The sequence below is a fragment of the Schistosoma haematobium genome, chromosome 5 (genome assembly GCF_000699445.3).
Source record: "Schistosoma haematobium chromosome 5, whole genome shotgun sequence".
NCBI lineage: Eukaryota > Metazoa > Platyhelminthes > Trematoda > Strigeidida > Schistosomatidae > Schistosoma > Schistosoma haematobium.
The window spans coordinates 17,687,084-17,789,133 of record NC_067200.1 but is presented as its reverse complement, the minus strand read 5'-3'; the positions used below and the strand labels follow the sequence as shown (position 1 = coordinate 17,789,133).

Genomic DNA, 102,050 nt, shown 5'->3' with positions numbered 1-102,050 from the left:
TCAAATGCTTCTAGGTTTTCCATGGTGGTCTATCTTTAATTGACTCGTGAATTCAACTATTAAAGTTACTGTAATATCCGTAAAACCCCTCTCTGTTTGACTTTATTTGCTTGAATTGTCATCTTTGTTCCAGCATAATTTGAGTTATTCACTGATTTAGATCTGAACTAATAGACACAAATCTAGAGTTACTGAAATGTAATATAATTTAGCCGAATCACTCTGTAATGGTAAGACTGTGGTGAAAAACTACTTAATGAAGCGTCATCGTATTCAGAGAGTGACAATTATAACGTTGATGATTGTGTATGTAAATACGAATTTAACTAAAGGCACTCATAGTAAGACTGATCAAGAATTAAAGATAATTCAGCGGAATACATGTATATGGTTATTAGCTCATATATAATAAGTAACTACTGAACCTTAAGAAGTACTGGGTAGTTAATTTATGCTTCTGTATAGCCAATCAACAGTCCGTGTCATTGTTATCATGGCATTGAATAGAAATGCATGAAATACGGTGTTAAGTAAATTATTAATAAAATGAAGGTTTTTTCTCACTAGTGACTGGCTTCAAGATGGATTTCCTACAGTTCTAGTGAGAAGCCGTGACCATTGAAGTCCAATCCGTATCGGATATGAGACATTTATCCACTTTAGACAATCAATGAGTGATTGCGCAAGATCATGGATCAATCAAATTTAGACATTGACACCATTGGATGCCAGCTCAGTGTTCTAGAGGTTGAGCGTTAACGTGCGAGACCGAGGGTCCTTTATTCGAGTCCCTTTGGTGCGGGATCGTGAGTGCACATTGCTGAGGAGTTCTATTTTAGGACGAAACGTCTATCCAATGCTTCCAGGTTTTCAGTGGTGGTCAAGCTTAAGTTGACTCATGAATTCAACTATTAAAAACGTATTATTGTTTGAGCAATTTATTCAAATCCACTCGTATAAGTTTCTGACTATTTCAAATTTAGCAAACTGTTTTTAAAAAAACTCTAGTTACCGAATAGTAGTGGAGGCGAAATCGTTGGCATGAAAACATTCAAGTTTTTCTAGTAGTATTTCTGTAGGTTTGTTACTAAGCCCTCATTGATAAAATGTGTTTAGTGTATGTGAAAATCAAATAATCATAGGGATTGTCTTAACCTTCTTCATACATAAAGTATTGAACTATCTATTTAACATGTTTATCAAAGACCCTATCCATCTCTCTTTATACTCATTGGGTTGGATAACTTGCACAGTGTTCTACAGTTTTCAGTGGTCCATCAGTTAATATCAATCTTGTTGAAAGAGCTACTTGAAAACTATTCACAACAGATCTCTATAACTGAGCAAAGATAAATGGTGGCTAGCAGTGAAATCAAGGCCGCGCGTTTCGTCTCAGTTGGAACTGGTCAGCTGAATGTATCTGCATCCTAGGGTTGATATTTTCTTCGAGACTCGACTCCAGTACTGTCCGCTTCAAGTGTCATCACACGATCCACTTAGTGCATCCTGGATTCCATTTGTAGCCACCATCCATTTCTGCTTAAAATACTTGTGACTCAATGACAATATGTAGGCAACCTGCACAGGATGCATATATATCAATAAGAGACTGATCAATTGCAGTGCCAAACATCAATGGGAAGATTCAGGTAAACAATACCAAGTGAATTTAAACTTCACCCCATTACACAAGCAAGTGGCTATCAGGACTCAGTAGTAGTAGTAGTAGTAGTAGCTAAGTGAACGTCAACTCTGAGATTCAAGTAACATATAGCCGACGAATTCTAAATAGGACGAAACATGCATCCTGAATTCCAGTGTTAGCGACCATCCATCTTTGATGACAATATCGGGGCAATCCGCATACGATACACATATATCAATAAGAGACTGATCAATTACAATCCTAAACTTTAAACTATTCAGAAAAGTAAACTCTCTTCTACTTTTCATTGGTTTATATTCTCATCAATTAAACTATTTATAATACATAGAGAAGTGCAGGCAATTATGTATCCGCTATCATTTAATCGACAGTTAACATATTTATTCTTCTATATATTCATTACAAAAAAGTGATTATCAAAAAGGTAATTCATATATGAAAGAGGATAAAGTCAACAGAAACACAATCACTATGATAATATTCTATAATTCTTTTCTTTTTTTTTTTTCTCACAGATATTTCCTATTCAATGATTGACAGAATAAATCATAGAGAGTTTCAATGAATTCCCATAGTAATAGTAATAATAATAGAATTAGATATGTTGAATAAGCATGACACCGTGAGATGTTTAACAATCAACCATTATAGTCATTGTTAAAACTAACTCAAACACGCACACACACACACACACATTCACATACACATACGCATACACATGAACACCTTCATTGAGCTATATGGAATTATAAAGTTATTAAATGATCACTGTATAATAGTAAATTACCAATTTCTATTTCATTCACAACAGTTAAGATGCTTTTTATACTGTCAATCATGATTATTTTCTGAAACATTCTACAAAGTATTTCACTAATTCCACATTATTTATTCTGAATAAAAATGTAGCAATGATATTTGATAGAATGTTTTATTAGTTGAATTCATAAGTCGATTTAAAGTAGAAGATCAGTGAAAATGTGGAAGCATTGAATGGACGTTTTGTCTCGGTACAGTACTCCTCGGAAGTGCAAAAAAATGACTCAAATCAGAGATCTTCAGTCTCGCGCACGGATACTTAATGTGTAACTTCAATTGGCCATGATCTTGTGCAATAATCATGTGCTTACGGGTGACTGGCTTCAAGATAGATTTCTTACAGTTCTAATGAGAAGCTGAAACCAGTGGAGTCCAATCTGTGTCGGATATGAGACAGTTACCTATCTCAGATAATGAATGAAAGATCGAAGTTAGATATTAAAACCATCGGATGCCCGCTTAGTGGTCTAGAGGCTGAGTGTTCTCACACTTGACTGAAGGTCCTGTCTTCGATTCCAGGAGTGAATATCAACTCTGAGATACAGGTACATTCAGCTGACAAGTCCCAAATAGGACGAGACTTGCATTTTGGATTTCACTGCTAGCCACCATCCATCTCTACATATAGTGCTTACGACCTAGTGACAATATCGAGGCAATCCGCACGAGATGTAGTTCTGCTAATAAGAGACTGATCAATTGCAGTCTTATACATCAATGTGAAGATTCAAGTAAACAATACAAAATGCATTTTAGACTATCCTGACGTTTGAAAAAGACATCACACTAGAAAACTATATTTAGATTTTTAGGGGCCCATGCTAATAAATGGTAAACTGTACAGTTTTATTATTTGTTTGACAGCAATTCTCTAGTTGAAATATGTAAACCATGAACGATTACCTCAATATACACTGTATCCGCATTTGGAGTCATTTCTTTTTGGCAATGACAAGCAGGAAGCATTTGTTTCTCTGTAGTCTCACCGTGAAGGATGAGTTCTTCTTTAATCAAATACCTATAAAGTTCTTGGGATCCAAACACTATAAAATGTCTATTAACACACTTTTCATCTCCATCCTGCTATAATTAAGAAAAATCATTTCTGAGTAAACTCCAAGATCTTCAAAAGTTACTGCAATCTTTATCGTCAAGTAACTAATTTAATATCAGAAGGGGTTTTGTGGATATTATAGTATTTTTATAGTTGAGATCATGAGTCAATTGAAGCCAGACCACCATGGAAAACCTAGAAGCATTGGATGGCCGTTCCGTCCTTGTATGGGACTTCTCAGCAGTGCACATCCACGGCCCCGCCTCGGGAGATTTGAACCCGCGATCTGTCAGTCTCGCACGCGAGCGCCTAACCATCAGACTACTGAGCTGGCCGGCTCCCAGCGGTGTTAATGTCTAACTGCAACCAATCCACGATATCGAACGACACATCCACCATTGTCTTCAGTGAGTTACTATCTCTCATAACTATCTCAGTAACTAATTCACTAAAAACTGATTGATTAGCTAAAGTGGTCGATCAGCTAGATCTCCAGTATACAGTAGTCACTCATCAAAGCAACTGTTAAATAGTTGGAAATGTTGGATACGACACAGTTACTGACTATTGAAAATGTTATGGAAAACAGTTAACATTTTTTTGTTTTGGAGGGATATAGTCTTCCATGTATTCATCGAGTGTTTAATGATTGAAGGCTTTACAGAATAGTATTTCTATCCGTTGTTAACTACCATTTTATGTAAATTCTCATAGGATCTAATATTAATCAGAATGTGTATTAATTAACAGAATAGTGATTGGTTTGAATATCACCCACTTAAATGTTCAGTGTTGGGACATTTAAAATTAGATTCTTTTTATTTGACATCAATTGAAAAGCTCAGGTAAAAATGATTTTATATAGTTTTCAGAATATCATCTGTGTTATAACTGGTGGCTTTGTGTCCCTGTGAATATATGACGTAATCATACCGCCAATTAGAGAACAGTGAATTATCGACCGAACCAATGATGCATAAAACCCGTACGAGCAATCTAGTGTCCTCATCGGTCCTGCTTCCTACCTAGCTCAGAGTTCAGAACATCGATCTAAGCCTCTGCGATATGAATCATCATATTTCAAACATACTAGGTTTTATATACCAACCAAATAAACCACATCATACCATAAAATAGAAAATAATATTTGTACAAGATCTAGTCAAAAGTGGCTGTGAATGTGGGAGACTGTAATTAATAGACTGGGGATAATTCAAGAATGGTAAATTGTATAATAATATGCATAGTTTAGTTAATTAACAGTTATACAATAAGAATATATGTATAATATTAGTCCGTAAATGGACCTCAACATTTACCATTCAGTATTCTCGTCAGGATATAACAGTCTGTTTACAATAACAACAATAACCAGGGCCCTCAAATGCCCTGGTACGGCCGAGGGTGAGGAAAATCAGCTCTCCCTCGAAAAATGCTCTCACATGATCATGAGTATACAACCACTAACAGAAAAGTTTTACTCGCTGCTCTCTCGCGACATTACTGTTGTTTACGAAATTGAGAAGACGGAAGGCGAATGTCCGTCGCTTCAACCAGGTTGATAGATATGGAGGATCCACCTAGGAGAGTTGGGAAACCCTAATTCTAAACCAATGGTGCACATATGCTTCAGGATCCCGAGCGAATAAATGGTGTATGAACCAATGGTTGGTTACCTGCTACCATGGGAGTGCATCTCCTTACGTTGCTTCGCTGTCTTATGGATCAGACCTTCCTGTCGAAGGCTTGGGGTGTGGCCTTTTGAGAAAACCACCTGCTTCATTTTGGGCACTCAGTCAACATCCCAGCACTCACACAAATCGAATGTTTTATGTGGCACATATTTATTTGATGCCTCCTTGTACGAATGTTTATGTGTTTAAATAAATAAAAAATAACGTTCAATTACATTTGTACACCAGGTGATTACAACTTGTAGTTTGTTTAACTTTGGTTACAATAAAAGACGATTCTTGGTAAATAATATTTATTTGGTAAAAACAGAAGAAGATTAATACAACTTCAATTAAATACTGATCATGAATTAAAGAAAAACGATCGCTTCAACGAAAAACCAAAGTACATTATGTAGTATTGTAATGAACGAGAACACAAGTGGGGACAACCTAATGTAAACGAACACAAAACTACAGAACATTCTAGTGAAATCTCAGAATCATACAGTGAACACTTCATTTGCAAAATGTCATTTGTCTCATACTCGACTATTCGTTTTGCAAATATCAGTCAATCGTCTCAGACTTCATTGTTCTTGCATTTCCATACCAATTACTTTCTGTCCCGATTCTTCCCTCCTCGATCTTCTTGACCTTCTGTTGCCAGACATCCTATTTCTGACTACCATTATTTACTACTTATGTTGATATAAGTAGCACACACCACAGTATAACGAAAACATATTGAAAAGCAAACTAATAAAGTCCACATTGAATTAATTTGTACTAAACATCAATGAATATAAACTACCTCAAAACAGTTTATGAATTTTAAGATGAACTTCTTTCTTATACATTGTAATTGGGGATTTAGTATCCTTAATAAAAAAAAAGATAAGTGTTGTATGCTATCTCAGAGTCACATGTTAAGTTGGATACAAGTTTGATGGGCTATTAAACAAGATAAGTATTGTCGAACTAGTGGTATATTTATGCAAAAGCACCTCAAATACCTTTTGTCAGGGAATTGGATCGATTAAATGTTCTCTCATTAAATTGTTCTGGTTGTCATCTTAACAATGAGCATTAACATTCATGAATATCAATTAATGATGTACACTATGACGTAATGAATTTGTATAGTATGAGTCTATGGTCATTAACCAAAATGTTACTTTGTTTAGTTTTCTTTCTTAGTATCACTTTACACATTTTTAACTCGACCTGTACCTTCTATTGTTAGTGCTCACCCCTCTCCTATAAGTCAAAAATGGTGTTTTAAACCCCTATAGGAATAAGTACTTTCGGATTGGTGAAATCAATACTATCTTGGATTTATCACCAATTTAAGTTTCTTGTTATTTAAATCAACAAATTTCATGTGTCCATTTCAGACAGTCAAGCCAATTTAATTTCCCGAATGATATGTGTTGGCAACCGATGCCAAAAGGATGAATAACATGTCAAGTAGTTTATTATGTACAGGGGCTTAACATCCCATCACTTTATAATCTAAGATGATCATTCAGAGGCTTATGATTTCTGCATGAAACATGTGTGAAGAATGAAAGGCCAATCATGGAAATCGACATCACTATGATGGTCAATTTCTCAAAATATACGATAACAAATAGTGTAAAAAGACCATTATCTGCGAATGTGTCTTTTGTTGGCGTTCGGTAAAGGGGGGGGGAATACTTATCTCGGAAACAAGATTGCCTTTAGATCATAATCACAGCCAATCCATATCATTTATGAGAAGTTGAAAAAAAAGACCATTTACCCTCTATGGATTTTCATATGTCCGGCTACGTTCCCATTCCCACTGTTTAATCATGAAATATATGTCTACTTATACTTTAAAAATAAGCCTATCTCATGAAAACCTGTAACGAGTATTCACCACAAAATCTGTTTATATACATGTTGGCAAAATAATTTCAAAAACGATTAACCATTTGTGAATATAAGTAAAGATGGATAGTCAATAGCAGTAAAATGTATGTCGCGCAATTCGTCCTATTTGGAACCTGTCAGCTGAACGTATCTGCATCTCAGAGTTCATGTTTACTCTGAAAAGCAGGTGCATCCAACTGACAAGTCCCAAATAGGACGAATCGCTCGACCACCATTCCACTGCTAGTCACTATCCACTGTTGCTTATAAACCTTGTGCCCTGAAGCAATCTCGAGGCAATCTCGACAGGACGCACATATGCCAACAAGAGACTGATCAATTGCAGTCCTAAACAAAAATTGAAAGATACAGGCAAACAACACCAAGTGAATTTTTGTGAATATATTCTTTGCTAATCTACTTAAATACTTAGTCTTCCTGACTGATGTAACATTATTTACTGACTTCAGAAAATTTCTTCTATACATATAATAAATCGTCACATAGTGCTAAGTATCTGTTATGTCTATCTTATTTCTTTGTGTTCAGGTGTTTTATAAAAACATTTAATTCCACATAGATACATAGCTAAATCAATTAACCATGGCAAAGTAATTTGACAAAACTATATATACTACTAATTATTTCATTAACGTATATGTGTAATTTGTTACTATTTAATAGTTGAATTCATGAGTCAACTGAAGCTAGACCACCATGGAAAACCTAGAAGCACTGGACGGCTGTTTCATCCTAATATGGGGTCCCCCTGAAGTGTGCATTCACGACCCCACACGTGGGATTAGAACCCAGGACCTCCGAACCACGCGCGAACAATTAACCTCTAGACTACTGAGCAGGCATCCAACGGTTTTAATGTCTAACTTCAACCAATTCACGATATTTCGCGACCATCTTCTATTGTCTTCGGTGGGTAACTATCTCACACCGGACACGGATTAGCTCCACTGGTCAATTAGTGCGTGGGGTTGTGGATACACCATATTAGGATCAAACGACCATTCAGTGCTTCCAGGTTTTCAAAGGTTATCTAACATTTATCGATTAATGACCCCGATCAAAAACTCAACAATCTCCACAACGCCATTCTGCTCAACACTCGTATTTATAATGATCTACCAAGTAAATGAATCCATTGAAAAACAGAAAAAAGGATTATGTAATAAAGCATTTGGAAATTTCAGTCATCAGAAAGGGTTGCGTAATGATCAAGAAGTTAGAGAAAGATAATCAAATAGAAACAGGTACGTCAAAAACAATTGTCCACTTGATGAGTACGAAAAGAATGGAGACTAAACTAAAAACAGGGAGATGATAAAATGAGAAATTATTAAAAAAAGTATTAACAACTAGCCTATCGAGTAAGGAAAACAAAACCTATTAAGACCAATGGTAAGTTGAGGGCTTGAAGACGTTGCTTTTGTCAGCAGAGTTTAAATATGAAACAATGAATTGTTTGACGTCTACACGGTTGACAAGATCTTGATTTACAAGCACTTTGTTTAACTGTGTGGATGATTTTGAAGGATATTTCTGATGTGGCAGTGTTACTAAAATTAAGCTGTTAATTGTCTTACATTCTTCTTTTGAATGTTATTCAAGGAGACGCGTCTATAAAGTAATAGAACTATCCGGCTAGCATAATCCCTTCTACAAAATCAAGTAAACTCACATTAACACAATAATGTCGCCTAAAACGAGAGTTTTGTTTTACATCCATTCAATAGATTTATTAGAGCAATTGTTAGCTAACAACTCATGCCACTCGGTGATATATTAGATGTAACTAAGGTGTTAACATTCTTGATATCTAGCGCAGTGTCAACTAGAACTTAGATTTTGGTCTTATAGTTTCGGTTCTTAATATAAATTACAACTAAATTTAATTTTAATGGGGTTACATCTAATATTTTATCATTCAGGCAACATACAACGAACTCTACGAACATACATTTAATCAGAATACTAAAGCCATTATTTGATTAGTTAACAAATCAGTTGTGCTAAGATGGTTTAATTTGTTTATTATGGTTAGCGTTTCTTTTGGCAAAGTCGTTTACGACATGGCTATTTGACTAGTCCTTCCGATCTGCTACATTGTTTAGACATTCCATGTACCTATATTAATGATTGCTCTCGTTGTTAGAAGGTGAATCAGCCCCATGACTTCCGAAGAATCTCGGCTTTCATCATGAGGTGTAATAATTTTTCCTTCGACAACCAGGACAGAGTTGAAGTAATTTAATTTGTTTAATCTGGTTAGCATCTTTTTAGCAAGGATTTTTTCTAAGGAATGAGGTTGCTGACCTCATGCCAACCCTTCTCCTTTTTTCGGGATTTAGACCGGTAGTAACTCTAAAAGAGCTACAAGCACATAAAACTGAAGCTAAAGGAACACTGGATAACCAAGGGTTCAGCAGTACAATGGTTCATTACAACCTTCATTCGGGATACTAGCAAAGTCAACGAATTCAAGATGACACTCAACAACAGGTTCAATGTGTTGCAAGATCTACTGAAAGAAGGAGAAACTACTAAGAAGGTCAACTGGAGAAGGGATCAAAGAAGCACTTAGTTCAGCGTATCAAGAGGTGCTGGGCCACAAGAAGCATCATCATAAGGAATGGGTCTCTGTCGATACCCCGAGCAGGATTCAAGAAAGAAAGAATAAGAAGACAGCAATTAAAAACAGTCGAACAAGAACAGAGAAAGTGAAGGCACAGGCTGAATACATAGAAACAAGCAAGCAATTGAATATGAGCATTAGGGATGACAAGCAGAAATACGTGAAAGATCTAGCAAGGTCAGAGGAATCATCCACAAAAGAAGAAAATATGAGACAAGGATACTTCATTAGAATATCAAACAAAGGAGATTCGAGCAAATGTGAGAACTATAGAGGCATCACACTACGGTCGCTACCAGGAAAGGTTTTCAACAGAGTGTTGTTGAACCTGATGAAAGATTCAGTAGACACCCAACTTCGAGATCAACAGACTGGATTCCGTAAGGATAGATCGTGAACAGATCAAATCGCGACACTACGGATCATCGTTGAACAATCAATTGAATGAAACACGTCACATTACATCAACTTCATTGATTGAGAGAAAGTATTTGACAGTGTGGATAGGAGAACATTATGGAACCTTTTTCTTGGACACAATGTAGTGGGTAGCTGATAAAATTGTCAACATCATCCGGTATTCATACTACGGACTACCCTGCAAAGTGGCGCATGAAGACCTCCACATCTAAAGGGAAACACGGAATACAATCGACGGGTTGTACTCAGCTATAAGATTTGGACTTCGCAGATGACCTGATCCTTTTATCCCATGCACATCAACAAATACAGATGAAGACGATTAGTGTAACAGTAACCTCTACATCAGTAGGCATCAGCATACACAAGCGAAAAAGTAAGGTCATCAAATGCTACACGGAGATTATCACACACAATCACATATGATGGGGACTCTCTAAAAGATGTGGAGTCTTTCACGTATCTGGTCAGCATAATCGATAAACAAGGAGGATCTGATGCAGGCGTAAAGGAGCGCATTCCTATAATTGATAAACACATAGAACTCAAAACAATTGTCAACCAATATCATAGTAGGAAATTTCAATACAGACGTCAAGACAATTAGTTATATTGTGGGGAGGTGGAACTTGGAGAACTATCACAACCATCATCAACAACAACCTGCTGTGGGAGAGAACAAATCAGTTTCCAGCTGAGGAGAAGATTAAAAAAAGACGTTGTAAGTGAATGTGACACACATTCAGGAAATAATAAAATTGCACCACCAAGCAAGCACTAATTTGGCATCCTGAAGTGAAATGAAGAAGAGGAAGACCAAAGAATACACCACTTAGGGAATTGGAAGCAGATATGAAAAAGATGAATATCAACTAGAGATAATTGTAAAGGAATGTTCAAGACACAGTTTGATAGAGAATGTTAATGTGTGGCCTATGCTCTTCAACATGTGTTAACAAGTCTAAGTAAATAATTATGTCATTTTCTATATCATGGGATTGTTGACTCCGTATTCAACCGTCTTCCTTTATTCAACCTTGAAACTGTTAGTAACCTTAGAAAAGTTACAAGTCAAGTTACTAAGTTGATTTATATGAAATAATAGAAGAAATTTATCTAAACAACTTAAATACATGACAATGAAGTAAATTTTTTATTTTTCATCAAATCAAGATTTGATTCAATTGAATAGTTGATTGTCTACGATTTTCCCCCCTCTCTCTCTTCCTCTTTATCTCACTCACTCACTCACTCACTCACTCACTCACTCACTCACTCACTCACTCACTCACTCACTCACTCACTCACTCACTCACTCACTCACTCACTCACTCACTCACTCACTCACTCACTCACTAACTCACTCACTCACTCACTCAGTCACCCACCTAATATTGAATTATTAAAACAAAGTTATGTATTCAAAAGGAAAAATCCTACTTTTTGTTTATATTAAATTATACATAGTTACATTAACTGACAAGTTTCATTGAGTTTTTCTTTGAATTTTTGTTGTTGATTTGAATCTATTGTTATCTAAAGAGGAATAGACAGTTAGTCAGTTAGTCAGTCAGTCAATATAGAGATTCATTCTTAACTTAAATAATATTTGTGTTTTAGCCGCATCGTCTTGTTTGTCTAGAGAGAAAAACAGTAACAACAACAACAACGATTTGTCTTATTATTATCTTATTTAACACAGTTTTTGTTTATAATCAGAGAAGGGGTTTTATGAATATTATAGTAAGTTTAATAGTTGAATTCATGAGTCAATTGAAGTTAGGCTACCATTGTTATCAGTGAGTTACTATCTAACAACAGACCTGATTGAACTCCACTGGTCACAGTGGACGGTGGCGTAACTTCGCGGACTGGTTGAAGGTAGACATTAACATCGTTGAATGCCGGTCGGCTCAGTGACCGTCCAGTGCTTTCAGATTTTCCAAGGTGGTCTAGCTTCAATTGACTCATGAATTCAACTATTAAAATCACCCTTTTTGTTGACAACTAACACAGAGCTTTAAACCATTATTTACGTTTCACTATTGGTTCCGATTTCATAGAACGTTTCAGTACTCATACGTCACTTTTCTTCAGACCATATTTTTTTTTAGACTGTTATTGAAATTAATATACTAACGATATCTATGTATCAGGTAAGCATTAATTACACAGAATAAATTGAATATAATGCTAATTATCTTATTGATATGGTGGGATGAAGAGTACGGAAACTTGACTTTTGAAACTATCATATGAGGTATATTCACTTGGTATTGTTTACTTGTATCTTCCAATACAGGTACATCCAGTTAACGAGTTCCAAATAGAACTAAATGCGCCTCCTAGATTCCACTGCTAGCCACTATCCATCTTTGCTTATCATATGAGGGATTATTATTCATATCTATATTGTAGAGATGCGTAGACTTTCATTTTTATATTCTCTTATTTCTGAACTTTCGTTTGAATGATCAATTGTTATCAATCTACCTTATTATTCAAGATAAATCACTAATTAGTTACTCCCCTTTTACTCTGGATTAGTTTTTACATATACATTCTAATTCTCTAATTATGTTGCTGTGTGGTCAAATATTTCAAGTTTGTCATTATAGGAGTTTTGGGTTACAACTGAATTGAGTGTTCTGGAGAATTGACCTGAATCTTATATCCACCGTTTGTTTATCCACTGAATTGTAAAGAGCTCAAGAACCGATAAGAGTTAACTTCTTACCAGTTGTTCATGTGTCAGTTGGTAAATAAAGTCACCGGTTCAAATATAGTTAAGGTATTGGTATGGAGATTTGTGGAGATTGTGGTATTTTCACTAGTCAATGTAAACTAAACCGCCATTGAAAAACTGGAAGCACTAAACAGTACTGGTAGTATTGGACTATTCCACAGTGCGCACTCAAGATTTTGCACGTGGGACTCGAACATGGGACCTTTGGTCTCGCCTTTGTGCGATTAACCTCTAGATCACTACGAAAATACTACAAACTACACAAATCCATATGCTGAAGAAAATTTGTGCTCACTAGTGAATAGCTTCACGATGTAACTCCTGGAGTTATAATGAAAAGCCGTGATCAGTGGAGTCCTATCCGTGTCGGGTGGAGAGTGATATCCACCTCAGACAATGGATGGATGGTTGAGCAAGATCCTAGTTCAGACAACTGATAATCCAACTTGAGAAAGATTAAACAATTGCTTTCCTGTCGTTATTATGGCTCAGTCACACTGGACCCAACACAACCCAAAGCAAACCATCTGTCTGTTCCTCTGAGGTAACATTAATTGCATCATCCTAATCGACTTCATTTATGTCACATAGTTCTTTATTAGAATGTACCATTACTAACTTGATTGACTGATTTGTTTAGACACATAAACATTGGAAAAGGAAGGCACCACATAAATCATTTGATTTATGTGAGGGCTGAAATACTGCCAGGGTGCCCAAACCGAAACAGGTGGTTTTCTTAAGGGGCTATACCCCAAGCCTTTGACCTAAAGATCTAATCCACAAGGTAGTGGAGCAACGTAAAGAGATGAAGTCCATATGGTAGCCGGTGACTAACAATTGATTCATACACCATTTGGTTCCCTAGGATCTTAGAGCCCATGTACACCATTGGTTTGAAATGAGGCTTCTCCAACTCTCCATAGGTGGGTCCTCCATATTCACTAACTTGATCTATAACACAATGTAGATAGTGAATTCCTTATTTTTTTTTTTTAAAAAAAGCTTTATTTTAAGTATTTACTCATAACTGGAATGAATTCAATAATAAAGAGATGCTTACACAATACTAAATAATGTTGATTAATTCCAGTCTTTAAATAATAAAACAAAACATCATTTAGCTAAATACAAATGTCTCATATTAATTTTCTTCTTGAATTAAATCAATTAAAGAAAAATACTAAAGTATATTTATATAAATTTAATTAAACTTTATCAACAAGATGTTCTAAATTAATGAAATTATCATCGGATTGTTCATGTCCTTCATGATAATCTTGTAATTGATGATGTTGACAATGATTAATGAATGATTGAGTTGATGTTGTTGGACGCTTCTGTTGTTGTTGTTGTTGTGATGTTGGTGGTGGTGGTGGTGGTGATTGTGGTGATTGTGGTGATGGTTGTGATGGAGATTGTTGATATTGTTGTAATTTTCTTAATTGAGATGAACTTCTTCGACAACAATGATTTGTTATTGATGTACGTGGTAAACTATATATATTATTTGTTGTATAATTCATTGTGGAATATTTTGTTGAATTTGTTTGATTTAATAATATCCATGGAATAACTGATGCTTCTTGACGAAGCCATTGTATATGAATAGGTAGAAAATTAAATTTCTCTTGTAATTGACAATTGGACATATTAAGTAAATCTGCCGGTGTCATTAGTAAACACCTATGATTATTATTATTATTATTATTATTAATATTTGTAGTTATACTATTATAATGTAATATATGATTTATATACATAGGTAAACCGATGGTTATTAAAAATTCTTGTAAACTGCCTGTTTTTATACCATCACAATTAAGAAAACGTTGTGATCGAATCTCTTCATTGAATGATATCTAGAGAAAAAAAAGAAAGATACAAAACAATAAGATTATTGAGATAAATATAATGCTACAATGTGGAATACACAAAGGCTATTGACTTACATATTCTATGAATAGTGTCTAACAGAGGAATCCAGAAAGCGCATTTCCTCCCTTTTTACACATATGCATATATGGCTACAAGAGACTGATCAATTGTAGTGCTAAACATCAATGGGAAGATTCAAGCAAATAATACCATGTGAATTTACATATTCTATGATTTTGATTGTATCTCAACTTTTATAACTCTTGGCGTCATGTGTATTAGTTATAGATTTGTTTCAGTGTATGCTTTTTTACATTCAAATTAATAAAGTAAAACATATTCAGTTTATGTTATTACTTATTTAAACTTTTTAAGTAAAGACGGATGGTAGCTAGCAGTGGAATCCAGGATGCATGTTTTGCCTTATTTAGGACTCTTCAGCTGGATGTACTTGCATCCCAGAGTTGGGACTCAAGCTCAATATCGTTCGGTTTAAACGCCACCGCGTTATCAAGTCCTGGAGTGAACATCAACTCTGGAATGCAGGTGCATCCAGTTGACGAATCCCAAATAAGACGAAACGCACTTCCTGTATCCCACTGCTCGCCACCATCCATCTCCGCCCATATTATTAATGATAAACCTACTTAGTTTGTAAATCAGGTTCACTGTCGAAGTGATGACAATGTAGATAGCTTCTTCATGCCTATTCTATACACTATAAAATTACTTTCATGATAAATCTTGAAACTGTCTAGATTTTTTGGCATATCATTGACTAAATCTGTAAATGAAAAGCCTTTAAAGCTTGTAATTACTAAAATAATATGTGAAAGCTACTAAATAGTTTATATATGTTTTATATTATTCCAGGAACCTTTGTAGTGACCTACTTTTATTAAGAGAACGCGATTGGTGTAATGGAGACAATTGTTATTATAACCGATTGCACCACGTATTGTTTTACCGTACTTGTTGGTTTAACTGTACCAAAACACATACATTCTTCTTTTGATTGTGACCTTGCACGAATTCGGTTACGCTCAGTAACCACACTTCTACCCCTTTGGCACGATCTCGGTATTCTTTCGATACCACGAGATCGGCAACAGATACATCTCGACTACAGCCATCAAATGCTTTCTGATATTTGGCCTACGGGGGATCTTATCGGTTAACTGGCACGTAGTCTTCCTGTAGTACTGATCATTGTCAACCACGACTCGACGCCACATTACACCTTAAACATTACACACAATAGGTTATTTTCCAAATGAAACCAGTAGGTCAAAATATCTATTAGCTTGATACATGATCTCACTTAAAGTTAATTTTATTAATGTAAATTCGAAATAATTAGACTAAGATAGAAATGTAAAGTTTGTCAATGGATTTTACTTATTGTGGTACCTTCCAGTGATTAATCACTATGTATATCCTCTTATTTCTTTAATACAATTTAATAAACTTATTACCACTGATCTATTCATTTCTATCTTTATTTTAATAATTTAATAATTAAATTATTAAACATTAATTCTATACCGTAAGCTCTTTGAATGTAATCAGTGAAGTATCGAATCACTATCTGATTACGTCATCTATTGATTTCTAATGCAGTTGTGGTGTGTACTACTTATATCGATATGAGTAGTATATAAATGATAGTCAGAAATAGAATGTCCGGCAGCAGAAGGTCGAGACGGAAAGAACAGGAACAGAAAACAATTGGTATGAAAATTCAGGAACAATGAAGTCTGAGACGATTGATTGACATTTTGTAAACTTAAGTATTCACTGTACTGTTCTCAGATTTTACCAACAAGTTCTGTAATTTTGTGTTCAAATACATTCAATTGTCCCCATTTGTTTTCTCGTTCACTTCATAGTATTTAAAGGCATTAATCGGATGATTTATATCTTGTCAAGGAGAGTCAATATTGTAAGTGGTCAAATTCACTTGGTGTTGTTTAATTGTATCTTCCCATTGTTGTTTAAGACTACAATTGATCAATCTCTTATTGACATATGTACGGACTGCCTCGATATTATCTTAGGTCACAAGTTTTATAAACAAAAATGGATAGTGGCTAGTAGTGGTGATCTCTCGAATATATATCTAACGTTTGAAGAAGTGAATGCTTTAGGAGCATGACATCAATATTCTAACAGTGTACACCTATTGATTCAGTGACTTGAACCTGTTATATCCTAGAGAAGATTAAGTTACAGATAACTCCCGAGCACTTTTAATGGACTAATACTCTACAAATATTCTTATTGTATAATTATTCAATAGTTAGATTGCATATATCTATATCCCTCTTGTTATAAGCTTCATTTTGACCTATGATTTATTATTATACGATTTACTGTCCCTAAATTATGCTCAGTTTATTGACTACTGCCTCCCACGTTCACAGCCACTTTTTGTCTTTATTGTGTACAAACATTATTTCCTATTTTATGGTGCGTTGAGGTCTGTTTGGTTGACATATAAACCCAGTATGTCTGAAATAAATGATTTGATTCGATTCGATTCGCATATTGGGAGCTGGTATTTGGTGTTCTGGACTCAAGTGGACGGGCTAGGTGGACATTGGACCAATAAGGACTCTAGACTGTTCATGCCAGTTGAACGTCATTTGTTTGGCACAGTGCAAAGATTGTATAAGTCGTATTTTGATTGGTGGATAAATCATGTGATAAAAAAGGCGGATATAAAGTCAGAACAGAACCTTTCACTTCAACATAACTCTAGTGGTTTATACAAATATTATCTATTTGTAATCTAATACTTCATTGTTATTATGTATCAATCACAACATGAATGCATAAATCTAATTTCAATGTATTGAAAGTATAACTTAACAAACTTTCAGCAACTTAAAAGCTTAGAACATACAGTTTAGATAAGTTCCTCTCTCATGATGTAATTGCTAGTGTTCATTAATGCATACACATGCTGTGACATTATGATGATTTGATGATTTCACTGGTTATAAGAATATTGATAGCAGAACCTTAACTTAATTAAGCCCAATTTCTAACTTAACAGTTTGGATACAAATATTTAAGAAAAAAATCAATAACTTTTAATGAAATAACCTAAAAATGAATTAAATGTTAACATACCACAGGTCTTCGTATCTCCCTTAAGTTAGTATCCCTTTCAGCTTCTAATGCCATTGCAACAGTAAGTAGATCTAAATTTGTTTCAAATGAATAACGTTGAATTAAACGTAAAGGAATATTTGCTCGACCAGTCTATGTAAAGTAAAAGATAAAAGGTAACTGAATAATTCAATATTAACTATACTAAAATAGATCAATAGACTAAACTTTGATTTAGTTAAACAAGGATTAATATCAAATTTTAAAAGTCTATTGTTTTGACAACTTTAAAATTGACAGGGTTTTATTGTACAGGTAACAAAACACCAATTCTGCAGTTTACATTATCTTGTTTAATTTTCATTGAGAACTTATGAAATAGTGTTGCATTATATATGATAAATGAGTTCTGAAATCAGGGCATATTTCTATTTTCAGAGAGGAGTTTTGTAGATATCATGGTAATTTTAATAGTTGAATTCATGAGTTAATCGAAGCTAGACTACCATGGAAAACGTTGAAGCACTGGATGGCCGTTTCGACGTAATATAGAACTTCTTAGAGGTGCGCACCCACGATCCTGCCTCACGAGATTTGGACCCAGGACTTATCGGTCTAGCATGCGAGCGCCTAACCTGTAGACTACTGAGTTGGTCGGTATCCTACGGTGATAATGTCTAACTTCAACCAATCCACGAAGTTACTCCACCGTCCATCATTGTCATTAGTGAGCAACTATAATGTCCACAAAACCCCTCTCCGATTATAATCATCATATGCTCGTTAGTGACTGGCTTCAAGAGGTATTTCCTGGAGTTCTCGTGAGTGCAATGACCAGTTGAGTTCAACCGGGTCTGTTGTGAGATAGTAACTCACTGAAGACAGTGATGGATGTGTCGCTCAGTTTCGTGGATCAGTTTAAGTTAGACATTAACACCATTGGATGCTGACCAACTCAGTGGTCTAGAGGTTAAACATTCGTGCACGAGACTGATAGATCCTAGTTTCGTCTCTCGCGAGACGGTCTCGTGTGTGCGCACTGCTGAGGAGTCCCACAATAGAACAAAAAGGCCGTCCAGTGCTTCCACGTTTTCCATGGTGGTCTAACTTCAATTGACTCATGTATTCAGCTATTAAAATATCTCCATTTCATTCTAATTAAGTCTGTTTGAAAATTCACATTCATATATATATATATCACCTTTTTTAAAATATGTATAGAATACAACGATTGGTACTATTCATGCTAGGCAAATCATATTTTAGTTGAAATAAGTCTTCCAATACTATCACTAACTAATCACTATCTAATTTCAATTATTCACATAGATGACTGTTATTCCGATAAGAAATCAAAGAAGATTCATAGATATGAACAAATAGCACATTCGTCTGTTTTAGAAAATTTCAAATGATCAGGATCAAGGTTTTTGGACATTGTAGTAACTTAATAGTTAAATAAATGAGTCGATCTAAGCCACACCACCATTGAAAATCTGAAAGCGTTGAACGGCCGTTTTGTCCCAGTATGGGACTCGTCAGCAGTTCTCATCCACGATCCCTCACCAAAGGGACTCGTACCCAGGACCTTCGAATCCACTAAAATAAAAATAAACTTGTATAATTAATTAGATAAGTGATGAACTTCAGTCGTTTGAAATACATCTACAACATAAACATACAAACAGAAAATATCAAAACATTGCTACTTAGCACCTAATTTTAAAATTATATATATATAAAGATTGATAACTGTGAAAATCGGTTTGATATCATGATAAGATAATCAGGAATTATGAACAATCCGTTTGAAAATACAAGTTAATCGTACGCCATGGGCTGGCCCATACGGTAGTGATCTTACTTTCGCTTGTATCTACTTTAACTAATATATTTCTGTAATAACGTCCTCTGTGTCGTACAGTCTTCAAAGCATCTATGGTACCTTGATACGTCGATGGGGTAGTCCACGTAAGATGCTGACCACGAGGTGTGACTTCGACGTTAACTAGTTTGTCACACCATTCACATCGAACTCGAATAGGCCTCCAATCATTTCGACATAAATCATCTACGATGGTGATCTACAAGAGTGTCCATTTAATAACCAGAACCAAATAAAGGTTATAACCCTGTATGATGAATTAGAATCATAATGTACAGTTGACGAATGAGGTTAGAAATTAGATTTAAGGTTTTCATCACAAACTGACATCAGCTATAATACCAAAACTCTATTTATCCAAATGGATGAATGAATTTCGTGCCAAAATCCGAGACCTATTATCTTATATGTGATTGGTTGGTTCATAAATTAAGGTCACGCCATATTTATTTGTTCAGTTGATAATTATTCACTGAATCAGTACGGTTAACTGAGAGTAGTTTATGAAACTCCAACGGTGTTAAATTTTAAAACTTATAGACTATTATTAAATTGATTACTTGAATAACTTCATCTAGTATGATAGAAACCATGAAGAAATGAGTGATATAAGGTTCTATTAGAATGTTGAACCTAGAATACAACTATATTGTATCCTACGAAGACGACAATTAAAAAGAAAACATCTAGTCCCTGAATCAATACGATTATATGATTTCCAAAAGCAACTTATGGTAATTAATTAGATCGAAGGGGAATTCTAATGAAAATGTAATAAATAGGAATGTCACAAATTGAAATCATGAGTCAGTTGAAGCTAGACCACCATGAAAAAACCTGGAAGCACTGGACGGCCGTTTCGTCCTAGTACGGGACTCCTCAGCAGTGCGTGCTCACGATCCTGCACCCCGCGGGATTCGAACCCAGGACCTACCCGCGGGGTGCGGGATCGTGAGCACGCACTGCTGAGGAGTCCCGTACTAGGACGAAACGGCCGTCCAGTGCTTCCAGGTTTTTTCATGGTGGTCTAGCTTCAACTGACTCATGATTTCAATCTGTGAAATTTCTAAAATTTCCACAAACCCCTTCTGAAAATAGGAATGTAACAAAGTTTGACCTTTTAAATAAAAGTATGAACATTTAATATTGACGAACAATGTAAACGAACTAACCTCATCAGAATAAGGTGGTTGAGTAAGATCAATATGTTCTGCATTTAATTTCTTTCTTAATATATGCCTAGCTAAATAGATATGTTGAATGTATACATTCTTTGCATCATCATTTATTGTTTGTATTGTATTAGAGATATGTTGCTGATTATTTTGAGGATACTGTACAAAATAATTGGCAGTTGTCGATAGAGTAGAAGTTTGTGATGATTGTATAGGTGTATTCAATAGATTAGTTTCTTTCTTCTGTTGTTGATGTCTTGATGATAAAAGAAATCGTTCATCAATTTTTACAGTTTTTGGTGTAGTTGATGATGATCGTTTTACATTATCGATGTCAGGTTGACTATCTCTTGATAGTCGACTATTTCGTAGAATACTTACTGGATGTTTTTGCTAAATGAATTGGAAGCAAAAAATTTATGAAAGCCTAATGTTGAACACATTTCATAGGTTATTAATAAAGCATAATGTTTCCATTAACAGGGCTTCCTACTCTTCCACTTTCTCTTCCTTCTAGTGGTTGACTGGGTTGTGAAGACCCTCACATCTGAAGGGAATCACGGAATACAATGAACAGTTTGGATGTAACTAGAAGATTTGGACTTCGCAGATTACCTGACCCTTCTGTCTTATGCACATCAACAAATGTAGATGAAGCCGACTAGTGTAGCAGCAGCTTCTATATCAGTAGACCTCAACATACACAAGGGAAAATGAAGATCCTCAAATACAACACGGAGAACACCACACATTATCACACTTGACGGAGGAACTGTGGAGGATATGGAGTCTTTCACGTACCTGGTCAGCATCATCGATTAACAAGAACACACTATGTCGGGAATTGGAAGCAGATATGAAAAGGATGAATAGCAACTGGAAAGAACTGGAAAAGACTTTCTAGGACAGAGTTTGATAGAGAATGTTAGTGGGTGGCCTATGCTGTTCTATGAGGGTAACAGGCGTAACTAGGTAGGTAAGTTTGTGCGTCACTATCTGGCCAACTATTCGGTGTCTCATATTCTGCATAGTTCTTCTTCGTCAACCACTTCCGAAATACTGATTGCTTTCCATTGGATCTTGTGAGATGCTCACTGCAAATCAGATAACTAAATATTAGTACAAGCCATAATACTCATCTGAGATATTTTTGAGAAGCCAAGGACAAATAAGTAGTTTGAGAGCTCAATCAACTCTCAAGTACTCATTAGTTTTGCAATGCATCTTCAGCTATCACTCCGTGATGCACAAAATCTTTAGACTGTCTGATTCTTCCTATCATACCAAATCTTTAGAACTTTAGTTGAAGCAACAAAAAAAAATAATTTTTACAACCAATAACATATGAGAAAGAACAAACAGTTTAAAAAACAACTCCACCTCTTATTGTTAACCGTATATCTTTGGAGTAGTTTAGTACATTCAGAAAGTACTCTGGGTTAGAATGTGGTTGCTATGTAAAACATATTGAGTTTTTCAAAAGTTTCACACTTTTATCAATAATAGGTAGTTAGAATAAAACGTTGAATTATTTTGAAAAGAAGTAAACTTACTGACTGACATTGTATTTCACCAAATACTCTGGAAACTATAAATGAAAAAGTAATATTGTATTGTAATATATTTCCAAAAGGTAGAAATTAAAATAAGATACTAAAAATGTTGTTAATTGTCAGGTTATAGTTAAACTACAACTGACACTGTAAATAACTGTTATAAGAATGATCAAAATAACTTAATTGTTGAGTACAGGTGATAAATATTTAATATCAGAAGGGGTTGTTTGTGGATATGATAGTAATTTTAATAGTTGAGATCATAAGTCAACTGATGCTAGACCACTGTGGAAAATCTGGATGGGTGTTTTGTTCCATTGTAGGACTCTTCAGCAGTGCGCACACACGAGACCGTCTCGCGACAAGCGAAACCAGGATCTATCAGTCTCGTGCGCGAATGTTTAACCTCTAGACCACTGAGTTGGTCAGCATCCAACGGTGTTAATGTCTAACTTAAACTGATCCACGAAACTGAGCGACACATCCATCACTGTCTTCAGTGAGTTACTATCTCACAACAGACCCGGTTGAACTCAACTGGTCATTGCACTCACGAGAACTCCAGGAAATACCTCTTGAAGCCAGTCACTAACGAGCATATGATGATTATAATCGGAGAGGGGTTTTGTGGACATTATAATAACTTTAACAGCTGAGAACATGAGTCAAGTGAAGCTAGACCACCATGGAAAACCTGGAGTCTCACAATAGGACAAAACGGCCATCCAGTGCTTCTCGCCTTACCATATAGATTTCAGTCTCTGAAGAACAAAGCTATCCATTGAAAAATTCTCACAGATAGGTTGTGTGCGATCGGCCTCAAGCATTTGTCTCTTGGGCTCTGCAATCACGCTTCCAGGTCATTACGATTACCGTTAATCCGGTTTCCTTTTCAGTCTCCTCAAGAAGACATATACTTCCACAGTATGGTCAGCAGGAAAGAGATAACCACCTTCCTACTTCTAACAGCACTGGAAATCCTCTTGTTCATTGACAGAGATAATTTACTGAAGGTTCTGTTTTATATTGAAAGGGTTTCTGTATTTTGAATGACTTCCAGATCAAGGTAAATAGAATAGGTAGGTGAACAACCACAGCAATTTAGATATATCTAGGTCTGAACATAATAATTGTTTTTGCCATTTGTCATCAATAAGGTATGCTTTCATGCTGAGATCGTACACCTTAACGATTAACCTCATAGATAAGGTCGTTGAAGACAACCGCTTTTTGACACTGAAAGATCCAAAACTAGATGAGGCTTTAGATAATAATGTGGTATTTAGTGTGACAGCAATGCATCCTGGTATCAAGAAGGCTAGTTAGTGATGTGTTGCATAGCAGATTAACCAGATTATTACTAAATGATGAATCCATTTTTCCGTTGCATCAGCTAATAGTCATCTTTTTAATAAGTTCATCAAATACTTACCATTTTGAAATGAGTTCTTATCAGAGTTTATTGTTTGATAAGTTCCAACGTTTTGTCTGATTGGCATATTTAAGTTGATTTCTTCATATGAGGTCATTTTAACAGATCCATTATGTTCAGTAGGCATTTGTTGACCATAACCCCATCTAGGCAAAAGGAATATAAAAGTTCACGTTAATCACTTTATTAGCTGAAATGGTTCCAATTTTGTTCCTAAACCAGAGATATGTTTGTCTTAAGCTTAATCAAACCTTGGGAACAACAATAATTTAAACTTGTAACTGTAGAAATTGATAAGAATTTTTCTTGAAATGAAGATTGTTCTCTCATAACTCTATGTTGCAATGTTTCGTTTCCAACACTTAGCAACTACGTATATATGTTTAGTAAATTCTGTCTATAATTTTGGCCTGGTAACTGGCTAAACAATACTGTTAAGGGGAGACAACGAAAACAGCAGAGTTTACATACACTTAATCGCTGAGTATCCAGAGTGTTAGTAACGTTATAACTTACAGTCTAAGAGAAAGCTAGTCTTTCGAACAGTTGTTTACAAATGAAATTGCACTACACAGAGTAAATTGTGTGGCAGCATGATGATGTCTTGAATCAATACTTGTTGTTCATAAATAGGATAGAGCACCGTTACAACTATGCAGGATTTCTAAACAAAAAACTTTAATGAAGAATACATGCAATCAGGAGGATGAGTAAACATGGTGGTGGAATATAATTAGAACAATAAAATAGATCATAACGTCAGAGATGTGTAGAAATGTTTGAAAAGAGAAGCACATAGCGATAAACATATCAAAAGTAATACTTTCCGCAATAATAGATAATCACATAAACTACTGAATATTAATGAGTAATATAGTAAATACACATAAAAAGGGTGAGCAAAGAAATGAAGATGATTGGGATTGGTCTACTGGAAACCCTGGTGGTAACATTGAAATTGATCAGTGGAATTCAACCAGCACTAAAGAAAGGCCTGACATATATGACAACGGTCACTACTTAATGGTCACTCATTTACAGAGAACAATTCTTATCTGTTTTGTCATATAGTTTTGAACCACCTAAAACAAAATTTCTCACTATCACAATCTTGACTATGCTCAAATACCCAAACATTATCAATGTTTGATCTTGTTTTAACTGAATATGTCAGATAATAAGCGTACTGATTATAAACATTATCTAATCTTCAGTTCGTTATATTATAAATGGCAAACTTATAATTACTGTATCGAGAAGTGTCAGTGAGATCGTATGTTATTACCATCAAATCTATACATACATCTTTATGAGAAGTGATTAAACGAAGAAGTTCAGTTTGATTTTGTCTCAGAAACAAAACACTCATCATTAAAGTCTTTAAAGTAAGAAACCTATTTGAATATCAATCATTGACAAATTTCACTCAGTAACACATTAGTCATTTCTTGAGTAATTAACACATGTAAATATACTCCATGTAAACATTACCGTGATTGATATTGTTCCATTCGTTCGGATTTACCAGATGTAATTCCTTCAAGACGACTTGTTGATTCATTATTATTACTATTAGTATTATTACAAAAATTTGTATATTGTGGTTTATATGTTAAACATGAACTAGTAATATCTGTTCCACTTGAGATACCGGAATCATGAATATTTTGAGTATCGTATAAATCTTTTGAATTTTTTCCAAATGATCTATTCAACGTTCTATGGAATAATGAAGGATCTTTTATATTGATAACAAGAAAAAGTATAATAAGAATATGAAAAGTTATTACATATTCAATGAATTGTTTAAACAGTTGGAATAAACAAACATTTGAATATACCTCAAGATATTGTTTCATAGTTCAACAGTGATTAAACTATTATCATCATTGACATTTACCCCTTATATAAGTTATAATTATCTAGTGGAGTTCAACCAGGTCTGTTATGAAGTAGTAATTCACTGATGACAATGGTGGACGGTGGTGCAACATTAACACCGTTAGATGCCGGCCAGCTCAGTGGTCTACATGTTAAGCGCTCGCGCACGAGACTGATAGGACCTTGGTTCGAATCTCGTGAGGTGGGATCATGGATACGTACTTTTGAGGAGTCCCATAATAGGACAAGACAGCCGTTCAGTGCATTGAGGTTTTCCATGGTTGTCTAGCTTCAACTGACTCATGAATTCGGCTGCTAAATTACTATAATACCCACAAAACCCCTCTCCGATTAAAAATATTTTTGATGAGTTGTTTTACTAATACACACTTCTAACACATGAAATACTCCCCTAAAAATTGTCAGAATGATCATTAGAGATCTTTAAAAATAAATAAGAATAAAAAATTCTTGTTTTTTGTTATCTTGTTACGATGACATTTTCTCATAAACGTATTTGCTTATTGTGAGGAAGCTCCAAGAAGTTTAAAAAGAGCCGAAGATATTCCATCCAATCATCTTTTGGAAGAACATTCCAGAATCTCGACGTGTAGCTTCCCTATTTGGCAAATGCTAAAAAACCACTGTATGTGGATTGGATAACTGTAATGATGATTTTATTTGTACTAAAAACTATAAATATCTTAGAGTTTTATACCGTATTTGACACTGGTATATCATTCCTTCTTACTCGTTTTCGGTCTTCTCACTTGCGAATTGGAGGGTTCTAGTGTTTCAGTGCTCAAATAGTAAGCGGTATAGCAAAAATCTAAACTCTAGATATAACATTTATGATGTGAAGTTATTCTCTTTGTATTTAGTGAGAAGAATTATAGTGAGTTTACAGATGATTCATAATAAAGTATGTCATTCATTGCTCAGCATTGTTTCAGTGTTCATCAATACACTGATCAGAGTTTTAAACAGTTTGCGGATTAACCAGTAAGATTCAGTATGTCACTTTTTCACATAAAATAGACAAAGGATTGCTTGAAGGAAAACATTTTGATTATTATTCCATCACAGAATTGCAGCACGTATGATTTATACTTCGTAATGGTTAACAGTAGTATCTGTGAAGTAAGTTTTCACTAATTTAAGAATCGATCAGTAGACAATGCACAGGTTATAATACTTCTTGGTTTTCTCAACACATTTCGAAAATTTTATCGGTTGCTTTCAGTGTCCATGCGTTCACTAGCCGACAGAATACGGTCTTGGGGGAACAACTCCTTTTAAACAAGATTTTAGGTAGAATGACGGGGTTCGGGAGACTGTAGAGTTTTCATAGTTTAAATAGTGAAATGATCTAATTTAAACCATCATTGAAAACCTGAAAGCACTTTATGAACGTCTCACTCTGGTATGGAACTCATCAACAGCGCACACCCACGACCTTGAACGTGGGGATCAAACTTGAGACCTTAGATCTCTTACATAAACACTTAACCTCTACGCCACCGAGACGACGTCTGAAGGCATTGTTGCATAACATCAATCAATACACGATATTCTCCAACTCTCATCCATGACGTGCGGTGAATAAGTGTCTCTGTATTAGTTGTTACAGAAGGATTTTATATTTCACCACTAAACGTTTAGTATTATTAATGGATTAATACCAAGAGTGTATCTGTGTGCGAAGGTGAATCATTTCACTCAAATGTCATAAACAACCGATTTTAAATAAAAAAGCAGTGGAGGTAACAATGTGATCATCAATAAATTTAAATGTCCTAAATGTACTCCTAAATGGAATTGAAGTTTTCTCTAAAAATCCATCGACTACAACAGAGCACTTATCCAGAGGTTTCAAGTTTACTGATTTGGTTCTAATCGTTGAATCGTATACTAAATTCATAGGAAATAATGAATTAAGTAACTATTATGTTCAGTGACTTACTTAACCATGAATCTGTAAGAAGCTGAGCAGCTGTCATTAATGTAGCTCTCGTCTCAGCATCTGTAACACCCATTTCAATTAATTCATTTCTAGTCAATTTGCTTAATCGATCCACATCTACAACTCCATGTTCCAGTAGACAAGGCCAAACGGACTATTACAATAAATTATAATAAAGTAACAATTAATCATTAACTTCTTTGCTAAATTATTAATGTATATGTTTAAAAATGGTAATTTTTGACAACATAAACTTTATTAGTAATCTATATGCAGTCGACAAAATGTCCTGGCAGATGACAGCTTCATATACGGTAACAATTATCGAAAAAGAGTGAACAAAAGCTCTTCAGCTTTCATGAAATGATCTTAGCAACTGGCATAGTAAGAGATGTTATCACACACTTGAGAAATTCTCATCTGACTCTACGTTAGATTGAATTGAAATAAGCAGATCCCATATTATCAGTATTCTCTTTATTCCTAAGCAATGATGAATTTCATTAATCGACCATGCTAAGTGACTTAAATGATCACCGTATTATAATGAGTGTTTATTTTCACAGAAGATAGATGGGATTGTTCTAAACTAAAGTTTTCTATAACTCGATTTACCACCCCCCCCCTCAATGTACACTAAAGTCAATGAGCTTTTGACATTTTGTGTAATACATTTTGCTTACAATACAGATTTTTTTCTCGATTGGTTACAATAAGTTGGTAATTCAATAGTATAAACTTCAATTTCAGCATTTTCTTAGCTTGTTACGTAATCCATATTCATATCTAGATTTTATGGAATTTGTGACTGATTTTCTTTTTTTTTGCTGGTTAAGTTTCCGTTTTCATTCTTTTCACAATGGTAATACTACTACTACAACTACCAATGATAGTTGTAACCATAACAATGATAACACGTTGAATACTTTGGCCAACTTTGTTTTCATGTTACATGAATCAATATATTTCATTCACATTATAAATAATTCAAAACATTGAATCTCTCATATAGACTGTGATATATAAGCTACCTTAAATAATAAGATATATCTTTTAGATTTATACGAGATAGTTCCTGTAAAATTATTTCTACAAATAAAGTGTAAAGATGGATAGTGGCTAGTAGTGGAATCCTGGACGCGCGTTTCGTCCTATTTGGGACTCATCAGCTAGATGTACCTGCATCCCAGAATCGATGTTCACTCCGAAACGGTACTGGGTTCGAGTCCCGAAGTGAACATCAACGCTGAGATGCAGGTACATCTAGCTGACAAGTCCCAAATAGAACGAAACACATGTCCTGGATTCCACTACTAATCACCATTCATCTTTGCTTAAAAAGCTTGTGACTTAGGGCAATATCGAGACAATCTAAACTGGATGCACATATACCAATAAGAGACTGATCAATTGCAATCCTAAACATCAATAGGAAGACAAGTAAAACAACACCAAGTGAATTTAAATGAAATGTAGATTAAGCAAATCAACTGGCGTCTTTCATTTATCATATATATTTCTCTTTGTATTATCAACAAACCTGTTTCAATGATGTAAATTCTTGACTGTAACGACAGCTGAAATCCAGATGTCTAAATCACTTAAATACAATTTCTTTTTTACAAAACTTATTCCTGTAAAAAAAATATAATCAAAGTAAAATGTTCTTTTGATGTATGTTACTTATATCGACATAAGTAGTATAAAACATGTGTCAGGAATCGAATATTTGGCAGCAGATTGGAAAAGGAAGAACGGGAATAGAAAGCAATTCGTATGAAAATGTAGGAACAATGCAGTTTGGGACAATTAATGAATATTTCGCAAATGAAATATGGTTTTTCTATTTTACCAAGTAACTCTGTAATTTTGTGTATAGTTTAACACTGTAACCTAATTTACAGGTAACTTACTATCGCTTCAACTATGAACATAGAATAGATGTTAAGATTTTGATCAGTTAATTAAAGAATAGGTAACTATAAAATGTTTCAAGTAACATTTTATCAAGTAAATAACATTAAAACTTTGTTTCGGCACTCTGGTAGGTGTTCACGAGCATTAATTAACTTTAAATTACTAGAGCATTTTGTCTATTGATTTGAATCATGAAAGTAAATTGTTGGATTCTTGTTTTCATGTAACAGTTCAATTCTATGGTGGTTGGAGGTAGTCAACAGGAAACCCTGGACCCGGGTTTCGTGCTACTTGGCACTCGTCAGCAAGGTGTACCTGTAATCTTGAGGGGACTGGTGCTCTCTGGCGGATTCGACCTCGTGTCACTCATCTTCACAGTCAGAGACGTTACCACTGAGCTATCCGAGCCGCCATGGAGCAGCAGTTCCTTCAAGATTACAGGTACACCTTGCTGACGAGTGCCGAGTAGCACGAAACCCGGGTTCAGGGTTTCCTGTTGACTACCTCCAACCACCATCTAAATCTCAAGATATACTGCCCGCAGTGTCGAGTCACCTAGACTGGTGGCCACATTGCAACATGATCGATAGCATTCGATCTGCACTAATAAGGACTAGACAAGCATGACATTGATCACCACCCAGTGATCAATCAATTGTGAGTTCAATTCTATCATCTTTGATCAAACAGTAAAATCAAAGTAATTTGTTTATTAATGTTTGGTAAGATTCTATTGATATCAATAGAATATCAATTATTGTAACCATAATAAGGTATAATTAAGGAACAATAGTTTATGTAGATAATACACTTAAGTCTTTCATGAATACTTAAGTTGAAAGTTCACATTAAAGCTTAACTGTCTTTGAAACTTCAACAGTTTGTTTAGTTTTAATTGTTCTCCAAAGAGAGGAACTATTTACAATGTAATTTTTGTAATTTATCACATTGGTAAAGTCAAAAATGGAGATGAGAAAAGGGAACGAAAAAAAAGTTAAGTAACTATGTTCTTGTAGTATACTAAACAGACCTCCAAATTTGAAAAAAACAATATAAAATTTTATCAGAATGAGTTTTGTGGAGATTTTAGTAAATTTCACAGGGTTCGAATCCTGCGGGGGGCGGGTTCGTGGATGCGCACGGCTGAGGAGTCCCATACCAGGACGAAACGGCCGTCCAGTGCTTCCAGGTTTTCAATGGTGGTCTAGCTTCAACTGACTCATGATTTCAACCTGTGAAATATAAAATTTGACAGAATCGTGTTTATCATATTTATCCAATATACCTTCTTTATCATATCTCAATTCATCCAGTTGGACTTTTCAACTTAACCAACAAAGTTAGTAGAAACTGAATCAATGAAGAAGGGTTCACAGTGGTTAGATATCAAAAAGGATTTCTACATATATCTATTAAAATATAGTTCCCCTTAATTCATTCTCTTTATATTTAAACACGGGATTTTACAGTATATTAGTTATGTGCATGATTTGTAAAAATAATATTGTTTATGGTAAATTACCTGTATCCCAAGACGTTGCATTAAACATAGTAATGTTGATTCAGAGTATTTCACTTTATTAGTAGTAAAACAAGATGATCCTAAATTTTTATGCTCATCATTTCTAGATTCAGTATGAAGTGAATTTGAATGTACTGTAATATTGAATGGTTTTGAACTAATTTGTTCTGTAACTTGACCTATTGTTGATGCATTAGGAATAAGTGGTAATGTTTCATATGTATCAATTGTAGGACTACTTGGTGCTGATTGACTAACATCTGATTGATATGGTGAATTTACAAGTCCATTATGTGTACGACTAAAGAATGGACCACAACGAAATGTCATACCTTGACGTTTACGCCAATTTGTTTGTGATGTTATTTTACGAAAACATTTTCTTGAATCTTTTCTATATTGAAATTTCATTGAAGATATAGGACCAGGTGTTTCATTATCACTGCTATTTGGTGATGTTGGAGCTGAAGAAAGTACTTCTTTTCTTGCTAAAATGATTTCAAACCAATAAAAATATTGAATTTAGGTTAGTAGCTTAGTGTTTTCCTTTTCGATATTCTATATACTTTGAATTGAAAAGCTTCATCAATGAATTTTAAGAAAAAGTATTTTACTTTTATTGTAAGAACTATAAGAAAATAATAACGATTGTGTAAGGCCTGAAGCATTTACATATGAGGTATTCAGAAAAGAAAAAAAACAATATGTCATACTGAACTATGTCTTTGGAAAAAACTTGTGCTCCATTTAAAAGAGTTATCCAAATCGAAGAACCTTCAGTCTGGAAAATCGAGTTACTTTTCAAGTGAACTTAGAATAATGTTTGTGATCCCAAGTTTTTGAAAGTTTTAGGTATTTCAAAGTTGTTTCGTTTACTACCTGATATGATCTGAATAAATATCTATGATGTAAGAAACATGATCTATGAAAGATAGTTAATCATAAAATGATGTTATATTCTAAGCATAAATGGATATTGGCTAGTAGTGGAATCCACAAGGCGCGTTTCGTTCTATTTGAGACTCGTCAGCTGGATGTAGCTACATCACACAGTTGGTGTTTACTCTGAGACTCGAACCCATAACCGTTCACTTCAAACGCCATCGCGTTATCCACTTAGCTACCTCATCCCGATGGCCATTTGCTTGTGCCATTGGGTGGAGTTTAAATTTACTTGGTGTTGTTTTACTTGTGTCTTCCAATTGATGTTTAGGATTGCAATTGATCAGGCTCTTATTGGTATATGTGCATCCAGTTTGGATTGCCCCGATATTCCCTTAAGTCACAAGCATTCGAAGCAAAGATGGGTTCGAGTCCCGGAGTGAACATCAACTCTGAGATTCAGGTACATCCAGCTGACGAGTCCCAAATAGGGCGAAACGTATGTTCTGGATTCCACCACTATCCAACGTTACTTAGAATGCTCGTGAATTAAAGCAATATGGAAACCAGGAAAATATAATATTTTATACATCTTGTCTCAATTTTTTATAATAACAGTTGTTAGGATTTAGAAAACATTGATGGAGAAATTTGTTTAACAACACATCGGCTAATCTGACCATAAGCAGTATCAGTATAATATAAAGAAATCATGTATTCGGGGAATAAACCAATGAGAATCCAAGCGATCTAAATTATTACGAAAGTTCCAGGAGATAGAACAGTAGAAATTCATAATTTATGCTAAAGGAAATCACAGAAGCATTTGTGCTAATGCTGCTAGTTTTATATTTTACCACCTTTAAGTTATATAGTGTTATTTTGAATTCCTTGACGAATTCTAATGGACGAAGCCAATGGTTACTTAATGTTTTTTTTATTGAGGTCATGAACTGATTGATGTTAGACCACCATTGAAACTTGGAAGCACTGGACGGCCATTTCTCTCTATTGCGGGACTCCTCAGCAGTGCGCATCCACGATCCCGCCTCGCGGGATCCGAACCCGGGGCCTTCAGTCTCGCACGCGAACGCTTAACCTACTGGACCACTGAGTCGGCATGCAATGGTGTTAATGTCTAGCCTTAACCAATCCACGAAATTGCGCCACCGTCCACTATTGTCATCAGTGAATTACTATCTCACAACAGACTCGGTTGAACTCCACTGAACACGGCTTCTCACTAAAACTCCAGGAAATACCTCTTAAAGCCAGTTACTGGTGAGCATATGTTGATTAACATCAGAAAGGATTTTGTGGATATGATAGTAATTTTAGTAGTTGAAATCATGAGTCTAGAAATCATGAAGCTAGACGATCATGAAAAACCTGAAAGCACTAAACAACCATTTTGTCCTAATATGGGATTCCAGGTTTTCCATTGTGGTTCAGCTACAATTGACTCATGACCTCAACTATCAGAATTACTATAATATCCACAGAAAACCTCTTCTGAAATTGAAAATTCTTATAAATTCATTTTACATTTCTCAAAAGTTCACAGTCATTACTCTACACAGTATTACATCCTTGATCTTAAGAATCAACAGTCTGAAATTGAAATCTTTATTAGTGAGACTATAATTTATGAATGACATTTGAGCGACGCCAGAGTGACCTTGAGAGTGTCTACCAAAATGAAGATTATAAACCAATGTGGGGAATTAAAGTTATGATTTGCAGTTGATGGTTAAGGTTAGGGTTTTCATCACGAACTGATATCAGTTAAAGCGATAAAATTCTATTTAACCATATGGATGAGTGCGTTTCACGCCAAAATCCGAGACCTGTTACCTTATACATGACTAGTTCGTCTATAAATTATAATCTCGTCACTTCATGAAGTTTCTTCATCTTAATCGATTATAATTGAATAATTCAACTTACAAATAAGAATTATATTATGTTTTTTCAACTAGAAAACTATCTAGAACTGTTTTCTTTCATTATTGTGAAGGATTAAAAGTATTAGTAATAGGAACAAGTAACTAAAATTCAAATTGGTCAATCAATAAAAAAATTTGTAATCAGGCACATTCACATATGGTATACACACTAATGATGAATCAATGTAACAGTATTGAAACCAAGAGAGAGAGGGAGAGAGAGGGATAAAGTGAGAGATAGAGAGAAAGAGAAAGAGAGGAAAGTAAGAATGAGACATATAGAAGTATGATAAAGATAGAATGAAATAATTTACCATATTGTACAATATACTATTAGTCAAAATAACATTAATGATTAAAATGATACTGATAATCGAATAGACATAATGAACACACACAAGTACATTTACATTTACAACTGGCAAATATTTCATTCCTGTGCAATTTTATTATTATTATTATTATTATTATTATTATTACTACTACTACTACTACTACTACTACTACTACTACTACTACTAATAATAATAATAATAATAATAATGATTATGATTCTCCTATGTGTGATTTAATGGAATCTCCACATACACATATGTAATATTGCCAATAGGAATAAGCATAGAAACGAAAAATATTGACTAACATAGTAACAATAATAATAATAATAATAATCATTGGTACATTGAAGTAATTCAACATACGAACTGACTTGTTGAATATTTAGACCGAAAAAAAAACAATCTATGTACATGAATAAGTTAGTTACATTGTTGATGTATGTTGATACCTGATTTAATTTATATAGACAGTTTATTAATAAAATAGGTCAAATAGCTGTTATGTATTTAGATCTATTCAATACTTCTTCAATAGTTCACTTGTATGTCATATATATAGATAGATAGATAGATGTATATTACTTGTTTATTTCATAGGATTTGTTTTGTGTATTGTTGTAATTGGATTGTAAAAGAGATCAACAACAACAACAACAGAAAATGTAATGTTTACATGAGTTAGTAATAATGTAATAGAATGTAAGGGGTGGGGTTTGGGTGAAAAGAGGGTAGTAATAATAGAGTGATGTGATGATTCAGTAATAATGAATATCTAACGGAAAAACCGGTAATCAAAATCCATAGTAATAATAATAATAATAAATGTTGAAAGCAAAATAAAATACAATAACTCACATCAAATTATTTAATGTTTACAATTCAAACTATACAAGCTAATATGAATTGATGATTAACTAATTTGGAAGGTGTTAAATGAACAGTTTATTGAACATACAGAATAGAATCAATAATTACGTTGTATTGAACAATCAATTAGTGAATAATGAGAGGATACAAGTTAGTTTAACATTGAACTAAAATTCTATATAGAGATATGGGTGGGACTATAATATGTGAACGACATTTGAGTTGCGCAACAGTGACTTTGAGAATGTTAATTTACTTACTGAGGTATTAATTAGTGTGAGGAATTAGGATTAGGATTTAATGCTGGACGTTGGGGTTAGGAATTGAATTTAGGTTTTTTTTTATTAAGAACTGACGTCAACCATAATGGTAAAATGCTATTTAGCCAAATGGATGGATGAATTTCCTACCGAAATCCAGGACCTGTTATCTTAAATATGATTTGTTCGCCCGTAAATTATAGTCCCGCCGATATATGGAAATTAGATTTAACAACAATTTTAAAATCACAAACCTATTAATATTATATAGACTTCATATGCGTACACTTCAGTATTATTTGTAGTCATATCCCTATTAAATTTATTTTTAGCCAGAGAAGGAATCCATTGTAACTCTCTGGGATTGAAAGACATTGGATACACAATTTAATTCTTAGTGAGAATTCAAACATGTTTCTAACTGGAAAATTTCAAAATGTACTACAGAATTGTACTGCTATCTCCCACAACGTGACATTAGAATAAATTATAAATAATTATTTTAATCAGTGAACGAATAATCTAATTGTTCCTGCTTAATTTTCAACTGAAATCAATTTATCACATAAAACACTTTTTCATTTTATTAGAATAGGGATTTGTGGAGATTGTAGTAAATTTAATAGTTGAATTCATGAGTCGATCTCAGCTAGACAACCATTGAAAATCTGGGAACGCTGGATAGCCGTTTCGTCCCAGTATATAACTCCTAAGCAGTACACAATCACGATCTCACACATGGCGCTCGAACCCAGGACCTTCGTGCTCACGTGCGAATGCTTAACCTCTAGACCACTACGCTAGCATCCAATGGCATTGATGTCCGGGACCAAAGGTCTTGATTTTGAGCTTTACTTACGGGATAATGGATGCACACTGCTGAGGAGTCCCTCACTAGAACAAAACAATCATCCAATGCTGCCAGATTTCCAGTAGTGGTCTAGCTTAGATTGACTCATGAATTCAAAGTCTTCATTTGTCAGAAATTATGTTTTTAGAAGATTCAGCTCAGTATTATAACTGAACTATTATGACATTGAATATTCACCGAACTAATTCGTTGAATTAACCAGTAACTTCAAAATAGTCAAATATTCATTATGTCATAGACTGTCAAATAATATAACTTAAGAAGTGTTAATAATATAAAAATGTTAAATCATTCAAGTGATTTTATTACTTTCAACAGAGTACGACACTCAAGTAAATATCTAAGCATCTATTATTATTATTATCATTATTATTAGCTTTATTCAATATTATATTTTTGGCACAATATAGAATTCTCAGCGCAAATTATTTCAACAAGTTTCCGTTTCTTTCTTCTTGGTCGGTTCTGGCGATATATATTGGGTGATCGCCAGTTAGATGTTAGCAGTCCAGTAAACGAACATCTGAATATTGTACATTCTTTTCGTTGTATATTGCCAGCAACCACATTGTCTCTTATTGAGTTTTTTGTAACTTTGACAACAAAAGGTTGTACATTTTTCAGAAATGCACCAGGATAGCTTATGCGATTAATAGACATAATGATATATTAAAACAAACAAAAATAGATAACTTGTTGAAATATCTAGATGGCAGGAACAGGTAGCCCAGATGCTCAAACAGGCCGCCCAAGTTGGTATTCGGATTATAGTCTGTTGTTGAATTTGTAATTAAACCATTCAATGAAAGAAACTTCATATTGGAGAAAAAATTGGATTTTAACTAAAGAAGTAAATAATTATTCATGCTGACTCTTCTCTTCTCAGTTTGACCGATGCTAAAGTATGAAGTGACTGAATTTCAATGTCTTAATAACATAACTATATATAACATAGTTGTAGAATATTAATTTCCGTAAAAAGTATCGTGTTTAAATATAGAAAGTATTTATTATATTAACTGCTTGACAACCGTTATTAAACTGGCCTCCACCCGATGCTCCCTCTCACTCCCCCCCGACCCGCGAAAAATAGAATGTGAGATAGGAAGAATATGAAAAACAAACTTACAATTAAGAAACAAGACCAATGGTTTTGTTAATTCATGATTAATTTCACAAGGATTTTGTAAATTGCTTGTATCAACCATTTGTAACTCGGTTTGATTAATTGTATTCATTATTGATCCATTTGATCAAGAATTCAATAAATATCTTTCTTGAAGTTTTCTTCTTTAAAGAAATTTAATTTCTCATTATCTAGTGAATAAGAAAAGAAAACATGTTGAAATTAGTAATACCGACTGAATTCATAATATAATGAATAACTACCATATCGAATATACTCTATTTATGTTTCAAGACTTAATATTCTATGTATTACAATAAGACGTCGAAGTGATTCATGATCCAGAAAAATCGTTTCCTTAAGTATTTTCAACAATAAGAACAAACAAAGATAGTTGGTGGCCATCAATGAAATCCAGGACTCGCGTTTCGTCCTATTTGTGGCTCGTTCACTGGATGTACCTGCATCTCAAAGTTGTTGTTTACTTCAGGACTCGAACCCAGTATTGTTCGCTTGTGAATTAAGTCAATATCGAGGCAATCTACACTGGATGCACATATACCAATAAAAAACTGATCCATCTCAGTGCTAAACATCAATGGGAAGATTTAAACAAACAATACAAAATAAAGTAAGAATAAACGTCTTCATAAACTGAACACCCTCTAAGAGACTGTTCGAATTGTTGTCTTTTCAAAATCGTTATTTACGAATTATTATATCACGTTTGCCAATGAGCTCAACTTATATTAAATTAATTAAATAGGAATATTTCTTCCAATATAAAAAACTGTTCTCTTTTCTAAACCTGATATTAGTAGGATCAAAAAGGAACAAAGATATATAATACGGTCTGATTATATCATTAACACAAATGATAAATAAGGGTAATTATTGATGGTACTAATTGCACTACTATATTGCTATTACATAAGTTCATCAAATGGTATCACTAATAACGCCAACTGGTATTCGATGTATCTATGACTGTTAGTAGGTAGTTACAAAAACATTGGATGTGACTATTTTCAACTGAATGATATAGAAAAATGGAAAATGAATGATTCTTCAGAAAAAAATACTTGAAGTTCGCTGTTAAACTGTTGAACAACTGTTCATAAATAAAGAACATATTTGGGGCTAATTACAATGTAAGGAGACTGATAATATTCTTAGTTTTTTTAACACATCATTTATCATGGATCACGTTCAGACTCCAATCAGGTAATCTACAACTGCCAGCCAATGACTCCATAGAATGAAGCTATGTCTTGATTGAGTCACCCTTAACTTTCTTTCAACCTACTATTACACCGGCTAACAACCCATGGTGAAGAAGCCTGTGGTTTGATTTGAGTAATATGTGTCCTAAGCACTTCATTCGATGAAGATTCAAAATCACAACAAGCGATTTATGATCTCTGCACAGTGTCCTACTCCTAACCTAAACAATACTCACTCAGTTGTTCATCTACTATAACCACTGAGTGTTAAGTTTACTAAAGCCAGCTTTCCAGATATTGATGGAGTTCTGTTATCTGAGCTAGATGGTTTGGTTGTGGAGCTTTCATCGTTCTTCTGAACAACATCATCAGCACAAACTTCAGATAGAAGTGAGCTACAAATCTTCTCCATCATCAGCTTTTTAGATAATTTATTTGTGATTTTGAATAGTGCATGGTATGATCTTGATGAATATATCACTACGTTTCAATCTATGAATACGCCTTTGTGTTTAGTGCTAACATGAATGAAATTCGGGTGGATCAGTGCTTCCTGTCAACTATCTCTGACCACTGTTATTACTTCTAATTTGTCTTAAACAATGATTTATATATTGCTTTTGACTACAAATGTAATCAAACTAAGAAAAAAAACCGAATGCCCTGATACGGCCGTGAGTGGGAAGAGTTAGATCCCCCACTCCATATGCTCTCACATCGTCAAGCGTATAAAACCACACACATGGTCGAGTTCATCAGTCAATTGGAACTAGACCACCATGGGAAACTTAGAAGTACTGGACGGCCGTTTCGTCTTAGTGTGGGACTCCTCAGCAGTGTGCATCCACGATCCTGCCCGCGGGATTCGAACCCAAGACCTAACGTCTCACGCGCGAGCACTTAACCTCTAGACCAGTAAGCTGGCATCCAACGGTGTGCCACCGTCCACAATTGTCATCAATGAGTTACTATCTCATGAATTTCGAAATGATATTTCGCATAAATTTCAATTAAATTATAAAACTCACAGATGTTTCCTACTCTTTATAAAACCAATTCCTCTATACTCTATATAAAACTAATTTGCTATTTTTTGTAGTGCGCTTTAAAAGTTGACTGGTAATTAAATAAAGCTCAAACAAAGATCACCTACTTGTATGATGTAATACATTTTGATCAATAATGTGTTAGGAGCCATAATGACACTTGTCATTTGTTTCAAAGGAATATTTTGCCACTGATTCAATAAACTGATTATGCATTTCTACATAATAATAACAAAATGATTTATTCAAGATAATTTTCTTCATCAGGATTGGAAATCAGAAATAATCTTTTGTTAGGATCTAAAGAAACTGACGTCTATATGTTTGTACAAGATAGATATTCCACAGGTTGAAATCATGAGTCAGTTGAAGCTAGACCACCATTGAAAACCTGGAAGCACTGGACGGCCGTTTCGTCCTGGTATGGGACTGCTCAGCAGTGCGGGATCGTGGATGCGCACTGCTGAGCAGTCCCATACCAGGACGAAACGGCCGTCCAGTGCTTCCAGGTTTTCAATGGTGGTCTAGCTTCAACTGACTCATGATTTCAACCTGTGAAATTTCTAAAACTCTCCACAAAACCCATTCTGAGATAGATATTCATCAGTAAACAGTTGACTTTTCAGGTTTTTATAATACAGCAACTAAGGGAAGTACTGAAAAATCTACATTACACTGAATATAGATCTCGATAAGCGATTAGAAAAAAAGAAACCAATAACTGTAAATAAGTTTTCGTTGAATAGAAACTTTTTTTTCGATAGAGTAGTCAAAGTTTACCAGAATCTCATAACAGCCTACTGATGTTAAAATGTATTTATTATCAGGATAGCTAACTAATGAATTTTGGGAGATAAATGAAATTTCCGTGTTATTAATTGAAGAAGGTTGACTTATTAACAGCTCATTTGAAAGTCAATTCAGTGTTGTTTACTCATTGGGACTTCATTGAACCAAATAATTTTATTAACGTAACTATGCCATAACGTTTTTCATAACGAACAATAAACTCTTATTAGATAAACGTTGTCTAGTACTTTTCATAATCAATATCTTAATAACTTGTTGAATAAACGTTATTCAACATTTCTATGGTATCTCTTTCTTTCTTAGTGTCTTTTCCAGGCATCGCAACTTTGCCGTTATTTTTCTTGTTTCTAATAAATACTGTCTATCCGGTTTAACTGCAGGTTACTAATGTAGTGAAGGGGAACAAGAGTAGGTTAGTTGGAAAAATGTGAATATCATACGTTCAATACTTCATTTTCAAAATGTCCATCAATTGTCTAAGAATTTGTTGTTCATTCATTTTCCATATCAATCACTCTCTGTTCCTATTTGTTAGGATAGTCGGAATAATATACCAATAATCATCGTGTTAAGTCTATGGTAGCCTTGGACTTTAAATGTACATCCTCTATTAGCTATTATTTAATTCATTCGTTACATATTGTGTAAATGTTGTTTTCTATTTTTATGGTACGATGTGGTTTGTTTGTTTGGTATATAAATAGAGTATGTCTGAAATATAATGATTCATAACTCAGAGGCTTTGACTTGCGTTCTAGACTCAACTGGCTGGGCTAGACAGGAAAGCGGGACCAATCGAAACTCTAGGCCGTTCACTACGTGTTTTCCGTGTCTTTGATCCGATCGATAAAACGCTGCTTATCAAAACCTGCAGTCCACCCGTTACAGCACTATTCTCTTCTATACGATCTTCTCAACCTTCTGTCATCAGGCATTTTACTTTCTATTAGTGTTACATATAACTTATATCGACAGATATATGTAGCACACAGTACATCAACACTATAGATTTCCTAAATGAAATTCAACCCTTTACTAAGTAGTATGTTCAATCTCTAAAAAAAACATTAATTTTTGTCCTCAAAACACATTAGCAACGAAGTTGTTTGTAGAAAATTTCAAGATTTCGCATATTTTGTGAAAATTGAATTCATGCGCCGATAAGACACATTATTATCTTATTCATTACTGGTATATGATTCTACAAAATTTTACCAACCCCTGAGATTACCTTTGAATTCTTACTATCATTTCTTATACTACGTCAAATAGCGATATGTTATTTTACCCATCACTATTTTATGTATTCATCTGTATGTACTGGGTAAGTTAAAGGATGACAATATGATTGATGTTTTACCATAATTATAAGTGTATTTCATTAAGTACTAAATAGAGTTAATGATGAGTCGTATCACAGATATCAAACATTCATAGTAAAGAAATTATTTCCCAGAAAATATTGATTAGTAAGTAGTATTCTCCGATACAACACAGAATGCACCAATCCAATCACAATTGACGGAGAAGATTTGGAACATGTAAAAACCTTTACATATTTGGGCAGCATCATTGATGAACAAGGTGGATCTGATGCAGATGTGAAAGCGCGGATCAGTAAAGCAAGAGCAGCATATTTACAATTGAAGAACATCTGGAACTCAAAGCAACTGTCAACCAACACCAAGGACAGGACTTTCAATACAAATGTCAAGACAGTTCTACTGTATGGGGCAGAAACGTGGAGAACTACGAAAGCCATCATCCAGAAAATACAGGTGTTTATTAACAGTTGTCTACGCAAAATACTTCGGATCCGTTGGCCGGACACTATTAGCAACAACGTACTGTGGGAGAGAACAAACCGAATCCCAGCGGAGGAAGAAATCAGGAAGAAGCGCTGGAAGTGGATAGGACACACATTGAGGAAAGCACCCAACTGTGTCACAAGACAAGCCCTCACATGGAATCCCCAAGGCCAAAGGAAAAGAGGAAGACCAAAGAACACATTACGCCGCAAAATGGAGATAGACATGAGAAAAATGAACAAGAATTGGATGGAATTAGAAAGGAAGGCCCAGGACAGAGTGTGTTGGAGAATGCTGGTCAGCGGTCTATGCTCGATTGGGAGTAACAGGCGTAAGTAAGTAAGTAAGTAAATATATTGTTTTATCTAAATATCAACTATAACAAACATTTGTAAAAATTATTTTAGAATTTCGATTGTTTTAAGTAAGTTGATAAATTTAGGTAAATGAAATCAATAAACCATATACGAGAAGATGATGATTTCCGATTTCCTGTTTTAATAGCCCAAAAAAATTATGATAAAACGAAGTCTCTACACCTTAGAAACAAACATTCAGAAATCATTAACCTCTTGTGATCACAGTAATTAATTACAATCTCATCACATAAAAGTGATAAAAAAATAGAGTAAACAAACATTTAATCGTAAATTAGGGAAGGAAATTGAAATTAATCTGGGAGTTAGGTACAAATTATAAATTATCATCAATTTGATCAAGCCCCCATATGCCCTGGTACGGCCGAAAGTGTGAAAATTCAGCTCTCCCACTTCATATACTCTCACATGGTTACGCGTATACAGCTACTCCTGGAGAATTCCTACTCAGTCTTCTTGTGGGATTACTATTCTTTACGAAGTTGAGAGGACGAAAAGTGAATGTCGGGCGCTTTAATCCGGTTGGTGGATATAGAGGATTTTACCTAGGGGAGTTGGGAAACTGATTACAAACCAATGGTGCACATGGGCTCCAGTATTCTGAAAGAACAAACTGCGTATGAATCAATCGTTGATCACCGGCAACCATGGGACTGCATCTCCTAACGTTGCTCCACTGCATTGTGGATTAGACCTTTAGGTCAAAGGCTCCAGGTGTGGCCCCCTAAGAATACCACCTGCTTCGATCTGGCCACACCGGAAGTATCACATCCCACACACAAATCAAGTGACTTGTGTGGCGCATATTTATTCGATGCCCATTTGTACCAATATTTATATGTTCGAATAAATAAAATCAAACGAAATAATAATTCACTGATGCCAATAAATGGTAGCTATTCACTAACACAAATCTACTGAGTTTAAGAATGCAAACATTTGAATGTTAATTCGTGGGTTGAACGGTCTTCGATTTAATCACTCTAAAAGATATAAATGTGTCTTGTTGACTAGCTTCAAGCTTATATAAAACGACCTTTAAGTGCTTTCTGATATTCAGTGGTTGTCTAACTAAAATTCCTAATTTATTGATTTAAAGAATCTATAAAATTCAATTACAAGACATGCTTTTACTTTATCTTTAATCCAAAAGAAGTGAGATAATTACACTATGTAATAGAATGAAATTACAATGTGATTTAATCAAATAATAAGAAATCAAATTCTTTTAAATCTAAACATTTCAACTATTACGTCATTAATTTATGTAGCCATAGCAACAAAAGAAAACTATACATAGGAATACAAAAAAAGGTTGGACAAAGCAATAGAGATTAGTTTAAACAATAATAAAAAAATAGTTGCCATGATCATTATTTATTTATTTTTATTCTGACTGTCATTATTTGTCGAATAATTTTTTGTTTCGTGACTCAATATTCAATTTCTAGTTGGATATTACTATTTATTATTACCAATTGTCTATTATGAAAAATTAAATTAATAGTGAATTTTCGTGTTGACATTTGAAACTTATTTTGTTTTCTTTAAAAAAAATTGATTCTAAGCTATTTTATATTTGTCAGAATAGGGATTTATGGAGGTTGTAGTATTATCATAGTTGAGTTCATCATGAATCAATCTAAGCTGGACTACCATTGAAAACTTGAAAGTACTGGACGGCCATTTCGTCCTAATTAGGGACTCATCAACACAGATCCTATATACAGAACTTGAACCCAGGACCTATAGTCTCGCGAGCAAACTCTTAACCTATAGGCGAATGAGCCAACATCCAACGGTGTTAATGTCTAACTTTAATTGATCCATGATCTCTAATTATTGAAACAAATTTCAATTCTCAATACAGATTAGTTTGTTAGCAGTAATTAGATTTCAGTTCAATATGTCAAAAAAAAGAGAATAATTACATTGAAAGTAAATTAAATTATCAACCTAATTTTTTTCGGGTAGATCCAGAATATTCTTCGAAAAAAACCTCTAAGGGGCTCTGAAAACGTTAGGAGGCATTTTATCCATTCAGCATTAAATGAGAGTATCTCAGAAACATCTAGAAAGTGAAAGGTCACGTGTCACATTTCTGATTGCGTGATTACCTACTCTGATACTGTGTTTACTGGATATTATTTCAATGAAGCTCAATGAGGTTACACTGTTTTGTACAATGCAAAAATGCTAAACATGTGGCCACAATCAACAACTATCGACTAGTTACACTATTTCGTGCCGTGGAATCATTTATTTTCAGGTTCTTTGAAACGGCAGAGAAGACATAGGCAAATACTCATTTCTGTGTTACGTGAATGTATGTACAGTAAATTATTTATAAAATCTAATTACAACTGTAACTTTTATGCCCTGATTATAAGCAAACTATTATTTATCATACAATGTCTTCTTGTACTTTGTATATACTATCACGTCATCTATAAAATCTGAATAATGCATAATAACATGAGGCAATTTGGGAATGAGTGAACAATTGATCGTCAACGCATACTCATCAAAATTTTCAAAGTTGAAGTATGGTAGACACTAGATTCCGACTCAGTGACTGAACAGTGTTGCACACAGCACCAATTTCAAGTATCCATGATATGAGATCGCGCACTTGTATTCTTAAAAAATATCAAACTAAAATTGAATGAATATCTAATTTTCTATGCCCTGTTTTCAGAGGGTCTCAAGTTCCAATCAGTCCGTCATGAAGAGAGTCTTTGATTTCATAAAAACCTTAACAAACACCGAGGAAAAACCATAACATGTTGAAGTTTGTGCAACTAGGTTTCAGTGTTTTCTTCCACACCAAAGTCAGTAAATTGAGTTTACTGTAAACAGAGAAATTTCTTGTAAATGAGCATTACTGCAGATATACATAGCAGTGAGAATAGTAGTTTCCAAACACAAGTCGGTTTGAGGAGAATATCCAAAAGAAAATCTGTTTGTCGATGGTGTATTAGACGAGATTTGTTGGCGGTTGTCCGTTTGTTCTGGATCGTTCATATTTTGATCAACACAAGCAATATCTGAGGTCAATGTCACTGATATCTGCTTGTCAAGACCATTTAGGAGTAGGCCACACGTCTCATTGAGTTGCTTTAAAGTTTCTACTTCATGTTCACTCACACTTCTGGATGGATGACTTTTTTATAGGAATCCCAATGACATCCGATTTTGTCTGTGTTAAAGAGCTTGTTGATGTTGTCTAAATAAATATGGAACTATTCAATCGACGAGTGATTTACATAACTTTGTTCACATTCCGAAATTCATATTGAATACATGTGTTGAATTTTTACTGTGAATGGAGTGAGATAGGGTGTAATAATTGTCCAATGTAATGTTGCTTCGATAAAACACCCGATTTTCCGAATGTTTCAACATTGACAATGATCACTTTTGACGGTGTAGCTCAATGTTTCAATACAGAGATCCTTACTAATCTATAGAGTTTTATTTAAGTAATCTAATATGATGTCAGATATTTAGTGAATCAGTTGAAAGTTTATAACCTGTACGTTAGTTAAATTAACTTAAAATACTTGAATGTTGAAATCAGCATTTCTATTTGTTGTGCAGTGAGCAATCCAATTTAATTTTTATTAGTTAAAATGCCTTTTGGTTTCACAAATCATTTATTGGATTATTGTGTACATATTGCTTGAAAATTTTGATTTAATTGTTAAATTAACTTTGGGATAGTTATTAACCACCAGGGAGTTTCGTGTATCTGGAATCCATCTTAATGAAATACCCGATTCATGTACCTTGTTTAAACTATTTAGTCCTTGATGAATCAGTTCCAATCAGTCTGATTGTTTCATAAAAAGTAAATTAGAATTATTGACTGCTATTTTGAACCGATTGATGTTAGACCACCATTGAAAACATGGAAGCACTGAACGGTGGGACTTCTCAGCAGTGTACATCCACGACCCCACTCGCGAGATTCAATCCCAGGGCCATCAATCTCGCGCACGAACGCTTAACCTACTTGACCACCTGACCAACGGTGTTAATGCCTAACCTCAACCAATTTACGAAATTGCGCGATCATCTTCCATTGTCTGAGGTAGATACCTGTCTCTATCCGACACGGAATACTTCCACTGGTCACAGCTTCACACTAGAATTCCCGGAATTTCTAAAAAATAGGACGAAACGGACGTCCAGTGCTTCCAAATTTTCAGTGATGGTCTAACATCAATCGGTTAAAGATATCAATCATGTAAGCATAGTCTTTCTTATCGTAGATAATAAACTTCCATTTTATATTAACTTACTAATGACTTCTGTATATTGTAATAAATAAAATTTTAAATCATTAATTGACGTCAATAAAAATGGATTGATAATAATATGGCTTAAAATTATGGCAATCGTTTCTTTAAAAATAATACGAAATATGTAAGTACAAGTTGATATGTTTCAATGTACAAACAAAATCAATATAGGAACAACTATATAAGGAAATTTTGTGTATAACCATCACATCTTAATTAATTCACGTCATGCTTTAGGGAATCAGCTATCTCTCTCAAAAATGCTCTCAAATGACGACGCGTGTACAGCCACTCCCAGGTAAGTTTTACTCACTGCCTTCTAGCGTAGGGGTGTTTTTTACGAAATTGAGAGGACGAAAAATCAATGTCCAACGCCTTAACCTAGTTGGTGAATACGAAGGGTCCACCTAGAGAAGTTTAAAAACCCCGTCTCCAAACCAATGGCGCACATGAGCTTCAGTAGCATGTGACTACATTTCCTGACGTTACTCCACTGCATTGTAGATCAGACCTCTAGGTCAAAGGCTCCGGGTGTGGCCCCCAGAGGTAAGCACCTGCTTTGGTCTGGGCACTCGGACAGTATCCCAACCCTTACACAAATCAGATGATCTATGCGACGCATATGTATTCGATGCCTCTTTGTACCAATATTTATATGTTCAAATAAATAAATAAATAAATAACCAATTTACATACAATTAATAATTTTATAAAATATTTCTTTCCAAATTTATTATTATTACCACTAAAACTTTCCTTTTAATTAATAATCAACAATTAAAATAATAAAATATTTCCTTTTCTTTTTACTTACATGTAATTTTAGTCTTGACAACAAAATTCTTTTTAATTCATTCCATCAAAATAAATCACATTAAACAGTATGATTGATAATCTTGTATCCATGATCATCATTATTATTAATGACAATTATTTAATTATATATAATAATAATAACAATAATAATATAAAAATTTCCAAAGAATAAAAATGAATAGTAACAATAGTAACCAACTTTTCTTTGTGCTTGAAAAAAATCCAATTTATTTCAACTTAAGTATATTTTTTCTCTCCTGAAATTAACCAATAAAATTTCGAGAAACTATTTAACCAATAAACATTTAGCAATTTATGCGTAGGTGGAGATAATCGTTACACAGAATTGATGAATAAAAAATTATTATATTATAATAATAATAATAATAATAATAATAATAATAATAATAATAATAATAATAATAATAATAATAATAATAATAATAATAATAAATAGTAACCAACTTATAAAAAGTATGGGAAGAAAGCATGGAAAAAATTTCCCCAGAAAGGGTTTTGTGGAGATTTTCGTAATTTAATAGTTAAATTCATGAGTCAATTAAAGCTTGACCACCATAGAAAATCTGGAAGCATTGGATGACCGTTTCATCCTAGGATGGGACTTCTCAGCAGTGCACATCCACGATAAGTACATGTTATCAATTTATTCTAAAAATGGTCAGTTCAATGAATGAACAAATATAAACTTATCGGGACAGACAATAGTAATGAAAAGATGAATAAGGTTAACTAGATTTCTTAAGATAACTAGATATAAACAAGGTCATGAGAATGGAATGTTTTAGCATTTGTAGAATCATTAAACAGATCATATCTGTTTGATGATGTATCGTTCTCTGATCTGGATGGTTCGTTCTTAAAGTTTTCATTGTTCTTCTGAACAATATTATCAGCACAAACTTCAAGTTGACCAAGCTATCCAGCTTAGAGAACGAAATTTCGCAAGAAATGATCCACCTGAACTATAAATATTCTGCACCATCTCAAGATTATTTCTATCTGAAGTCGATACTGATAGTTGTTAGGCAGATCCAGAAAATTTCTCGAAAAAAAGTCAAGAAAGGCTCTGAAAACACTGAGAAGCATCTTATTCAATCAGAGTTAAGAAGTTGAGTTTCTAATTGGATTACTTATACTGCTACCATGTTTAGTAGCATACCAGAATTTTCCGGAAATCCAAGGACATCTAAAACACTATAAAAACCCTTTGTTTTCTGTACATAAACGAACCTCTGGAGTAAAGCGTTTCTTCCATATCTCACGCCTTTTTTATCGTGTTCAGGTTGCTGTTTAGATCTAACCTGGGAGTTACTAGGAAGAGCTTAGGAACCGAATATAGCGTTAAATTAGAAAACTCATCAGTGATGTTATTCAGAACGAGAATGAAATCTTCATAAAAAAACTATTCAGCTAAGAGAAAACACAATAACCAAGAGTTGACTGTCATTATAAATTAAATCATCTTAAATTGAATTATTTTCATAAAGCTATTTCAAACATATGAATTGCTATTATGTATATAGGCATCTCATCAAATGATTTTATTTACTTAACAACCAACATAGACATTTTAAATAATAATAGCTTATCAATGAACTTATATTAGAATGTATAGTTGTCAATGGCTTGACTTTATCGCCATGAAATATCGAAAAAATTCGAACATCCTTTATTGTTAATTATTATATCAAATTGCTTCACGAACGAACCATCCAGATCAGAGAACGATACATCATCAAACAGATATGATCTGTTTAATGATTCTACAAATGCTAAAACATTCCATTCTCATGACCTTGTTTATATCTAGTTATCTTAAGAAATCTAGTTAACCTTATTCATCTTTTCATTACTATTGTCTGTCCCGATAAGTTTATATTTGTTCATTCATTGAACTGACCATTTTTCAAGTAGACTGATAACCTATGCTTATAACAATATTCAGGTCGATTGTAGCTTGATCTGAATCTTATGCTTAAAGAGATTTTCCGAATTTCTTTTGGTTTCCATGATCCAGAATTTTGGCAATGATGAGTTAAACGGTTTTACTGAGAGTCTGTTAGCGTTTGCGTAGATGAGGAAAGTTTCTACTTTGTCTAGTATAAAAAATGTAACAAGTTGTGCTGTCTACTTTGTAAATTTATCTTTTTTTGCTTCGCAACAGTGATTGTACACAAGTAACTTTATGCTCTGTGTGTTTATTAATATTGAAATATAATATTTTATCTGTGTGGCTAAGTTTCATGTATAACTGTGTTTCTGGAATTCCAGTGTCGGTTCTGCTAATTAAGAGAGGGATTTTGTTTCCTAACTTTTTCTTTTATAAACTTGGTGTCATTAAACATGTTATTTTATAACAGTATTTTTGAGTTCATATCTTTTGAGAGTAACTGAAAAGTCTTGCGGATTGAACGCTATATTCGTCTCCTAAGCTATTCTGTAACCCCCAAGCTAGAACTATACAGCGACCTGGAAACAAGAGAGAAGACTCAAAGTATGCGAGAAGTAGTTTACTCCAAGGTTCGTTATAATACAGAAAATACAGGGTTTTTATAATATTTTAAATGTCCTTGGGTTGCTAGAAGATTCTGGAATGCTACTAAACATAGTAGCAGTGTAGCAGCCAACCAATCAGAACCTCTACATGTGACGTTTCGCTTCCTTGATATTTTTGGCAAAAACTTCAAGTGAACGCTTATTGGACGAAACGCTTCTTAGTGGTTCCTGATGCTTGCTTGTCTTTTGCAAGTAATTTCCTGGATCACCCCAACAGTAACATTGTGTTTACACATAATGTGTATACAGATTTTGCATTGATTATTAGTAAAACTATAACTTTTAGCATTTACATAACAACATCTACAATCAGTTCTGATATAAACAATCTTGTTGGAGCCCACTTGATCTGTTCGTGATTCCACTAATTGTGTTTGAAACATTTTATGTGTTTTAAGAGCTGCTTATTTATGGTGAGCAGTTTCAATACGGTGTCTTTGGTGAATTGTATTCCTATCGAGGTAAATCGAGCTTCGACATTAAAGAAAGTCACTATTTCATAATTGTTTAGTTGCATATACTTGATCTTGGCTAAAAGCTATTTTAAAGAATTCAGTGGGTAATCACATGTTTCAGCTATATTCTTTAGTATCCTGTTGAATTCTTTAGAAAAATTGTAAGTTCGTGCTCCAGGTAATGACACAATCAGTGTTCATCATGGAACTTTGGTCTACCGTAGAATCTATGAATTACAGATTTACTGAATCTCATTATTGATTAACTTCGTTTGTTGATTCTGTTTTTAAAACGTTTCTTATATTTGGGTCAAATCTTTCCAGAGAATATCTATTATACACAATAGTTATCTTCACTTTTTCCTCACGATGTAGATGATTTCCCTGCATCTCTATATTCTTGTTATTATAAGGTGGTTAAAGAGCTTATTGAAATGAAATTTTAAAGTCGCTGACTGATTCTAGTTAGACAACGATTGAAAATCAAGAAATACTAAACAGCTAATTCAACCTATTGTGTACTTCTTTATCAGTACAAGTTCATGATTCCACCATAGGTTAAATCCTGAACATTCAGACCTTGTAATAAGCGCTTAAACCTCGAATCACTTAGTTGATAACCAATGGTTTACACTTAGCAATACTATGCTATTATTATCCATTGCCATTGTTGATATGAATTATTGTTATATCTCGAATAATGAATGGTAACTTTTGGGACCCATTTATAGACAAATACTATGCGTATATTTTTATCGTATAATTGTTAAATAAATAAACTATTCATATTCGTGTTCCTCTTATCATAAGCTTTATTTTGACCTATGAACTATTATTATACGTTTTACCACTCTTGAATTATGTCCTGTCTATTATTCACTACCTCCGACATTCACAGCCACATTCGGCTAAATCTTGTACAATTGTTGGTACGTTGTGGTCTGTCTGGTTGGTATATAAACTCAGTATGTTTGAAATACATGATTCATATCGTAGAGGTTGAGATAGCTGTTTTTGGACTTAACAGATAGGAAGCAGGACCAATAAGGACTCTAGACTGTTCACATGGGTTTTATGCGTCTTTGATCCGATCGATAATTCACTGTACTCTAATTGGCGATATCATTAAGTTATACATTAACAGGGAATACAGGCCACAAGTTATAACCATTATAAATTATAAATGCTAGAATGTAAACCAGTATATTGTTTGTGCTTTTCATATGTACGGATTACTTTTCAAAAAAATATCTCTATCTAAACAAATATTTCAGTGATAAAACTATACACTTATACATAGGCATGGCATTTATTCAACTTCATATTTGAATGGCATTATGTCTAATAAAAAATGTACAAATCAGTTGATACTTATAACAATTTTGCTACTGCTATTTCAGTTAGCGAATAGTGTACTGAACAAGAATACAAGTGGTAAAAGTCAAATGTATTCGAACATAAAATTATAGAACATGTTAGTAATATCTGAGATTCATACAGCAATTAGTTCATTTGCAAAATGTCAATCAATCGTCTCAGATTTCATTGTTCTTTTGTTTCCACACCAACATTATTCTTTGTTCTCGTTCTCTTTTCTTTGATCTTCTTAACCTTTTACTGCCAGGCAATTCACTTTGGACTGATGATACATATTACTTATATCTATGGACTTCAGTAGCACACATTACAATAGTACGATAATCAACTTTATTTAGTGTAAGATAATGTCATACAACAAAATTGATTCTAATTTATAAAACTGAAAGATCTTCATAATGAATGGGTATATGAATGAGATAATTGAACAGTTTGAAAATCTTCACGGTATAAATACTTTCAACTTACACTATAAAACTACTCATTACTTATCAGTTTAAGTAATAAATAAAAAAACTTTAAAAAAAATTTGTTTACTTGTATCTTCCCATTGTTATTGAGGACTGCAGTTGAACAGTCTCTTATTGATATATATGCATTCTGTGCTGAATGCCTCGATATAGCCTTAAGTCACAAGCTTTTTTAAGCAAAGATGAATAGTGGCTAACAGTGAGATCCAGTTTCGCCCCAATTGGGACTCATCAGTTGGATGTACGTACATGCATCTCAAAGTTGATATTCACTCTGGTACTCAAATCCATCTTTGCTTAGAATGCTTGTAAGTGTTAAGGCAATATCAATGTAATACGCACAATATGTACATATACCATCAATAAAAGATTGATCAATTGTAGTAGCTAAATAGATAATACAATGAAATTTGAAGTAAACAATAAATAGGTTCGAATTCCAGAATTAGTATCAACAAAGTCTAATATCTAGATCTATTCAGTGAAGAAAATCATAAATAGAATGAAATACTCTTGATAGATTCCACTGTCAACCACTATCCATCTTTCTGGATAAAAATTTAAATCATTGATTTAAATTAAAATAAAAATCAATAAAATCAGTCTGTTCAATATTGATGAGTCATTCATAGGTTGTTTTAAAAATGCTACTTTTATATTTAAAAGCTTTTTTTTTTGATTTATGAATATTGATTATTGATTTTTTTTTATTCTAATAAGTCTGGAAACAAACAAACAAAAAAAAACTTTTTAGTCCCAAAATGGAAAAATTAAAAAAAAATTACTGACATGACAGAAAAATACAAAACAATGAAGTAATTTCAATGGTTGAGATCATGAGTCCATTGAAGCTAGACCATCATGAAAAACCTGGAAGCATTGGATGACCATCTCGTCCTATTGTAGAACTCCTCAGCAGTGTGCATCCACGATCTCGCCCACCCGCGAGCGCTTAACCACTAGACTACTGAGCCGACATCCAACGGTTTTAATGTCTAAATTCAACTAATCCACGAAATTGAGAAACATATTCATTATTGTCTTCAGTGAGTTACTATCACACAACAGACCTGGTTGAACTCTACTGGTCACTACTTCAAGTAATTGACTGGAAAAATAATGTGACGTAAGAATAAATATGAGTAATCTATGTAATAATACCACATACCATTCAATGATTCTTATAGAAGACTCCTTTACTTTTTAAACTATTATGGGGGGAGGCACAGTCTTAATCCATTCTCGTATAGGATAGAAATAAGGTTATTCCAGAACCATGAACACGCTTCATCATTTACAGGTATATTTCAAAAAAATTAAACAATCCTACAACCTAACCTTTTCGAATAGAAGACTTAGGAGCATATTAGCTGTTTTCATATCCATCAAACTAAACACTTAGCATCCGATGCTTCTTATAGAAGACTCCTTTACTTTTTAAACAATTACTCATCACTTAATCGACAATTTACGAAGACAACGTACCAGAGTATTTACCAATTTGTGTTAGGATAGTACGGAATTGAAAGCCATCCAAATCACACAACCTATATCCTGTCGAATGAGACCAGTACTATAGACAAATTCATTAAGCCGAATTGAGACATACCAACTAATGTTCGCTACAGTATTTCTTTGAAATGATCGGTCTTTATGGAGCCTTCCTTTCACGTCTCCAAATTGACTAAAACTACTGAATCATTGACAAAGAATACAAAATGGAATTTGTCCATGGGTTACAGCTGAGCATTTTAAAAAGAAACCTTTTTTTACTTTTACAGTACAATAATTTGAAATATTTCTAATAAAATAATAGAATACTTTAGCAGACATGATTTTGTCTTTGCTACAACAAAGTCAGTCAGCAACAACGCAGAACTTCGTACGTGAATACATTAGTTCGAGTTGCCATACCACATTAGAACAGAGATGCAATTTTCGATTCAAATCCCATAGTGGTAGAGGTAGTAAAAGTATAAGCAGTAATTGGAAAGGCTAGGATTTTAAGATGTTATTCAAGGAGAATAATCCAGTGAAATAAATTTGGAAAGAGAAAAAAAGGAAGAGAGAACACAAACAGTGGATGCACAAACACACAACTGCCATCAAATCTCGTCAAAAGCGCCTTCCACAAACAAATTTCCTAACGGACATTCTCCTAAAACCGACTTGTGTTTGGAAACTGCTGTTTTCCCTGCTCTATACATCTGAAATAATGTTCATTTACAAGAAATTTCTCTGTTTACTGTAAACTCAATTTACTGACTCTGGTGCGTTCAATCTCGATTAGAGTGGAGGGGAACACTGAAACCGATATGAACGAGTCGGAATCTAGTGTCTACCATACTTTGAGTTGAGGAGCTATTTTCACAAGTGATATGTACTTATACCAGTAGGCATCTGCTTAATCCGACGGTTTGCACCGCAACGATTGACAATAAGAACTTCGTATAATCTGTCTCCAATCATTAACGCATAATAAGTATATTACTATTTAATCTCGTGTCTGATACGTACCGACAATTGATATTCTATCATTTATAAAACGGTGTGATTCATTATTATCACTTACCAATATGATCTATTACTAATAAACTATATAAAAGAGCACTGTGCACTTGGGTTTCATAGTTGAAGAACCAATTCGTCCAGACCCAATATTGTATTTTAGTAAACCAATAACAACAACCAATTTCTGATGAGTAGGAACCGTATGAATTTTTCTACTGTGACTGAACTCGTGCGAGAGATCGTGGATGCGCCCAAATGCCCTTGTACGGTCGAGCAAGGTGAGAGTCAGCTATCTCTCTACAAATGCTCTCACATGGCAACGTGCATATCACCACTACCGAGGAACCCCCACTCACTGCCTTCTCGCTGTATTACTGTTCTTTACGAAAAGCGAATGTCCGGTGTTCTAACCGGGTTGGTGCACACGGAGAGTACATCTAAAGGAGTTGGAAAACCCCAACTCCAATCCAATAGTGAATAAGGGCTCCAGGATCCTAAGTAAACAAATGGCATATGAACCTATTGTTGGTCACCGGCTACCACCGTACGGCACTTAACGTTACTCTACTGCCTTGTTGGTTGGACCTATAGGTCGAAGGCTCTAGGTGTGGCCTCCGAAGGAAACCACCTGTTCGGTTTGGGCACCCGGACAGTATCCCAGCCCTCACACAGATCGAATGATCTATGTGGCGAATATATATTTGGTGTCTCCTTGTACCAATGTTTATGTGTTCAAATAAATAAATAAAATAGTGGATGCGCACTGTTGAGAAGTCCCACACTAGGACGAAATGGTTGCCCACTGCTTCCATGTTTTCTATAATGGTCTGACATTGATCGGTTCACAATCTCACTGAAACTATTGTTATACCTGGAATTTAGCTTGATGAGGTTAGTGAATTAAATAACACCGGAACAGGCGTCAATAAGAAGTCGAATGCATTAAAAGTCATTTATTTTCAATAATGTCAAAATAAAAAAAGTACACTGTAAACATCTCTCCAAAGGAAAGAAAAACAAACGGAATTCACAAAATACAGTGCAAAACCCTAGAATTTCCTATACCCTCCAAAGAGGGTAATTGGACGTCAGACGAAGCATTTGTACTTTGTGCAGAATAAAGCGGTTCATTGAATTCACTTTTCTAATAAAAAACAAAAACAACAACAAGTGAGAAAGAAAAGATGAAAATGAGAAATGAATAAAAGACGGAATTCACAAAGTTTTGATAAATAAACAAAAACGCTATGATTTAAAACAAAAGCTGTTCAAAGACATGGTATTCATAATATTAACTCAATTTTCTCTCTGCCTACTAAACATTCGTAAAAGGAAACAATTTGAGTACTGTCAATAGCTTAAGTTTAACATCTCTGGAAAGAATAGTGACAGTATTTAACCCAGGATATCCGGCAGAGAATTAGGTGGTTTGAGATTGCAATTAAACTTTTGTAAGGAATGATAATAGATATAAATTTGAAATAATACGATATTTACATTATAAATAATCTGAACTTCGTTCCTTAGAATGAATAATAAGAATATAAGGTTTGTAGGACCTAGTATATTTAACTCAGTACAAGTGACTCTCGAGCAAAGAAAGCAGGATAAAATATAATATGGAATAATACAGTTACATTAATCACCTCTTAAATACATGTCAGTCTAACAATCTAACCAAGAACATTGAGCATAAAACACCAGAAACACTTGTAGATAATCTCATCAACCCACCTGCCGCCTACCTACCTACCTACCGACAATTAATTGGTGTATACTTGGAATTTTACGAGTGGGATTTTCGACGGAATAAAAGTTCCATTACATAATTAAAAACAGTAAATATCCATTGAAAACACGAAGAACTTACTTAATTTCAGCCACTTTGGCACACTGCATGAATTAGAAGCAGGTCTATCAGTGCGTCTTAAGTTTTTCTGAGTGTCAATATCCCTAAGAGACGAACTGTTTTGAATTGAGTTGTCGGCTGGTGATTTTTTCATCCTATTTACATAGAAATGAACAAAAAATATTGAGAATGTAATTTAATGGTTTATTCACTGAATCTATATCCAATATGCTCAAAAATTTAAATATGTTATCAATTACTTTACAATCAGCAACTGAGTAAAAATTCTTAAACTCTCCATACCCATAGGCTTAATGGAAAAAAGTAGTTTATCGTTAAGATAGTAGAATCAATCCACATAATGCGAGTATTATTGAAATCCTCACCTATACCCCGACAGATTGTAACCCAGATCCAGTGAAAAAGTTCATTTCTGTCATCAACAAAATGATCTCAATAAAGCGCGTTAGACAGATTATGCTATCGAGAGACTTGTATGTGCAGGTAAGTAGTCAACACACACACACAGAGGGTTGTTTGGGTACCCGATAGAGATTAGATTAATATATATTAAACGACAGGAAAATATTTCTGAACCTATAATCGTATTCAGTCAGTCAGTCAGCTACAACGTAGGACCAGGCATATATATGCATCGGTCTAAGTTGCCACATCTCATTAGCACAAGATGAACACCGAATTCATAGAAGTAGTTAATTCAATAGTAGTTTCTGCTACCTTGACTTGGTGATCGGACTTGCCTATCGTGATGAACCAATCGAGCTATACTGGCTGGAAAAATCGTCCCTCAAGGTCCTACCATGCCAGATAGGTCGGTTGAAGAACGGTTAGACAAAAAGCATTAAACCCAAGGTTCGAAGGCGAAGTCGTACTGCTGACTGTACAGAGGTGTGACAGCAGTAAGGTGTTTCCATCAGACAACCAACATAACAGTGGTGCTGCCTTCCCACAAGAAGGGGTGGGGTTAGAAAAGGTCGACCTTAAAATGCACACCTCACCTGATCCCACGGATATCCGTCTCCGGTGGTAAGGTCTAAACAAGTATGGAGCTAACACGAAAACTATTCACAGAAAGTTCGTGTGTAATCGACCTCAAGCAGTTGTCCCTTGGGCACTACGGTCACGCTCTCATATCACTAAGACCAACTATAACCCCGCGTCATTTTCAGGTACCTCCAGAAGGACCCTTCCACGGTGTGGGCAACCGAGAAGTGATAACTGCCCTCATATGCCTAACAGTACTCAATATCACTGTATTCAATCTCCCTCTTCTATTCCTATTATTTCTCCTACATCGACTTTCAACAGTAAGCTTCCTCTTTTGGCTTCCTCCTCAAGTGTCACCATAGCCAACGATCCTAGTGAGCAAAACACTGTCCAAGGTCTGTTGAAACCTTGCTCCAAACTACATATTGTAGCCTTCAACGTACGCATTCTGTGTCAAATCGGCCATCAGACCTCCTTGGCTAAGATTCTAGAATCTCGAACCACTGATTTATGCTGTGTCTCCGAAACACGCATACAAGATCCTAGTGTGCTAATTCACTTGACCTCACCTCGCCGAAACGGAGAGCCAACGAGATACACCCTCCATGTGTCTGACGACCCGATGGTTAGTTCTCGTGGACTGGCAGGTGTAGGAATAGCACCAAGTACAAGGGCAGAACAAGCACTATTAGAGTGGATCCCCGTTAAAGGCATCTATGTGTTGTTTGGCTGAACGGCTCCGTAAGAACTATATTCGGATTGATGTTTTACTACAGACACGCTTAAACTTTCTTCTAATATCAACAAATACTTTTATACGTCAACTAGAACGCGAAACAGAAGGCGCTAATTGAGAATAAAAGCTTTATTCCAAGGTTGATTTATGTATAGAAAAACGAGGTTATTTATAATTATACATGATCTTGGGCTTTTGAAGATTTCTGAAACCATAAAAAATATGGTAGCAGCATATGTAAATATTCAGTCAAAACCACGAAACATGGTTTTACATTTTCTGATGTTACTGCGAAGATCCTTTTTAACGCCTATTGGAAAAAATGTTTTTTTTTTTAGTTTTTGGGCCTCTGGGACTTTCACGAGGAATAATTTTGGTACTCCCTCAACATGGATAACAACCTGTTTCTGCCCAAGACGAACTTCATAAACTGTCATCTTTCTGTGATAATAGACAGGGTTTCCAAATTGTAATTAATCATTTGTTAATTCGTGTCCATAAGTATGACTTTGGATCTATAAATCCAAACCATTTAGAAATATTAGGAACTTTTGTGTGTTCGGGTAAACGCGAACGTGCTATTGGTGGTATGAAAACCGAAACCAACCTACCTATGTTGAGAACCAGAGAGATTGATCCGATCTGGACCAGCTCTAAAACCGTCATGATGTTAGTGTAGCCAGGTATACAACCGATTAGTGTCAGTAATCTCGATCTATGTTTGTGAAACTTAAACCTTCTAAAATGAGAATGTTAGACGACTCTCTGTGTTTGATCATCATAACCTCTGAAGAATCGCTCTTATCCAACGGCAACACCATGTTAGTAGTGCTGAGATTCGAGAATATATTTAGTCACAGTGACAATAATTTACTTTTAAATGTTCCGTTCGTTATTGGAATCTAGATAGATTTCAAGAATTTGACAAATATTCATAATCGGTTAGATACTTGGCTGAGAGTATACGTTTAATCACTTATTACTACCTCGAAAAGAAAGCAAATAATCTCCAATAGGATCAACTCATCACCAAACAATTTACATTAAGGTGATAATGAAAATAAAAACAAATATTACAGATAATTACTAAATAAATAAATAAATAAATGAGACAAACAACATACCAGTAAGTAACAACTGACTGAGCTTTAATAATATTCTCTTCACTGGCCTTATCTAATATATCTGATCTCAGAACTATATAATGAAAGCAAAATAGAATATCACTGTTTAATTATTTGACTTTATTGAATGAGAATAAGTTGACCCTATTAATGATGTAATCACCAAAATTGAATAAAAAATGCAGTTGATGTAAACTAGTAGTTAGTGAATGACTATTTGCAATATATGGTGTTATAAGTTTAAGAATGAGGAGAGTGAAATTATCGACGATGATCATATAACCTTACCATTTTACAATGATCACACAATCATAATGGAAGGAACATCCGCTACCTAAAGACAACTTAGAAATAAAAGAAATGGCAGTTTACAAATATTTGATTTGATTTCTTTATGATCCATTAAACAATAAACATGCTGGAAACATGAAAGAATCTATGTTTAAGAAAGTGACCCAGAGGCAGAAGAAATCCTCAACGACTGACTATTTGCTGTATGTTCACTGTTGAGTTTCTATCAGAGATCATCAAGTTAAACTTCTAGATGAATTCCTTGATTTTTAGAAGTTATTACTGGTGGAGTTCAACAATACTGAGGGGGCAACAGTGACACTGGATGATAATCATGCTAAATTACGAATTTACTGAAATTAGAAATTCGAATCACTGAGTTTTGACTTCATAAAATCAAGCCAACGCGTTCGCTTCAAAATATAAAGGTTTGACTCCTAGTATAGTTGTATGTACTGCCGATAAGTCTAGTCGAACTACTTTTTTGTACCATCTAGATAGGCAAGTAAATATCAGATCTGCTATTAATGTATATTATCAAACCATAAATAGATCTCATGAATTCATTTGGGTAGTGACTAACAGTGAAATTCATGACACTCGTTTTGTCCTATTTAGAACTTGGAAGCTGAATGTATCTGCATCTAAAATAATGGTCATGACGATAAATAAAGGCACTACCTTTCGCTTGAAGCGCTGACGCGTTATCCACTGAGCTACTTAGTCCAGATAAACACTAACTTGTCCGAGTGTGCTGGTATTAGCGGTAATTTGGAATGTCCCGTTGTTCTTATCAGTTTTCGTTGACATATCTGTATCCTAAGCAGATTGTCTCCATATAATCATCAAACCACAAGTTTTAAAAGAGTTAAAGTGTGATTGGTACTAAAATCCACAACATATATAACGTTTTATTTGGGATTAATCAGTTAGGTGTACCAGTATTCCAATGTTAATGTTCACACTCAAGTTCAACATAGGGCGAAACGCATCTCTTCGATTTTACTACTAGCCACATTTTAACTTTACTAAACCTTGCGAATAAATGAGGCGAAAACGGAGGAATCCGGTCCGAATGTGTATACACCGACAGAGATTGATAAATTGCAGTTCGAAATAACAATAATTAAATAAAACCTTATAAATACAATCCCCTTTTAACTGAAGATCATGGAGTTTTACAACTTACATTAAAAAAATATTATTAATAAATGCGGTTTTTAGTGAAAAACAAAAAAAAACCATCAACCAAGAAAAATAATCGCTGAATAAACACTACTTTTCAAATAATTTGTTCGTTCATACACACACACACGTACACTGTTAAATGATTACCTACTTAAACACTAGTTAAATAGGCCAAATAAGACTTGTTGACAGGCATTAAGTTAAAAGACGCCCAAATGCTCTGGTACGGTCGAGAGTGGGGAGAGTCAGCTCTCTCTCTCTCTCTCCCTCTCTCTACAAATGCTCTCAAGTGGCCACGTGCATACAACCGCTCCGAGGGAAGTTCTACTCGCTGTCTTCTCGCACCACGAGTGTTGTTTACGAAAGTGAGAGAACGAAAAGCGAATGTCCGTCGCTTTAGCCTAGTTGGTGGACACAGAGAGTCCACCTAAGGGAGTTGAAAAATCCCAACTCTAAACCAATGGTGCACATTGGCTCCAGTATCCTGATTGAACTAATAGCGTATGAATCTATTGTTGGTCACCGGCTACCATGTGACTGCATCTCTTGACGTTGCTCCACTGCCTTGTGGATTAGACCTTTAGATCACAGGCTCCAGGTGTAGCCTCTTATGAAAACCACCTGCTTCGGTTTGGGCACTCGGGCAATAACCCAGCACGCACACATATTGAATGATTTATGTGGCGCATATCTATTAGGTTCCTCCTTGTACCAATGTTTATATGTTCAAATAAATATTTTTGAATAACAATTAATTTAAAAGAGTAAATGATATTAGACACTACTCACTAAATGATTTATACTACTTACCATTATCAGCTGATATGTCAGTAGGATGATAAAATACTTTTGATAAAGGTACTAAATCAGCCTAAAGCATAATAAATGTAATACACGTAAATAAAGAAAAATATGTAAGAATAAACTACGTTTTAGAAAATACAATTCATTAGTTGAGTGAATTCAAATAGACTCTTTATGTACTACACATTCGATGGTACATCAAATAACATTCGAAAATGAAATAGATCTTAGTAAATTTCTTTTTTATTTACCGACTACCAAACATAGACAATTAGTTCAGATCATGCTACAAAGAATTCAACATTCTGTGTAAACAATTGAATTCAATTTCTAATACAGGGGTTGTGGAGATTATTAAGTTTTTGATTGAGATCATGAACTGATTGATGTTAGACTACCTTTGGAAACCCGGAAGCACTGGACGGCCGTTTCGTCCTGTTGTGGGACACCTCAGCAGTGAAACTTGAAACTTTTCATAAATACAAATCACTTAGGTTTGTATGTTATGGAATCTAAATATTGATAGGAACTTCTCAGATAATTTTAGAATAACGATGGTTCATGTGTTATACTATGACTTTGTTACTAACTTGAATATATTTTCAAAAAAAAAACTTACAGAATATCAAACGTTACAAATAAACCAATAAATACTTCTGTCTTCTGTACATACATTAATTTAGGAAGTAAAGGTGACTTAGATAGTTTCAGATTTTTCTTTTCTTTTCACGGTTTAACTGGAAGAGATTTTTGGGTAACCAGGATGCAGTGAAAAATCAGTGTTATGTATTTAAGTGGTACACATACCATAAATATTCCTTAAATTATCTTTGCGGAAAAAAACACACACCCTTTGAACAAATAAAAAAATGTACAACAGAAGAAAATTTCCATACTCACTTCAATCAATGTAATATTTGTATCAGATAGAAACAATTTAGGCGGAGTAGTATCTGTAAAAAGCAACAGATAACAATGGATGATCAATTATACATATGAAATGAAATACTATTCTATTGATGTTAGATAGAGAAAAAAAAGAAACCAATAAATCAAGTACAAATATATTTTGATTGAGATCATGTATTGATTGATGTTAGATTACTATTGAAGACCTGGAAGCACTGGACGGCCATTTCATTCTATTGTGGGACTCCTCAGCAGTGCGCATCCAAGATCCCGCTCGCGGGTACTCTAACATCAATCGATCCATGATCTCAACCAAAAACCTGATTATCTCCACAACCATATACTGATAATTACCATGTGCACACTAGTGACTAGCTTCGTGAGGGAATTCTCGGAGTTATAATGAGAAGTGACCAGTGAAGTTATTCCGTGTCGGGTAGAGACAGGTATCTACCTCAGACAATGGAAGATGGCCGCGCAACTTCGTGGATTAGTTGAAGTTAGACATCAACACCGCTGGATGCCAACTGTGGTCTAGAGGTTAGGTGTTCGCGCACGAGATTGAAGATCCTGAGTTCGAATCCCGCGAGGCGGGACCGTGGATGCACACTGTTGAGGAGTCTCACAATCGATCCATGATCTCAATCAAAAACCTAATAATCTCCACAACCCCATACAAATATATTTATCCGATTATGATGAGAGAAAGAAATATATACTGATTGTGTACAAACTATTAATACCAGAGATTAGGTATCTAAAGTTTATTAAATAATGAGAATGAATAGGATACTTAGTACTTAAGTTTCCTGTACGTTGTTTAACAATAGTGATCCATTCTGTAAAACTAATTGTACAATTGATATGACAGTTTTGGATACACATAGTTTTATAGATGAATAGAATCCATTCTTAAAATGAATGATATTTAGTTAGAACATGTATGATTATGAATGAATATGAGATTTCCAGACTGATAAAACGTAAATTAGATAAATAAAATAATAATAAAAAAAATAACAAGTTACCTCCTTCAAATTGTATAGTGAATATAGAGTTGTCAAGTGTCTTCTATCTTTTAATATTCCATTAATCAAAATTCGAATAGGACTGTAATTCATTGTACTTATTACTTTTTTTGGGGGGCTTTACTAAAATAGTCAACTGCATCATAGGATGCAGTCAATCTAAATGTGTTTATATGCTTGAACGGATAATCTCTTCTCTCTTTGTTTCTTTTTTTTTTGGTTTTAAACTAAGGCTTATATAAATAACAATTTTCTAATCCACCATATAAGATTCCGATTATATAAGTTATTTTGGTAACACTACAAACTCCAGTATACAATGAAAATGTAACGATTAATGAAATACGTTTTGTTGCTATGTCACTACTTTTTTAAGAAAGAAAATTGTCTATGACAAGGAAAAAGACAATGAGGACACATCGGAAAAGTGTAGTCAGATTAAGATAGTTATAATTGTAAAGTTGAAAAAATCTAACTGACATACTCGGTACTGATTTATACGTTCAGTCTATTGTCATTAATCAACGAAGATTATATTCTAATCTAATATTTTGGTTAATTTATAGGCTGTTAAACTATTGACAGTTTCATTGAGATCATGAGCTGATCTAAGTTACACAATCATTGAAAAACTGAAAGCACTGAACAGCCATTTCATCATAATATAGGACTCCGCAGGAAAGGGAATCAGCAATCCCAAAACCGGGAACCAAGCTCAGGATCTTCGATTTCGCGTGTGAACACTTAAACGACCAAACCACTGAGCCAGGAACCAATGGTGAATGAATCGAAATTCAATACTAGAACGAGACGGAAGTTCGGCGTTTTTAATGTTTGTTATTTTAACCCCATACTGACCAGTATTGAAATAAGATTGATCAAGTAAATTATATGTTCTTTTCCCAACTTACTTACAGTGTGACATAACGTTGGATAAACTAGTGAATAATCTATCTTCAATGGGAAATTTTATTATCAATGTGACGGCCTTGACACTGTTTGGATGTCTAAACTGAACCAAGTGGTTTTTTTTAAAGAACCATTGTCTGAGTCTTTGAACTAAAGACCTATTCTTCTTCAGTGCAGTGGAGCGACATCACAGGGTGGAATCCAATTGAGTGAATTCTTAAGTTATTTGTTCCCCAAGTTTTCTGGAGTACATATGTACTATTAGTGAGGATTCCAAGTTTTTAAATGGGTTAAGATGAATTCATTGGGCAAAGACAAATCAACTTGACTAACATATAATGTTATTCATATCTACAATTATTCAACTGTTAGATGAATCCTGAAAACCGTAGACTTTAGGAAACTAAATTGAATATATTCTTGTGTGAATCGTTTGATCTAGAGCATATTTTATCAATTATACGATCTTGGTAGAACTTTCAACTAGGAAATATGATTATTTAGTTAATTTACTCGACCCCCCCCTTTCTTGTATTATTGTAATAAAAATATTTTAATTATCTTACTTCGTTCACAATAGAATCTGTTGTTAATTTATTAATTTGACAAGGATCTTTATTTGGACTCATACTGTAGTGAAGGTGAACAAAGGTAAGGACAACTGAATTATATTTAGCACAAAATTACCGAGTTATTTGGTAAAATAGAAAAACCATACTCTAATACTTCATGTGCAAACTGTTGATTATTTGTCTCAGATTTCATTATTCATGCATTTCCATACCAATTGCTTTCTGTTCCCGTTCTTCCCTTTTCGATCTTCTCAATCTTCTGCTGTCAGACATTCTATTCCTAACTCGCGTTATATACATACTACTTATGTCGATATAAGTAGTATACGTCATAATACACGTTTTCATTTATTATTTAGTTAATCTATATGGAAAACTGTTAAGAATTTATCAAATAATAATGGATACTTATTCGGTTTGAGGTTTTTATTAAAATAAATAACAACGAACTCATGTTAGTCTGTTCAGTACATATAAGTTACTCGTTGGTTTGAATATAATTTATCAATTTTCCCCTTATTATATCACACATATACAGTTATCATTCATTCTGTATTCATTCATAGAGTATACAAGTGTTACTGAAGATAATAAGTAAGGTGAGTAGTAATTCATTCATTCAGTACTGAAAAAAAGTACTAGTGATCCTTTGCTCATCAAATGATTTAAAAGAACAAAAGTGTCACTGAAAGGAGTACCAAAGAAGTACATTAACCTTATAAAGGCTCTCTACTCGAACACATCTGGTCGAGTAAGAGCTTATGGCGAAGTGTCATCAGAATTGATTACATCAAGTGGTGTTCGTCAGGGCTGTTCACTCTCTCCATTCTTGTTTAACTTTATCGTAGACATGCTTTTAGAGATAACACTTTCCTCATCTGAATTTCCAGGGGTAGAACTTCTACAGGGAGATTCACATTTGACTTAGAATATGGTGATGAAATAGTTCTATTTCGTGAAGACGCTAATAAAATACAATTTTCTGACCACTCTAAGCAACAATGCACGCATGTTTGGCATGCGACTCTCTCCCTCGAAATGTAAAATGTTACTTCAGGATTGGGTTGTATCGACACCCGAGCTAATGATAGGGAGTGAAATAGTTGAGCTTGTAGACCGCTTCACTTATCTTGGGTGTCTCATCAGCCTTTGTAGCCTGATGTGTGACGAAATCTCACCACAGATACAGAAGTCTCGACTAGCTTTTGCTAACTTGAGTCATTTATGGAGTAGGTGAAATATCCGTCTACCAACCAAATGACGCTTTACTGCGCAGTAGTTCACTCCATCCTACTTTATGGCACTGAAACATGGCCCGTAAGAGTAGAGAATATTCGTAGGTTACTAGTATTCGATCATAGGTGTCTTCGAAGCATTGCTCGTATATCCTGGGACCATCGATTAAGTAACAATTCTTAAGAAAATGGGTACTAGGTAAGGATGACAAATCAATTGATGAAGTAGTGAAACTTATTCAGTTGAGATGACTGGGACATGTATTACGTATGCCCAACCACCGACTGCCAAGACGTGCTATGTTTCATGGTGTGGGAGTAGGTTGGAAGAAAGCTAGGGGCGACCAGACCAAAACATGGTACAAATCCATGAAGTCAATGACAAGTGGAATGAGCCATGTTGGTAGGTGTAAACTACCTGGTTGGGATCCGTGAGACGACAGCAACCGATGGTTAGAGACCTTGAATGACATGGCTCAAAATCGTTTGCAATGGTGTGAGCAGGTCCATCCACTGTGTTCTCCGAAATTATAGTCTACTGAATTCTTCATGCACTTTGTTTTCTTCCAAATTTATTTCACTGGATTATACTCCTTGAATAACATCTTCAAACCCAAATCTTTCCGATTACTGCTTATACTTTTACTACCTCTACAACTAGAGGATTTGAATCGACAATTGCATCTGTGTGCTAATGTGGTATGGCAACTAGAACTGATATACTTACGAAGTTCTACGTTGTTACTGACTGACTGACAAAAGTCACATTAACAATAACCGAAGCATTGAAAAAGAAAAAGGAAAAAAACTGTAATTTAACACAATACACAAAAGGATCATGTAACAAACAACTTACATAGTTTAAAATCACAAGTAGAATTTTGCAGATCACGAATAAATTTATATAATGCTGACACTATGAAAGACAAGTATAGAAAAAAATCGATTATCACAACAGATTAACTAATCCACAGGTCTACATTATTAAATTATGGAGCTTAACTTACATTAGAACGGTTAATGATGGAATCAAAGTGTCTGAACAACAATTAAACAGTGGAGATACAAAGTATGAGATTATAGATCGATAATAGCAGTAACCATTCATACACTTTTAGATAACGAAAATATGAAAAACTAATTGTCTACCTGGTGTACCAATATCTTACTTGAAGAGAGCTAAACATAACCGATATCATAGTATAGAGTTTGGAGAGATTAAGTTCTACTTTGAAGCCATGTTCACTTCAGTCAAACAAGTTGAGACTGAAAATAGTTCATACACAACATTTTACGATTACTGTTCGTTGTCTATAGTGTATTGAATGAATTTAATGACTATGGTCCATCGAATATCAACTCATTGATTGAATTGTACCCTGTTTCAAGTGTGAGCTACGGTTCTTAGATTTGATACTTTGTAACGTAGTGTACACTAATGAGAAGCCTAGAATTGATACGAATAAACATGTTACAGCGATATTATGCATTTAATGGTTCTCCAAACCTTTCTGGTAAGAAAATGGAAGTTTAAATAGATGACTTCATAAATTATGTAGGGAGACAGTAAATTAAAGATTATTCTTAAACGAATATACCTTTTGTTCGTGTTATAACTCGTGGCCTGTGTGCCCTGTTAATGTATAACTTAGTGATACCCACAATCAGAGAACAGTGAATTATCGATTGAACCAATGATGCATAAAACCCGTGCGAGCAGTCTAGAGTCCTTATTGTCCTGCTTCCTGCCTAGCCCAGCCAGCTAAGTCCAGAACACTAATCTGAGCCTCTGCGATACGAATCATGTATTTCAAGCATACTGAGTTTATATAACAACCAGACGGACCACAACGTACCATAAAATAGAAAACAACATTTGTACAAGATTTGGCCAAAAATGGCTGTGAATGAGGGAGGTGGTGATTAATAGACAGGGCATAATTCAAGAATGGTAAAACGTATAATAATAGTTCATAGGTCAAAATAAAGCTCATAATAAGAGGAACACGAATATGAATAGTTTAGTTATCTAACAATTGTACGATCCATAAATGGATCCCAAAAGTTACCATTCATTATTCTTATTGGGATATAACAGTTCGTTACTTATCAGCCATATAATTCATATCTGAGTAATATTAAGGTTTGTAGTAGGTAGACCCTGTGAACCTTTATTGAATAAATTAGTTGATATTTGTTGACTGTAGGTGGTTTCTACTTGTAAGACATTGTGTACTATCGAAGTAACTCAAGGTCAAGTTAATGGTGTGTTGCGACTTGGGTAAACATACATCTGTGGGTCTAGGCTTTATGCTGATGATAACTTACTGACTGGCATCAGTTGATTAAATCAGATACCTAAAGTTCCAAGCCTTTTATATGGCGTATTCATCGTCAGCAGGGTTGGGACGCAGTGGAATAGCTAGATGTCCTGTTTTGTTGACTTTCGTTCCGTTCACCGGTTTCAGGTGATTGCAGGGTCTCGTCAAACGTAGCAACCTACCTCAATAGATGGTATTCCCTGGAGTATGATTAGGTTAGAATGAAGTCAGGGGTGAGAAAACCAAGATAATAGCTCCAACCCATAAAATCACCGACTGTTGGTTTGAGCTATGTTGGTAGATGCAGCCTACTTAGATGGCGTTCATCAATGGTTGGAGACTTAAGGTAAAATGGCTTAGAATCGTTCATAATGCTTCAGATGCGTTCATTTTTCCCTTGATCTCAATCTTGAATTCGACTATTTCTCCACATATATCTTTCCACTCTGTCTTTTCAAACCCTATTCTTAATGCTTAGTCCTTTCCATTGTCATTGTTACCACATTACTCTGACCTTTTTTACCAAATCATACATTTTACCAACTTCATTTCGTCGTGCTAATCCAATAATGCGAATTACAGCATTACACGTCGGCGCTAGGCTGTACATTGATAATGACTGGCTGAAATTATCAAATTAAATCTAAATGGTTCTTTATATGGATTCATAGCAGATGAAGTCCCTACTCATTGTAATCATGAATTAATTTCATGCAACAGAATCGAAGGTTAACATGAAACTTTTTTTAAAAAAATGGGGAGTTTCGTAAATACAGTTTAAGAAGCATTCCATTTAAATTATTATGAAGTTGACCCTAGTCTTTGTTGTACCATCACTATGTGACAGTTTGGACTGATGACTTATTGCATTAAGTAAAATGAAATAAGTAAATAATTACAAATAGTCTTAAGAAAAAAAAATTACTATAAAAACAAACCTTTTTCAGTAGGAAGGAAACATGCTTGAACAATAAGATTATCAACCCAGTGAAATTGAATAATAGCTCGACAATATTTAGAATAGGATTTATGACGAGCTTCTGAACGCATAGTCGATGTTTGAAGAGGTTGATTTTCCGCCCTGCAAAACGAAAAAAAAGTGAACTGATGAAAGAAATTTCGATTTGAAGCTATAATTGTAATGAAAAACAAAAAAGAAGTGAAACAGTATAGCCATACTATGAAGAACATACAACCTTAATATGATGACTCTAGTAATTACAGAAAAACAAATATCAGTGAACCAAATTTACTAAAATATACAAATTTATTAGGATAATGATCTATGTCAACGTCGATTTCTAAGCAGGAGATTCAAATAATCCCTCCTTGAAAGTACTATCCATTCACATTTCACCTAATATATACGGAAAGTCAATCTGCTTTCTGTGACATACATCAAAAGCAAAACTGACAACTGAGATTTTTTCGAAATTTTTTGATTGTACGACAAGAATAACCAGTCAGTCAGCTACAACGTAGGACCAGGCACATATATGCGTCGGTCTAAGTTGTCATACCTCATTAGCACAACAAGATGAATACCAAATTCACAGTAGTTATTTCAATGGTAGTAATATATAGAAGAAAGATTGTGTATAAGGATATAGTGCAGGAAGAAAAAAAGATATAAAGCAATTTTAAGGGAAGACAGGAAGTGTATACACTTACGCCACTGTGATCGATTCTGAGCCATGTCACCCACAGCCTCCAACCATTGGTTACGATAGTCATGCGGACCCAAACCAAGTAGTCTGCATCTACCAACATGGCTCAGACTAGAAGTTAGTGACTTCAATGACTGATGCCACGTTTTGGTTTGTCCGTCCCTTACTTTTTTCCAACCATCCCCAACACTAGTTAGCATTGCGCATCATGGTAATCGGAGTTCAGGTATACGTAACATGTGGCCCAACCATCTTAGTCGATGGAGTTTTACAACCTCATCAACTGATTTACTATTACTCACTAATACCTTACGTCTAACCTCACAAGTATAATGCGAGAGGTCTATCATTTTTGATTGTTTAATATGATTCCTTAAATGGTTTATACAACTTACCATTCATTACGATATGAACGCATTAATTTACGTATATCTTCTTCAGTGTGTTCAAAGAATTCATCCGGTAAATCGTCAACAAACGCTATTTCATTAGCAGAGGTGTTAACAAATAAATAAAAAGAAGAAAGAATAAAAGTTTATTAGAACATGATATACTAAACTTTTAATCAACTAAGTCATTGATTTCTCAATAGTTTTTACTTTTAGAAATAAAATAAGCTTAAGAATTTGATGGTTTTAGACTACTACACTAAATACTACTGCTTAGTCTCTCATCAGAATTTGTTCTTTCTTAACTCCATTACAGAGTAGATGAGACACATATAAGAAGCATAAGATGTAGAAATGTCAGTTCGTGTGCACTACTTGGGTGTACACAATTCACGTTATTACAATTGATATCAACATAAAGGGAGAAAAATGAATGAGACAAAAATTTGAGAAAAAGTGTCCAAATTCTCCAGATAATTAAAGTAACCTATTGTGTCAGTGAGACGAACGACGGTTATTATGAAAAGTAAGCTCAACAACCGATTTGAATTAGTAGTAGTACAGTAAACGAAATCTCAGATACGATAAACCAATTTATTGTTTTGAGCAAAATCAAACAGCGCCTCTGTAAAATACGAAAGAACATACGTTAAATACATCATTTGTGTATCTTCTTTCAATTATCCTATACATAATTCATCAATCTTCTGATCCTGTTGATAATCTGATTGCTTATCGTTTTCCTTTCTCTTCTCGTTATTTGACTCCTCTGTTGATAAGCATTCTACTTCTGATTCCTGCTACATATTACTTATTTCTGTCAGCATAAGTAGTGCACATTACAGTAGATATTGTGTGGTGTGTGCTATTGATGCCTAGCTGCAGAAGGTTGAGAAAGTCCAAGAGGTGAAAACGAGAACAGAGAGTAATTGGTATGAAAACGAAGGGACAGCAAAGTCTGAGACAATTGATGGATATTTTGCAAATGAAGTATTTACTGTATGGTTCTCAGATTTTACCAAGATATTCTATAATGTTGTATTCAAATACATTTGGTTGTCCCCATTGGTGTTCTCGTTCATTACAATGGTCATAATGACCTACATTGTGAGCTGTTGATTATCGTGAATATCTCTAAACCTTAACATTGATAAAACATTCTCCTTAAATTCATATCATAGAATGCCATTTAATAAAACGGTAATTCAATTGTTAAAAGTGAATAATTATTTTGAATGAAGATAGTAATTTACTTTAGACCTAAACAACAAATATGCTTATAGGTAGAGTTGAAACAAGGACAGTTGTAAATTGAATTCGATTGAGCAATTCAACCGAAGAAGATTAAAATAGTAATATTGGTTATGGCATTTTGTTGTATTATTTATTTATTTTAACAGATAGACATTGGTACAAGGAGGCACCAAATACATATGCACCGCACAAATCTCATTCGATATGTGTGACGGCTATGATACTGCCCGGGTGCCAAAACCGAAGCAGGTGGTCTTCTTAGGAGGCCACTCCCCGAGCCTTCGACCTGAAGGTTTGATTCACAAGGCAGTGGAGCATCGTAAGGAGATACAGTCTCATGGAAGCCGGTGACCAACAATTGGTTCATACGTCATTTGTTCCTTCAGGATACTGGAGCCCATGTGCACGATTGGTTTGGAATCCGGTTAAAGTGCCGGACATTCGCTTTTCGTCCTCTCATTTTCGTAAACAACATCCCCGCCATGAGAAGGCATTTTGTTGTACATATCTATAATTATATTTATCTATAAATAACAATACATTTTCACCAACTCCTTCTCGGTAATCACAGAAAATTAAGGAAATTCAGTGAGTTAAAATCAGTAATAGGTAATGATTGATGAATTCATAGATTATCGACTGGGAGATTATAAATCATTCATTTAATGACAGTTAAATAAACCTACTAACATAATCTTGTAAACTTGACTCGTTATCACACTTTACCATCGTTTCCTTCAAAAGTGTAGCAACATATATTAAGTTAACTAAGTTGAACTACACCAAGGTTCCACTTTCTAAGATTCATATTTGGAATTCATTTTTGATATCTAACACCAAATACGTAGAAATTCAATATGGAGATGAATAACCGAAAATTCTGTAACTGATAGTAGGAGTATTTATGGTTATTTAGGAATGAGTTCCTAATTGTGTAGTTAGCTTTGTTCCAACAAAAATACATTACAAATTAACCCTCCCCTACCTCTCATTATCTACTTCAGTATAAGAGGCTGAATAGTAACGACCACTAGTATTTCACATAATGAACGAATCTCAACGGCTAGAACACAACAAGTCTTCGGCACTTAATCTCTAAAGTGTTGTGGGAGATAATACGCTTCATTATTGGTTAGATTTAAAACACTCTTTAAAAAATAAGCTTCAATGTATTGATTCTATTATGAGCACGATATTAAAAAGTTTCCAACCCATTTTGAAAATCATCTCAACAAGTATACTTCCAAGTAAAGTATCTCTGAATATTTGGAAATTAAATTAAATTGGATGCTTGGACCTATTCACAGGAATTCCTTGATCTGAGTGTATGTCAATTTAAACTGATTAGTAAGAAATATTCGCAACCTTCAGAAAACTCACAAACTTGTAGAATAGAAGGTGAATTTATCAACATAACATTCAGGGATATTAGCGCAAAATGTGTCTAACAACTGTTTTGGTTTCTTGTCTCCAGTAGTCTATATATAACAATGTGAAAGTGCATCAAACTTTACTTACATTCTCCGGAGGATACATTGGATGGTCGACGAAATACAACCAATTCACGATCTACAATGTTGTCCGGAGACTCCTTGCCTTCAGAACTAAAGCTAATCATTGAATAATAATTATTATACATAAATATATTTGAATATTATTGACAATTAATGCAATTTCAACCAGGTCAATCAGTTAGTCATTATCAATATAAAACCTCGAACAAATATGAGCTAGCTCAATTCAACATATCACCCCCCCATCATCGCATAAAGACAAAACTGATGAGGTAAGTATCGAAAGAGTCGAAACGGTATCATTATCAATTACCGTGAGGAAGAATACAGTCAAAATTATAAGGAATGAATGAATTAAAAGCATAAAAATATATGAAATACTATAGAAGCTAATTGTTATTCGTTCTATTCAACATATGTTAGTTAGTTAGTTATGACTGTATGATAATGAATAGTAGTTTCTATTAAGCCAAATAACTATAAATTCTAATATCTGAAACACAGCTGTAAGAGGTTAACAAGTTGCTATCACATCTTCTTTTTCAAAGGTATTACTATCCCATTAGAAAATGATCAAGTTACTTGGGAAATTATTTTCATGGATAAAAATTAGTTTGAAGCTGAATGACTGAACAAACCTCCGAAAAATCACTGGATGTATCATATAAATATAATATAGAAATGTAGAAAAGCAGTTAAGAAACATAATTTCACTACCCGTGGATATTTTGACAGGTCCTACCCTGTACAAATTTATAGTTCATCCAAAGCCTACAAGATATTACTCTATGTGCAGTTCTAAACATCAGTGGGAAGATTCAAGTAAACAATACCAACTGAATCTAAACTTCACTCCATTATACAAACAAGTGACTGTCAGGACTCAGTAGTAGCTAAGTGGATAACACGATGGTGTTTGAAACGAACTGTACTGAGTTCGAGTCCCAGAGTAAAGATCAACTTCCAGATTCAAGCACATCCAGCTGAAGAGTCCTAGATAGGACGAGACGCGCGTCCTGGATTCCACTGTCAGCCACTATCCGTTTTTGTATATAAATCTGTTATTTCGCATCTTGAAAACACTAAATAAGTGTTGTGCTAACAAGAGACTTATTGTGGTCAAGACGTTGATGTGAACAAGGACAAAAATTGCAAAAATATCCACAGATTATATCACATAACAAATTCATTTGCCATCAAAATACACGTCAGAATTTATGCATCAACAAATGCTTGAAAAATCGTATAAATATAGTGTTATTTATTCATTTATTTAAACGCATAAACATTGGTACAAGGAGGCACCAAACAGATATGCGCCACATAAATCATTCGATTTATGTGTGGGCTGGGATACTGCCCTAGTGCCCAAACCGATGCAAGTGGTTTTATTGAGGGGCGCGACGCCCCAGGTTTTTGACCTAAAGGTCTAATACACAAGGCAGTGAAGCAACGTCAGGTGATGCAGTCCCATGGTAACCAGTGACCAACGATTGGTTCATACGCCATTTGTTTCCCCAGGATTCTGGAGCTCATATACATCATTGGTGTAGTGTAATTTTACAAGGCATAACCTGGAAGAATTAGTTTCAATATATACAACAATAAATGTATAGGTTTTAGGCACCAGTCTGTAAGGGCGTGGGTTCGAATTCCACCTCCACCATGCCTTTGCCCCCAAATGCCCTGGTACGCCCGAGAGTGGGGAGAGTCAGCTCTCCGTCTCCAAATGCATTCACATGGCCACGCGTATATAGCCTCTGCCAGGGAAGTCCTACTCACTGTCTTCTCGTGGCATTACTGTTGTTTACGAAAATGAGAGGACGAAAAGCGAATGTCCGGCACTTTAACCGGATTCCAAACCAATCGTGCACATGGGCTCCAGTATCCTGAAGGAACAAATGACGTATGAACCAATTGTTGGTCACCGGCTTCCATGAGACTGTATCTCCTTACGATGCTCCACTGCCTTGTGAATCAAACCTTCAGGTCGAAGGCTCGGGGAGTGGCCTCCTAAGAAGACCACCTGCTTCGGTTTTGGCACCCGGGCAGTATCATAGCCGTCACACATATCGAATGAGATTTGTGCGGTGCATATGTATTTGGTGCCTCCTTGTACCAATATCTATGTGTTAAAATAAATAAATAAATGTATAGTGAATCTTCAATGGATAAGTACTTTGAAGAAAATTGCCGGGAAGGTATAAGTTTAACTTTGTATATAAATTTAACTGATTAGTTACAAGTTGAAATTGTTGAAACGTGTGTGTGTGTGTGTGTGTAAAACACCCGTTACAGAATGGATACATTTAATATAGTTAGATAGAATAAGAGGTTGAACTATTAAGTCAACTAAACACAATATTATGCGCTTTTATATAATATGAGTGTATTCATTCAGTGGATTTTAAGAATTGTAACAGACAAGAAATATTTTTCCAAACTATATATGAAGTTAAGATTCAAAAGAAAAACACACTTACATGTTTGAGTTCAAATCTTTTCCTTCAGTATCAACAGGAAACTAAAACAGTAAAATAAGTAGTATATAACGGCCACATTTAGACAAAAAAAGAATACGATATTCTTTGTGAACATTATCATATCACTATGCATGATCGTTATTAAATCATTAGAAAAGTGTATAAGATTCATAAATTAACATTAGGAAAACACTGATGTTTTTCCTCAAATGAAAAGCATTTTATTCTAACGATTTCTCATTGATGTTTCCATGAGACAAACTAATGACACAACGTTGTGGGTATCATTACCAAGGTTTGACTTGATAATTTCGAACAAATTGAGCACTGGGTAAATTATTATAAATCAATTAATATATTTATAGTACCCTAATTAGTAGAAAAATTAGATTTTCTGACGTTTCACGACTCAGTATAAACTACTTTTTATTCTCTGAAGAAGTAGTTTATACTGAGTCACGAAACGTCAGAAAATCTAATTTTTCTACTCATTAAGGTATTATAAATATATTAATTTATTTATAATGACATGACTGTTTGTTCAAGTTTGAACTATGACTGAAATTACTAGAGTGTAAGCTAGAGGGAACCAGTGAATAAAACAAAATCAACCGACAAATCCATTAGATAAAAGATGAAATATATAAGACTAAAAAGTAAGAACATATGCACATCATACGAATGGGGATGAAAGAATACGGTAATTAATTTTTGCGAGACCGAAGGACTTGGGTTCGAATCCCGCGAGCGGGATCGTGGATGCGCACTGCTGAGGAGTCCCACAATGGGACGAAACGGCCGTCCAGTGCTTTCAGGTTTCCAAAGGTGGTCTAACATCAATCGGTTCATGATCTGAATCAAAAAAACTTAATCTTCATACACCCTATACTAGTAATCATAAAGTAAATGCTTAATTTGCAAAATGTCCACCAATTGTCTCAAAATGACTCAGACTTCATTGTTCTTGCATTTTCATATAAACTGCATTCTGTTTCCATTCTTTACTGTTCGATCCTCTTTGTCTCTCTGCTACCAGACCTTCTATTCACATCATATACTACTTATGTCAATATAAGTAGCACACACCAAATTACGACTGTGCAATCTCAACCGCCGAAGTAATAACGCGATAACTGAAGAATGAAAAATACCCGATCGTTAATAATGTAAACTTTAAGTACCAGTAAGCTGTGATGTAAAAGGAACATACAGGAAGTTTGCTTGAAGCTCCAATAGATATGTTAGTAGTTAAAAAACGATTCTAGGTTTTATCATAATTAGTCACTAAGAATGCTAATTTTGAGGAGCCATTTTCAACTTAACACAGTGTTTAGGATGGTCTATCTCGATGACCTGACGTTTGTTGAAACCCTTGTTTTTTAGGATCATAGTGGGAATTGGTAGGACAAAAGCTTTAAATCAAAGATTGAAGTGTAAAGTCATACTGTCAACGGCGGAGGTATAGAAGCAGAAAACGTTCCCTGTTGTTGAGAATTGCCTGGAGCGATACTTCCCTTTTACAGAATGAAGAGATAGAAAGGATCGATCTTAATCACATCAGACATCACCTTGTTCAAAAACGATTGTGTGAGATCATCTTCAAGCATCTGTTCTATAGGGTTTATGGTGACAGTCTACAATCTGCATATGAAGACTGTCAATAACATATCTAGAAAAACGACCAAGCTCATCTTGTTCAAGATCCAACCCCATCTTTTCCATTCAATATTATGTTTCGATTATCAGCATTCCTGTTTTTATTTCAATTTCTATGTATGTTATCAATACTAATGACTTGTGTTCATCAAAATTTTACGGATTCGTGACTGAGTCGAACAAAGGAATGGAACAGGGGTTCAAACTAATGAAACGGAAACAATGTGTAAAAGTTCAAAACACTAGTTACAGTCGCATAAATATATTCATACTGAAATGTTTTGAGTTTCATTAATGAACAATATGTATTTCGTAGTTGTCCTAGTTGCATTTGGTGAACTTTTTATTTTTACCAGCCTTTTTCTAGCTAGCTAAAAACGGTGAGTCACTTAAAATCATCACCAAAATGAAAGTTTATTGTTGAAGCATTCAGCACTCGATTCCTGAGTTAAATCGTACACATTATGACTTTAGAACCTCCAGCCGCTCATGTATGCTGTGTCTACAAAACCTACAAATGATTGTGAAGTGTGATCGATAAACGAACTCACCAATGATAAAGTGATACGCCCACCACCACATTAACTTTCTTTGACCTTGTATGACTATCTGGTTAATTATTTACCAATTGATTTGCTATCCTTACCTAGTACCCGTTTCCTAACAACTGTGTTACTTACTCGATGGTCCCAGGGTACACGAGCAATTCTTTATATTATTAACATATTTTTGACAAGTCTTCACTAAAATAACCTGTGCATCTCTAATATCTATCAGATTGATCATGTTCGCAAATCAAGGTGGATTTTTTCAAGATTTCCAGAAAATATTATTATTGATTTTCTTAGCTCAGAAAAACATATCAAGATTCGGCGATATTAAGTGAAAAAAAGCGATTATTCAAAGCGGAGCTTACTTTAAATTCATTAAATGGAGAAGTAGACGATGGTGCTTGATTTTGATGAAATGGTGACGACGACATTTCTAAACTGATGCCTAGAGTTTCGCCTAAAGTTCTTGGCTAAAAATATGTAACAATAAAAAAAATTGTTTATGTAATACATTACATAACATAACATATGACAACAGTTACTGATTAATTTCAGTCCTGAAAAGAAATAACAAATACCTACTAACAGGCTTTTACACCTAATGAATAAGTTAGTGACTGTTTAAACTCTATAGCTCAGTAAATAGTAATGCATTAGTGCTTGAGATGAAGTTGTTAGCGCGACATAGATTGGATTAAAGCGTGTTCCATGCACGATTGCGTTGACGCACGCTGATTGGCTAATCCTTATCCAACCACCTCTATTCGATACTTGGAGAAAACTCTAGAATCTTCTTATGTGAAAACTATAAATATACTATCTTTTTTTTTGTTGTGCTTCTTACTTCCCTCTACCCCTTTTATTTGGAATACAATCTCCTTCATGTTTAACCGTGTTCCGATTTTGGGACTTCTTGAGTGATAAGACAAAATTATAACAGTGGCGAAGGGGATGGGATTCGAACCCACACGGAGAAACCTCGCGAAGATAACATCATCTTGTTGGGAAAGTTCAGTTGGTCAGTCACAAATGAAGTGAAAATTATATTTGAAATCTTATAGTAGACCATCATCATCATCCTGCATTTATCTCACTATGAAAGATTTTAATGTACTGAATCTACTCTAAGTGTTAGTAATGTCTATAAATAAAGTGATATGGTATCAATGGGACTTTTACTCTTATCATATGTATGATTGTTAACCCTAGTTGTTGCACTTTTCCATTACTACTATTCAGTATGTTTATATGTGTTTCATGCCTCCAGTACAAATGATGATTTATTTACGTTTTAGATACTGACAAGCTATTAAGAAGTAGATTTTACTTGTATCAACAATGATTATTACATTCAGACTGACTCAACAGTATGGTGAAATGTGTTTCAAAATAGATCTGACAAAGTGCTGATATACTTCAACTAAAGATTGTATTTAACGCCCATTCCATGTACTTCACAATGTAAATAGCTGTCTAAAAATAAAATTCATCACTAAGATCCCATTAATGTACAACTAACAGTGGAAAAAAAATCAAGCAACTGGGATATCATTACAAGTTATTGAAGTATAAAATGTCTGATTCATTGTCATCGGCTAGAATTTCATTTCATCTTGTCAGTTAATTAAGTTAGTAATAACCTAGCATAGAATTTACAATTCGAATTAACTCATTCTTTAGGTACTTAAATATGAATTATACTACCCGGGTGATCAGACAAACGTAGATTCTAATAACGTACTCAACTAAAGGAATGATAAGTTAGCAAGCAGGTTTCCTAGAATACAGAAACTAAGAGCTATTGTCCCATTGTTTAAATGAGTGAAACTGTTACGCTAATCCCAAGTATTCAACAAATTCTTATTATCCAAGTACTGTCACAATTGATTGATCACTGGGTGGTGATCAATCTCATGCTTGTCTAGTCCCTATTAGTGCAGATCGAATGCTATCGATCATGTTGCAATGTGGCCACCAGTCTAGGTGACTCGACACTGCGGGCACTATGTATTGAGATTAGATGGTGGTTGGAGGTAGTCAACAGGAAACCCTGGACCCGGGTTTCGTGCTACTTGGCACTCGTCAGCAAGGTGTACCTGTAATCTTGAGGGAACTGGTGCTCCCTGGCGGATTCGATCTCGTGTCACCCAGCTTCACAGTCAGAGACGTTACCACTGAGCTATCCGAGCCGTGACTAACCTCCTGTAGGACTGAGATGTAATCACAATTGCCAGGGAGCACCAGTTCCCTCAAGATTACAGGTACACCTTGCTGACGAGTGCCAAGTAGCACGAAACCCGGGTCCAGGGTTTCCTGTTGACTACCTCCAACCACCATCTAATCCAAGTACTGTTTCAGTGTGTGGTTATGGTTTCACAGATAAAGTGTCCAACTAGTAACTAGTCGAATTTACTGGCTTGGACAAGACAGAATTGCCATGAAGCATGGTACAGGTGTGTATAGGGTAGTTAAGTTGCAGGTTTCAATGAATATAAGGATTTCTGCTCTTTTCTTATATAAGAAACGCATACACACCAGACTCTACTCTTGTAACCAATGAGGCGAAATTTAAGCTTCGTTTCGTAGGATACTATTTTATTGAGTAATCTAATCGAACGTATTAAATTTACATGAATTTGTATGAACCATGGGTTACATCTTTCTAAAATGCCACGACCATAAAGTTTTCTTGTGATGAGATCCATTAAGAGATTCATTCTTACGCCTCTCACCCCATATAAAGCATAGGGTCCTGACCAGGATCACTAAGATATTGAAACATAATTTTTTGAACAACTACCGTTCTTTCAAGTCTACTCTATTTTCTCTTTATGGTGGGAGACGGAGATGAAACGGAATGTCAAGGTGCATTGTTATATTAACCTTAACATAGATGTAATCACCTTACTGAAGTACTTTAAAGTAAGTAAAATTAAACAACATTCTATAATTGTTACTTGAATTGAAATGTATGTGTGACTCGCTATAGTCGTATAGTGCCGGGAAAATATATATCTAGAGACCGGCTGATGAACCAACCTCATCATATTAACGGTATTGATATTACTACTGTTAAACGACAGAACCAAAATGACAGCCACAAAGTTGTGCCTAATAAATAATCTTTAAGACATTTATTAATGACAGTGGTCAGCGTGATTAATGAATATATAATACTAAAAAAATGGTTCAAATCAAATTCCACTAATATTAGGGAACTTATGCTGAAGAGCTTACCCGTTGATTTTGTTCTATGGGAGGATGTGTAGGTTCAATTTGTCCAATATTAGCGAATGCAGAAGTTGATGGACGATCTGAGAATATACTGAATGGTGAAACAAAGCCTGGGAAGGTATCTTCATTATTCCAGGCTGAAAATACATCAATCGGCAGAGATTTTCGCAATATTTCCAATCAGACAACAGGTTACTTAAAATGCTAATAGGATACCAGTTACCATAAACACATAACATCGAAGAGCAAAGAAAGCACAACCTAGCAAGGAAGTACGTCTTTACTGTGTTACAATAAGCCACACTTAACTTATTTTGAACTAACAGTATTGCAGAAGTGGATTAGAACTGCTGAACTTCATAGCCACTTACTACACAAATGAGAAGCGTACTGAATATAAACTTCCGTATTAAAGATACATGATAATCATGCAAAATACAACTAAGAGTAACTGATGGAATGTGTATGCGGTAAAATAATTAATCCTTATCTAGTTTCTTTACAGAATAATGTTACGAAATGGAAATCCGAAAACTATTCTCCGGTGAACTAGTACATATATACCTTACTGGGTATTTACTAAGTATCTAATTTGAAATATTATGTTTCCCTAACTGCACACTTTCATTAAAGTCAATGACTGTAGATATATCGTCTTTTATCATACACAAATTACAACTGACTAATTATGTACCTGTTACTCAGTTTCATACCATAAATGACCTAGTTACCAGCGAATTGAGATTTCTAATTGATAGGGCATTGTGATTTGTGTTTCATGCATTTATTCATGTGAATTCTCAAGTCTACGATAAAACAAACTTAGTCGGTTGGCTCCTCTTCCTCTCTGATTGGATGGCAGATTGGGGAAAGAAGAAAGAAATTTTGTGTGGATCGATCAGCGTTAGCACAGATCGTAGCTGTAATGTGAGCACTAGTGTTACCAGAGTAATTAGTATCGTCATTAATAGTCATAGTGTACATAGAAAAACATAACAAATAATTAGAATACTTAAGTTGTAGGTGAACTATGTTGAATGATCAAAAGGATAAGAAAACAATAACGTTGATATGTAATTGAGAATAAAAACCGACCTAGATTAGACAACCACTGAGAACTTGAGAGCCATGGACGACCGTTTCTTTCAAGTACAAGACATTTTAGTAGTGCATAACCACGACCCCACAGCCGGGGATCTAACCCAGGACCTTTGGTCTTGCGCACCAACCCCTTACCTCTAGATCGCTGAGCCGAGGTCTACTGGCGTACAAGTCTAACTTCAAACAATCCACGATATTGCACGAGCATCTTCTAATGTCTTCGGTGGGTACCTTACTTGCGCCTAACGCGATTGAACTCCACTGGTTACGGCTTTTCACTAAAACCCCAGGAATTTCCCGTTGAAGTTATCCACTAGTGAGCAAATAACGTTAATAATTTAGGTTATTTTAACCGTGATACATTTGGTTATCGTATCTGCAAACCTTTTCATACTGCTGACATAAATATCCGACTAGATTTATGCCATTCAAAATGTCTTCAATTAGATCAACCCATATATTTAACCACAATCACAATTAACTTTGTAAAGGTAACCAATTTAACAAACTTTTGACAAATTCCTTGATACTTCATAGAAGCTTTCAAACATAAGACTATAAATACAAACTTCATAAAGTGATTTTTCAACGAAATATATCATTCACTCCAATATTTATATAAAATATGCAATAATACTGTGTAAAAATATTGGAAAAAGCATCTTAGCCAATTCACATCACATTTTAGTGGGAACATTATTTCGAATTTAAAAATTTGTTCGGAAAAACATTAGTCTGAGGGCAAAAAGATACTGAACAGAAGATGGGTTCAACTGTGAATTTATTGGTGTTTGAGAGACAGAGAGTAGGAAGTTAAATATACAGTAACATCGATTATTATATGGAACATCAGCATATAACTATCGAAGGATCCCGATGAAAGGTAAGTAGTTGTATCCAATAACACAAAATTGAAGCTTGATATAGGTTCAAGTACATAATTCTGAGCCGACTGTACTTTCGATACAAAGGCTGTTGATAACATCCAGTTGTCCAGACAAAACCATGCTGAATGAAACTCAAACCCTAATGGTTAGAAACCAAGCGTTCCAACCACTATGCCATTGCTGTTGTCTAACATCTAACGAATCTTAGGATTTGTGCAGGTTAATAACGTAGAACATTTCCATATTTTATTTAAATGCTTCCAGAACAAATGTTTTATCATCAATTACCCTCACTTTGAGTGGTTTTGTTGATGTTGAGTTCTCTGAACTAAATGGTTTAACTCTGAAGACAATCAAAATAAATGTGCAAACACTGAAAGCACAATTGTGGACAGTCAACTAGAGATAAAATCGTTATATAAGGAAGAGATAGATAAGACATATTCCAGGCCTTTTTATGGGCTTTGTATATGAATACTTCAAGGCAGAAGACAAAAAAACTCCCACTGAGATTATAAACAGCTTTAGTTTCAGATAACTTAGCCACAAAGTTTCAATTCAGAGAAAGCCATTTGAAACCAACTAAACTCGGCTTTTGGATTTGAAGGCTCTTCATACAGAAGAGTTATGATGTCGCATGGTGAGAATCGACGTTCCTTGGAAGACATGAGGCTGGTGCCCCTTGAGACAACCAGAACAGAAAATAATACAGGTAAATAGAATCTCAGGAAATGTGGAAGACCGGAAGGATCATACGAAAAGCGCTAGAAACAAAAGATAAGATCTAGCCGCGCTCTGTATGGATGAAACTCATTGGACATAAGCCACAAAGAAAAAACTAAATCCAAGTTTTATTTATTTATTTAAACACATAAACATTGATACAAGGAGGTACTATACATGTATGCACCAGACTTAAACATCTGATTTGTATGAGGGCTGGGATAGTTCCCGAGTGCCCAAACCGAGTCGTATGGTTTCCTTAGGAGGCCACTCCTCGAGCCTTTGACCTAAGAGTCTAATCCATAAGGCAGTGGAGCAACATTAGGAGATACAATCTCATGATAGCCGGTGACCAACAATAAATCCATAGGCTTTTTGTCTCCTTAGGATCCTGAAGCGCATGTACGCCATCGGTTTGGAATCAGGGTTTTCCAACTTCCCTTGGTGGATGTTCTGTATCCACCGGTCCTGTTAAAGCGCGGACATTCATTTCTCGTTCGCCCAACTTCGTAAAAAATACCCCCGTCGCGGGAAGGCAGTAAATAGGACTTCCCTGGTAGTGGCTGTATATGCATGGCCATGTGAGAGCATTTCGAGAGGGGAAGCTGACTCTTTTCACTATCGTCCCTACCAGGGTAGGAGAGCTGTTACTGTATCTTGATCATGAGGTAGAAAACCCAATCCACCCCCTTAAATGCACATAGAGTTGCGCTAATGCTGTCCACAGAAGCACGAGAAGCACTTATAGGATGGGAGACTTATGGCTCCTGTATCGGCAAAGGATCCTTTAAAACCAAAAAGTAAAGGGTTACAATGGATGTCATCCATTAAGACGCACCCACCAATGACAACAGAGCGGATGATAAGGACCAGTTTTACGAGAGGTTACAGTTTAGGAAAAGACCTAACCATAATGATGATGGGGGCTAATCGCTCAGGTCGGGATGGACAGTACTAGGTGCAAACGATTTCTGAGGCGACATAGACCAAAAGGAAGAAACCAGAATAGTGAGAGACTGACAAGTCTATATGTTTTCAACATTGTTGTAGGCAGTAGCGCTTTCCCCTACAAATCGATACATAAAGCTATATGGCTTTCACCAGATTACACAATAGAAAACCAGGTCGATCACATTTTATTTAATAAAGAAATTCGAATCCATGGAAAACGTAAGAACTAATCGAGGAGCTGATATAGTTTGAGATCCCTACCTAATGGTGGTCAAGCTGAAACTGAAGATAAAGAAGCACCGTAAAAGTTCAATACAACCTTGATTCGTGATGCTAACAAGCCCAGAGAGTTGAAGATGGGTCTCAGCGACAAGTTTTAAGTCATTTAAAACCTACTGGGAGAGAAAACCGCCACGAAGAACAGCTGGGAATAGATCAAAGAAGCAATAAATTGAACATGTCAAGAAGTCCCGGGCTCTAACGAGCGTCACCATAAAGAATGGATTTCTGGGGACGGTTTGATCAGGACTCAAGAAAATGTAAACAATATATTAGTCAACAACCAAGCTGAAACAGGCACAGGTCGAATATACAGAACCAAAAAACAACTGAAGAGCACTATAGCTGACAAACGGAAATATGTAGAAAACCTGGGAACGACAACAGAACAAGCTTCAAGGAAACGAAATATGAAAGAACTAGATGATACAATCGAGAAACTGGTAGGAGAATATAGTAAACTAGAGTGACCAGTCAAGAACAAGAAACGAAAATCCATCACTGAAGTTCAAGATCAATGGAACAAGTGAAAAGAACATTTTGAAGAGCTATGGAACAAATCAGCACTTGAACTCACTGAACACCCAATCAACACACACAGACCTGTTCACAGACGACACCACCTACAACAAAAGAAATCAGCAAGACCATCAGACAAATCAAGAATGGGAAAGTAGCAGGACTAGACAGCATATCAGCTGAGGTACTGAAGAGATAAAAGTAACTGTAAAGATATTCCACGTTCTCCTCAGAATGATTTGGGAGCAAGAACAAGTATCAATAGGCCGGAAAGTGGGATATCAAAGAAAGATATCATCAAGTGTGAGGACTACAGAAGCATCACACTACTGTCAGTACCAGGAAAACGATTCGATAGAACGCTGCTAAACTGAATGGAATGTTCAGTAGACGCCCAACTTAGAGACCAACAAGCTGGCTTTCTTGAATACCGACCATATGCCAAACAAATCGACAACACAAATCATTATAAGCAGAGGTGGATGGTGCCTAGCAGCGAAATTCAGGACGCGCGTTTCGTCCTACTTGGGACTCATCGATTAGATGTACCAGCATTTCAGAGTTGTTCACACCGCGACCTCTGTTCATAATACCTGTCATTTAATAGCAGTATCAAAGCAATCCTCACAGGATGCATATATGTCAAAAGAAACTGATCAATTGCGGTCCTCAACATTAATAAGAATATACAAACAACCGATACAAATGAGTACAATTTATTGTTGAACAGTCAACTGACTCGAACTCATCACTAAGCATCAACGTCATTGATTATGAGAGAGCATTCAGCTTCCAGCTGATGAGGAAATTACCAAACGATGTTGGAGATAGGTAGGGCATAAACTCTGAGGATCATCAAACCCCATCACAAAGGAAGGATTAACTTGGAATAGTCAAGGCAAAAGGGAATGGATAGAGCAAATATCACGGTGCACCAGGAATCGGAGGCACATATCAAAAGAATGAATAATACTTGACAACAACTGGGAAGGAGAACCCGAGGTAGAGTTGTTTAGAGACCTTTGGTCGGCGGTCTGTTGTTCAGAAGAGACAATCGAGCTTAAGTAAGAATGTAGATGTAAATATACACCCTCTAATAGCTCCCCATCATGGAATATAGCCCTTACGCTGTACAGCTATTTTGTAAACTAGGAACAGTCGAATCTTGGGTTCATTAAAGAAACTGTCCGTTTGGGTTTAATTACTTAGGTTAATAACATAGCCCATACATAAAATACGATAATGAAGCGTCCACCAATCAGCTGCATTTACTTGGGGGTTAATAACTGCACGAAGACAAACGAGCAAACATGACGGAACAGAACTCAACAAAAGCCCATCGATTCAAGTAAATATATGCTGCAACAACACATAGATCTGCATGGGTGAGAAGATACTAAAACAAACTAGAAAGATATAATCGAAAAAATCACAAATAAGGGAAGTAACATAAGGTTTGAGACTCAATAAAAGATATGAATAGACCTGCTCATGTGTCGGGATTTTAGTCGTATAACATAGGGTCACCATCATACCTGATGACACTGCTCAGAGTATACACTGTATGGTCCCACTGCTGAAGCGCAAATCGGTTCGATGCACATCACACTCGTGCACTGATAAACATCCCGAAACCCCACTTGATAGGCACAGCCCTCTATCTCTACAGGAATCACATTGGGATAAACGCACCGCAAAATAAATAAACAGGTTTACACTTAACCACTTCATTTCCCAACCTAAAGTCATGTGATGTCAGTGTAAACTCGTAATACAATATTATTTAACGTTTGATACATATGAAATGAATCTTAGGTTTCTGATTTCAGGGAATTCTTCATCTCAATGTTTTGGACTAAACAGACTATCGTTTGCATAATCCAAACTGAGATTTAGAAATAGCATGTCGTACACAAAATTATTGAGTAAATAAATATCTTAACACAACACCCCATGTAGCTCAATGTATTCAACTGAACAATGACCCTACGGCACTTTGATAATACCAACAATTTATTATTAATATAGTCAACATATATGTACATATGTAGCTGTGATTCAATGATCCAGGGACATGAATAAAAACCAACAGACGCTATGTACAAACTCTTTTAGTTATTTTGAATTGAACAAATAAGAAGTACAGCAACCTGACACACATTGATACATCACACAGCTAGTACAACGCTACCGATATATATATATATATATATATATATATATATATATATATATACAAACTGAAAAATATTAATTATCAACTACTTACGTGTTCCTCGTATACTTTCTGAATGGTCAGGGTGATTATTGTCAGTCATTTGATGAGGGAAAATCAGAACCTGTTTGATATCTATGGAATTCAGTGAGATTATAGTCTTCTTGGGTTTTAGGATACCTCTATAAGCACATATATGGTAATGCGGAACTCACTAGCGTCACAAATTTAGCGCTATTTGATTTAATGTTTCCTAATTTATAGCAGCATTTAAATCTGACATCTGTTCCATACCTTCATAAGTTGTTCTTGCATAATGTAGATTCAGGATACCTGCGATACTGGACAGGATTTGTCGTTGAAGTACGTGGTACAGTAGTTAGTTGTAACAATGCTGAAATGTGACTGATACCCAAACTAACCAGTGTGGTCCCAAGTAAACTTTTACCTAAAATCTGGATAACAAATGAATGGTGACCTATGGAATTTGTTGATGTTTGGAAATGAATAATACAAACTCTGGATACATTACGTCTAACCTCGGAACTATGAATGAACAATTCTTCGAACAGACTTATGTCCAACTTTTAAATGACGTCTCACTTCCACTAAGTGGAATAGATCGCTACCAACGCGTAGTACACTTAGGCTATTGTATGTCACTCATTCAGATATTTCACAGCTAACTGTGCACGAGAAAAGTTATTCAGAACAATGATTTGCCTCCTTGACAGACAGTCACAAGACCGATGGATATCCCAAAACCCTCAGGATAGAAACGTCTAGTGAAGTCGGCAGAACAGTATGCTACTTATTATACCGGAATTATTGTGTGTAGCGCTGTTTCTGAAGTAGTTCCTAGTTACAAATTGTTATTATCAATAAATATCACTGTGAATGAATTGCCCAACACAAAGTAACAGCCTTAATTTGAAAAGAAATCACGGCTAAACAGCTACCATTGTAGCATGTGTCACCTACGTTTATTTGGAAGCAGAAAAGATCTAAAACAATGGCACACAAGTCAGAATCAGTGAATGTGTGAGGAGGAAGAACACGACGTGCTAGCATTTGCGTTGTTAACAACGCATATATATTTCGAAAATCGAGCCACGTGGTCTGGTACGAAAAGGGAAAGTTTATTTATAAAATACTCCCATACACCATCTTGAGAGTTTAGTTTCTTCTTCCAGCACATTTACCCTTCGTTGCCCTGCAGTAAGAAAAGCACTCACACGAAACTGTTCATAAATAGCGTCAAGGTCGGATACAATATTTCTGTTAGTTATGAATCAAGTTGTTGTACTAAATGATTTAGATATTGACCGGGATTTGAAGATGCAAAGTATTTACAGTTTACAGTTTGGGAAGGACAGGAGGCTCGGTGGCCTATGTTAGTCCTGGCAATGATGGTCTCTCAGTTGATCCAACTTTCTTTTGAAAGAGTCGACGGATGGAGCCTCAACCACGTGCTGAGGTAGTGAATTCCATTCGTTGATGATTCGATGGGAAAGTCGATAGTCAGCTGACAAGTAATTTGTTCTCGGCTTATGAACTTTTTTGGAGTGTCCTCGTAAATTCTCTGTTTTGGAAGACAAGAAAAATGAGGACATATCAGGTGCAAATTTATCACTAAGCAATTTGTAGACTGTAATCAAGTCGCCTCTAGTTCTGCGATATGACAACGGGTAAAGGTTCAGCTTGGACAGTCGAGATTCATACGGAAGCTTCGCTATTCCGGGAATCAGCTTAGTCACCGTTCTCTGAACCTTTTCCAGAAGCTCACTGTCTTTTTTTAAGGAGGGGCTAACCGCTTGTATGCAGTACTCAAGTTTAGGACGAACGAACACTGTATACAAAGTCAAAAACGTTTTAGCGTCGACATGACTAAAAGCTCTACGTATTGACCATAACGTTCTAAAACCTTTGGCGGCTATTGCACGGCAGTGTGCAGTAGTCTTAAAGTCTTGACTAACGATAACTCCTAAGTCACTATATGTCTGGACGACAGGTAGCTCAGTGTTATTCATCGTGTATGTATCTGTGCCTTGATGACCGATATGCATCACAACACACTTGGAAGTATTTATCGGCAACTGCCATGTTTGAGACCATTCAGATAACTTCAGGTCATTTTGAAGTTCTAAGCTATCACTCTTACATCGTATCGTTTTCCATATCTTGACATTGTCAGCATATAGCAAGACCGATGATGATAGGAGACAAGGAAGGTCATTTACATACAAGAGGAATAGCACTGGCCCCAAAACTGTACCCTGGGGCACTCCACTAAGCACAGTTTCCCAGCTAGATAACTTTGAGTTCACCCTTACTCTTTGTTGACGCCCAACTAAGAAGTCTTTTATCCACATCAATAAATTGCCTCCAATCCCGACTTTTCTTAACTTATATAACAGCCGGTTGTGCGGAACTTTGTCAAAAGCTTTGCTGAAATCAATGAAGGCGACGTCTACAGGTAGCTTTTGGTCCTTAAGAGTGCACCAGCTTTCACGAGCCACTAACAAGTTAGTGAGACAAGAATAACCTATTCTGAAGCCGTGCTGCTTCTCCGAGAGGATCCGGTTTTTATCGAGATGCTTAAACAGCTCCTTCCGAATAATCTTTTCTAAGATTTTAACAACCACACTAGTTAGGCTAACGGGGCGGTAATTCTCAGGTTTGTGTTTCGTACCTGTTTTGAAGACAGGACTTACTATGGCGTTTTTCCAGCCTTTCGGTAAACGACCCTGCGTAACGGATAGGTTAAAGCATGTACTTAAAGGGCTTGCAACGAAGTTAGATAATTCCTTCAGTAGCCTAGGATGTAATTCATCGGGCCCCGTGGATTTACCTATGTCAAGCTTATTTAGCAGACCAAAGACATCGAGTTCTTTAATGGTCACGCTATCCAGTGTATGTATGGGGGATCTGTAAACGCTGACGGGAAGGGAGCTTCTATGGTGTATACATTGCTAAAGTAGTTCGAGAACACTTGAGCCTTACCAAAGTCGTCCTCCACTAATGATGAAGCAGTACTGTCTCCCCATAGAGCAGGAATATTTCCTTTTCTCCTTGTCCTTTGGTTTATATAGGAATACAAGCGTTTAGGACATTCTATGGATTCCTTAACAAGTTTTTCTTCGTACAGTTTTCTAGACTTACGGAGGGTCGAGGCACAAGTATTCCGAGCCTTTCGATACTGAGATTTCGACTCATCAGTCCCCAGTAACCTAAATCTATCCCACATTTTCCTTTTCTTACGGAGAAGGATACGAACCTCCCTACTGAACCATGGTGGTGAGTTTTTCGGCCCCCTTGGTATAGTCCAAGGGATGTGAGGTGTGGTAACTTTTAAGTATGAATTTCGAAATGCGTCCCATGCTGTTTCAATGGAGGACTCTGGGTCTATTGTCCAATCTATTAACGATGCTGAGTGCATGATGTCTGGTATGTTTGCTTTCCAGACGTTGGGTCTGGACTGGACTGACGCGTCCTCGTGACTGGCAGTTATATGGAAGTCGAGCTTTTTTTACCCAAAGCTTTAGTCCCAACAGTCGGAAGATACTTGCGTTGGAACTAATTATTTCTGTTAATCAAGTTATTTAGGTTCTGAAGCGCATACAAGTCGTGGTGCTTGTGGCTTATGAGCTTTGATTTTCCCAGTCTTCTCTTAAGAATTTTAAAAGTATTCAAGTTCTTTTCAGCGCTATAAACGGCGAACATGAACAACTGTAACGCCATTCATTCCAGGGTATCTATAGGATGGAAAAAGATGTACTTATCAACGTTCAAGGAGTTATTAGTAACATATGGTCTGCACCACGACTCCGTGATGAGAAAAATGCTTGGATTTACAAGACTTTAAAGGGTTTCAAGATAACTAATCTTGCTGAAGCAAGAGCGGGCACTAAATGAAAAAGTTAGAAAACGAGAGGTGTCGTGAAAAAGCAGGTCATAAGTAGCAAATCAGTGAATACTCGTGAGATTGGTTAAGTTATGAATCTTGTTTTGAGGGGGTATGAATTCAGTAATTTTGTCATCACTTGTAACACACTTAACGCCATAGGCAGGGAAGCTGGCAAAACTGTAAAACATCTCTCCTGATCTTTGTTGTATCTAACATCTCATACAGGCATTGTAGACATTGTAGCGGTAAATAAATCCCCAAAATAAATAGCTCTGTAAGTTTTCGACATTGGATGCTGACCGTATGTTTTAGTGGACTCAACTAGCTGAAGGCGCTCGGTCATGCATCCTCACCAGATCACGTGTGGTAACGCTGTGCTCAACATCTACCGCAATCGCTAGCCAGATTAGATCAGAGAATTCCGATATACTGATTATCGCCAAATACACTCTTCTGATCTCCTCTACTCTGTCTTTTGAAATATCTTGATGGGTACGAATTATATTAGGTGTTGCTGGTAAAAGCGTTGTCAAATACTGAATACCTGTGCCATCTTCAACATCATGGGCTCCAGACTAAGAAGGCTATTGGTTCGATGGGCCCTATTAAATAATAGTCTGCAATTCGAGGTATTTTTGTATTTGACGTGCGTGTAGCTTGTTCCGAAACTATGTTTACAAGGTTTGTCGTTCTTCGTGATTACTTTGCAATTTGTGGAGAATTCAATGTTATTAGGCAGGATTCTGGCTGTTTCCAAGGTTCAAACATACCTATGTCTGGTATATGATTGTTTTTAGTACTTCTGGCATCGTTCTGGCGCTAGTCGTTTCCTGGTTACTGGCATTGGGTGTTACACTAACGGAAATTTCAGGGGTATTATCTGAGTACTTGTCAGGAAAACCTTATGGTCTGATCTAAATCGACACTTTTGGGGAGAGAGAGCATCGTTGACATAGTGGCTTCTTCTGTGTTAGAATTTCAAGAGATTTGGGGGAACATATCAGTGGTGACATATCTGTGTACTCAGAGATTCTTCTCGTATCAGCCTTAATTCTATGATTCTCATTATTCGGACTGATGTGGCACCTTGGCGCTAATGATCTGTAGCCAGTTATTCTGACTTTTCGTAGACTTTTAGCATTCGTGAAAATCGGTTTTCGTCTCATTGCATTCGGGAAATTCAGAAATTCACTTGCTTCTACAGACTTGATAAATTTGGACAATATCCGTAAATGCTTATCAAAATGTCAATTTAGTCTTGCGCACACAAATAATACGTGTCTTATTGCAGGCTTAGACTTCATAGATCTTAAAACATGGATGTCCGACATATCGCATATGATTGCACTTCTGGATCGTTTTATTCTTTCAATTACTTATGAGACAAAAGAGTCCAGGAAACTAATCGTGACATTTATCTGAACCTGAATTTTGATGAGGTCAACATTTATAAGAAACATAAGCAGACTTGGAGTTTTCACGTTAACTTGCAACATTCTGATCTCATCCTTATGTTTGAAATGACTGTTGTGATTATCGTCCAATGTGAGTGCCTTAGGAATGTCTGAATTGGCAATAACTGACTTATGCATATCTGCTCCAGTGTAAAGCAGGTAATACTAGTCGATAAAACGTTTGAAAATTGTATCGGCAGTCGTGTCAGGTCGTGTCCTTTTCCTACGTCTGATTAGACAACAAGGTCACGAGCTTTTAAGGTTTTCTTGAAAATAATAGAAAATAAACTAGCAACATACTGACTGGAGAAATAGTTTGGAAACATAGACATGGGGTAGAAGAGTCAAAGTAGAGGGCTCGATGCTATTCGAAGGTCAAAACTTAGATTAAAGCAAATGTTTGTTTTGCATCTTATGTTATGTCTGACCGTCGCTGCTACCTTGACGCGGCAGTCAAGCTTACTTTCCGTGATGAACTGATCGAGCCATACAGCTAGAACACTCGTTACTCAACGTCCTACCATGTGAAGCAGATCTGTTGAAGAGCGGTAAGACAAAAAACAAGAAACCCAAGGTCCGAAGGCGAAATAGTACTGCTGACTGTACAGTGGTATGATGCCAGTAAGGCGTTTCCTTCAAACAACCAACATAACAGCGATGCTTCCCTACCACAAAAGAATGATGGGGTTTGTAAAAGTCGTCCCTAAACATGTACATCTCCCCTTATCCCACGGATTTTCATGTCAGCAGTTAAATCTCGACAAGTATGGAGCTAACACAAAAATTACCCACAAAAGGGTCGTGTGTGACTGGCCTCAAGCAGTTGTCCTTTGGGCACTGCCTTCACGCTCTCAGGCCACAAAAACCAACCATAATCCCATGTACTTTTCAGGTACCTTTAGAAGGACCATTGCACGGTGTGAACAATCGTGAATTGATATCCACTATTCTATCTCTAACGGCACTCACGACCAATGTATTCATAACCACTTTTCCTCCTCAATTTCCACTGCTCCTCCCACCTCGACTATCAACGAGAAAATTCCTCCTTCTCCCCCTAAGCACTGAAGACTTCAACGTATATATCCTATGTCAAATCGGTCAACAGGCCTCCTTGACTAGGGTCCTACAGCCCTGTACGATTGATGTATGTTGTTTCTTCAAAACACGCATATAAGATCCCAGTGTGATCATTCACTTGACCTCACCCGGCCGAAACGGGAGCTGACGAGATACACCCTCCGTGTATCTGGCGACTGAACGACAAATTCTAGCGGACTGGTGGGTGCGGACGTAGCAACAAGTATGCGGGCAGAACAAGCACTATTAGAATGGATCCCTACAAACAGTCGCCTGTGTGATGTTTGATTAAACAACTCTGTGAGAATTCGGAAGGATAGGGACACAGGTCACTGACTTTTCGTCATTTCTTCCTACTCCCCCACTGACTACAGTCAGGATTAAGTGAAAAATGAACTCCGCAGAAAGCATTCTGTATTTCCTCAAAAAGCTAAACGTTCAGACATATTACTTGTAGCAGGTGACATCAATGCCCAGGTAGGTAACGTAAACCAAACAAAAAGACATTTAGGTGGGTATTTTGGTATTTCGGATCAGCGACCAGATAATAGTGAACGTCTGCTGCAGCTGTACTTAGACAATCGTTTATTTTTAGCAAACATTAATTTTAAGCATAAGGAGAGATATCATCTAATATGGCGATCCCCTGCACCAAACCAAAGATGGACTCAAATAGACCACATTGCCATCAATAATCGTAGAAGAGGCTCGATAGAAGACTGTCGCTCGTTCTGGAATACCTTTCTGGACTACAGTCACGCTCTAATACAATCACGCATTTGCATGCGCATCACTGAATGCAGAAGAACCAATTTAAGAATACACATTAGAATTGAACTCAGTGGCAAGATAGCCAAAAGGTAGTTCTGTAGTGGCATTGGACCATAACCAAACAATCCTCAAAGCTGAACACAAGACAATTGGAGAAATAGATATTCAATATTTATTTCGGAGAAATACCTAAAGATGAGGAAGGCGAGAAGAATGAATCGAATTAATTCGAGTGGATTGGACGGCATGGCTCGGACTTGCAGGCGTGGTCCCTGCTGAATGTTACCTTATATCTTTTATTCATATTATATATATTGTTGTACCTCTAGCCTAATCGTGTTCTCAATCATGTATTGGTAATTGTTACGATGTAGTGAGTTGGTATAGACGATGATGTAACTTCGACGTAAGATCTTATAGATTAGGCAGTTATATCATGACAAATCTACAATTATAGGATTAGGCCTATTAATATCATAGGAGACCATGATTCTACAGTTCTTCTTCTTATTATTATTATTCTCATTCACAAACATCTTATAGGTACATAGGTGTTCTGGAGAAACCATCTCGGGTTTCTTAAAAAATGTGATAATACACAGGTTTCATTAATGTCAGCATCATATTTGCCGTATTTGAAAAAGAGAAATAAAACATAATAATGATAACAGAATAATAATAAGCCAGGTTTTGTATAATTTAGAATATTGAGTTGACTGTAAAGAAGGAAAAGGAGAAAATAAAGGAATGCAGATGAAGAAATTGCGAACTACGTAAATAGTTTAATAAGCGTGTTGGTGAACACAGAACAAGAATAAACGACCATGTATGTATCGCTAAATAAGTAACAAAAGTAAAATAAAACAAAATAAATAGGAAAACTAACTTGTTAGTACAGTAAGATATGGCGTCAGAATAAGTGTTTGTGCATTCATAGTTCGGAGTGATGCTATGCAAGTTTCAACGAAGTGCAAAAGGATAACCAAATATCAATGTGCATGGGTCGTATATACATAGTGAAGATAAAGCGAGTCTGAGAATTTAATTTAAGTGTGACAAAAGTTAGTGTCCTAACTGCAAACTTCGGAATCTTAAGAATAGCATTTATTTCGAAGGAAAAAAGAGAGGAGAAATGAACACCTAGTGAGACGGTTCAACCATGATAAAAATAGTGTAATGAATATCGACCTCTGAAGCAAAACATTAATTTTGTTAACCTTTAGTGCACTCGTGTGAATACATGTAAATTTATGTAACAGGATCCAGAGTTAAACTTCACATTAGTATAAGGATTTGTGCAATAATAATTTAGAACGAAAACGAGGCTGATTTAGACATTGCTTGGATAGATATACGAACAGCAGTGACATCTGTTGGTGATGTAAGCAAAAGGGTTACGAAAAATCAATGGGTTTCCGCTAAGTTTATTGCACTGATAGATTCTCATAAACGCGTCCCATCAGGCTCTGAACACGAATAGCGAAAACAAATCAGAACTAGGTGAACCAAAATCTAAGGAACGACTGTGAGCTGTGGTGAAGAATGAAAGCAAAAGATAGAAAAAACATCGGCCCTATGCAACACAAGACTAATAAAAGAAACTGGAGTTAATAAATCAAGTGTAAGTGAGCCAGTGGAGTTATGGTCTCCGGTGATATTAGTACTGCTCTAATAACAGACCTAATCCTATAATTGTAGATTTGTCATGATATAACTGCCTAATCTATAAGATCTTACGTCGAAGTTACATCATCGTCTATACCAACTCACTACATCGTAACAATTACCAATACATGATTGAGATCACGATTAGGCTAGAGGTACAACAATATATATAATATGAATAAAAGATATAAGGTAACATTCAGCAGGGACCACGCCTGCAAGTCCGAGCCATGCCGTCCAATCCACTCGAATTAATTCGATTCATTCTTCTCGCCTTCCTCATCTTTAGGTATTTCTCCGAAATAAATATTGAATATCTATTTCTCCAATTGTCTTGTGTTCAGCTTTGAGGATTGTTTGGTTATGGTCCAATGCCACTACAAGTCTGTCTCGGAAAAAGATGACACTCTTTTCTGCTCTCATCCCAGACGTCTAGAACGATAGGTGGAACGCTTTAAGGAGTAGTTCAGCTGGCTTCTCGCTGATCTACAACTACCCTCCATTCCCAAACAACCTGAATGGAACATTGAATTTGGTCCACCAACTACAGATATAGTTCAAAAGGTTATGGATAATCTGAAACTAGGAGGAGCAGCTGGCCCAGATGGATTGGCTCCAGTGGTCTTTAGGGATTTCGGTTTGATTTTAGCGACTAGGTTGACCAATATTTTAGCTAAGATCTGGGAGTTGGACCTAATCCCATCTAACTGGTCACAATCACTAATTGTCCCAATACGCAAGAAGGGGTCAAAATCATCCTGTAACAACCATAGAGGGATTAGTTTGACTAACATAGCATCTACAATACTAGCCTCAATAATTATCGGGTGCCTAACAAAGACTCGTGAACTGCAAACACGAGAAAATCAGACTGACTTCAGAACCGGTCGTGGCTGCATCGACCACATATTCATTAGGGAACCCTAAAGTAAATTACTTGGTGTCTGACGAAATCTCTTCACGGACTCAGATAGCTCATCTGCGTCATTCATGGCGAAGGTGAGATATCCGTCTATCAATTAAGGAACGAGTACACTGTATAGCAGTTCGTTCTGTTTTGCTTTACGGCTGAGGACCGTGGCCATTAAGGGCAGAAGACACTCATAAGTTACCAGGCTTTGACTACAGGTGTCTATATATATGATTAAGAATCACTTCAAAGGAAAAGACAACCAAAATAAACATACGGACAACGACAGGTTAAAGGTCAGTAATACTCAACCGAGATTAAAGTTGACAGGATGAATGATCAGTTATATGTAGAAAACACACAACTACCCGAAGTCTGTGCTGATGTCGTTTAGGAGAACAATAAAAGTTTCGGGATGAAAATATCTATCTCATAGAATGACATTTCAGTGAAGTAACCTCTCTGAGAGATGAATCTTCTACTCCGTCTCAAACTCAACTAGGCATAGATTTTTTGCGGTTTGTGTACGCAGAATCTCTGACTTTAGTGTGCAGTCGAGTTCAGTTTTCGCGATTTCAGGTTCGTCTGGGGTCAGTCTTCCGTGTCTCGCAAATACAGTAGCGCTTTCAGATTTCGTTTCGTGGGCTGCTTTTGGCCTAATTTTTAAGATTGAGGATTTGCTATGGCTAGATTCTAAATCCCCGAGAGCATATATGTAAACTTTGTATTATCTACCGGTCAGGTTTGTTCTTGACTCAGAGAAATGTCTTTCAAAGTATCTTTGAGCGTTTATCCCTATCCACTAGAAATTCACATTTCTTCGAAAGTTCTATCGCAATTGTTGCCAGATATAAGTCCGATAAAATGGGCACCCAAGAAAACTGTCAAACTGTAGTATCCAGGTTTTGCCTTAGTTCCCTACTGAAGCACGTTCAACTGATACACTCTTACCTTGTGAACCAGGGAACAAGAGAACCAAATCGCAGTTTTGGTACCAAAGTTAATTCGTACCTTACGAGTAATCAACCCAAACATAACGTTTTTCAAATTTTGTTTCAGGAGAGAAAATATCGAGTCAAAAACTGGCAAACCAAAGATGTACGTGCACTAAGTAATTAACAGACCACTTAATATTTTGAGCAAAACAAATTTATCCAAAACAGTGAGAGTGGTGATAGTCAGTATAAGTTTCTAACAAGTCGAATACTTTCAGTTCCTACTGTAACACAAACCCTAAATCTTTTGTCCGAATATCACGATTTTTGTTATGTTGAGTGTTCGAAGATAAGCCAGGGAAGTTTTTCGTCCCATCTCGACCTTATTCTGACGAACAACATAAACCACCGCACATGTATACCTTAGAAAGTTCGGGCTACAATCCCTGTCATTAACGTCTGACAAGCAAACATTTAGGTATCTCTCCTCAGCAGTCGCAGCCTGTGGAAGATCTGTTTGTTTCTCAGATTCCTGGGAATCTATTTGAGCCAGGCATATGGTTGACTGCACTAACTTGATTTGGGACCAAACATCCAGTGATACCAACAAAGCTGTTCAGATTGTCTGGACTTGTGTGACCTGTTTCGATATCTTGATCTATTCTGTTGTGGTAATCTGCTTCAACTTCTATGGATGGCAGTTCCTGCGAGACATTTGACACTTGTGATGGGTTCTACTGTGACGAGACCTGCTGATGTTTCATTAATTTGCATGTTGTGTAACATATGCGGCCCAACTGTAAGGATGTCACTTCATAATCCTATTCTCAGTGCGTGTTCAATGAGGCCTTGTGTATCCAGTGTTAATTGTAGCATGGAGGAGTTTATATCCATTTTTAAGACCGCTCCACCCACAATATTATCGCTGACCAAGACTTACTGATGACTTCAGAACTTGGATGATGACCTATGTCCCGTTTCCGCTCGTCAGTTTCTTAAGATTCTCTGACTGTTTGATAGATGGACGATTTATTATTTCACATCCTATGATTGTGTATGGTTTAAATTTGAGAGGGCCTCAAATGGAATCACGGATTTCTCTAGGAGCTGAAATTGTGAGCAAAGTGTACGAATATTGGTGCCGAATTCTATGATGACTAAAAATATTTGAATTGTTGTACTCAGTAAAAATTCCCGAAATAATGAAATTCACAGCATCTAGAACTACGTAAGTACAAAAGAATCATTATTTCGTAAACATAACGCATGTGTCACAGCTTAAAGTAGAATCTAAATTTCTTTAATCGACTGTACTTCTTCTTAGGTTCATTGTGTGTCTGTTTGACTGCGTATTGGATGTAGACACTGAGTGGTTCAGGATGTACTAATTAGTGTTGAACTTAACAACTGAAATTGAAAAAGACTAGCCTGGTTCCTGGAATTGTATCTAACCAACATGTGTACTTAAATCACTGTTATCTAGAAACGGAACCATAGATTTTCCAACACTATTCTCACCCAAGAAAAAATGTTGGATCTTCATATCCTCAAGTTACAAATAATGTGGCTTTATTTGAAACATATTTCTCACATTGACAAGAGGATTCACTTGAGGATAAATAGAATTTGATATGAAATCATCCGAACGGTAATCACGTTTGAAATCACTTAGAACTCATGTTTCACACTGACCAAGTCTCTCATCAGAAACAAATGTATTATGAGGACAAATTGCACTTTATATGACCTCGAGATTTAATACTTCTGGAATATTTTCCTCAAATTTATTGGGAATTTCTTTTGAGAACAATGGATCACGAGAAAAATCAGCATCTATTCAAAATCGCATTAGATTTCTGATCATGACTTGACCCATTCAACATATTTTTCTCATTTTTGTAAGAGTTTTCATCAAAGATATGAGAATCATTAAGACATCTCATATCTGGGGAAATATCATGAGAAATCTGATAAGAATTTGATTCATTAGAAACTTTTGTCCCACAATGATTTTGACTTTCATTTCATGCACTTGTATTAATTGCGCTGTTCCAGTTATTTTCTGAATACGAGGTCCTCCAGCTTTCCCGTCAAATATCACGCGATGTATGAGTTTATTTTGGTTGGAGTTTAGTTTCAGAGTTATGCTAGGTTAACGAAGCTTCGTTTGATTACGAACTGAGATGTGACTCTAGCTACTTGTGTCAACAATAAAGCTATGAAATGAACCAAGGAGGGTATATAATTGCTTTTGACTATGGACATTACCTTCCGAAATCGTGGATAAAGATAAACGATCACTGGAAACGCCCAACTTAATAAAATACGAACTACGGAGTTTATAATCACTTGTGGCAAAGTGAACAGTAGCTCTGCAAACAGATTTTATGTGTCCCATAATTCCAAACTTAAAGCATTTGGCATGACGAAAGACACATGAATTACGTAGATGAAACTTATCATTAGTTAGGCATTTACCAAATCTGTGCTCACCTCAGTAACCTGCTTTGCAACTTCTCGATGAATTGATATCTGGATGACCTTTAGTATGCATTGGATTGAGACGATCAAATAATGTAGAATTCTTGATGTTTCACTTTTTGAAATTTTGCTTCTTCAT

General features: G+C 35.4%; 2 protein-coding genes across 3 annotated transcripts; both read right to left on the bottom strand.

Annotated features, from left to right (window-relative positions):
• Positions 1-13,981: 13,981 nt before the first annotated feature.
• Positions 13,982-48,048, bottom strand: ASPSCR1_3 (Tether containing UBX domain for GLUT4). Its single transcript, XM_012941202.3, has 10 exons — positions 47,920-48,048; positions 37,541-37,728; positions 31,248-31,735; positions 27,809-27,962; positions 25,456-25,702; positions 23,965-24,110; positions 22,530-22,564; positions 20,974-21,369; positions 17,938-18,069; positions 13,982-14,786 (listed from the first exon to the last, which is right to left on the bottom strand). The coding sequence occupies exons 2-10, from the start codon at positions 37,647-37,649 to the stop codon at positions 14,133-14,135; spliced, it is 2,361 nt and encodes a 786-aa protein (XP_012796656.1). The 5' UTR covers positions 37,650-37,728; positions 47,920-48,048; the 3' UTR covers positions 13,982-14,132.
• A 5,459-nt stretch (positions 48,049-53,507) lies between these two features.
• ASPSCR1_1 (Tether containing UBX domain for GLUT4) lies at positions 53,508-89,982 on the bottom strand (the record flags this gene model as incomplete). Of its 2 annotated transcripts, XM_051217642.1 has the most annotated exons (15): positions 54,958-56,455; positions 57,182-57,315; positions 60,029-60,101; positions 62,318-62,378; positions 63,212-63,264; positions 67,821-67,880; positions 70,224-70,366; positions 71,348-71,432; positions 74,114-74,205; positions 76,593-76,633; positions 79,165-79,269; positions 82,037-82,170; positions 88,763-88,843; positions 88,889-88,961; positions 89,003-89,982. In XM_051217642.1, 13 exons carry the CDS (start codon positions 88,809-88,811, stop codon positions 56,448-56,450), a joined length of 1,038 nt encoding a protein of 345 aa, XP_051065059.1. The 2 variants fall into 2 exon arrangements, with proteins under 2 accessions (XP_012796655.1, XP_051065059.1); XM_012941201.1 differs by lacking the exons at positions 54,958-56,455; positions 88,889-88,961; positions 89,003-89,982 and adding an exon at positions 53,508-53,521 and having other exon boundaries at positions 88,763-88,811.
• Between the last annotated feature and the right edge of the window lie 12,068 nt (positions 89,983-102,050).

Coding starts and splice junctions, on each gene's coding strand:
- ASPSCR1_3 (XM_012941202.3), bottom strand. CDS start 37,649: ATGAATACAATTAATCAAACCGAGTTACAAATGGTTGATACAAGCAAT. Junction 27,963..31,247: donor TGCAACGTCTTGGGATACAG/GTAATTTACCAT, acceptor TTATTGTAATAG/TCCGTTTGGCCTTGTCTACT. Junction 24,111..25,455: donor ATGGAACAATATCAATCACG/GTAATGTTTACA, acceptor CCTTTTGCCTAG/ATGGGGTTATGGTCAACAAA.